Source organism: Mytilus californianus, unplaced genomic scaffold (assembly GCF_021869535.1).
Source record: "Mytilus californianus isolate M0D057914Y unplaced genomic scaffold, xbMytCali1.0.p SCAF_18, whole genome shotgun sequence".
Taxonomy (NCBI): Eukaryota; Metazoa; Mollusca; class Bivalvia; order Mytilida; family Mytilidae; genus Mytilus; species Mytilus californianus.
In genome coordinates this window covers 1,100,076-1,224,437 of record NW_026262666.1, presented here as the reverse complement: position 1 = coordinate 1,224,437, position 124,362 = coordinate 1,100,076, and the positions used below count along the sequence as shown (strand labels likewise).

The 124,362-nt window shown below is 33.0% G+C and overlaps 4 protein-coding genes and 3 long non-coding RNA genes across 11 annotated transcripts; 2 read left to right on the top strand and 5 right to left on the bottom strand.

Annotated features, from left to right (window-relative positions):
- The first annotated feature begins 5,754 nt into the window (after positions 1 to 5,754).
- On the top strand, positions 5,755 to 11,108 carry LOC127726535 (ankyrin repeat and death domain-containing protein 1A-like). Its single transcript, XM_052233922.1, has 2 exons — positions 5,755 to 5,846; positions 9,812 to 11,108. The coding sequence occupies exons 1-2, from the start codon at positions 5,839 to 5,841 to the stop codon at positions 11,010 to 11,012; spliced, it is 1,209 nt and encodes a 402-aa protein (XP_052089882.1). The 5' UTR covers positions 5,755 to 5,838; the 3' UTR covers positions 11,013 to 11,108.
- Positions 11,109 to 32,259: 21,151 nt separating this feature from the next.
- Positions 32,260 to 36,345, bottom strand: LOC127726763 (uncharacterized). The gene is made up of 2 exons (XM_052234218.1): positions 35,408 to 36,345; positions 32,260 to 32,997 (listed from the first exon to the last, which is right to left on the bottom strand). Exons 1-2 carry the CDS (start codon positions 35,780 to 35,782, stop codon positions 32,260 to 32,262), a joined length of 1,113 nt encoding a protein of 370 aa, XP_052090178.1. The 5' UTR covers positions 35,783 to 36,345.
- Positions 36,346 to 55,814: 19,469 nt separating this feature from the next.
- Positions 55,815 to 96,903, bottom strand: LOC127726511 (sentrin-specific protease 6-like). 2 transcript variants are annotated; one of them, XM_052233871.1, is made up of 21 exons: positions 96,796 to 96,903; positions 92,568 to 92,790; positions 90,303 to 92,200; positions 86,894 to 86,984; positions 85,375 to 85,476; positions 84,327 to 84,373; positions 81,939 to 81,982; positions 80,945 to 81,281; positions 80,301 to 80,497; positions 77,949 to 78,201; positions 76,055 to 76,234; positions 72,632 to 72,980; positions 71,742 to 71,858; positions 71,015 to 71,143; positions 68,677 to 68,769; positions 67,713 to 67,974; positions 66,047 to 66,133; positions 65,402 to 65,481; positions 60,214 to 60,282; positions 59,642 to 59,789; positions 55,815 to 58,958 (listed from the first exon to the last, which is right to left on the bottom strand). In XM_052233871.1, exons 1-21 carry the CDS (start codon positions 96,812 to 96,814, stop codon positions 58,815 to 58,817), a joined length of 4,869 nt encoding a protein of 1,622 aa, XP_052089831.1. In that variant the 5' UTR covers positions 96,815 to 96,903; the 3' UTR covers positions 55,815 to 58,814. The 2 variants fall into 2 exon arrangements, with proteins under 2 accessions (XP_052089831.1, XP_052089832.1); XM_052233872.1 differs by having other exon boundaries at positions 90,315 to 92,200.
- On the bottom strand, positions 60,810 to 64,858 carry LOC127726533 (uncharacterized). Of its 4 annotated transcripts, XM_052233921.1 has the most exons (3): positions 64,144 to 64,858; positions 62,464 to 62,762; positions 60,810 to 61,624 (listed from the first exon to the last, which is right to left on the bottom strand). In XM_052233921.1, the coding sequence occupies exons 1-3, from the start codon at positions 64,733 to 64,735 to the stop codon at positions 61,568 to 61,570; spliced, it is 948 nt and encodes a 315-aa protein (XP_052089881.1). In that variant the 5' UTR covers positions 64,736 to 64,858; the 3' UTR covers positions 60,810 to 61,567. The 4 variants fall into 4 exon arrangements, 2 of the variants coding, with proteins under 2 accessions (XP_052089881.1, XP_052089880.1); XM_052233920.1 differs by lacking the exon at positions 62,464 to 62,762 and having other exon boundaries at positions 60,810 to 62,283; XR_007993563.1 differs by lacking the exons at positions 60,810 to 61,624; positions 62,464 to 62,762 and adding an exon at positions 61,878 to 62,283 and having other exon boundaries at positions 63,091 to 64,858.
- LOC127726548 (uncharacterized) lies at positions 87,369 to 88,315 on the top strand. The gene is made up of 2 exons (XR_007993566.1): positions 87,369 to 87,443; positions 88,175 to 88,315. It is a non-coding gene; the product is annotated as an uncharacterized LOC127726548 (long non-coding RNA).
- Positions 96,904 to 117,221: 20,318 nt separating the features above from the next.
- Positions 117,222 to 118,659, bottom strand: LOC127726549 (uncharacterized). Its single transcript, XR_007993567.1, has 3 exons — positions 118,590 to 118,659; positions 117,904 to 117,967; positions 117,222 to 117,242 (listed from the first exon to the last, which is right to left on the bottom strand). It is a non-coding gene; the product is annotated as an uncharacterized LOC127726549 (long non-coding RNA).
- A 1,990-nt stretch (positions 118,660 to 120,649) lies between these two features.
- Positions 120,650 to 122,528, bottom strand: LOC127726547 (uncharacterized). The gene is made up of 3 exons (XR_007993565.1): positions 122,460 to 122,528; positions 121,069 to 121,132; positions 120,650 to 120,809 (listed from the first exon to the last, which is right to left on the bottom strand). It is a non-coding gene; the product is annotated as an uncharacterized LOC127726547 (long non-coding RNA).
- Positions 122,529 to 124,362: the final 1,834 nt, after the last annotated feature.

The following is a 124,362-nucleotide window of genomic DNA, read 5'->3' as shown; positions in this document are numbered from 1 at the left end:
GCTGACAGCATTTTTGAGTTATTGTCCGAAAACTGGAAAATCCCCCCTTTTTTAATGAATAAAACCCCATACCTCAGAAATGATAAATGAAAAATTTATAAAATTCTAAACAGAGCTTACATCAATAGTTATAAACAATTCACATAAGTTTCATAAGAACCGCTGAAAGCATTTTTGATTTTTTGTGCGGAAACTGGAAAATCCACCCTTTTTTTATGAATAAAACCCTGTAACTATGAAATATAAAATCTAAAATATATAAAAATCAAAAGGGAGCTCATGTCAATAGATATAAACAATTCACCACAATTTCTTGCAAGTTGGTGAAAGCATTCTTGAGTTATTGTCCGAAAACTGGAAAATCCCCCTTTTTTTAATGAATAAAACCCCATAACTCGGAAACGTAAAATCTAAAATTTATAAAAAACGAAAGGGAGCTCACATCAATAGATATAAACAATTCACCAAATTTTTATGCAAATTGGTTAAAGCGTTTTTGAGTTAATGTCCGACATGTTGATGACGGAAGGACAGACGGATTGTAATTAAATATTTGACATATTATAGGTTTGTGAATAAATGTAGTCAAAGAACTTGAAATTGGTTATATGAATTGAATTTATATTCAATTAAAGATTTCTTGCTGTTGTGCAATACACTGTGCTGTTGCGCAATACTTTTAAATCTGTTGTCAGAATATCAACAAATAAAGTTCAATTTATTCTCAATGTCATATTAGAAAGGAGTAGGTCCAGTAAGGGCCTATTTTGGCCTCAAATTTCAGGTTCATCTGATGTTGGATTTTGGACACTTTTTAAACACTTACGTGTCTACTTCAGTAGATTCAATTAGTTTATGTGAAAGATTTGAACCGATTTAGTCATTAAAGACGTTCAAATTCAAGCTTAAATATGAAAAATCTATCTAATATGCCATAATATGTCACTTTTCAGATAGTTTTTGTCAAAAATGAAAGTGGCCGCATCTGTGTTCACTCTTGACCTTTATATATGTTATGTATTATCATCAAATACAACTTACATTTAAATATTAAGAATGAACACAAATGCGGCCACTTCCATTTAAGATGGAAACTGTCTAATATTTAACTCAAATGCTAAAATTGTGAAGAATTCAGTAATTTAGCATGACTAAATGATGGTAGTACCCGATATATGTGCAATGTATTGTCAAAAACAGCCCATATTTATGTAGCAGAAGTATTCTACTTTTCAATAAATAACTGAAAGTTTACATTTTAACAATTTTGTAAAACTGCTATATTTTGGGGCCAAAAAGGGGTTTTACTGGACTTACTCCTTTATGAAAATGTTTTATGTAAATTGATTAAAGCGTTTTTGAGTTAATGTCCGACATGTTGACGACGGACGGACAGACGGACAGATGGACAAAGGTATACCATAATACATCCTGTAAACGGGCGTATAAAAACAAATCGGTCAATTCATAAATAACTCTATTTTATTGAACTTTAAATTGGTAAAGATATTCAATTGTAATTTCCATGTAGAAATTCAAATGGCAGATGAAAAATTTAAGCAAAAAAAAATATTATCTTTAAAAATTAAACTTTATAATGTTATTAACTAAAAATCTTAAATTTTTTTTCATATTTCAGATGTTGTTTAAGCTGTTTATTCTTTTTACCAATTAAAAAAAAAAAAAAATTGGAATCGATGTCTTTTATCTTATTTATCACTTATTAAAGCCAGAGCTTGGGAAAGGCTCACTTATTGTACAGTTGGAGCCCAAAAGATTTTCTCTTTTTACGTAAGGTTCAAGAAAGGATCCTCCTTCTATCTCATTACAAATACCAGATCGGCAGGAGTGACTGATATAAGATTACTTACGATTATTTTATATTAAAGGGTCACAAAATAAACAACAAATGACCAACAAAAGTAAACACATCTTTTTACAAAATCTGTGAAATATTATACAAATATGTTGACTTAGACAACACCGTTAGTTTTCTAAATTCTTCGGTAAATCTGTTTACTTAGGGTCCGTGTGAATCATCAACAAGATGTAAGATTAATGACATTGTTTAATGATCAGGTGTTAAAATAACTAAAACGGAAAGTGTAGCTATCGTATAAACTTTTCCCTGCGGATTCCATCATTGTTTTCTACATTTGCTCTCCTGCATGTGAAATCCTGATGAAATCGTAGTGACGATAATCGAATGAAAAAATTTCAGGAAAACTGATTGCACCTGTTGGTGTTTTTATATACTGATTCAATATCAAAAGCAGAGACTGTTTCTGTAGTGAAGATTCACTGTCAAAAGATCAAAGGGCCGTAGAAATTAATAACTATTTTTTTTTTACTCAACAATGACATTTTTGTTTTAAGAGATATTAATTAATATCTTTAGAACTTTATTAAATTTGGAATGTCCTATATATGTCTGACAGATAACATTAAGCCTGGTAAGAACAGTTTGTTTTAAGATTTTGTATGTAATGAACTGTCAAAAACCAAATTATTACTTTTTTTTAAAGTTCTGTCAGGGACTAGATATTTAATTGAATGTTAGATCTTTTAACAGGGCTTTAGCTAAGATTTCAACATTAAAAGTTGAAAATAATTAAATAATTTTTTCTTTGCTTTAAACATTTACATTATAGAATGGAATTTTGGATAATGTTAGACTATGCGGTATGGGCTTTGCTCATTGTTAAAGGCCGTATGGTGACCTATAGCTGTAAATTTCTGTGTTCTCTTGTGGAGAGTTGTCTCATTGGCAATCATACCACATCTTCTTTTATATTAGTAATAAGAAGTCGATTTGATTCAATTATGTCAAAGTCAGCCCAAAAAGTTTGCTGATACATTTTTGACTTGCAAGACAATAATTCGACTTCATTTATATCCATATGCATGCGACCTTTGATTTATCCCAAGTTAAATATGATTGTGCATGTGCTCAACAAGTTAAGTAATTGAATAGAATGTCAGCCTAACAATTGAAAGATGAAGTACAATACATGTATATGTTTTTCTCTCTTATAAGACATGAAACAGATTTACCAATATTCTATTGTATGTGCTATTAATATTCATCTTTTTATATTTTCTATAATTTGTATATTATTTAAACGACAATCTTAAAATGTCATGTGGATTGTTTAACCCGGCCACATTCTTTATGTGCCTGTCCCAAGTCAGGAGCCTGTAGTTCAGTGGTTGTCGTTGGTTAATGTCTGTCATATTTGTTTTGATATGAATTAGGCTGTTAGTTTTCTCAATTGAATTGTTTCATATTTTTCATGTTGGGGCCTTTTATAGCTGACTATACGGTATGGGTTTTTCTCATTGTTGAAGGCCGTACAGTTGCCTATAATTGCTTACATCCTTTTTATTTGAACTTTGGTGTATAGTTGTCTCATTGGCAATCCTACCTCATCTCCCTATTGTTATGTTTATTAGATGTTTTCTGTTTGGTCCCAAAATGTTGATACTCTCAAAGAAACCATATGCCAGTGGCGGATCCAGAACTTTTCATAAGGGGGGGCCCGCTGACTGAGCTAAGGGGGGCCCGCTCCAGTCATGCTTCAGTGATTCCCTATATAATCAACCAAATTTTTCCCACAAAAGGGGGGCCCGGGCTGGATAATGATGAATACAACTAGACAGAGAAAAAGACTTACATTTACCATCAAGGGTCCAATCTAACACCATGCATGCCTTATGAAAGTTTAACATAACAATATGGACCTTTCAAGCCAAAATTTAGTTGCCTAGCCTAAATTTTAGTAGCCTAGACTACTGGGCCATGGTTATTGTTTTTCCCTGCTAAGGACATTTTGGTTACATGGTCTAGTGTTCTAAAATTCCTGTCCCAAGCTTCCAATGAGGAAGCGAAAATGTGTTTAGGGAGTGAAAAAAATAGACCATGTTTAATTAGACAAACTAAATTTAATCCAACAACCAAGGAGGAAAATCAAGTCAAAATGGCCCTTAATCTTTCTGTGTATGACAAAAAAAATCACTTTGCAAAGATATATCTGTCTTTTACCACTAAGTTGTACAAAGGGAGACAACTAACAAATTAATTTAGGGTTTTCACCTACCATATCATTGAAGTAATTAAATAATATATATTTAAACTAAGTTAACTCAACTTTTCTTACTATATATAAAGGAGATTGATATAAGAAGATGATGAGACAACTCTCCATCCAAGTCACAATTTGTGTGAGATAGGTCTAAATGTATATTGTAATTTTTTACCAAATGTAAAAAAAGATATCAGTCAATGCATATCATTTATTTTATTTGACATTTATTATAATAGGTAAAGATATTCAACTGTAATTTACATATAAAAAATTCCCTCAACTTTTGTGTGTTGCCTTGATTTGTCTTTTCCTAAGAAGTAGGGGCATTAAGGCCCGGTTTTGGCCTGAGAAAATAAAATGTTTCATGAAAATAATGAAAAATACAGAATTTATGCAGTTTTCCATCGTTATTTCATTGTGGAAACATGGTGCGCAGCCAAAAAACAACAAAATAATTTAAGAGAAGCTTTATTATAATTACTGACATAATCTCACCAAATATAAAGTTGTTTCTTGGGTGCGCACATACTTTGCAAATCTGAAATATAATAAACATTTGATGAAAAACAAGGAAAATTAAGAAATTTTACAAAATATACAAATTTCGTCTTGGTTTGTTGCCATGGTAACTCGTTAAATGTGAAATTTGTTTTCATTTTCTGAATACCTTGTACCATTGTCTAGATAGGACAAATTTAAGAATATGTATGATAAATTTGCAGTAATATTTGGACCAAATAAGGGCCTTATTACCCCTACTCCTTAACTTCAAGATTTGAACATTGGTAATCTACTGTCTCCTTTATATATCAAAGTCAACATTTTAACCAGGCCCATAGATTTTTTTTTCTTTATGCTTGACGCTCTTTTACCTAGTATATTATATACACATTGTACATGATATAGGGACCAAGGATTCACTACCAAAAGTGTTATTAAAACTTTAGTGTAGGCTTTTGAGGCTTACAAAAAAAGGTGAGCCGGGAAACTCAAAACACATGATTTTTTTCTAATCATACCTAAATTAAATGGAAAAATTATGTCTCGCTCAACGATCAGATTAAAGAATTTTGTTTAGATTCTTCTGACACTGGGATGTTTCAAACATCAAAAAAGTTTATCAAATTTTGGATAATACTAATAAAGATTTATTAATTTAAGCATCTTAGCCAATCTGAGTCCTAAAAAATAGACCTGAGTCATTAAACTTCCAAAAAGGAGCTGTGCTGATCAAGTCAGGGCTAAGTCAGTGTTATTCTCGTTGTTCCAAAAATTTCCTACCTATCAATTAATAAATCCAGAACTAATTTAAAGATTTGACTTACATTGTTACATATGTTCCATCATTTACCCACCTGTCTATCATCAGAAAATAATTTTGTGCAGGCATTACCACATTGCACCATTGTGTTATTCTTGCAGACATAATACTACACCAAACTGAAAACAATAAGCCTACAAAATAAAATCCAACTTTCTTAATATATTTAAAAAAAAAAATAGATCTATATAAGCATTTTTTTACTGCCTTTAAGTATAGAAACAATTTTAATATTCAAACCCTCTATTTATAAATTCTATTCATAACTGCATTATGCATAAAAGTACAAATTCTTGTGAATAGTAATTAGACTAGAGTTATCTCCCTTACCATACTGTATAGCTTGCTAATGATAAATTATTTCAGGAATGTCATGGCAACTGGTTCTGTATCTAATTAACATAATGAGAAAAGTTTCACTGGAATAAAGTCATGGCCAGGTAAGATGATATAAGTGTTGATCAAGTATTGTGTAACCTTCATTTTTTTAAAGTTGTGATGAAAACTCCTCCACAGTCTTAACAAATAATCTTCATCCTAAAGCAAGCTTAGCATACATCTATGTCAAAGATACAGTATTATTAGAAGGGGCAGTTTGGTCAAAGTTAAAAAAAACATTATGTGACACACAGGGCTTATGCTATAATAATGAATATTATCTATAAATGTAAGGTTTATAATGACTTCATAAAAAAGATCATATTAAATACCCATTTTTAACTGTTAATTAATAAAGGCCTCTCTCTCATGGCAGAAACCTGTTTTGTTACAAATGTCATCCTCACTTTGTAACTTTTTAACTTGTCAATATTTTAATTTGTGGGTAACAGACTTTTAATCTGAAAGGTTAAGTAAATTGGGTTTGTGATTTCGATAACACAGAGATCATTACTTCTAGATGGTGCCACTTGTCCAGATTATTTTTAGAACACAAACACAACAGTTGATGTGCAATCTGTTATGTTAACGTATTTACAAATTATCTGAAGGTAAAAAGCCTTGCAGATATTTTTTTTATATTTCAGTGTGATTTGTTCTGTAGGGGCTGCTGGAATAACAATAAAGATCAAACTAATTTTCTATTTTTTTCTGAAATTTGAAAAAATTAGGTCAGCGGATCCATAAACTAACAAACTACATACTTACATACTTAGTACATATGTAGTAAGTTTTTGGTAATTAATAAAAAAACTTGTTTAAAAAAAAATTAAAAAGCTTTGAGCAGCTCAAATAAAATTTATAAACAAATTGTGTACAAAACATAGTTGAAGATTTCAGCAAGGATTTTAATATATACTGTAAATTCAGAAATTATTGCGTGCATTTATTATTGCGATTTTGTCATTTTAGACTAAATTACGATTTTAATTTTTGCGATATTGAGAAAAATCCTGTTTAATTCATATAAAAATTTTCAAAATGCAAGTTTAAATTATTGCGATTATAACCCTGTTGCATTTTTCGCAATAATAAAAACATCGCAATAATTTCTGAATTTACAGTACAGTTTGAAATCTAGTGAACGAAAACAAAAGAAAATTCACTCTTCTTATGATAGAGTCGAGAAAGTCAATAATAAAACAATGCCAGTGACGATACTGATCAAAATGTATTTCTAATTAATAATTGTACATTTGAAAGAAATTATTTGTTAAACTGTGTTATTAGAAATATACATGCAAATACACGATGTTTTATGTTCAGTATTTATCGAGATAATTGCATTAGAAGCTTGTAAAACTAAAATTTAAAAAATGCCAATCTTTCTTGCATATTGGTTAAAAAAAATTGGAAAAAATCTTGTACATACAAAATCTAAAGATCTTTCTGGTCACCAATTTTTGGAGTGTTCCACAAAGTCCTTAGCATGTCTCAATTTCTCAAAGCATACTATTTTTTCAAACCTAAGTTATCGAGCACACCAGTCTGCTCTTGTCACATGTACATTCAATAGAGAAATATTGTCTTTTCCTGAATATAAATTTTTAAAAGTCTGTCTGTGCAGGTTAAGAAATTAAAGATAACTTTTCTAATAAAGTAGGTATCTTTTAACTATTTTTTTTACAATTTTAAGAAAAGGTCATCTCGATTTTTTTACATGTATTTGCGGTCTTCTCATTCTTTTCGCATTCAGTGTTTACATCGAGATAAGGTCTGTTTGAATTTGCTTTGTTACTTAATTTCAAAAGTGCCAATCTGCTGCATATCTATAGATTCCTTTGGTATTTTTACCCAGACTTTCTCTGATCTAGCTGTATATATATATATATATATATAAAAGACCAAAAAAGTGAAAAAGTATATTTTAACAAAACGCATTTGACTAGCAGGTCGAACAACAAATGTTCTTAAACCCCTGCTGACTGCCATTGGCGATTGCCAAATAAACGGATCACCGATGTAATAAATGGATCTTAAATATAAATTTAATACTAAACAGAAAACAATAAACTTGCGGAAAAGATGGTATACCGCAAACAAAAGGTGCAAAGGTTTTTGTACACCATATCCGGATTTCGACAATTCATGTCTCTTCAGTGATGTTAGGAATCGAAACGGTATTAGGAAAGCCATATAATTTACCTCAATTTAGGATAGACTCTTGAATTTTGAGGAGTCAAAATAGGATGAACGGATCATATAAACCCGAAGGCAAATATAATACAAGCCCAAACGAAAAAGTATAAACAAGTCTAAATTGAAAACAACGTTCAAACCTATGATTGCGTTGGATAAAAACCGCAATTTTTATACATGTGCATGCAAAGCAAATTTCTTGTTAGAGGGGTCTAAATACAGCACAAACAACATTTTCCAAAAGACCAAAAAAGTGAAAAAGTATATTTTAACAAAACGCATTTGACTAGCAGGTCGAACAACAAATGTTCTTAAACCCCTGCTGACTGCCATTGGTGATTGCCAAATAAACGGATCACCGATGTAATAAATGGATCTTAAATATAAATTTAATACTAAACAGAAAACAATAAACTTGCAGAAAAGATGGTATACCGCAAACAAAAGGTGCAAAGGTTTTTGTACACCATATCCGGATTCCGCAAGTTTATTGTTTTCTGTTTAGTATTAAATTTATATTTAAGATCCATTTATTACATCGGTGATCCGTTTATTTGGCAATCGCCAATGGCAGTCAGCAGGGGTTTAAGAACATTTGTTTTTTCAACGAAATCTACAGAGTTTAAAAAAATTTTTCATCCTAGCCTTAGTTATCTAAACAGTTTCTAAATTTTTCAATTCAGAATTTTATAAAGGTTTGTGTTAAATGATGTCAGTACCAAAGCACTGACATCTGAGCTGATGATACAATGGGTACCCCATCTTCCATTTTATCAAATGGTCAACTCCTTCACGGGTCCCCTGTACTTATGAAATTTTTGTTTTGTAGGTGATTACTTCCCGACTACTAAGAGATGTGTTGCTCAACAGAACGTGGTTGCGCATTTATCAGTTTATACATCTCGTCTCTCGGCACGCTCCAGCTTAATGCCGTGTAAGAGAAATGGATAATTTACCTGGTTTATAGAGCACGGCAATTCAAAATTGTAAATTTGTCTATTTCTTCATTCAATTGACCTGGTATAAATCATACATCAGATGTTTACATTTTCCATGTGTGAATTGCGTACAGTAAAGGGTTCATTTTATCCTCTGTACGATAATCGAGTATACCGGATGCGAGTTGAAGAACTTATACGAAAACAAAATTACTTTATTCTGCTATACTTATATATTATGTGCATATATTGTTTTTATTCTGCAATTTACACCCGGCACTTTATGGGTTTAGTTGTTTAACTCCAAATAAATGTCTGACTTTTCAACGAAATCTACAGAGTTTAAACGTGGACAGCGAAGAAGACCCCAAAATGAACTGTCACAAAAAAAGAAATGTTCGTAGAATCGTTTGCTCAATATGAAAGCGGAGTAACAGGAGACTTTATAAGTCCTTTCAAAACATGATTTGTATTCCAGTCGGTCACGAACTTGAATAGTAACCCTCAGTACTTATAATTTTCAAACAAACAAAAATGTTCACATCAAAGTAAATTTGAGATTATTATAACTTGTATGATCAGAGGGGGGTTAGTAAATGGATATTTAGAACAATTTTAAATGACAAAAGAAGATGCGGATTATGCGCCAACAATATAACAAAACGATATCAAATTAACCCAAACAAAGGACATCTAAAGGTAAAAACACAGACACGGTCTTCATCAATGTAACATTCTTTCCAGAATTCATATGCTTGGAACGTCATTAAATACATTTTTGATTGTTTATTGTTTTTTTTTTGCGTTTTTCATGATGTTACAAAATTCAATAGTAGGCATATATTCAAGATTATTATCTCTTACTAAATATTTTTGATATTTGTTTTCAGTGTTCTTGACAGTGTTAAAAACAACAACATTCCCATCTTAAAAGTCCTACTAAAGGTTCCACAAAGTATCAAGAAAAGCGACCTTGATCTTGGTTTGTTGCAAGCTGCCAAATTGGGCCATACTGAGTGTGTGAGTTGTATCCTAGCAACAAAGTATGTGTGTCAAGATATTTCAGATTCACATGGCAATACACCACTCTTTCTATCAGTCCAGGCAAACAAGCCTGAAGTTGTGACATTACTTGTGAATAATGGCGATACAATAAACTCAAAAGGAGTGGGGAAATGCTCACCGTTGCACATCGCAGCCAAACTTGGACTTGAAGAATGCCTGGACATATTAATCAACAATGGTGCATACCTAAATTCCCGAGATTCTGCTGGAAATACTCCATTGATTCTTGCTGCCAAACACAGCCATCTTCTAATAATACAGAAACTTTTAAACGTAAAATGTGATATAAATGCAAAGAACAATGATGGTTGGACAGCACTTCACTACTGTAGCCGTAAAGCCATGGGAGTTGACATTTTACTAGAGGCCGGGGCAGATGTAAATGTAGCAGATGAAGACAATATAACGCCATTACTCGTGGCGGCCACGGAGGGTTTTGATCGTGTTGTCAAAACTTTAATAAAAGCTGGTTGCCAGGTCAACATGGCAAACACGCTGTCAAATAAGACGGCGCTTCACGTTTTAACATATAAAGGACATACGGATTGTGTTGGAGATCTGATTGAAGCAGATGCTGACGTGAACATTTATGATTTCGAATATCATACACCTTTATGGTACGCTATTAAAAATAAACAGAATGAAATTGCTAAGTTTTTACTTCGAGCTAACTGCATGGTGGATACATTCCACTGTGCTGGACACATCCCGATAGAAGAATGTCCCATTACGCTAGCGCTATCATTGAATGCAGTAGACATAATTAAATTATTCATTTTAACAGGATACGATAGAGCTCACATGAAAGCAGCCATTCAGAATGACGAAGTGCGAGAAAAACTAAAGCAATTTGACATTGATCATTGGTTCGATCATGCAAATGACATTAGGAGTTTAAAGCAAACGTGTAGGATGTGGATTAGACATCATTTAGGCAACTCATTCTATCACAATGTTATGGAGCTACCCATTCCACAAGTCATGAGAGATTTTATATTCATGAAAGAAATTGATGAATATCACTAATTAGGATTTCTTTCGTAGAAAAATAAATCATTACCAATTCCTTCTATGGCCAACTTCCCGTTTAAAAAATTGACTTGATAGAACAATAAAACAACATTTAAGATAGTTGTTTTCCTTCAATAAACCATTTCGGTATAAGATAAGGGTCTGATACTAATGTTCAGATTTCTGCATCGAACTTTTAATGCTCTTTTACCAACGGTTCTTTCCTGCAAGTGGGAGTACTTTATATATAGGTGTAAAGAGTGATCCGCGCATGTTCGGCAGTTGTAAAAAAGTAAATTAACAAACATACCGAACTCCAAAGAAAGTCCCTTATCAAATGACAAATTTAAAAGCTCAAACACATCAAACGAAATGAAAACAACTGTCATATTCCTGACTTAGTACAGACATTTCCTAATGTAGAAAATGGTGAATTAAATCTGGTTTTATAGCTAGCTAGACCTCCCACTTGTATGACACAGACAGTCGCATAGAATTTCATTATATTGACAACAATGTGTGAGCAATACAAACAGATGTAAGTTACCCTACTTGTTTAAATTCACTATGCTGTATGCAATCCCTAAAATGTGGGTTATTGAGTGATAGGACATCATCAATACATGTGAAAGTGAAATTCAAATACTTCGCAAGATGCTTCTTTTGAGTCTTTGAGATGGTTTTGCAACTGTACAAGAACTTAAAAGCTCACACAGTGCACGAGACGCCCTTAAGAATATGAGCACATACACCCTAAGCACTATAAACTCTCTTCAATCTAGAAATAAAAACTGTACTCTTGTAAAAGAAAATAAGTGGTTTGAAGTACATGTATTTACCTCTATTTTCTATTTGTAGCAAACACGGTCTTGTTTGTTAATGAATGAAATATTTTACAACTAAGTTCCTCGATGAACATTTTGACAAAGATTGATAACATTAGACCCAGCTGTTTCACTGAAGTAGACGTTTACGACGACGGACAAACGGATGAACGACGATGACGGACATCTGTAGGCAAGGTAAGCTAACACCTGCACTGTCCAGCTACCAATAGCATGACCACTAAATTGAACCAAAAAATAAATAAGATACATGATTCGACAAGCAAGGATTTTAAATGTTAATATAAATCTAACTGTATGTGTGTATTTTTCGATCCCAACTCATTAGGATAAAATTAAAAATACGCTGTAGGTAGGGAAACCAAAGCTTCAGAACTTAACTACCAAAAATGTTTTAGTCCATAGATAAAAATGACTTAAAGGAAAGGCTAGAAAAGTCGAAGAACTTTCGGCTGTGTTTAGCTTATTCCCGATTATGACATTTTCCCTGAATGCATGCATAGTAGGAGACCTTTAATTTGTCGACGCACCCGGTTTCTCTCCTTTTTGAGTTGATGCGATTCCCTCAGTTTATGTTTTAGCTTGATTTTGGTTTTTGATGGGGTTCAGTCTTTAGTTTTCTATGTTGTGTTTTGTGTACTGTTGTTTGTCTGTTTGTCTTTTTTATTTTTTTAGCCATGGCGTTGTCAGTTTATTTTCGACTTATGAGTTTGAAAGTCCCTTTGGTATCTTTCGCCTCTCTTTGATTTGTATCTTCTTAATCGATTTATAAGAATTGAACATTGATAAACTACTGTTGCATAAATTTACTCAGATAAAAGTTTCCCAGAATTTTATGTCTAGGTTCTTTAAATTGTATGATAGTAGGACAGGGGTAGTTTTGATCTTTCTACTGTCCATTTCTCTTCTCTTTTATTGTGTCTTTTTTTTCTTTAAATTTCTTATGCACTATTTCTTTTTTCTACGACTCCTATCACCTTTATCCCTACGGTCGTCTTACATTTTTTTCTAAATCCCCATTTTGTTCAGGTCTCCCAACACCTTGTCAACCCTAAATATATTGTATTGAAGTATTGTTTGTCATGCTGCTCTACATGACATGCTTCTGTGTATTAATACATGCTAGAATAAATAATTAAGTTTTTCAATAAGTTTTGGATTTTCAAATATTTTGGTCTGGAGCATCACTCAAGAGACATTAATTGTCGAAATGCACATCCGGTGGAGTAAAATTGGTATCGTTTATGTTAATAAGAACAATCCATGTAGAAGCAATCCTTTGCAAAGTTTTTAAAATATAATCACCGATTGTCTTTTAATCACATGAACCAATCTGCAATCTTCACAACATGAATTTTTCCATTTTGACCATCCAATCCTCTACATCCGATTAATAAAAGTCCCTCATTGTCAATACATAATGCACTAGCTATTACTATATTTAACTTGACAAGATACTGTAAAGCAAGGAGAATTCCCTTTGGATTCAAAACATGTAAAGCATTGTTAAGGTTGTCCAGCAGTACGATGTTATCTATTGGTGTAATAGCAAATGAATACGGACAGAATGCACCTAAACTAGGTGGTCCTCTGTAAGAAAATTTCAAGCGCTCAGTTCTGTTTACTGCTAGTAGCTTTCCCGTAAAGTCTAATATGTACAAATCAGCTACATACAAAACGTTTTCGGAATCAGTAAGAAGGATAAGAAAACAATTTTCTCCCTTTGGTATCCTTTTCCAAATTAATTGGGCGTCGATAGTCACTACCAAATATTGCAATTTGGCGCACGGAAAAATCAAGTACTGGAAATGCTGGTCCTTGTTCTCGTAAACCAAGCACAAATTCGTTATCTTTGTTTACATGCAAAGTAGTTAATAGCATGGGTGTGGGGTCCATGACAGTTCTGATTTCATCCGGAGATGAAATCATACGAACAGGACTTTCCTTTTCAGAAGATATATTAGTAAAAAGAACTTCGTCATTCCTGTTCAAGGTAAAGTTAAACATTGGAAGAGGATAAGTTTTTAGTACCTTAAATGATGCTTTTAGTATCTTCCCTTTAATAAATACGCATTCCGTTAGTTTAACGTTGTAGAGAATGTATACTATATCATCATTTGAACACGATAAGTAAGAAACTGTCGGTACGGAAGTAGTATACGAATTGACAACCGAAGTAATTATCTCAGATGGCACTTCATTCGAATCCGCATGCGTATCCTGAATATCATGAATGGAAGCTACTTTATGGCCTTGAGAACATTTCAATTTTCCGTGAACTTTCTCTTTGCAAGCACTACACATAAACACATCAAATTCCTCACATTTCCACTTAGCCTTTGGTCCGTTACAAACGTAGCAGGAAACGGGTACTTGTGCTTTTCTGATACTGGCTGATTGGATCATTGACAATTAGGTGGTTATCTCAGGTTTGGTAATGTTTCACTTTATGTAACTCTTTTGAATCATCACAAACAACTGACAAAATGTCATGACCAGAGATTAGTATTTAGTTTAGGCAAACACTAAGATTTTTATCATGAATTCGCTGGAAACAGGAACCAGGAAAATTTGTATAGAATGAAAACTATATCATCATTTGAACATGATAAGTAAGAAATTGTCAGCACGGAAGTAGTATACGAATTGACAACCGAAGTAATTACCTTAGATGGCACTTCGTTCGAATCCGCAAGAATATCCTGAATATCATGAATGGTAGCTACTTCATGGCCTTGAGAACATTTCAATTATCCGTGAACTTTCTCTTTGAAGGCAGTACACATAAACACATCGAATTCCTCACATTTCCATTTAGCCCTTGGTCCGTTACAAACGTGGCAGGAAACGGGTACTTGTGCTTTTCTGATACTGGCTGATTTGATTGATTTTTCCCTTGGAAATTAGGTTTATCTCAGGTTTAAAAATGTTTCACTTTATGAAACTCTTTTTGAATCATCACAAGGAAACTAACAAAATTTCTTGACCAGAAAAATTAGTATTCAGTAGACGCAAAAACAGAAACAAGGAAAATGTCTCAAATACAACGGAACTGTACACAACTGTCATCCGTTACAAGTGGGAGGTTAAGCTAGCTATAAAACCAGGTTTCACCCACCATTTTCTTTGGAAAATGCCTGTACCAAGTCCAGAATTTGGCAGTTGTTTTTCACTTGTTCCGTTGATTGATAGCGTTTGATTTTGTCAGTTTCTATGAATTTCACTTTTTTTTAAATTTGCCTTGGAGTTCGGTATTTTTGTTATACTTTTTTTACTTTATCACTCTATTTGAAACATAACAAACATACATGTATGAGGAAACTTACAAAATTTCATCACAAAATTTAATAAGTATTTTTAGTTACAATTAGAGATTTTTATCTTTAAATATCAGAACAAAGGAAACCGGAAAATTTGTCAAATGTGATTCAAATGTAAATGAAGATTTTATGTATAATATTAACCAACATATACACGGACTAAGTTAAAATGTATGAAATTTCTCAAATAAAAGTAATAGTGATAATTTAGTCAAAAGCTTCCTTTTAAAAAGAAATCACCCAAAACTGGACAACCAAATAAAATGTATCTGTTTCAAAAATATAGCAGCAGTTTTCGATATGATTTTATTATTTATAGTATTATAACGACATCAATTTAGGATTAATAGAAATAATTATATATAGCCATAAAAAGATGTTATTAAGGATTAATAATTGAAAATAACTAGTTTGGATGTAACATTTATAATCTAATAATAAGTTAACAGTCTGTGAAACACGAATGATTTAGAACGTTCTTGATATTACCTATATACAAAGACACAAACCGTACATGTAAAAATAATTAGTGAACTGAGATGTACAAAAAGCTAGCATTTAAATTTTGAGTAAGGCCAACAATTTCCGTGTATTTGTTTCACTCACAGTGTAAAAATTAAAAAAGTTGTAAAATCCTACTTGAAATTTATTATAACAGAGTCTATATCATATACTTAAAAATAGTGTTTCACATTTTACATATTTCCATAAAACAAAAAGTTAATCAGTGGTGCATGTTGCTGTTGAAGGCATTTTGATACAAGATTGCAAATTTAACATGTGCATTTTGAATGTGACCTACCGAATTAGACTTATCAACGGGTTTGTACTTACATGAGCAACGCGACAGGATCCACATGTGCCGCATGTGGAACAGAATTTTTTTTTTCAAATTCTATATAATTTTATTTCAAGGGGGATCTACGTCATCACGCAGGGTGTCGACGATTGACATTGGACCACCATCTTGTCGCTTGAAGGTAAGAATTTTACTTATTATGCCAGTTATATGAGGGTTATGGCTATACAAAACAGTCCATCACAGACCTTATAAACTAGGAAAATAAATGAGCCATCACTCATTGTTATTGGTTCTCTCATTTGTGCAAACACATCGATACAAGTTTTAAGAATTAGGTCAAATTTGCAGGATATCGAGTACAATAAATAATTCGGACATGTTCATTTGTTGATAAAGTAGGCTGTTCCTGTTATTCAAGATGTTGTTATGAAAAATTTTGCCGATATCCTGCAAGTTTGACCTAATTCCTAAAACTTGTATCGAAGTGTTTGCAAAAATGAGAGATGGCTCATTTATTTTCCTAGTTTATAAGGTCTTTGATGGACTGTTTTGTATAACCATAACCCTCATATAACTGGCATAATAAGTAAAATTCTTACCTTCAAGCGACAAGATGGTGGTCCAATGTCAATCGCCGACACCCTGCGTGATGACGTAGATCCCCCCCTTGTATTTGAAATGTACATTTGTTAGAGATACTTAAAGTACCGGTACATTATCCCGGCCTCGTTAACGTTAATATATAGCATTTCAGTGATAAGGTTAGTACTTGTTAGTACACAATATACAGTTTTGCTAATAAATAATGTACACCAGAATAAAAAGAAATTATTAATAATATGATATATTATAAATCTTAGTTTAAGAAGATAAATTAATTTTTTCTGCAACCAAATTGTAGAAGTTTTTATATTTGCCTTGTTTATTTGTCAATATTTCGTAATGTTGTAGAAGTTCATTTTTTTAAATTTCAAACACATTAATTTGTTGTTTTCTGCTCGGATATATAATATACTTTATATATAGTAAACGGTATAATTGTTAGAAAATCGTTAATATTGTAATAATTTGTATCGTTTATCTTGTATCCATACAAAAGTTATGCCAGTGATATTATATGATGTCCTATTTTAAGTTTGTCTAGTATCAGTTTTATTTCATCCCAAAATGATTTCAGATATTTGCATGTCATAAAGTAATGTTCATAATCTTCAATGACATAACATATATTACATAAAGGAGTTTTAGTTATTTTTCAAGAGAAAAGTAATTGTTTGGTTGGTAAAATGTAATGTAGAAATTTCCATCTTAACATTCTCAATTTATTATCTTGGATATAGTTAAAGATAAAGTACAACATTTGTTCTCTTTTCTTTGTATTGTTATCTAAATTAAGAATTCTGTCCCATTTTTAGTACAACATTTGTTCTCTTTTCTTTGTATTGTTATCTAAATTAAGAATTCTGTCCCATTTTTGAAATCCTATTGCTTTCTCTTAATATCTTTTTAAAAGGGAGATGTAGATATCTTTGGAGGAAAATGTTTTTATTGGTACCAATTTTCCTTCTCTGTCTTGAAATTTAAATTCGGGGTCGGTAGCGACTTTTGTTTAATTGGTTCTTCTATTATTAGCTCTTGTAACTACTGTTTTTGGTATTGCTTTCATCAATTTAGAATATTCCGAAAACCAATTAACATGGTAAGATAGTTTATCTAAAATCATATTTTGATTAACTTTTCCTTTATCATCAATTATGTCATTTACGAATAAAATTTTACTGTTTATCCAGTTTTTGAAAATAAGACATTTACCATTTAATTTGATATGCTTGTTGCCCCTTATTAGTTGCTGTCTGATATGTTTATATGTTAGTCGATCTGATTCTTTTTTTTTAATTTATCCATGATATGATTATGTTTAATTAAAATTCTGGGACAATTTCTTTTAGTTTATTAATCAAATTAATATTGTTAAAGTCCATTTTAAATATAAGGAATTCTTGTCCAAATTTGTCTAAGTAAAATTTTGGTAAGTCTTTCCAATTTGGTGACGAGTCTTCATTATCAATGAGTCTTTTTACCCAATTAATATTTATGGATTCTATATATTTATCTATGTCTATCATTTTAAGCCCGCCATCATGATAATTTTTACTTATTATAGCTCTTTTAACTTTTTCTGTTTTATTGTTCCATATAAAACTTTTTATTTTTAATTTTGCGAGGTATTCTTTATCAATTTATGTTACTGATGCAATATAGGTGATATTTGGTAGGATTAGTGATTTAACAAGAGTTATTTTACCTAACATATTTAATTTTCTTTTATTCCAATCTTTAATTATTTTTTCCGATTTTTCGTATTGTCTTTGCAAGTTTATTTTTTTACACTCATTTTTATTAAGTCCAAAATATATTCCTAATACTTTTATAGGTTCTTGTGTCCACTTAATGTTTTCAACTTTATCTTAACAGGACTTTAAATTTCCGAGCCATATCCGCTCTGTTTTATTTCGATTAAGCTTTAGGCCTGAAAATGATCCGAAATTTTCAATAATGTTCAAATTTAATGAAACTTCTTGTTTTGGATTTAAAAATAAAGTGGTGTCATCTGCAAGCTGGCTTAACTTTAGAGCATGGGTTTTATTATCTAATTTGATTTGAAAACCTTTAAATGTTTTATCTTGTCTTAATCTACAGGCTAAAATTTCAACAGCAATAACGAAAATTATAGAACTCGCGGGACACCCTTGACGGATTCCGCGCTCAATGCTGAAGGGTCTTGAAACCCACCCATTATTCAATTAGGATCTGCTTACCCTTCTTGAGCACCTGAGATCACCCTCGGTTTTTTTTAAAGGAAAGTGTTGCTCAGTCTTTAGTTTTTTTATTGTGTGTTTTGTGTACTGTTGATTGTCTTTCGGTCCTTTTTTTTTGCCATGGCGTTGTCAGTGTATTTTTTACTTATGAGTTTGAATGTTCCTTTGGTATCATTTGCCTCTTTTGTAATTGTCAGATTTTGTATCGATGGACATCGCTATCCAAAATGAATACATTTGTATCCGAAAGACAATTACTTTTAACGTAATTTGGGTTTGGGTTAACGATGTTCTTTTTTTTTGATAAATACTAAAAATGTGCCAAAATCTCTCAAAATTGCGCTTTGGGCATTCTTTGGGCGTTTACAATTTGATGACCTACTAGTACTTATAAATAAGCCAACATATTGTTAGACTCTGGGCTGTGCTTCTACGAATTTAAGTAAAGATTGAAAGACTTTTGAAAATGACCCTGGTGTAATAAATTCAGGGGAAATTATCTACTCCTTCGTATCAATATGACTGTCTGATTGCTCATCTGGAAGTCCATCAATAACATCGTTAATTCTGTGATATGACAAATGTACATATGTGGTAACGATATCGATCAATACGACACGTGTGTCTATATGTTTATACTGCTATCAGATACTATCGATGGATGGATGGATAGTTGTTTAACGTCCAATCGCAAATGCTAGTTGCATATCAATACTAGAATATGTTAATGTGATCAGTTGATTCGAATTTTTAACGTGCCATTGCACATTGTAAAACTGGTAGGAAGACGTGTCATGACCCTTCACGGCGTTTTTCAGGTCTGTGAGCCGACCAGTCTTTGTTCCTACTCGTGCTTAGTGGTAGAGCAGGGATTATCATTTTTCGACTCCTTTTATTGTCCGGTCAGGGATCGTACCCTCGACCTCCTGTTCACTACCACTAGACACCCGAAGGAGTATTTAAGCGCAAAAACAAAAGTTAAGGAAGCCAAAGTGCTTATAAAAGGTCAACTTTGCCATGGGCATGGGAAGTTTCAACCCAAAGTTAGTTTAAAAACAGTTATAATCGCGGGCGATTAAGAACTTGGCATTGTATGAATACCTGCCTCTATCGTAAAAGTCTGCATGTTGTCTTTCAAATGTCTTGGTTTTTTTTTATCGTTGGTTGATGTCCCGTTGACTCAATCCTACATTTAATTAATACATAATAAAAGAACAGAGTTTCAATGTTCCCCGCGTTGCACATATTTATTCTGTTCAAGGTCTAAGGGCAATAACTTCTCCTCAACTCAATAGGATGTAATTGCAATAAAACAATTATAAAATTATAAATACTCGAGTGTAGGGAGCCCAAAGCTTAAGACATAAACTGCAAAATTAAATTTTAGTCAAAGAAAAAAATATTTAAGGATAAGTAAGAAAAATTGAAGAAGTTTGGGCTGTGTTACTCAGAAAGCAATTTCCCGGACTTTTATGTCTATATGTTCTTTTTATTTGACAAACGATGGACAGGGTAAGTTTTTTTCTTTCGATATTGGTTCATGCTCTTCTGTTTATCTCCCGTCTCCATTTTTTCTTAAATATTCTCATACACAACACTTTCTTTCGTGGACCCCTTCTCATTTATTTTAACTGTGATCCCTTTCCCCTATTTCTTAATCTCAATTTCCCAGTTCATCTACAACCCTGTCAGGCCCTTATGTATTGTACTGAAATACTGTTTGTCATGAGGCTCTGCATGAGATGTATCTGTTAATCAAACTAAGTAGTTGATGTATATTATTTAATAATTGGGTTTTTTTTTAAACATGTTCAGAACAATCCATTAATCAAATTATTGACAAAGTTATAAAATAATCACTGACTTATTGTATAATTATCACATTAAATGTTCTGCCATTTTCACAACATGAATTTTTCCATTTTCATCATCATTTCCTCTACACCCGATAAGCAGAAATCCCTCATTGTCAATACATATTGCATTGGATCTATATATATATTGAAGTCGTTAAGAAACTGTAAAGCAAGGAAAATTCCCTTTTGATTCAAAACATGTAAAGCATTGTTAAGATAATCTCACAGTACGATGTTATCTTTTGGTGTAACAGCCACCGCAGTCGGTCGGATTTCTTCTAAACTAGACGGTCCGCTGTATGAAAATTTCAAATGTCCAGTTCTGTCTACCGCTAGTAGCTTTCCAGTCCACAAAGCATTCTCCGAATTAATTACATATATAACGTTTTTCGAATCCGTACGGATACATAACGGGTAGGAAAACAGCTTTCTCCCCTTAGTATCATGTTAAAGACTAATTTTTCGTCGATAGTCACTACCAAATATCACAATTTGACGCACGGAAAAATCATGTACTGGATAAGGAGGGCCTTGTTCTCATAAACCACATATCAATTCGTTATCTCTGTTTACATGTATGGCCAGTAATCTCATAGGTTTGGGGTCCAAAACGGTTATTATTATACCCGATGACGAAATCAGACGAACAGGACTTTCTTCTTCACATGATAAATTAGTAAATAGTACTTCATCGCGCCTGTTCAATGTAAAGTCGAACATTGGTAGAGCATGAGTTTCTAGTATCCTAATTGATGCCTTCTGTAGTTTTCCTTTGATAAATGTGCATTCCGTTGGTTTGTTGTAAAGAATGTATACTATATCATCATTTGAGCACAACAAAACAGAAATATGTGGCACGGAAGTAGTATACGAATTGAAAATAGAAGTAACTACCTCAGATGTCACTTCGTTCGAAGCAAGCGTATCCTTTGAAGTATCGTAAATCGAAACTATTTCATGGCTTTGAGAAGATTTCAATTTGCCATGAACTTTCTCTTTGCAGGAACTACACATAAAAACGTCGCACTCTTCACATTTCCATTTAGTCCCTAGTCCGTTACAAAAGTGACAAGAAACTGGTACTTGTGCCTTTCCAATACTGACTGATTTAGCCGATTCAGCCATTGGAAATATGGTGGATATGTAGGTTTGTTATCTTTTCACTTCCTTGTACCCATGGTTGATCTGGGTATAGGTCACTGAACTTATATCACTTTACAATGTATGATATCTACCTTATAGCACAATGTGCACAAAGATACAAGTGCGCTCTACATAACTGATAATTTAGATTAACATTCTAAAAGGCTGTTAAAGTTTCGTGAAGTATTTTGAACATTGTTAGTTTATTACTATCATTTGTCAAAGTCAATTTGTTCTAATTTGTGACAGCACTTACTCTAATAAGTAGGTCATTAAATGCTTCCTCGACGTTTTCTCGTATCCCAAGAAAAGTTATAGTTAGTGTTTCTAGTTTGGACAATCCATATAAAAGCAATCCTTTGCAAAGTTATCAGAATTAATCAATTATAGTCCATTTATCACATGAAACGATCTGCGATCTTCACGACATGAATTTCCATTTTGACGATCCTCTCCTCTACACCCGATTAATAAAAGTCCCTCATTGTCAATACACAATGCACTAACTATTACTATATTTAACTTGACAAGAGACTGTAAAGCAAGGAGAATTCCCCTTGGATTCAAAACATGCAAAGCATTGTTAAGGTTGTCCAGCAGTACGATGTTATCTATTGGTGTAATAGCAAATGAATACGGACAGAATACACCTAAACTAGGTGGTCCTTGGTATGAAAATTTCAAGTGCTCAGTTCTGTCTACCGCTAGTAGCCTTCCCGTAAAGTCTAATGTGTCCAAATCAGCTACATACAAAACATTTTCCGAATCAGTTCTGATGAAAGAAGGATAAGAAAACAATTTTCTCCCTTTGGTATCCTTTTCCAAATTAATTTGGCGTCGATAGTCACTACCAAATATTGCAATTTGGCGCACGGAAAAATCAAGTACTGGAAATGCTGGTCCTTGTTCTCGTAAAACAAACACCAAATCGTTATCTTTGTTTACATGCAAAGCAGTTAATAGCATGGGTTTTTGGTCCATGACAGTTTTGATTTCATCCGAAGATGAAATCATACGAACAGGACTTTCCCTTTCAGAGGATATATTAGTAAAAATAACTTCGTCATTCGTGTTCAAGGTTAAGTTAAACATTGGAAGAGGATAAGTTTTTAGTACCTTAAATGATGCTTTCAGTATCTTTCCTTTAATAAATATGCATTCCGTTAGTTTAACGTTGTAGAGAATGTAAACTATATCATCATTTGAACATGATAAGTAAGAAATTGTCGGAACGGAAGTAGTATACGAATTTACAACCGAAGTAATTATCTCAGATAGCACTTCGTTCGAATCCGCAAGCGTATCCTGAATATCACGAATTGAAGCTACTTCATGGCCTTGAGAACATTTCAATTTTCCATTATTTTTTTTCTTTGCAGGCACTACACATAAACACATCGAATTCCTCACATTTCCATTTAGCCCCTGGTCCATTACAAACGTGGCAGGAAACGGGTACTTGTGCTTTTCTGATACTGGATGATTTGATCGATTTTTCCATTGGAAATTGGGTGGTTATCTCAAGTTTAATAATGTTTCACTTTATGTAACACTTTTTTAATCATCGCAAGGAAACTGACAAAATTTCTTGACAAGAAAAAATAGTATTCAGTAGACGCAAACATTTTTATCAAAAATCCCCGAAAACAGGAACAAGGAAAATGTCTCAAATATAACGGAACTGTACACAACTGTCATCCGTTACATGTGGGAGGTTAAGCTAGCTATAAAACCAGGTTTCATTCACCATTTTATTCGGAAAATGCCTGTACCAAGTCCAGAATTTGGCAGTTGTTTTTCACTTGTTCCGTTGATTGATAGCGTTTGATTTTGTCAGTTTCTATGAATTTCACTTTTTTTTAAATTTGCCTTGGAGTTCGGTATTTTTGTTATACTTTTTTTTCTTTATCACTCTATTTTAAACATTACGAACATACTTGTATGAGGAAACTTACAAAATTTCATCACAAAGTTTAATTAGTATTTTTAGTTAAAATTAGAGATTTTTATCTTTAAATGTCAGAACAAAGGAAACCGGAAAATTTGTCAAATGTAATTCGAATGTAAATGAAGATTTTATGTATAATATAACCCTACATATACACTTCTCTCAAATAAAAGTATTTATGATAATTTAATCAAAAGCTTCCTTTAAAAAGAAATCACCACACACTGGAAAACCAAATAAAATGTATATGTTTCAAAAATATTGCAACAGTTCTCAACATGATCTAATTCTTTATAGTATTATAATTTAATTTTGGGATGTAACACGTCTTCTAATTAGCTGAAAGTTTTTTTTTGTCTATCAGCTCATATACATCTTTTCGTCATGTGACCGTGACGTCATTAACGTTTTTTTTCATGATTTACTCCTTAAAAATGGAATTTAAAATTAAATTATAAGGAATGACTTTAACATTTTTTCTGTCTATGAAGAAATAACCTCAAAAATGTGGTGAACACTGATGATAACCCAAACATTCCTTAAATAACGGCATCAGTTCAGGATGAATAGAAAATAATTAAACACAGCCCTAAAAAGATGTTATTAAGAATTAATGATTGAAAATTACTAGTTTGGATGTAACATTTAAAATCTATTATTAAGTTGACAATCTGTGAAACCTGAACACTAATGAACGTTCTTGATATTACCTATACAGATACACAAACCGTACATGTAAATTAATAACTGAACTGAGATGAACAAAACAGCTAGCATTTAAATTCTGAGTAGGGCCAACAATTTCCGTGTATTTGTTTCACAGTGTAAAAATAAAAAAGTTGTCAAATCCCTCTTGAAATTTAATATTACAGAGTCTATATCATATACTTAAAATAGTGTTTCGCATTTTTATATATTTCCATAAAATCAAAAAGTTGTTAACGGGTACATGTAACATTTGGAGGTGTAATACCACCAAATCATAGTACGTCACACCCGGTTGCATATGAAAAAGGGTCGAAAAAAATATTCCCTTGAATTTGACAGTTGTAGGAAATTAATCCTACATTTCATTGCAGTAAAAAATTTCTGAGTCATAAACATATATCTTGGGTGTTTCAAAGCACCATTCTTTTTGTATTTGGTGTTTCTATAGAATATTTTGGAAACTTGAGGTTACATGGTTACTTAAGCTTGTACACAGGAAAAAAAGGGGTGAAAATTTGATTGGTTAACGTCCAGTGATGGTTATTTTCTTATATGCAATGAAATGTTATGTGAAATTTTGTCTGTAGTACTGGACAGGATAAAACTTTACTCATGCCAAGTATTTCTTTATTTGAAACAAAGATAAATTCTGCACAATTTTTTGAAAAGTGCAGATTTAACAAAGACTAATAGGGGAAAAACAATGGTGGTATTACACCTATTATGGGACGCTGCACATGCACCTTTGACCTTGTATGTACTCTTATTTGTTAAATTTCAAGCTATTTAAGTGAAATATTACAAAAATGAAATATTCTGAGTGGATTGATACATTTTAAGAGAAAATAGCCTTGAAATAGGACTCTACCATGAATATTAGTAGACAGAGCAAGCCATGCATACTCAGTGTTTTGGGGAGCTTTTTCTGACTTTTCTACTTATTTCTTATATTTTGTTATAATAGAAAACTTTTTCCTAAGTAATACTTTAATAAATATACAGTTATAAGTAAATGAAATTATTTTTGAAGCAGTAACAACAAATTATTCACTTAAAGGGAAGCTTGTTATGTCCCTCTCTGATTCGCGGCGTAAATTTAAGTTTTACGTAAGGACTTATTGAAACCTCCATGGAGTCAGTAAACTTTTATATGGATAGTTCATTCAGCTTGAATACTTCAATTACTCATTCATTATCACATTTCTTGCATAAATGTGTGAAAGTTACCCCAAAATTTTGATTTATTAGCCTAAAAATTTGAAATTTTGAGGAAATTAGAGGTATAAATGGACAAAATGGGACCTTATAATGAAGACAAAGAGATCCATTAGTGGTATTTATCATCATAGAGTTATCTTTTGTGTCATATTCAACTGTTTGTAGGTAGATGAGATAAATATTTGATCATTTATTGGTACACACTATATTCTATCATGATGCAGCTTGATTTGGATTTTCCGAAGAAGTTTTGCTCGAATCGCTGTAGATGTCGTCTTACATTATACTAGATTTTTCTCAAACTATTGAACTGATTATGGCAAAACTTGACAGTAATGCTTGAAATAACCAGTATTACAAAGGAAAAAATTATATTAAGTTTGTTCAACAAAAAAGTCTTCTTTGGATACAAAATTGCAAATTTAACATGTATATGTCAAATTTTGCATCGATGGACATCGCTAAATAACATGAATACATTTGTATTCTAAGACAATTACTTCAAACATAATTTTGATTCAGGTTAACGATGTCCTTCTCATACCCAACTATATCAGTCCTATTCAGGACCGAAAACTCTGTCGATAAATATTGTCGGGTATACAATGTTGTTGAAATCAGAGCAATTGTATTATATGTCTCTGTTGAAATGTATACAATAACATTTTTTTTTACACAAGTTTAACTTTATATCGATTTATTGAATGCCTGGATTTTGCTTAAAATATTGAATTAAAAAAATAAATAATAAAATCATATTCAATGAAATCTCGTTTAAATTTTTACGAAATAATACAAAATCCATTTAAATTAAAATTTGAATCAAAATATTTCTTTAAAATAATTATAGAAACATAAATATTAGTTTGATTATCTTTTAAAGCAAAAATTATTTTTTTAAAGATTTTTTTTTATAATATTCATATTTTCTTTAAGTTTATTATGATACATACTTCTTCTGCTTTGACACGGGGAAGAGAAGATATTTATTTGTACAGTTATGAAAACTTTTGTATATCACAAAATTTAAACTCTGGTAATACAGGTATACACAGGATGTTTAATGCCACCTGGTTGCTTTTGGTTTGCACGTCTACCTGACAATATATTGTTATGTAACATTACATCCAAAGTCAGAGTTCACCTGTTCGTCAAGTGATGGAATTTTGAAGGAATGGAATATTTATCTATAATAATTGTTGGGATTTTTTTCTCTCTTGGGACGTAAATATTTTTTTGTTCTAAAAGGAATGTATAAATATATTTCTAAAGAAAGATAAATTATACAGAAAACAGGAAAAAAACCTTTTAAAAAAAGAAGAGAAAAAATTTTATTATAAATTTTATTGTTAACTATTTTCTTGTAACAGTATATCCTGGATATCTGTCAAAATAAAATTTTCCCGTGTCACACTTAAAATAATATTTTTTTAATCAATAAATTTTGAAATCAATCATATCGAAATATCACCAAAGAAAATAACAGAAACATCAGAGATTCTACATGAAAATTAAATTAAATCAAGGAAAGTCTTACTATACAAATCCTCGATTTGATGCAACATTTCCATATACATCATCCGCCATTTTGAAAAATCCCGAAATATTCACTTTTTTAAATCGATTTTTGACCGAAATTGCCCAGAAATTAAACTGTTTTAAATAGTATTTTTCGCCAGATATATGTTTGAATATACTTAATCGAGTTGCAAAGTTTTATTTTTATTAACGGAATTTCTTTATTTGTTATACAAGTAGACATGGGTATCGGTAATTTAGCATTGAGTCAACGGAGAAATAACGAGAAAAAGTACATGTTTTTACGATTCTCCAGTGACAGAATTTAATCAAAAATTAAACTGTTAGGACCAACATTGTTTGATAGAAATATGTTTGAATATCAAGGATTGATTTGCAAAAGTTAGAAAACGGGTCAGGTTCATGAGAAAACTCAACTTTATTGAAGCACCTATGCATTTTATATGGGGCAATATAATACAAAATGGCGGTTAGTATACGTCACAAAAGTCACGTGATGTCTGACTTAGTTGGATATGTATACATTTTTTCGATAAATACTCAAAATTGGCCAAAATCTCTAAAAATTCCGGCTTTGGGCATTCTTCATGCGTTTGCAATTTTATAACCTGTCTATCAAAAACCAAAGTATTGTTAGAACCTTAAAGCACACACATTGAGCTGTGCTTCTACTAATTTAAGTAAAGATTGATATACTTCTGAAAATGGCCCTGGTGTGAAATATATTCAGGGAATATTGTATACCCCTTCTTTTATATCAGTATGACTGTCAAATGTCTGATCTGAAGTCCAGTAACATTTTTAATGGTGTTAGGGTTAGGGTTAGGGTCACTGCGAGAGTAGGAATGTACATGGTTGGTAACGGTATCGGTCAATACGATACGTGTTTCTAGATGTATATACTACTACCAAGTTCTCTCGATGGATGGATAGGTATTTAACTTCCAATGGCAAGTGCTACTTGCATATCAGTACTAGAATATGTTAATGGGATATCATAAGCTGAGTCAGATTTTTAAGGTGCTATTTCACATGGTTAAAGTCGAGGGAAGACTGGTCAGGGCCCTACACGGCGTTACTAAAGTACTGTTTGTCAAGAGGCTCTGCAGGATATGTATATATCTGTTCATTAAACAAAGTAATTAATGTATTTTATTTATATAAGTTTTCGTATACAGTACTGGTTTAGAGCAATTCATAAAACGTTCATGTTATCAAATAGTCACTCATTAGTGGTCTTATTATCACTTGAAACGCTCTGCGATCTTCACGACATGAATTTCCCCATTTTTACCATCCTTTCTGTTACTCCCGATTAGCAAAAATCCCTCATTGTCAATACCTATTGCACTGGAATATCCTATATTTAAGTCGTTAAGAAACTGTAACGCAAGTAGAATTCCTTTTGTATTCAAAACATGTAAAGCATTGTTCCGTTGGTCCATCAGGATGATGTTATCTTCTGGTGTAACAGCAACAGACGACGGTCTAATTTTGTTTATATCCGGCGGTCCCCTGTATGAAAATTTCAAATGTCCTGTTCTGTCTACAGCTACTAACTTTCCAATTTGGTCTTTATTTTCCCAATCAGCTACATACATTACGTTTTGTGAATCCGTGCGGATGGTAGCAGGACCCGCAAATAGTTTTCTCCCCTTAGTATCATTTTCTAAGGTAATTTTTCTTTGGTTGTCACTACCAAATATTACAATTTGACGGACGGAAAAATCATGAACTGGAAAAGGTGGACCCTGCTCTCTTAAACCACATATTAATTCGTTATCTCTGTTTATATGTAAGGCAGTTAATCGCATCGGTTTTGGGTCCACTACGGTTCTGATTTCACCCGATGAAATCAAGCGAACAGGACTGTCTGCTTCACACGATAAATTTGTAAAAAGTACTTCGTCGTTCCTATCCAATGTAAAGTCAAACATTGGTAGGGTATGAGTTTCTAGTATTCTAATTGATGCTTTCAGTAGTTTCCCTTTAATAAATATACATTCCGTTGATTTGTGATTGTAGAGAATGTAAATTGTATCATCATTTGAGCATAACAAACACGAAACTGCTGGTACAGAAGTTGTATATGAATTGAAAACCGAAGTAACTACCTCAGATGCAACTTCATTCGATGCAAGTGTTTTCCTTGAAGTATCATAAATCGAAACTACTTCATGGCTATGAGAAGACTTCAATTTTCCATGAACTTTCTCTTTGCAGGAACTACACATAAAAACATCGCACTCTTCACATTTCCATTTGGTCCCTAATCCGTTGCAAAAATGACAAGAAACAGGTACTTGTGCCTTTGCAATACTGACTGAATTAGACGATTTAGCCATCATCGCCAAAATGGTGATTTGACATATATTTTTACTTCCTTGTTGTCATGGCAGAAGTTCAACTTGGTTTTTGGGTCACTGAACTTAGGGGACGACCATTTGATATTCTGGGGGGGGGGGGGGGGGGGGGGGCAGGAGGATTTTGAAAATAAATAACTCAGCCTTGATAATCACAAAAATGAATGGTTTGTTCTGTGGTAGTTTGAAAATAAATAACCTGACTTACAATGTATTGAAAATAAATAACTCAGCAGGTCTTTGAAACCATCTTATAAATGCATGTTTTAAAGTATGAGGTGGTACCAAATTCTACCAAAATTCGTCTTTTTTCAAATTTTTTTCGGGAAAAACTTCCCAAATCTTTTAATAATATATATTCTACACCATATGTAAATATTAATGTTTTTGAAATGTCTGAAAATGTGTTTCATTTCACTTAAGGTATATTGTCTCATGAACATTTACTTCACTTTAATACCTTTTCCAATTTTAACCTATATTGTTTTTGTACGTATGCAATATATGCAGTTTTGAATTCAGAAGATTCACTTCCAGATGATGATGATTAATTTGGTTTAAATGGTACATAATGTATTTCATCTCATCGAATTATATTAAAATCAGTCGGGTCCAGGACCAATCCAGTATATCTTATTATAATCCATTGTAATAAATTCCATTTTTTATGTACATGTATCTAGAGTTATTTATTAATTGTTTTGGCTTTTAACTAGCTGTCAGTAACTGCGAGTACTCTCAAATCGTACTTTCTTGTTTATTTGACCTCTTGATACTAATTGTATTGCTTTTTTGTTATTTTAAGTTATTCAGGGTTATATCTGGTCTATATACCAGCTTTTATAAGTGTTTGGTATTACTATAAATTTTCACTTCGTACTATGAACATCAAAATTATTTATTTTGTAAAAATATTTCCTTTCTCTATTGGAACTGTATACGTATACCTAACAACAAAATTATTTTCATTTACATGTGTTTAAAGTTATTGCAAACGGCTGATATTTTTGTTCTAGCAGATTGTTTTTCCTTAATTGTTTAACATTTCATACCTATATAACATGTTACTTTTATTATTCTTCCCTTAGTTTATTTATTTTGTATTTACATTGTATCATAGGTCAAATTTATTTGTTCAGTGTATGTTCAATGGTGTTAATATGTCCTTTGATTGAGTTAAGCTATTTCAGTTGATATTTTATAGTGTGTCTTTCTATGTTGTGATGTTACACTATTGTTTCAGAAAAAAGGTGAAGGTTTGGTACCATTAAAACGTTTAAACCCGCTGCATTTGTTTGCACCTGTCCTAAGTCAGGAATCTGATGTTCAGTAGTTGTCGTTTGTTGATGTGGTTCATAAGTGTTTCTCGTATCTTGTTTTTTATATAGATTAGACCGTTGGTTTTCCCGTTTGAATGGTTTTACACACGTTATTTTAGGGGCCCTTTATAGCTTACTGTTCTGTATGAGCCAAGGCTCCGTGTTGAAGACCGTATTGTGACCTATAATGGTTTACTTTTATAAATTTTGACTTGGATGGAGAGTTGTCTCATTGGCACTCATACCACATCTTCTTATATCTATTTATATAGAATTGGTTTACTCAATGTATGATGATAATGTTTTGTTATGGAATACTTTTTCCAGCATTTATTTTTGTACTTTTAAAGAAACTCATACATGCTTGTTATTCAAATAGTGTGTGTATTCTTAGAAAAGAATCACAGAGCTGAGTCTGTGTTCCTTATAATATAAAAGGTGTTTCGGTTAAGGTCGTATGGACCATACGACCTTAACCGAAACACCTTTTATTGGACCTAGGCCTATCCTCATCAGGTAACCGTGACCATATGTTTTCCTTTTAGTAATATTAAGAATTGTTTGAATAAATTACTCACATGTATTTATATTCTCCCTCACTACGTTCGTCCGAATATAAAGTAATTATATTCTATGGCCTTAACAAAGAACAAAAGATTAAATGTAGGTGTGCTACTCGCTATAACCTTTAATTCTATATCTTATGTATCAAATATAAACATGATAATTATAGTAATCATAATTACAAATACAAATATACATTAAATCATCCGTGAATACACGTGTCTCTTCTTTAGGCTATAGCGAGAGTCGATGGTCAGAAAGATGACCGCACGGGTTTTAAGTGCAAACGAATGGTCACATGTCATGAATATTCATGAACGGACAACGAACTAAATTTTATTTATATTCTCCCTCACTACGTTCGTCCGAATATAAAGTAATTATATTCTATGGCCTTAACAAAGAACAAAAGATTAAATGTAGGTGTGCTACTCGCTATAACCTCGAGACAAAGGGAAAATAGTCAAGTAATGGTGTACGTGAGCTGAATAATGTGAGTAAATAATAACACCAAAAGAAAAAATGTCTTATAACTCGTTATATACCAAGATTTGACGAAACCGTTAGTTGCTTTTTAACAGAATCTTTGATATAACCGTCTCTAGCAAAATCGGTACGCCACCTTCCATGTTCTTTAATTAAACGATCAGAAACACCATATCTTGCAGCAGCAGTGGCACCACCGCTGCGCAAACTATGTAGACAAAATAGTTTACAATCAAGACCAATCGCAGATAATGTGCCCAAGAATAATTCCCTAGCTCTTGTATAAGTTAAAGGACGATTAACTTCTGCTAACTTATAAGAATTTGTTGACTTCAAAAATCTAACAGAACGGAAAACACATGAACATATTCATCAGAATCTGAAGACAGTTTAGCTAAATTAATGTATGTCAATAACCAGACTACTGGACAGGTAGACAAATTTGTTCTAGAAATTATAACATTATTTTCCCTTCTATATATATCAGTTTTCCCGGATTCAATATTCAAAGAAACATAAGTGTCAAAAATTTTTATGTTAGACATCTTTAAATTTGCAATCTCACTGTAGCGTAAAAATCCTGCATAACCAACTAACATCATTGTACAAATTCTAACATTCGGCAAATGAGAACGATCAATGCCAATTTTGTCTACTATCTTCTGTAAATGATCTGCTGTAATTGATTCTTTTTTCAATATTGGTTTACCAAGGATTTTCTTCGCTCCTTCAATCATCATCTGAATAAGCTTGTCTTCGCACGGATTATACACTAAATTGAAATCATGATACCACTTTATGCTATAAAAATGAGCTAATAAAACTGACTCAGATACGGATTGCTGTACAAGGCCACTAATATAAACTGCAACAGATGATACACTTGCGGGCAACGGAATAACTTTATATGTAACACACCATTCTTTAAATTTTTTGAAATACACATCATACTTTTTATTTGTAGAAATTGCTTTACTGCTTCTCACAATATTGAAAATGCTTTTTTCACATCCAATAAATTGTTGATTTGAATCCGCAAACTGAGAAATTTCCCTCCATGTTACACTGCCCTGTAATAATGAAACATAAATAGAACTAAACACAACAACTTAGCTAAAAAATCAAAATGCATCATAATAACATAACAATCATGCAAAGTGCATCTTTAACAACTGCACGATGTGCATTTTTATCCAATAACCGCACACTATGCATATTTCATTTTTTAACCGCACAAGGTGCATTCTTACTGTTAAACCACTCAAGGTACCGCACAAGATGCATTTTTTGTACTTCAACCGCACAAGGTGCTTCTCAATCATAAACTGCACAAGGTGCTTCTCAAACATAAACTGCACAAGATGCATCTCCATTCTATCAATTTATATAACTAATAATGTATACAGATGTAATCGTATGGTCCATTCCGTAGTAGTTACCTAGACACGTTTATTTTACCTTGTAGTAATAAATTTACAACCGATAGTAAAAAAGTGCACTGAACCGTACAAAAGAATGTGACCTCCTATGATGAACAATCAAGTTTACAAACGAGGACGTTACTGATGAATGGGGATTGAGCGAACACACTGTCTTTGTCTGAACCAGATAAAAAGAAATGTTTTGGACGATCAAATTCAACAAAATCTGTAATAAAATCGTAAAATTTATTTTCCGTGTTGTTCCAAACCATAGGCCAAAACAAAGCAGACGTCCATTTAGGATCTATCAATACACCTTTTGCTCGACAAGTTAACATATGATTTAGTACTCGGCAAACTAACCCAACCGGGGGCACAATCCAATTGTTTTTCCTGACCAGTCGAAAGCGAAAGCGTCGACTCCTAGAGTTCCAGGAACCCAAAACTTTGAATTAAATCGAGCAATCTTATGATTTTTATCGTCTACAAATCTGTCAAAAGTAAATTTTCCCCATCTGTTATTAAACAAACTAAAAACGCTGTCGGACACAGCCCAGTCATCAAAATCAAAAATTCTACTATAGTAATCTGCTTGTACGTTTTCCGATCTTGGGATCCACTCAACTTCAATCGTTATACTATTAACTATGCAAATTGTATAAATATTCATAGCAAGTTCATGTAAATCAGGCTTCATGCTACCCACTTTGCATATATGCACGACATTTTGATTGCCAGTATAAATTTTTACAAGTTTTCCTGTTAACTGTGCAAACATACTTTCTAAAAGAAACTCAAAAGATTTCAACTCTCTCCAAGTGGAGCTCTTAAGTCTTTCTTGTTCACTAAACATATTATGAGCAATTTGTAAAACATTGCCATCGATAAAACCTGCTCCAGCATACATACTGGCATCGGAAAAAATAATTCGTTCTGGAATCTTGTGTATAGGACACACTAATAAATTTGGTATATATTCACAATTACTTTTCCAAAATTCCAGTTCGATTTTGACTTGGGTGGGAATTTCAAAATACGAGTCCCAAGTATTTCTCTGGCAAACAGACATGCATAAATTACGTGTCATCAATTGGCAAATGTTACCAAAAGCTGGAATCAAAGATATAATCTTCCCGAGAACACATGCCAAATTTCTAGCAGTTGAACGATTATCTGAAAGAATTTTTTCGATTTTGAACTGTATTTTTTCAATTTTATTGTAGGGAACTTCAATAACACCAGATATTAGATCCCATGAAAAACCTAACCAGTCTAATTTTTGCACTGGTGAAAAAATAGATTTTTCAAAATTTGGTAAAAACCCAGATTTCAATAAAGTATGTAAAACAGATTTTGACATACGTAAACACCTTTCCTTGTTATCACAAGCCCATCCGTTGTCCAAATACACAATGATCGGGAAACTTTGTTATCTCCAAAAATTAACTAATGTACGAACAACTTTAGTAAAAATATGTCCAGCAGAAGATAGTCCAAAAGGTAAAACTGAGAAAATGAAATATCTTTCTTGTCCATCAATTACCCAGGAAAAACCTAGAAATTTCTGATGTTCTGGATGTATATTAATGTGATGATAACCAGAACGTAAATCGAATTTAAACATGAAAAAACCCTTTTTTGCGTATTGCTTGGCCTCTTTAACGCCTTCAAATTTTATTTTCTGTTTTTGTACATATTTGTTAACGTGTCTCAGATCTAAAACTAATCTCTCTTTCTTCGTATCACTAATAGCTACAGTCAGAGGATTTATTACATAAGGTTTATTTGAAACTTCAGTGATACAGCCATTCATTTTTAAATCTGTAATAGCTTTCAAAACAAATGAAGAATTATTAAATGCTGATCTGTTATTATTCAAATAAACTGATGGAGGTTCTTGAATAAAAGGAATAACGTAACCAAATTTTACAGTGCTTAAAACTAATTCAGAAGGCTTTAAACTATCTTCCCAAAACTGAACATGATCTTTTAATCGATTTTTCACAGTCTTATTTCCATCAGTGTATTCATAACTTTTAAATTCTATATCATACTCAACTTTTTCATTAAGACAGGGGTGGTGCACTTGTAATAGTGGCTGGTGCTGACTTGGTACTGCTGAATGTACGTCGTTTGTAGGGACAGAATCGGGCAGTGTGACCTGGCCTTTTACAGTAAAAGCACAGTCCGTCGTTGTACTGCTGCTGGAAGTTGTTTTGCTGACTGTAGTTGTCATTTCTGGGCCTAGATTCTTTGCTGAAGCCACGAAAAAAGTCTCTAGCATTAAAGCCTCCTCTGCCACCACCTCCGCTGTAAGGCTTGTTAACTGTACGCTTACGGGTAGCTCTGAAAACGGCAGTTCGTAGTTTTGAAGCATCTTCAACACTGTCAGCAAGAGGATCGTCCAGATATTCATGAACGGTATCCCACCCATGGCGATCTGCAATTTTCAAAATCTTATTGCGCTGGCTTAAAGTGTCAAGTTCAGTTTTAACAATAGACTGTAGATCAAGTGTTTGGTTGAGTGACTCGGAATTTAGCAAATGTTCAATTCTTCTCAAAGCTGAAATACGGTCAGTGTTGAAATTGAACTGAATCTTAATCCCTTCTTGTCTAAAATCAAAAACCGGAGGCTGGGAAGCAATAGTAGAGGATTGACCGCTGGTGATAGTGCGTGTATTTGAATTTACAGAGCTTACTTGTGTCTTCTTGAACTCCGACAAAATTTCACTTTTCTGTCTTTGTAGAGCTTTATTCAAAGAACTATTAAATAAAGAAACTGCATCAGCTGTTGAAAGATCACTGTCGTCTTCTTTTAAAAGTTGACTTTCGTCCATTTGTTCAACTACCGAAATTTCTTCTTCAGACATAATACACGTGTCTCTTCTTTAGGCTATAGCGAGAGTCGATGGTCAGAAAGATGACCGCACGGGTTTTAAGTGCAAACGAATGGTCACATGTCATGAATATTCATGAACGGACAACGAACTAAATTTTATTTCTGATATATGAAACCAATTAGTTAACACTTACTACATTTTATCATCGGTACAAGGACATCATTTGTTAATATAAATCAACGTGCAGACATCTTATACGTTCAGGTATTTCACATCCTATCTTTTATGGTAATATTCTACCACAAAAAAAAACATGTACAAGGACAGAGCCTTTTTTGTACTTAATTTTAAATTTTGATTAAGCTTTCAATTTATATTTGTTTTAGAGTTACTTTTCAACAATATTACAATGACTGCAGTTTTAACATCGCAGAAAAGATGGGCTGGCTTCTCCACCTTTTTTTTGTACAGATTTTGTAATTTCTTTACAATTAGTTTTAGCATAATAAACTGTTGACACAAAGATATGTCTTACCTGCATTTAATTTTGATGGCAAAATGCAAATATTGAAATTAAAATAGCAATAATTTATCATGTAAAGTATGCACAATACTCAATACTCAAAAGTCAATGGACCATGACTGAAGGACCAGGGCCAAATAGTATCTGAGATATAAGATATGCCAATGCTGATACATGTACAACTGCATACTAAATATCATTGACTTATCATAAGTGGTTCCCCTTAAACTGACCTAATCACAAACTTCAACATGTAAACTATGCAAAAGTTTTAAGTCAATAGACAATGACCTTTGTCTCGCCTTGATGGAGTCAAAAAGCTAGTTTGTGATTAGGTAAGTATAAAAGGCCTCGCTTTTTGACTCCGTCAAGGCGAGACAAAAATAAGGAGATGTAGCATGATTGCAATTAGAGACAACTTTCCATCAGAATTCAAAAGACGAAGATATAACCAATGGTAGGTCACCATTCAGCCTTCAACGATGAGAAAAACCCATACCGTAAGGTCACCTATAAAAGGCCTTGACTTGAAAAATGTGAAACAATTCAAACGAGAAACTAACAGCCTAATTTATAACAATACAATTAATGAAAATAAAGGAAGAATGTGTCTGAGGAAACGAATGCCCCTGCTCAAGCTTTGCAATTTTCCAAGTTAAAAAGGGGCATAACTCTAAAACGATAAGGGACTCACTGCCCAAATTCAAACTCTGTCTAGCAGTTTAGGTTCTTAGTATTGTATATGAGTTTCATAAAATTTGCATGAGGCAAACTTAAGTAAGAGTGCGGAAACGGAAAAATTTGCGTTTTTTTAATTTATAAAGGGGCAAAACTCTAGAACGAGAAGCGGCTCACTGCCCAAATTCGAATTCTGTCTGGCATTTTTGGTTCTTAGCATTGTGTAAGAGTTTCATGAAATTTGCATGATGCAAACTTAAGTAAGAGTGTGGAAACGAAAAAAATTGTAATTTTCCAAATTATAAAGGGGCATAACCCTAGAACGGTAAGCTACTCACTGCCCAAATGCAAACTCTGTCTGTGTGATATGGTATGTAGCATTGTTTATGAGTTTCATAAAGTTTGCATGAGGCAAACGTAAGTAAGAGTGCGGAAACGAAAATGGGACGGACGGAAGGTCAAGGGTAACACTTAATGCCCCCTTTGCCTACGACAGGGACATAAAAAATTCGACACACACAGAAATAAACAACGACACCACTGAATAGAAGGCTCCTGACTTTGGACAGGCACAAAAAACACCTCAAATAAAAGAACAGAGTTCCAATGTCCCTCGCGTTGCACATATTTTATATTTCCAAGGGGCATAACTCTTTAAAAAAAAGTCGATCGGCCACCATTATAGAACTTGTCCGAGATATTGCTGATATTAACCTATAGTATAAGTTTTATAAAAATCTGGCAAGAATTGTACCCGTGAGAGCGCTAACGAAACCATTTTCCATAAATCTAATATTTCCAATGGGCATAACTCTTTTAAAAAAAGTCGATCGTCCACCATTATAAACCCTGTCCGAGATATTGCTGATATTAACCTATAGTATAAGTTTTATAAAAATCTGGCAAGAATTGTACCCGTAAGAGCGCTAACGAGGCCATTTTCCATAAATTTAATATTTCCCATGGGCATAACTCTTTTAAAAAAAGTCGATCGTCCACCATTATAGAACTTGTCCGAGATATTGCTGATATTAACCTATAGTATAAGTTTTATAAAAATCTGGCAAGAATTGTACCCGTGAGAGCGCTAGCAAGGCCATTTTCCATAAATTTAATATTTCCAAGATGCATAACTCTTTTTAAAAAAGTCGATCGTCCACCATTATAGAACTTGTCCGAGATATTGCTGATATTAACCTATAGTATAAGTTTTATAAAAATCTGGCAAGAACTGTACCCGTGAGAGCGATAACAAGACCGGACGGACGGACAGACGGACGGACGGACGCCCGGTATTTCTATGTCCCCCGCAACGCGTTACGCAGGGGACAATAAAAACGATAGACACAAAGAACTTAGTTTCTATATGATTAGGTTCTCAAGTAAATATTTATGCAGGTACTTGCATGTGCTACCAACTTTTTTTTAACCAAAATCACCTGATTTGGTAATGCTTCATTTTTTAGGCCAAATATGGTGCGGCCCTTATGGAAACCCTCTTTTGTGGTGTTGTATCTTAACTGTGTTCAACAGTAATGTATAGTGATGAATATCATTTGAATTTAATAGATATATGTATATATGAAAATTGTACAGAAGTCTTTATATATATTACCTTGTCTTGTTAACATTCAAATTTGCCTAGAATGAAACAAAAAAATCACTCTTTTACTATTAAAATCATATCTGATCGAAATTGCTGTCAAACAGCACTGTGAGTCTGTGTATCTCTGAATAACATTCAGATTTTTATAAATATGAAAACAACAATTCTTACCTGTCAGAAATGTTTTTTTTTCATTTTTGACAATGCACAGTATTTTTGGTGACAGCAATTTTTCAGACAAGCAAGAACCAAAGCACTTAAAACTATATCAAAACCATTCAATCAAAACAAACAGAAATTACATTTTATAGCTATGGCTTGTGTAAAGATTTCAAAAGACTGATGTTTTGATTCGATTGCAACTCATGAGTCTTATGTAGACTATACAAGGGTCAGCGTACCAAACTATAAGCCTGGTGTCTTTGATGAGTTTTTTTTTAAATTGGTAAGGGGTTCCGCGGAACCCTGTGCCTCGCCTGCGATTGCTGCTGTCAGTGTAAAAGTGTAATGTTGACTTAAAAGTCCATTTATCAGTAAAATACAGAATTTAAAAAAAAAAAATCAAACTTTTCTTTATGTGCTTTTTCTTGGTCTTGAAGATTAGCTTCTGTCCAAGTTTCATAACAATCCATGAAGGTTTACAAATTAAATTTACCATGTGATCCCAGACTGTATGTAAATGTTATCTGTAAAAAAAACTACCGGGTAAGTCCATCTATCAAAAAAACCCACTAAAAATGAAAAAAATATATTTTCAAAGGTTTGCTTGAGACCTCTGCCAAAGTTTCATAAAACTATATGAAGGTTTGACAAAGTAATTGATGTGTAACAAACTTAAACCCCAGACTGTATCTTCTTATTAACTGTAAAGAAAAACTAAGTTCATTTATCAGTAAAATACGGAAAAATGAAAATAAATATTTTCGAAATTTCGCCCTGGATGCTGTCTTTTGTTCATAAACAAGCTTCTTTCCAATCTTCATAAAATTCCATGAAGGTTTGACAAAGTTATTGATGACTGAAAAACTTTAACCTCAGACTGAATCTGAATGTTAACTGTAAAAAAAAACAAAGTCCATTTATCAGTAAAATATGGAAAAATGAAAATAAATATTTTAAAAATTTTGCTCTGGATACTGTCTTTTGGTCATAAATAAGCTTCTGTCCAAATATCATAAAACTCCATGTAGGTTTGACAAAGTTGTTGATGTCTTTAATCTTAGACTGAACCTAAATATTGACGCCGATGACGGAATCTATGATCGCTATGTCTCGATTTCGCGAAATGAATATCACAGGCTCAACAAAAAACATACTTTAACTATCATCATGACCTTATTTGGCGAATAATAGACATTTGGTATCAAGAAAGGACTTGAGCCCCTACTTAAGTGGTAATAGTCTGAATTACTTTATGCGAGTAAATGTTGACCAACTACAGAGAACTCCAAGTTCCGCAACACCTCATATCAATATACCGTGGATCAAAGAAAGAGAACTCCATGTGCCACAATCCCCTCCAATCAATATACTGATAATACATCACAAAGTAAAATAACAAACACAGATCAAACTGACAAAAACATTTGTAATCTATTTTGACAAATGCACAATATTTGTTTGTGACATAATCATATTTTAATAACAAATATATTACATATTAACAACATTTTATACAATCAAACTCCCACAAAAATCCTTGTGTAAGAAATATGAAGTGCTGTCCTGTGGTATAATGAAACATACTCTCAGTAAAACGCTTTTTTTATGTTATTTACAAAATGTGAATGAAATGAAATGAAACACACGTTACTCAATAACCTAGTACAAATAGAAGAGGATGGCATATAGGGGACGATCTAGGATATGAGGTTATGAGGGTGTAACCATAATAATTTTGCTGAGCGGAACGAGGTCGAAATGTTTTTTGATGTTTTTATAAAAGAAAAATTATATTTTTCTCATTTAAGGGAGAAACAACAGCTGTGCTCCAAACTGTACCCGCCACTGGCAATACATTGTCAAGATGATCTTTGAACGTTTTGGGTGGTGTTAGAATTACATTAGAGGGTCCACTGACACTACTAAATATAATTTAAACTGAAATTATCAATTTAATTTTAATTGATATGAAAAGGCTTAGTAAGAAGTTATCCCGGGTTCAGATTATCACTAAACTTTTGAAACTTACAGCAATAATAAATACAATACTGATCAATCTTCTAAGTTCTAATCAGTCTATTTCTACAGTGTTTTGTTGGTACTTCATCGTAATTATCAATAAATACTGAAAAGGCTGAAAGGTCACTCGAAACCCCGTTTTGACTGCAATTAAAGTCTTCAGTATTACTGAAAATACTTAACAGAGTTTTACCATATGTTTTGAATTAAACAATGGCATCAATGGATAACATTTTAAAATTTCTGGATAACAATTAAGACAGTTTAAGTTTTCTTATTAAACCTTAATCATGTAAATAATAGAAGTATCGGGTACTTCCGAGCAAGGCGTTTTTCTGGGTAAATAATCAACTTGTTTGCAAACAAATTTTCTGATTTAATCATTTAAAATTATTATTATATATTAATAACATTTATTATAATACATAGCACTATATTATGTCTATTAATCATATACATAACAAAACATCATAAATTACCTAATGTGGATTAAGTACAAGTCTTATGAAGAATAAGCAATCAAAAGTAGATCACACAACATTGGATTAATGAAAATCTGTAAAACTATGAATGCTTATCTAATTATACAATAATATATAGTAATATTAGTATGAATAAAAAGAGAGGGCCAATATATATCAATCAGGCAGCATAACGATGCAAATAACCAAAAGACATGTAAAGGTGATCACACAATTGTCTTTAATAGAAAAGTGTATATGTAGTACATCAATCCTTGAATAGACCAAGAGTCTAGAAATTTTGTGAATATATATTTAAATCTGCTATCAACACCAAATTTCCCCTCAATAGCAAAACAATTGAGATACTCTACAGATCACGTTAGTTCTATCTTTTCCACTAGTCCACAGTTGGAGTGGGCAAAACCTTCAGGTTATCCCCTGTAGAAACCTCTTTAAGTACACATGCCATTTTACTTCTTTAATCGTTAGAATTGAACTAAGAAAACTGTGGAGACATAAGTTTAAGATTTGTATTCAATATTTTTTACAAATCTTTTACAAGCTGTAAAAATGGTCCTGCATGCTTATGTGCACCAAAAGAAATAACACCTTAGCCTCATCTACAAGTTGTTAATATGTAAAGTTGTGATAATCATGTATAATAACAAAGTGCTCTTTCATTAACTCTTCCCAATTTTGTGTTTCTTTAGTACAAAAATGCCAGGCCAAAGGACAGAAACTAAACTAACTCGATGTAAATGTATGAAATAAAGCAAGTTTATTTAATATTGGAGTAAAAAGTCCAAAACATGTACTGAAATAAAGCTGCTGGGATGCTTTTCTACTCAAATTTATCTTATACGTAAATCAAAATTTAACTGGTAATGATCCAACAATTTAACCAGTTTCACAAGATAAATCATATATAGAATTTCGAATATGTATTTATGGGCTCTTCTGCCATCTGCCAACACTTGAAATTTGTTAGAATAAAGTTGCATTTTATGTATAAAGGCAGCAGTAGTATACCGCTGTTCAATAGTCATAAATCGATTAAGAGAAAACAAATCCGGGTTACAGACTAAAACCGAGGGAAATACATCAACTATAAGGAACAACAGAAACACTGAACTGCAACAAAACAAACGCCAACATACATAGAAACGGACTATTGATAACAACTGCTATATTCCTGACTTGGTACAGGACATTTTAAGAAAAAATGGTGGGTTGAACCTGGTTTTATGGCTAGCCAAACCTCCCGCTTATATGGCAATGAATATTATACCTGCCAATCAGATGTTTGGATTTATTTTGTAATTTAGATATAAGCTTGATTAATCTCCTGTTTACAAAGGTGTCTTATCTGTATTTTCCCAATTTTTCATGCACCAACCTTTCTTTCCCTTTTTCCAATATGATTTCCAACATTGGTTCGCTTTTCTCAAGTTCTCCCACTACCTTCCCCCCCCCCCCCCTCTTTTCCATTTATTTACTAAAAATGGTTGTCATTAAGCTCTTCGTGAGATGTGACTTTTTACAATAAACTCTGTAATTTATTATGAAGTAATTATGCAATTAGTTAATAATTAAAGGTGACGGTAAACCTATTCACAGCAATCCTTAAATAATTCTTGATAAAGTTATCAAATAATCCCACATATATAGTCTAATCATCACACAAAACGGTCTGCAATCTTTACGACATGAATTTTTCCATTTTTACTTTCATTTCGTTTACATCCGATAAGCAGAAATCCCTCATTGTCAACACATATTGTTTGGGATTTTTCTATATTAAACTCGTTTAGAAACTGTAACGCAAGGAGATTTCCCTTTGTATTCAAAGCATGTAAAGCATTGTTAATATAGTCTAGCAGTATGATGATGTCTGTTGGTGTTACAGCCAACGATGTCGGTCTTGTTTCTACTAGACTAGGCGGTCCTCTGTATGAAAATTTTAAACGCCCGGTTCTGTCTACCGCTAGTAGCTTTCCAGTCCAGTCTGTATTCTCCATATCAACCACGTACATAATGTTTTTTTCGAATCCGTGCGGATACGAGTAGAGCACATAAAGAGCTTCCTGCCCTTAGTATCATTTTCCAAAGTAATATTTCGTCGGTAGTCACTTCCAAATATTACAATTTGACGGACGGAAAAATCATGCACTGGAAATACTGGCCCTTGTTCTCTTAAACCGCATATTAATTCGTTATCTCTGTTTATATGTAAAACGTTAATCGCATCGGTTTATGATTCAAAACGGTTCTAATTTCACCCGACAAAATCATGCGAACAGGGCATTCTTCTTCTGTAGATAAATAAGTGGAAAGTAATTCGTCGTTCCGATTTAGAGTAATGTCAAACATTGGATGATCATACGATTCTAGTATCCTAATGGATGCCTTCAGTAGTTTTCCTTTAATAAATTGGCATTTCGTTGGTTTAATGTTGTAGAGAATGTATACTATATCATCATTTGAACATAACAAGCAAGAAACCGCTGGAACAGAAGTAGCATACGAATTGAAAACCGAAGTAACTACATCAGATGCAATTTCCTTCCAAGCAAGCGTATTGTTTGGAGTATCATAAATCGAAACAATTTCATGGCTTTGAGAAGATTATTTCAGTTTTCCGTGAACTTTCTCTTTGCAGGAACTACACATAAAAACATCACATTCCTCACATTTCCATTTAGTCCCTAGTCCTCTACAAAAGTGGTAGGAAACTGGAACTTGTGCATCGTCATTATACTGGCTGATTTAACCGATTTAGCCATTACAAATATGGTGATTGTGTAGGTTTGTTTTATATGCACTTCCTTGTTCCCATGGTAGAACTTGAATTTTGGGTTACTAAACTTATACCACTTTACAATTTATAATGTCTGCCTTATAGCACAATGTGCATATTTCTTTTTTTACCAACTTTACATTATTATTTATTTCATTTTACTGTTTTTAAACAAATAATGAGTCAGCAAATTAGTTGTAAAATTCATATTAATTACTTTGTTATTTGAAGCGTAATTAATTGGCAATAAAATTATTGTATTGTACTGTTAAAAGCATAAAGGTTATGTATAATTGACAGAAAAGTTTAAATGCTGGACCCATACGACTGTTTAGTTGGATTTTAATATAAACATTATGAGGAGGGGGCATAGACTATGTGCTGAGTGGTTGGGATGAGCCGCTATCCATCGGACCTCAGAGAGGAAAACGTAACATTATGTTGCAAATATTTTATTTACAACCTCAAATGATTTGGCATGAATGAATCACAAAAACTTTGTCATTTGCTTCGACACAGGGATGGATTGAAACCATCAGAGATTTAAGTTGAAAGCCATAACATTAATTGCAAAATACATCATAAAGCTCTGATCGTCTATCCAAACTCTATCAATCGATTAGCGATGAGCAGTGGTTTAAAGTTATTCTCTGAAAGTTTGCAAGTCAGGGGATAAGCTCAAAATGACTTTGGTACTAAAGTTGTCCATGTGTCAATTTAGGAAATCATGGGAGCATAAAGGATAAAGCATATACTTTTTTGCCTTGATCTGAGATAATTTCGACTTGGTTTAAGAGAAAAATTGTCAAATCACAAAAGTAATATCAAATTCACATTCTAAAAGACTGTTCAGTTTTGGTGAAGTCTTTTGAACATGGTTTACATGTTGTAACGACTATTATATTATTTACTGATGCGTTTCTCTGTGCTGAGTGTTCTTGCGTTTGTTTGTGCTGTATTTCTGTCACGTAGTGTTGTCATTTTAGCGATATTTTTTAACATTGCCATATAAGCGGGAGGTTTGGCTAGCCATAAAACCAGGTTCAACCCATCATTTTTTCTTAAAATGTCCTGTACCAAGTCACGAATATGGCGGTTGTTATCAAATAGTTCGTTTCTATGTATGTTGGCGATTGTTTTTGTTGCACTTCAGTGTTTCTGTTGTTCCTTTGTTTTCCTCTTATAGTTGATGTGTTTCCTTCGGTTGAAGTTTGTAACCCGGATTTGTGTTCTCTCAATCGATTTATGACTTTTGAACAGCGGTATACTACTGTTGCCTTTATTCAGTCTATTACCATCATTTGTCAAAGTATTTTTTTTCTTTTTTGCGACAGTACTTGTGTTTTAGATTGTAACCCGGATTTGTTTTCGCTTAATCGATTTATGACTATTGAACAGCGGTATACTACTGTTGCCTTTATTTAAAAGGAGGCATTATAATAGAGGGAGTGGGTCTGTGGTCAGATGCTGAGCAGTTTTTCACGTTTTATCTTCTTTTTTGTTTTTTGCCTTTTTCCGAGATATATTGACTTAGTTTTAAGAGAAAAAATTCGTAAGGGTTCCGCGGAACCCAGTGTCTCGCCTACTTTTGCTGTTGTCTATGTTTTCAGTGTGATAGGGGAATGCACATAATAGATTTACAGTTAATGAGATAAAACGTTTGAAATGTATGAAAAAAAGTTATGCTTGTAAAAAATGAATACAGAATGTAATCAAATCTATAGATTTATAAAAGAGTTGAAACATAAATTTATTGAATGAACAAACGATAAAGAAGATAATTTTTACATTGCTTGATGATTTGTCCCTTAATTCAGACGACGACGGAATGTAGGATCGCTATGTCTCGCTTATGCGACAAAAGTCGCAGGTTCAACAAAAATGGGGAAAAGATTATTAAAAATTTTCTTCTAGATACTATCTTTTGATTGTAAGAAGCTTCTGTCCAAGTTTGGTACAAATCCAGGTGGTTTATGAATATAATAAATGTTTTAAAAACTTTAACTGCAGACTGTATGTAATGTTAACTGGAAGAAAAACTAAGTCAATTTATAAGCAATATACGGAAAAAACAGGGAATAAATTTTTACAAAATTTCATTCTAGATACTAGCTTTTGATCATAAACAAGCTTCTGTCCAAGTTTGGTACAAATCCTGGATAGTTTAAAAAAGTTATTAAAATTTTAAAACTTTAACCACAGAGTGAATGTAATGTTAACTGGCAGAAAAACTAAGTCCATTTATAAGTAAAATACGGATAAACAGGATTATTTTTTTTACAAAATTTACTTCTGGATACTATCTTATGATCATAAACAAGCTTCTGTCCAAGTTTGGTAGAAATCCAGGATATTTTAAGAAAGTTATAAAAAATTCTAAAATTTTAACCACAGAGTGAATGTAATGTTACCTGTCAGAAAAACTAAGTCCATTTATAAGTAAAATACGGATAAACAGGATTATTTTTTTTACAAAATTTACTTCTGGATACTATCTTATGATTATAAACAATCTTCTGACCAAGTTTGGTACAAATCTAGGATAGTTTAAGAAAGCTATTAACATTTCTAAAACTTTAACCACAGAGTGAATATTTGTGGACACCGCCGACGACGACGCCGACGACGGAATGTAGGATCGCTATGTCTCGTTTTTGCGACAAAAGTCGCAGGCTCGGCAAAAATGTCAAATCACAAAATTTAGAGTGCACTCTACATAACTGAAAATTTAGATTAATAATATCAAATTCATATTCTAAAAGGCTGTTAAAGTTTGGTGCAGTATTTTAAACATTGTTAGTTTATTAACTGGGTCGATGCCACTGCTGGTGGACGTTTCGTCACCGAGGGTATCACCAGCCCAGTAGTCAGAACTTCGGTGATGACATGAATATCAATTATATGGTCATTTGTTATAAATTTCCTGTTACAAAACTTTGAATTTTTCGAAAAAACTAAGGATTTTCTTATCCCAGGAATAGATTACCTTAGCCGTATTTGGCACAACGTTTTGGAATTTTGGTTCAATGCTCTTCAACTTTGTACTTGTTTGGCTTTATAACTATTTTGATCTGAGCGACACTGATGAGTCTTATGTAGACGAAACGCGCGTCTGTTAAATTATAATCCTGGTACCTTTGATAACTATTATTACCATTTGTCAAAGTCATTTTGTTCTATTTTGCGACAGTACTTGCTCTAATAAGCAGGCCATTAAATGCTTCCTCGTCGTTTTTTTGTATCTCAAGAAAAGATATAGTTAATATTCTTATTTGGACATGCGCTACCACAAGATCACTGTTTTCAGATTAAAGTTCTCGGTTACAACGGCAACCGCTATTATTTCAAAGATAAGGCAAAGTATACGTTTCAGACTTTTATGAAATTTTGAACGCATTTGGAACTCGTTTAAATGCATATGAATATCTAAACTAGATATAGACGATGTCCCCCTTTTAGTTCCACATACTTTAGTTTTGACAAACAGTGATGTTAAAAGTACAACTTGAAATTGTTTCGCTATCTGTAAGACACAAATGATGCCACCGCCTGACCATAAGAAATTATAAATTTAACACTATGTATGATGATATATCTTTTATTTTTATTCTGAATGTCTACACTTGCAGGACTGAATGTCCAGGCAAACGGCTTCAACTTTCCAGTTTTAGTAGTCACCAAGTTCAACTTTCTATATTCAGTGGTCACATAAAATTCCATGAAGGTTTGACAACATTATGAATGTCTAAACAAACTTTAACCACAGACTGAACCTTATGTTGACGACACCGACGATCGACGCCTACCATGGAATGTAGTATCGCTATGTCTTGCTTCCGCGACAAAAATAAAATAAGTACCATTTAAGAGATACAATCAATAGAAATTTTATGAAAATGGTCTATAAATGTATAGAATTAAGGTAAAAAAGCGTCGATAAAATACATTAGATGCACTTTAATTCCAATTCTTAATATTCCATTCATAAAATTCCACGCCTTTTGTGTTTGCATGCGGTTTTTTTAATGCTGCATATGAGGCAGAATAGAAAATGTTCAGTGCTATATCAACATATACTAATTATGTTTTGAGGCATGAGGTACATGACCAATCTGTTGAGCAGTCAAAGTGGTGGCTTTACTTACTTGACGTTAAGCATCTCTACAACTTCTCTGTGCAGCTTGGACTTCAAGAACCAACTATCTACAAATCACCTTTCTCTAATGAAAATCTTTATTAGAATCACAAGCTTTGTAAAATATTTATCAACAGATTTCTGTTAATATACTGAAATAACAATTATATTATACTTGCAAAGAATAAAAATGAAAGCAGTTAATTATGCTTCATACAAATACTATTGACTGAAAGCAGAAATAGATTGATTGATTGGTGTTTAACGCCATTTTTAGCACTATTGTGCTATTTCGTGGCGTTCAGTTTTTATTGGTGGAGGAAGCCGGAGTTCCAAGAGAGAACCACCGACCTTCGGTAGGAAAACTGACAATCCTCATCAATTAAGATTGGAGTCAAGCGCACCTGCCACGTGCGGGATTTGAACTTGCAACCTCAGTGTTGACAGGCTAGTTATACAGTAGTTCGACTACTTAGACCACTTGGCCTCCGAGAGCCCCGAAAGCAGAAATAGGGCCTGCTGTCTTTTCAGAAATCATATCTATGTATTTTCTTATAAATAAATTAATTTTGGTTACAGATTTCCTTTGAAGCCAATGAAGCAGGACAATTTCCATTAAATTTATTTCTCACGAATGCCATTTCGTAAAAGTTCTCAACTCTCCACTAAAATTCACAATATCAAAACTACTAATGAGAACTTTGAGTTGAATAAATGACACACATGAATCTCTGAACATGTAATACATAAATTAATGAATAAATGTATATTTGTTCAAGAATTAGTTTTCAATGATATTACAATAACTGCATAAATTGGCTCCTTTATAAACAGTCATTAGAACTGAGGGTGGGTAGAAGTCTTATAATTTTTTCCCTGTGTTCATTTATTATAGAATTGTTGTTTCTTTGCTATATTATGTTTTGTATTTGTTTTCGTCACAAACTAAGTATATTGATATTACAAAAATGATATTATTATTAACATAAATTCTGTGAATAGTCATGACATTTTAAAGATCTCTCATCCAAAGTCACCTGATTTGGTAATGCATTTTTTAGGCAAAAAAAAGGCTCTTTAAGAGGGCACGACCTCTTTTACCTCTGTTGTATCTAGACTGTCTTCAACAGAAGTGTAGAGAGCTAAATAGCATTTTTATTTTATGAATATATGTATAAATGTAGGAAAAGTTGTCTTGTTAACATTAGAATTAGCCATTAGTGAAACAAAAACATACCTTTTTTCTAAAACATACCCAATCTGTAAATACTCATCAAAATTGTTGTTAAACATCAATGTTAAGCGTCGAATAACATTCCAATTTTTATAAATATTAAAACTACAATACTTACCTGTCAAAAATGCTTTTTAATTTTTGACAATGCACACAGTATTGTTGGTGACAACAACTTTTCAGACAAGCAAGGATCAGAACACTTTAAAACTAAGTCAAAACCATCAAAACAAAATAAACTGAAATTCCATTTAATAGCCAAGGCTTGTATAAAATTTTAAAAGACAGGAGTTTTTATTCAAGTGCCACTGATGAGCCTTATGTAGATGATACACATGTCTAAAATATAAAATTGCAAGCCTGGTATATTGATAAATATTTTTTTAAACCATACTAAAATAAAATGCCTCGCTGAGCGCAGCCTGATACAACTGCAGAGGTCGAACCCTGAACAGTTTGGGCAAATTTGGACACAATATTCAAGCTTGATACTGTCTGAATTCGGATTGTGATCAAATTTTGACATAATATAGGTTTCTGACACAAAATAAATGTGGTCAAAGATCTTACAAATCTATTGCACAATACTGTGCAATTGAAGATTTCTTCTTGAAACTTTTCAAAAATTCGAAATTTGAAAAATTTTGAAAAAAAATCCCCCACCCCCCACCAACTTTTAAAAACCCCCCTTGGAGCAATAACCCCAAAACTCAATCCCAGCCTTTCCTTTGTAGTATGGAACATTGTAGTACAATTTCAGAGAGATCCATACACTTAAACACAAGTTATTGTCTGGAAACTAGAAAATGCTTGTTTTTGGCCCTTTTTGGCCCCTAATTCCTACATGTTTGGGGCAATTAACCCCAAACTCAATCACAGCCTTCCCTTTGTTATATGGAACCTTGTGGTACAATGTCAGAGAGATCCATACACTTACACACAAGTTATTGTCTGGAAACTAGAAAAATGCTTGTTTTTGGCCCCTTTTTGGTCCTTAATTCCTAAACTGTTGGCCCCATAACCCCTAAAATGAATCCCAACCTTTTACTTGTGGTATTAAACATTGTGGTACAATTTCGGAGAAATTGAAATACTTATACACAAGTTATTATCCTGAAACTAGAAAAATGCTTGTTTTGGCCCCTTTTGGACCCCGAATTCCTAAACGGTTGGGACCATAGAGATCCATTCACTTAAACTAAAGTTATTGTCTGGAAACCAATGTGTCTTCGGACGACGACGACATCATACCATTATACGATCCCAAAATTTTTTTTGTGGTCGTATAAAAATGTGGATAGTGTCCACATGTGTCCACAGATGATGCCCCTGCTTGCATATCATATACTTATAAAGGGACATAACTGAAGAACGGTAAAAGTGACGCTACCCAAATTTGAACTTGATCTGAGTTTTGTGGTAATGAATATTGTGTATAGGTTTCATAATGTTTGGTTGGGGCAAACTTAAGTTACAGAATGGAAACTAAAAATTTTGCAATCTTTCGATTTATAAAGGGGCATAACTCAATAATGGTTAAAGTGACACTACCCAAATTCAACTTGATCTGTGTTTTATCAGTGGAAGTCAAAATTAAACATTGCATTGTATAAAGCATTGATTGTAGTTGATTCAACTAAAATCATGGACAAAGGAAGATAACTCCAATTTTAATAAAAATTACTTGATATTTAGAAGAAAATAAAAATTTTGCAATTTTTCCATTTATAAAGGGGCATAACTCTAGAACGGTTAAAGTGACGCCACCAAAATTCAAATTTGATCTATGTTTGTGATAATAAGCATTGTGTATAAGTTTCATAACATTTGGTTGAGGCAAAACTTAAGTTAGAGAACGGAAACTAAAAATTTTGCAATTTTTCCATTTATAAAGGGGCATAACTCTAGAACAGTTAAAGTGACGCCACCAAAATTCAAACTTGATCTGTGTTTTGTGGTAATAAGCATTGTGTATAAGTTTCATAACATTTGGTTGAGGCAAACTCGGAAACCAATTTTGGGACGTACGGACGGACGTATGGACGGACGTACGTACAGACGGACAAGGGTAAAACTTAATGCCCCCTCCGCTACTGCGTGGGCATAACTATCATCTTAACCTTATATGACGAAGAATAGACATTTGGTATTGATGAAGTACTGGAGCCCTTACCTAAGGTAGATCAATGGTATACCGCCATCTTGGATTGTAAAATAGCAGTTCACAATAGGTCTAGTTCTTTTCTTAAATCTGCAAATTTTGAGACAGAGTGGCAAATAATGGGTTAGACTGTTTATTTGAATAAAGATAAATATGTGATTTATTGCATTATTCAGACTGATTTATTAACTACTATCTTTCCTAGGTACAGGGGCAATAACTAAAAAAAAACACTTTTTTTTTTGTTCTTTAAAACAATTTATAAATACAAATGTATCTTAGAGAAATAAAGGATTCAGAGTAAATGCAATGCGATTTCTGTTATAATTTATTTTTCCAAGGGGCATAACTCGTTAAAAATACTTGATCAGCACTTATTTTCGAAAGTGTCAAAGACATTCTGATATAAACCTATGATATAAATTTCATAAAATTCTGGAAAGAATTGTACGCATGAGAGCGCTAACAATGCAATTTTCCATATAATCAATATTTTCTAGGGACATAACTCTTTTAAAAATAATTGATCGTCACTGATTTTCGAACTCGTCCAAGACATTGCTAATATAAACCTATGATATAAGTTTCATAAAAATCTGGATAGAATTGTACACATGAGAGCGCTAACAATGCAATTTTCTATATAATTAATGTTTCTAAGGGGCATAACTCTTTTAAAAACAAGAATGTGTCCATAGTACACAGATGCCCCACTCGCACTATCATTTTCTATGTTCAGTGGACCGGGAAATTGGGGTCAAAACTCTATAATTTGATATTAAAATTAGAAAGATCATATCATAGGGAACATGTGTACTAAGTTTCAAGTTGATTGTAATTCAACTTCATCAAAAACTACCTAGACCAAAAACTTTAACCTGAAGCGGGACAGACGGACGGACGAACGAACGAACGATCGAACAAACGGACGCACACACCGAAAAACATAATGCCCCTCTACTATCGTAGGTGGGGCTTAATAATTGATCAGCACTGATTTTCTAACTTGTCCAAGACATTGCTGATATAAACCTATGATATAAGTTTCAAAAAAATCTGGCAAGAACTGTACATGTGAGAGCGCTAACAAGACCGGACGGACGTATGCCTGGTGTTTCCATGTCCCCCGAAACGCGGGGGACAAAAATAGCACGGTGACCCATACTCTTTATTATATTTTTTAAATAAAATGCTCCGCAGGGCGCAGCTTGATACGACCGCAGAGGTCGAACCCTGAACAGTTGGGGGAAGTATGGACACAACATTCAAGCTTGATACAGCTTTGGATTTGGATTGTGATTAAATATTTGACACAGCATAGGTTTCTAACACAGATTGAATGTGGTCTAAGAACTTAAAAATTTTAAATTGGACATTCACCTATTATGGTCCAATATCCAAAATCTAAATACATGGTTAGATTCAGCATATCAAAGAACCCCAAGAATTCAATTTTTGATGAAATCAAACAAAGTTTAATTTCGGACCCTTTTGACCTCAATGTGGACAAAGTTGATAACGGGGCCCAAAAATCAAAAATCTAAATACATGGTTAGATTCAGCATATCAAAGAACCCCATATATTCAATTTTTGTTGAAATCAAACAAAGTTTAATTTTGGACCCCGATTTGGACCAACTTGAAAACTGGGCCCATAATCAAAAATCTAAATACATGTTTAGATTCAGCATATCAAAGAACCCGAAGAATTCAATTTTTGTTAAAATCAAACTAAGTTTAATTTTGGACCCTTTCGACCTTAATGTAGACCAATTTGAAAACGGAACCAAAATTTAAGAATCTAAATACACAGTTAGATTCAGCATATCAAAGAACCCCAATAATTCAATTTTTGATGAAATCAAACAAAGTTTAATTTTGGACCCTTTTGACCTCAATGTGGACAAAGTTGATAACGGGGCCCAAAAATCAAAAATCTAAATACATGGTTAGATTCAGCATATCAAAGAACCCCATATATTCAATTTTTGTTGAAATCAAACAAAGTTTAATTTTGGACCCCGATTTGGACCAACTTGAAAACTGGGCCCATAATCAAAAATCTAAATACATGTTTAGATTCAGCATATCAAAGAACCCGAAGAATTCAATTTTTGTTAAAATCAAACTAAGTTTAATTTTGGACCCTTTGGACCTTAATGTAGACCAATTTGAAAACGGAACCAAAATTTAAGAATCTAAATACACAGTTAGATTCGGCATATCAAAGAACCCCAATAATTCAATTTTTGATGAAATCAAACAAAGTTTAATTTTGGACCCTTTGGACCTCAATGTGGACCAATTTAAAAACGGGGCCCAAAATCCAAAAACTAAATACACGGTTATATTCAGCATATTAAAGAACCCCATGAAATCAAGAATAAAACCCCATTGAAATTGGTCAAGAAATAAGCAATTTATAGGAAGTATCTTCTTTTGCACAATCCTGTGCTATTAAATATTTCTTGCTATTGCGCAATACTGTACAATTGACAATTTCTTGCTATTGCGCAATATTGTGCTATTGGATATTTCTTGCTATTGCGCAATACTGTGCAATTGAAGATTTCTTGCTATTGCGCAATACTGTGCAATTGAAGATTTCTTGCTATTGTGCAATACTGTGCAATTGAAAATTTCTTGCTATTGCACAATACTTATTATATAATAATTTACACATCCTGTTTGGTGTGTATCTCCTACCATATCATTATTATTTGATTTTAAATATAAATCAGAAATAACCAACTTAAAATGGAAAATTTTAAAAGAAACAAAAAAGGAAAAAAAGAAAAAAAAGGAAAAAAAAATAAATCCCCCCAAAAAATTTTTTGAACCCCCATTATGATTCATCACCCCCAAACTCAATCCCAGCCTTCCCTTTGTGGTATGGTACCTTGCAGTACAATTTCAGAGAGATCCATACACTTGAACACAAGCTATTGTCTGGAAACTAGAAAAAAATGTGTTTTTTGGCCCCAAATTCCTAAACGTTTAGGGCAATTACCCCCAAACTCAAACCCAGCTTTCCCTTTGTGATATGGAACCTTGTAGTACAATTTCAGAAAGATCCATACACTTACACACAAGTTATTGTCATGAAACTAGAAAAATGCTTGTTTTTTGCCCCTTTTTTGGCCCCTAATTCCTAAAATTTGGAGGCAATTACCCCCAAAATCAATCCCAGCATTCCTTTAGTGATATGGAACCTTGTGGTACAATGTCAGAGAGATCCATACACTAACACACAAGTTATGTCTGGAAGTTACAAAAATGCTTATTTTTGGCCCCTTTTTGGCCCCTAATTCCTTAACTGTTATTACCATAACCCCCAAAATTAATCCCAACCTTCCTTTTGTGGTATTGAACCTTGTGGTAAAATTTCATAAAGATCCATTCACTTAAACTAAAGTTAGAGTGCGAAAACCAATGTGTCTTCGGACGACGCTGGACGACGCCGGACGACGACGACGGACGACGACGACGCCAACGTCATACCAATATACGACCACAAAAATTTTTTTGCGGTCGTATAAAAAGCATGAAAAAAACATTCTGGCAAAGTATAAGAAAATTCTATCTGAGGTTATATATATGCCAATGATCCACCTTAAGTGGAAATAGTTTGAATTAATTTATACAAGTAAATGTTGACCAACTACAGAGAACTTCAAATGTGGCAACACCTCAAATCAATATACTGTGGATCAAATACAGAGAACTCCAAGTGTCGCAACACCTCAAATCAATATACCGTTGATCAACCGAAGAGAACTCCAAGTGCCACAATCCTCTCCAATCAATATACTGATAAAACATCACAAAGTAAAACAACAAACACAGATTAAACTGACAAAAACATTTTTAATTTATTTTGACAAATGCACAATATTTGTTTGTGACATTATCATATTTTAATAACAATTATATTACATATTAACAACATATTATACAATCAAACTCCCACAAAATTCCTTGTGTAAGAAATATGAAGTGCCAATGCAATAAATATTCGTGTCCTGTCCTGTGGTATAATGAAACATACTCTCAGTAAAATTTTATTTACAAAATGTGAATGAAATGAAATGAAATACACATTACTCAATGATAGTCTAGTACAAATAAAAGACAGCAGCCTACAGGGGCAGATCCAGGAATTGAATTAAGGTAGTTGTGACCATAATAAGTTTGCAGAGCAGAGCAGAGCAAGGTGAAATTTTTTTTTGAAGTTTTTGATGAAATTTTTTTTTTAACTGATTGGGTGCATGCCAGCAATGCTCCCAAGTCAATCCGCCCCTTCAGAACATTTTGTGTGTGTTATAATCTCATTAAACGATTGATTTTTAAACTTACAACCTTAAAACATACAATACTGTTCAGTCTTCTAAGTTCTGATCAGTCTATTCCTAAAATGATAAAAATGATTCTTAATTGTATTTAATAATAAATGCTGAAATGGCTGAAAGGTGACTCTAAATCTAAATCATGTAACAAATAGAGGTATCTGGGACACCTGAGCAACTTTTTCTGTGTAAATAATTAACCTGTTTGCAAACCAATGTAACAAATTTTTTTACTGACTGAAACACTTAGAACCTATTTTAGTATAAAAATCCCTTGTTGTGGAGGAAAGTTAATAACATTTAATATCATACATAGCACTATACTGTGTCTATAAATCATATAAATAACAAAACATCCTGAATTATATAAAATGGAAATAAAAAAAATCAATTATTTTAAGTACCAGTCTTTAGAAGGGTGTACAAGCAATCAAAAGTAAGTCACAAAAACATGGTCTTAAAAAACTGTAAAACTATAAATGCTTATCTAATTTTAAAATGCCTAGGTCTTCAGTCATGTTAGTATGAATAAAAAGAGAGGGTAAAAAAATGTCAATTTGACAGCAACCCAACAATGCAAATAACTAAGACATTTAGAAGTGACCTTATAACAGAAGAAAGACATATTTCTTTGAATAGACAGTCTTTAAAGGTTGTGAATAAACTCAACAGAAACTATTCAATATAAAAATAAGAAGATGTGGTATGATTGCCAATGAGACAACTCTCAACCAGAGACCAAATGAACTTTACCATTAACATCAAATGTTCCATAAACGACTTAAACATTAAGATACATGTACATTATAACAACCACTTTTAAACAAGGTTTCCGATTAAACACAACATTTACCTTGATGTGATTTTTGCGGTTGCCTGAAGTCAAGACCCTTGTCAGTGTTAGCTGTTAAAACATTTTCTATGCAGCATGCTTATCATGTTTATTTAGAATTCAAATATATATATTCAGCAATGTTGAATTGTACACAAATTGTCTCCACTCTTGGTGATTTAAATTTTAGAAATTATCTATGGTGGGGGAACTTATCTTTTTTTGAAGGCCATATTGTGACCTCTAGATGTCTATCATGATTAACTTGTGTTGTTGTGTTGCTGTCTTGCTGACATTTTCCCTTTTACTTTTTTTATAATTTATATTGATATTGTCTGAGTTATCTCCCTTTATTATTACATGCTTTTCAGTTACCATATCAAGGTAAAAAACTAAAAATTCATTTTCTGAATTATGCAATTTGATGTAAGTTTCTAAATTTGATCACTTCCAAGTATCTTATTTTTGACTGGCAATGAAATGATTTACATTTACACATGTAATAACATGTACACATGGAATAGCAATCACATATGAGATTTACAAATAGAATAGCACTCAACACATGAGATGAACAATAACATTTGTAACTTTTTTGTTCTTGTTCTACCTTATAAGTAAACCTGAATTTCCTTTCCACACTTCTTAAATTTTTCAATATTTTAGAGATTTATAATTCATTCTGATGTCAATCTAAATTTCTGATCATTTTGTTGGAATGGTTAGCATGGTTGGTATATTTATATTTTGTCATATCAAGCATATCAAGGTAAGGAGGTGAAAACTAAAAACTAAAAATACATTTTTTTTAATTATCCAATTTGATGTAAATTAATTTCTTTTTTTTTTTTTTTTATTATTTCCTGGTATGTTTTATGTCAAATTGTAGATATAACTTTTTATCATTGTACCCATCTATCCTACAGTTTGAAATTGACCCTTCTCAGTGTTAGTAAAATAATAGATAACAGGATATTAAAGATAATTACTTAAATTTCCAAAAATTTAACCCATTGAACTATAATTTTCTCCAATAGCTGACCTAATGAAATTTTCTAACATAATCTCTTTTCCTTTGATGCTCATTATTTCCTATTCATAATTGTTAAACCAAAATTTCTTTGTCATGGCATAATATCAGATAGATGGAAAAAGTGATATAAATTTTCTTTCCTGACATGCAGGGGCAAACTTTCTCAATCATGTGTTATCTCCATTTTTTTTTTCCAAAACAGAAGTTTAGTATGCCTCTTGACAATTTCACATTGAATTTGTCCCTCTAAGCAGAATGTGGAAGGCATTCATCGTTTAACAATAACCCCCAATTAATTCTATGATCCATGTCTATCTCTCTCATAATGTATAACATATCTAAACTCATTCATTGCACCTCAAACTTTTTTTCTCAAACTCAAATCTCCTTTTTAAAAAGTAAAATTCAATATACATTGCTTCAAATTCTTTTGACAAGGCAATTTCTAGTTCTCATGATCTGTTGGGCATTTCAATTTTACTGACTTGACATTCTATAGTCTATTTCATTTTACATCCTCTTTCACTGTCTATTCTATATTCCTGATTTCAACAACTTTCGATTTCATGACTCTTACGAATACATAATTCAATGTCTTTGGTGAGTGTCACATAACAATGAGTTATCTGCCCTTTGTCATGATTTTTGTTTTTCATTGTCATATCTTTCTTTCAATGTCATCACCAGTTCCTTGATTTCTTCTCGTTTTCTTGTCACTCGTTCCTCTGTGAACCAGTTTGCTAAGCTTTTCATCGGGAATGAAAAATTAAATATTGGATCCTGAAAAGTAAAATGACGTAGCCTTATTATTTCGGATTCTGTATGACAAATATACAATATTAGGTCAATGTCAGAAAATATCAATTTGTTTATATGAGGCTTAGAAACTGTGGAGGGCAAGGTTTACCAAGCCCTTTCATGCCATATATACAAAAAAATTGATATTTTTCTAACATTGACCTATTGTTTTTATGCTGTTGCTAAAAATTGGCTACATTTATAGTTATGAAAATGTTAACACAAAAATAACATGCATATTCCATCCTTTAACGTACCCCAAATTGTGAAGTTAAGTGACGTAACATGAAATTGACATTGCACAAAATATCACTTTGTTACTATAATTAGAAGATAAAGGCAACAGGAAGTGTTCTACCTGGAGCAGAAATCATGTACTTTGGTCTACTTAATACATTAATACATGGAAATGTGATGGATTATTTAATAACAACAACATGCACATGTCGACATAGAAATATCTTTTAACAAATTTTTCTTTTCTGAATGCTTACTTTATTTTTGCAACAGATTGTATGTCAGAATTTTAAATTCATCTTTAAAGTTTGTACTAAGGGCTCAGCCACAAGCACACCATCCCAGTGAAATCACAAAAAAATACTCCTTTTAATATTTTTTATGTTATACTGTACAGGTAAAGTATATTCTATTACTTATATAATTACCTCAAAGAAGCTATCAACATATTGTAAGACATACACTCCACAATCACTGTAATTTGTTTGCTGAGGCACTTTAGGGGAAGCTCCTTTAAATTTTTCCCTGATACTTCCAGTCTGACTTTTCTTGCAGTTCCATTCTACTTGCAAATAACTGTAATGTTGGAAAGTATAAAATTCATGTGTACATCCTTTGTTCTGTTCACTTTATAAAAGTTTATAAAAATTAAACAGTCAATTCAATATTGAAAATAATGGCAAAGTATTTGAAAAGTGTGGAATCATATCCAACTTGTCTTAAAAATATTGGAAGCAATATTTGTAAGACATGATTTAATGGCAAATTTACATCAATATTGACATGACTTTCTAGTATGTACCTAATTGCAGAAGTAGAAAATATTTTATCACACTTTTCTAGCTCTAAATCTGAACAGAAGACAAACTTAAAATAATTGATTTGCAAATGTCATTTTATCAACCAGTACATAACTATGGACAGTCATTTTATAGGCCCTAAATTTGTAACAAAGGTCAGTTCAGAAGACAAGTAACATATAAATATACAAACAACTTACTCTTTTAAACTATTTATAATTCTCTGTCTTGACTGACCAGCTAATGAATCCATTACCATTATACACGGTCTGAAAATATAGAAATTTTACAAAAATAAATACATCGTTCTATAGTTTCTGCAGTCATAAGTCTAGATGTGAATGAACACAGATATCTTGGCACAAGGCAAATGAAACACATTTTGAATCTACTGGAATGCTTTAACTTGCACTTTCATAATCCTTTTCACAACAAAAGCCAAATATTGTGTAAGCTATCAAAATTAAAAGCTTGTTTCATATATACTGCAGCAATTTTCAAAATGATACCACCAAGTGAAAAAGTTCCTTTGTCTACATGATATTTTTTTTTAGTTTTGATGACAAGTATATTAATACTACTGTAAATTCACAAATAATTGCATGCATTTATTATATTGCATTTTTTGAAGGATGGACAAAAATGTGAGATCAACTGTTGTGAATTCATAAAAATCCCAATACATTGATATGTATCAGGTATCAGAATGTGAGATCTTATTATTGCGATACCCACCTACTCGCAATTTTTCACATTAATAAAAACCTCGCAATAATTTCTGAATTTACAGTATTTTATATAGGTTTATAACAAATATATGATCCCCTGAACATAATACAGCTGTCCAGACTGGATGTGACCCCCTGAACATAATACAGCTGTCCAGACTGGATGTGACCCCCTGAACATAATACAGCTGTCCAGACTGGATGTGACCCCCTGAACATAATACAACTGTCCAGACTGGATGTGACCCCCTGAACATAATACAGCTGTCCAGACTGGACGTGACCCCCTGAACATAATACAGCTGTCCAGACTGGATGTGACCCCCTGAACATAATACAGCTGTCCAGACTGGACGTGACCCCCTGAACATAATACAGCTGTCCAGACTGGACGTGACCCCCTGAACATAATACAGCTGTCCAGACTGGATGTGACCCCCTGTCCAGACTGGATGTGACCCCCTGAACATAATACAGCTGTCCAGACTGGATGTGACCCCCTGAACATAATACAGCTGTCCAGACTGGATGTGACCCCCTGAACATAATACAGCTGTCCAGACTGGATGTGACCCCCTGAACATAATACAGCTGTCCAGACTGGATGTGACCCCCCTGAACATAATACAGCTGTCCAGACTGGATGTGACCCCCCTGAACATAATACAGCTGTCCAGACTGGATGTGACCCCCCTAAACATAATACAGCTGTCCAGACTGGATGTGACCCCCTGAACATAATACAGCTTTCCAGACTGGATGTGACCCCCTGAACATAATACAGCTGTCCAGACTGGATGTGACCCCCTGAACATAATACAGCTGTCTAGACTGGACGTGACTCCCTAAACATAATACAGCTGTCCAGACTGGACGTGACCCCCTGAACATAATACAGCTGTCCAGACTGGATGTGACCCCCTAAACATAATACAGCTGTCCAGACTGGATGTGACCCCCCTGAACATAATACAACTGTCCAGACTGGATGTGACCCCCTGAACATAATACAGCTGTCCAGACTGGACGTGACCCCCTGAACATAATACAGCTGTCCAGACTGGATGTGACCCCCTGAACATAATACAGCTGTCCAGACTGGATGTGACCCCCTGTCCAGACTGGATGTGACCCCCTGAACATAATACAACTGTCCAGACTGGATGTGACCCCCTGAACATAATACAGCTGTCCAGACTGGATGTGACCCCCTGTCCAGACTGGATGTGACCCCCTGAACATAATACAGCTGTCCAGACTGGATGTGACCCCCTGTCCAGACTGGACGTGACCCCCTGAACATAATACAGCTGTCCAGACTGGATGTGACCCCCTGAACATAATACAGCTGTCCAGACTGGATGTGACCCCCTGTCCAGACTGGATGTGACCCCCTGAACATAATACAGCTGTCCAGACTGGATGTGACCCCCTGAACATAATACAGCTGTCCAGACTGGATGTGACCCCCTGAACATAATACATCTGTCCAGACTGGACGTGACCCACTGAACATAATACAGCTGTCCAGACTGGACGTGACTCCCTAAACATAATACAGCTGTCCAGACTGGATGTGACCCCCTGAACATAATACAGCTGTCCAGACTGGATGTGACCCCCTGTCCAGACTGGATGTGACCCCCTGAACATAATACAGCTGTCCAGACTGGATGTGACCCCCTGAACATAATACATCTGTCCAGACTGGACGTGACCCACTGAACATAATACAGCTGTCCAGACTGGACGTGACCCCCTGAACATAATACAGCTGTCCAGACTGGATGTGACCCCCTGAACATAATACAACTGTCCAGACTGGACGTGACCCCCTGAACATAATACAACTGTCCAGACTGGATGTGACCCCCTGAACATAATACAGCTGTCCAGACTGGATGTGACCCCCTGAACATAATACAGCTGTCCAGACTGGATGTGACCCCCTGAACATAATACATCTGTCCAGACTGGACGTGACCCACTGAACATAATACAGCTGTCCAGACTGGACGTGACTCCCTAAACATAATACAGCTGTCCAGACTGGATGTGACCCCCTGAACATAATACAGCTGTCCAGACTGGATGTGACCCCCTGTCCAGACTGGATGTGACCCCCTGAACATAATACAGCTGTCCAGACTGGATGTGACCCCCTGAACATAATACAGCTGTCTAGACTGGACGTGACTCCCTAAACATAATACAGCTGTCCAGACTGGACGTGACCCCCTGAACATAATACAGCTGTCCAGACTGGATGTGACCCCCTGAACATAATACAGCTGTCCAGACTGGATGTGACCCCCTGAACATAATACAGCTGTCCAGACTGGATGTGACCCCCCTAAACATAATACAGCTGTCCTGACTGGATGTGACCCCCTGAACATAATACAGCTTTCCAGACTGGATGTGACCCCCTGAACATAATACAGCTGTCCAGACTGGATGTGACCCCCTGAACATAATACAGCTGTCTAGACTGGACGTGACTCCCTAAACATAATACAGCTGTCCAGACTGGACGTGACCCCCTGAACATAATACAGCTGTCCAGACTGGATGTGACCCCCTGTCCAGACTGGATGTGACCCCCTGAACATAATACAGCTGTCCAGACTGGACGTGACCCCCTGAACATAATACAGCTGTCCAGACTGGATGTGACCCCCTGAACATAATACAGCTGTCCAGACTGGATGTGACCCCCTGAACATAATACAGCTGTCCAGACTGGATGTGACCCCCTGAACATAATACAGCTGTCCAGACTGGATGTGACCCCCCTGAACATAATACAGCTGTCAAGACTGGACGTGACCCCCCTGAACATAATACAGCTGTCCAGACTGGACGTGACCCCCTGAACATAATACAGCTGTCCAGACTGGATGTGACCCCCTGAACATAATACAGCTGTCCAGACTGGATGTGACCCCCCTGAACATAATACAGCTGTCCAGACTGGATGTGACCCCCTGAACATAATACAGCTGTCCAGACTGGATGTGACCCCCTGAACATAATACAGCTGTCCAGACTGGACGTGACCCCCTGAACATAATACAGCTTTCCAGACTGGATGTGACCCCCTGAACATAATACAGCTGTCCAGACTGGATGTGACCCCCTGAACATAATACAGCTGTCCAGACTGGATGTGACCCCCTGAACATAATACAGCTGTCCAGACTGGATGTGACCCCCTGAACATAATACAGCTGTCTAGACTGGACGTGACTCCCTAAACATAATACAGCTGTCCAGACTGGACGTGACCCCCTGAACATAATACAGCTGTCCAGACTGGATGTGACCCCCTAAACATAATACAGCTGTCCAGACTGGACGTGACCCCCTGAACATAATACAGCTGTCCAGACTGGATGTGACCCCCCTGAACATAATACAGCTGTCCAGACTGGACGTGACCCCCTGAACATAATACAGCTGTCCAGACTGGATGTGACCCCCCTGAACATAATACAGCTGTCCAGACTGGACGTGACCCCCCTGAACATAATACAGCTGTCCAGACTGGATGTGACCCCCTGAACATAATACAGCTGTCCAGACTGGATGTGACCCCCTGTCCAGACTGGATGTGACCCCCTGAACATAATACAGCTGTCCAGACTGGATGTGACCCCCTGAACATAATACAGCTGTCCAGACTGGATGTGACCCCCTGAACATAATACAGCTGTCCAGACTGGATGTGACCCCCTGTCCAGACTGGATGTGACCCCCTGAACATAATACAGCTGTCCAGACTGGATGTGACCCCCTGAACATAATACAGCTTTCCAGACTGGATGTGACCCCCTGAACATAATACAGCTGTCCAGACTGGATGTGACCCCCTGAACATAATACAGCTGTCCAGACTGGATGTGACCCCCTGAACATAATACAACTGTCCAGACTGGATGTGACCCCCTGAACATAATACAGCTGTCCAGACTGGATGTGACCCCCTGAACATAATACAGCTGTCCAGACTGGATGTGACCCCCTGTCCAGACTGGATGTGACCCCCTGAACATAATACAGCTGTCCAGACTGGATGTGACCCCCTGTCCAGACTGGATGTGACCCCCTGAACATAATACAGCTTTCCAGACTGGATGTGACCCCCTGAACATAATACAGCTTTCCAGACTGGATGTGACCCCCTGAACATAATACAGCTGTCCAGACTGGATGTGACCCCCTGAACATAATACAGCTGTCCAGACTGGATGTGACCCCCTGAACATAATACAACTGTCCAGACTGGATGTGACCCCCTGAACATAATACAGCTGTCCAGACTGGATGTGACCCCCTGAACATAATACAGCTGTCCAGACTGGATGTGACCCCCTGAACACCCTGAACATAATACAGCTGTCCAGACTGGATGTGACCCCCTGAACATAATACAGCTGTCCAGACTGGATGTGACCCCCTGAACATAATACAGCTGTCCAGACTGGATGTGACCCCCTGTCCAGACTGGATGTGACCCCCTGAACATAATACAGCTGTCCAGACTGGATGTGACCCCCTGAACATAATACAGCTGTCCAGACTGGATGTGACCCCCTGAACATAATACAGCTGTCCAGACTGGATGTGACCCCCTGAACTGCCTTTAATGAAATCTTACTGTTGTATCCCCTCTTTAGAATTCTTTATCATTTCTGGATCTTTTAATTCCTCTTCAGTCAATAATCTGCCCCTAGGTTCCTGTAAAAACAAAAATATTGTTAACTAATTTAAATCTATATGTATTATATATATTTTATCAGTGCCATATTTATACTTGAAATGCATTTCTCATCAAGCTGTCTGGAAAATTATGTTAAGTGAATTATGCAGGTCTTTGATTGTCTCTGTTAAACTCATTAAAAAAATTTGTAACTTTGGAGCAACTCAGAACTTGACATATTGTGTATGTTGACCTCTAGATCATAGATGTAAATGTGTTTTTTTTGTTTTCATTATTGACATTTACTCTTCATCTCCTTTTATTTATTATTAGACATTTGTTTGGCACTAGATGAATTGCAATGAACTTGTGGATGCCAAGCATAAACATTTTCGCTGAAAAGATAAGTTACTCAAAATTTTAAAAATAGAATGCCTGCCTTCTAATTTTTGAAGGGTGTATATTATTATCACAAAACCTAAGGATCCTGAAAGGTCATCCAAACAGAAAGAAAAACTGAGCGTTTTCAGATCCTTGTTAGGGAAGAGTAGATCCAGAATCTGTATTTTAATCAGATTCAGTACATAATAACAATGTGCAAACCTGTGAATCAACACCACTATTGGAACCAGTCTCAGCTGTATCCATGTTTGTTTCAGTTTCATTTGTGTCCATTGGCTCTTCATTATCCTGTAAGATAAAAATATTCTCTTGTAAATTTATGTTCTCCATTTAAGGTTATTCCAAGAGAAGCTAAGGGTAGGCTTGGATTAAAACACCCTGTTTCTTATCAAAATTGTATATGTAAAGGTAAAGAAAAAGAGTGCTGCCTGTCACAACTCTTTTGATATTCTTTAAAATGCTTCACACTCACTTAATTCTTATTGGAGGGTGGTAAAGGGTTATTTTCGTGCAACGTATTTTGTCATTTTTATTTCACGTGCAGCCGTGAAAAAGGTTCGTTATTCAACGTGTTTCGTGTTCGGTAAAAAGATCAACGTGCAAGAAATTTTGAATTGTTCGTTCATCGTGAAATGGCAATTTTATTTCGCGTTCTTCCGTGCAGATACTCCCCCTTTACGCCCCTCTTATTGGTATCAATTTCTATAGAAGTAAAAACATTTGCTATTTTATGACAATCTAATTTCATGGTTTGATAATTTGCTTCTATGAAAATAACTAATAAAATGCTTTTCTGGGCACAGCTTGATACAACCGCAGAGGTCGAACCCTGAACAGTTAGGGCAAGTATGGACACAACATTCAAGTTTGATACACACTGAATTTGGATTGTGATTAAATATTTGACACAGCATAGGTTTCTGACACAGAATGAATGTGGTCTAAGAACTTATAAATTTTTAATTTATCTATTCAAACCAAATCATTTTTATTTGTTTTTATTTATAAATCAGAAATAACCAATTTAAAATGGAAAATCTAAAAGAAAAAAAAAAAGGAAAAAAAAATCCCCCCGTCCAATTTTTTGAACCCCCTTATAATTCATCACCCCCCAAACTCAATCCCAGCCTTCCCTTTGTGGTATGGTACCTTGCAGTACAATTTCAGAGAGATCCATACACTTGAACACAAGTTATTGTCTGGAAACTAGAAAAATGCTTATTTTTGGCCCCTTTTTGGCCCCAAATTCCTAAACGTTTTGGGCAATCACCCCCAAACTCAATTCCAGCTTTCCCTTTGTGATATTGAACCTTGTAGTACAATTTCAGAAAGATCCATACACTTACACACAAGTTATTGTCATGAACTAGAAAAATGCTTGTTTTTTGCCCCTTTTTTGGCCCCCAATTCCTAAAATTTTGAGGCAATTAGCCCCAAAATCAATCCCAGCATTCCCTTTGTGATATGGAACCTTGTGTACAATGTCAGAGAGATCCATACACTAACACACAAGTTATGTCTGGAAGTTACAAAAATGCTTATTTTTGGCCCCTCATTCCCTAACTGTTGGTACCATAACCCCCAAAATCAATCCCAACCTTTCTTTTGTGGTATTGAACCTTATGGTAAAATTTCATACAGATCCATTCACTTAAACTAAAGTTAGAGTGCGAAAACCAATGTGTCTTCGGACGACGACGCCGACAACGCCAACGCCAACGTCATACCAATATCAATATACGACCACAAAATTTTTTTGCGGTCATATAAAAATGTGTTTCTTGGTATCACTATCTTTTATTCTTCCTTCTTTTTAAGAGAGGGGATTGGGTGGGGGGGGGGGGGGGGGGGGTCAAATAATGCTTACCTGTTCTTCATCTTCTTCCATAGGAGATTCTTGTTTACATTTCACATCATTTGATTTTTCACTGCTCTCCTCCTCAGTATTTTGATTTTCCTTGTTGTTATTTTCACCTACAGATGGCTGTTGAGATTCATCAGTGTCTGTCTGAGAATTATCTCCCTTTGATTCAGGGGTTTCCTCCGCCGTAGTTTCTCGACAAAAATATCGAACAGTTTTTACCTCTGTATATCCAGGAAAACAAATTATTGCTAAAAACCAATGTGACCTGAAACAGAATAATTTATTTGGGTTAATAGTATTGCTTAAAGCTGAAACCATCCTCTTAAAAAATATTGGCCATTCTAAACTTTTGATTTGAATTTTCAAGTATTTGTCGAAATTTTCCTTTGTGCCAAGTTTGCCAATGTAACACTATAATTCTTAACATAAGTATTTAAGTACATATTGCATAATATCTAGCCTAGTATCTTTAAAATTCAAACCTCTCTTTTCAGTGTTGCGCAATTTCATGTGTAACATATTGAGGATGTTTTTCTTTATTTTATTTTTTTTTTGGGGGGGGGGGGGGGGGGGGAGGTGGGGGGTGATGTCTTTTTACTCTATGACAATGATCTTGTCTTGTCTTTGCTTTTTCTTTTTCAGTGCTAGACCTGAGGTTGTTACTCCACCAGGCAGAGCTGACCTTAGTTTAGACATACAAGGTTTTTTTTTTATGTTTTTGTGCTACTCAATCTCTGGAATATAACTGACAGAGGATATAAAATGTGGTTTGTGATCAAAATCATATAATTTTTTAGAGGTGATTACCCTCTTGGTATTTTGAAGCTTATTGTTTGGATTGTATCTCTTTGTTATGTATTGCCTTCTTGGTATAAGATTTTTCAATATAAATGTCACAGACAAAACAAAACATACCTTTTATCACTTTCAACATATGACACTTACCACTAAACAAGCCTCAACATACCTTTCATTTATTGGAACTATTATAAAGTCTTTTTCAAACAAATCTACATGCTTTGTCCATTTCTTCACTCGAGCGTGTCTTCTTTCTGATAAACTGCAATACAGACATTAGTCACAATAGTTCTTTGTTTAATATTGAAAACTCAATGTAGGTCATATAAAAAGCTGGTTCAATTATTTACATCCCTGAACAAATTCAGAAAGTTATGGTAAAGAGCGCTATTCCAAAATTTAAATGTATGGGGAATTGAAGTGAATATTTTCCTCTAAGACCCCCAACCCAGGCCATAATCTTGCCGGCGAAATGACGATTTAAGTCGCCAAAGAATTTTGAAAATCGCTAAATATTGCCAGCCGACTGACTTCATGGCGAAGTCAAATCGCTATGAAAATCGGTAAAAGGGAGACAACTTGTGAATTACAAGTCTCCCAGGTTAAAAAAAAATGGCGACTGCCAAGGAAAATCGAGATTTTCGAAACGACCCAGGACTAATACTGTCGACGATCAAATTAAATAAATAAAACGGCGACTTTGAACATCCTTGGATAAAACATTCAAAACTATTCAATCGGAAAACTGACCGTCTGTTAAAGTTATCATTTTACGATGATTTTTATCTGAGGATGTTGCGTAATCACTCAGCTGATTTGTTTTATTTTTATTTATTACGAGTCGATCAAATTGTACTATTCGGTGGGTTAAGGGTGGGAATTAACGGTAGATTTATTATATTCATTGAATAAAAACTGAAATATAAAAGGTAGAAAGACAGCTGACGGATAATGTGATTGCAAACGTACGACACTCGACTAGCTGTGATCAGCAGTGAATTTTTTTTTTCACCACAATTTCGTTGATAGGGAATTTATCTTTAAAAAATGATAGAAATTAGCTCTGTATCGGTTAATTAATATGTGATTGACAGATATTTTCATTTATAGGCTTACAATCTTTAACGAGAATCTCAATTTACAACTACATGTAACATGATGTCCTGGACATTCAATAATGTTTTACAAAATAATGACAAGTGGTGATATAAATTAAATTCCCAGTCATGTGAAATTCATCAGGTAAACTGGGAGTCATATTTTTCTGGACATTTAATAATAAATTGAGGCAGATGCACATGAATTTAATGCATCATAATATTACTAGGCTACTCCCTCATGTCCCAAGCAACAAATTTTATTTAAACTTAAATTCAAGTTGACAGTACAAATGGTATCAATGAATAAATAACAAATATATTGTCAAAACCTTTTTATTAACAACTTTCTATATATACATTTTGTACAATAACATGATAAAACTGCATGTATATTTTTTATTGCATATAAAACAATTTCCTTAGTGATAAGCACGAGAACACTATGCAACCGAGACGGTAATGGAATCTCACTTCTCCCTTCTCTCTCATGGAAGGAGAAGTCACTTCTCCCTCTCCAAAATCCTATATTAGGCCCTGCCCCAACCATAAAATTCTAATTAGAAATCTGATGCATTACTGTGAAAAAAGTTGTATAGAAACCTCCTACCCTTGTATTATCAATAATAGGTGCCTTCAAAATTCCCATATCATTCCATAATTCTATAATTCTAAAACACCAATGTCCATATCAGCAGGGATATCATCCCTTAAGTTACAATTATAACCAAAACATTTTCATTCTTTTCTTCTTCTTCTTTTCAGATATATCATTTAGTTACGCCCCTGACTAACAATGTTTGTAATCTTTCTAAACAAGACACCAATATCTTACATGATGTATATGTATTAAGCTATAATAATCAATTCTAGGTACTAAAGAGGCATATATTAAATTATAGATTATCGTTGGTTATCTCAACGAGATTAATTTTCTCGCTTGAGCTGGTACGGCGAAAGTGAGAAAAGCAATCGAGTAGAAATGACCAATGATAATCTGTTTATCGCTACTTTACCTATGAAGACGTTGTAAATTTCCTTGACAACGGCACGTGTTCCCTTAGTTTCTAGCGATAATTTTCATAATCACTCGACTCCACTGAGACGGGAAATTATCAGTCAGCAAGATCAAAGGAAAAATTCGAAAAATAGCGAGAATTGGTTTTATTTGTCCCTTGTTCTTTAAGTTTTTTTTCCAAATATTCTTTATTAACTTGACATCCTATTAAACAGCTGTTATTTGTTTTCTTCTGATTAACAGAATTGATTAAGTTGTTGAAGGTACCTGTTTATATAAATTCATCTCACACTAGCAGCCAGTAAGCTATCATGAAATCATATGTTCTACAGTTTAAGTCAAATAAAAAATTGACATGCCCCTTGTGAAAGAATTTTTTCTCTGATACAAACCTCATTTCTACATCTCCATGTGGATCTATACTTCTATTAATTCGCTGTGTCAATCGTTTGAAGAAGAAGGAACTGAAGACATGGGTCCTCTTACGATCTGATTCACTCAGTTTTTCATGGACAAGATATCTGAAATATAATTAAGAAGAATAAAGACCTAGTTATTTTCAGCTTCTTCTAGGAATACTGCTCCCATGTAAAATTAATTATAGATTCACAATGGTTCTTCAAACAAGACAGAGTTTGTTGGCAACAATCTCATCGAAGGGTGATAATTTTGAAAGATCATTGAAAATCTGTTTGTCATTATTTTCCTAAGTAAATTCAATGATCATGGCTTAAGATGGATGACAAGCATTCCTTTTTTTCTTCAGAAAAATTGGTATCACTCGATTGAAACAATATATAAATGTTGATTATAGATCTCTTAATCCTATTAAGCTCCTCCCATATTTTAGTTGTTATATATACATGGCTTTCGAATTGTTTGGTTAGTGTATTCCAAATGAAGATATATCCAGAAAATGTTCCAGATGCATAAAGTTTGTAGAATGTTTCTTCATTCTAAAGTAAAATCTCCAGATTTCGAGGTGTGGACGGTTGACACATACAGGTATTATTTTGTTATTAAGTTGATGATGATCCTATCCATCTATCTTCATGTCTACAATCATATTTAGCAAACATACACAACATTATATTTAAAAGTTGTGAATGAAATACTTACTTGAGGTAGAAATCAATGATAACATCATTTAGGAACTCTCCATCAGTGAGACAGAAAAGGTCTTCATTTGTCACAGTTATTCCCCCTGTTGCAGGAGGAGGTGGATATGTAATTAACCTGAAACAGTCAATTAGAATAAGCATTTTCAGATACTCAACCTTTTTCTTTTTTTCAATAAATATTTTTACACTTTAAGTGTGCCATGAGCATGTTTGTTTAATAACAGTATTACTGATGTATTAACAAAAAAAATCTTAGAGAGCTTGCTTGGTAAAGGAAGGCTCTATAAATCTTAGCAAGGTTGGGTTTTTTCTGAACATTTTTTAAGACTTTCACGAGGGATGATATTTCAAATTCAAAAGTGATACTTGAAAATAGAACTACATAACATTTTGAAAATATACTGAATAAAATAAACTGCAAGTGTTCAGGTCCAGTTATTTCTTTAAAAAATGCAACTATATGATATTGAAATAAAAAGTGAGTATAATAATTTGATTACTGAATAGCAATAAACCTATCAAAATACATAATGTGAGTTCAAAATCAGCAATACAATTTTTTTTTAAATGTTGATGTTTTTTTTTGTGGGTTGTTTTTTTCAAATTTTAATGTGTAAACTTTTCACACTAGTTTGATGTGTGCATTGAACAATAAATGAGCCCTTCACCTTAATATTGTTGATTATGACATACTGTTTGCAGTCAAAATATTTTCAAGCAATTTTTATATATGAGAAGTATGCAAAAATAACACCCAATAAAATATCAATGTTTACAGAATGTAGTTGTGACATGCAATTGATTTAGATTGATTTCAATGTTCTTAAAAGTCATATTTTAAAAATTTAAATTTTTTTTTTTAAATTTAAAAAAAAAAAGACATCTTACTTTTCTACTGTGCCACTAAACAGTATTCTCGGCGGTGACGGTGATCGTTCTTCACCATCTTCTGCTGGAGTCACTGCCCTTGAATTTGACGGAGTTACTGCCCTTGAGTCTGTACTGTCCTCAGTAGAATTCGATTCTTCTAATGTCTTTTGTTTGGCTATTTCCATAGTTTTTGAACTAATGTTAGGTGCAGTTTTAAGTAACAGTTTATGCTGGTCATCTTCATCAAGTTGCATGAGGAACTCACGTTTTTTAGAATTCTTGTAGGACTTGAGAACACTTCGCAACTGTTTAAATTCTAGCTTGCATTGATCGTTCATAAAAAATGTTATATACGTATCTTTATTCACTGAAACGGAAGAAAATAGAAATATATGTAACAAAAGATATTGCTCCCATTGATAAAACTTGTTTACAACACTTGTTCATATTGCCAGCATTCTGTATAAGGCCCCTTTTGTAGCATGTTCTTCTGATAAGGTCAGATGACCATTTTAAAATCCTGTTAATTTCATACTTCAAGTCCCCATTTCAGAATCTAATGCATTTTGAGTTATAATTTCATAAGTGTACACCAAAAAGTTGTGATTAGCTAAAAATATACTGTCAATGGAAATTCAACTGCTAATATAACGTTCTTACTTTTTGCTGCACTACTTTGCACTTGCTACATGTATATTGTGTAGGCAACTGATCATTGGTCAAGATTTTACCATGCACTATAGATGTTTCATTCAATTACTGTATAACTGCCTCATTCATTTTTAACCTTAATTTTTCTTTTTGTTAACTCAAAACTCATCAATCTTTTTTCAATCATAGTTTTCAATGTAAAGTTTTGTTATAACTTGCCTTTTGTCCTTTTTCTTTTCACCTGTTTTAACGGTTTTTGATTGCACCCTTTGATGGATGCCTGATTACGAGAAATAGCATACAGAAATTTGTGGGTTTAACCAGTACCTGTCCATTAAAATATATAGATGATTGATGATTGATTGGTGGTTGCTTAATGTCCAGTGGCAAATATTTCATGCATATTCAGGACAAGAACAAATTAGAAATAAATACAATAGGTAGGTCCTGTAAGAGAGGCCGTCCGGGATGAAGGTCGGGCAAATTTCGACTACCACTGGAAAATGAGGGTGTATTGGAAAGGGACAGAAATTTGGCCTTGCAACAGGCCACCTACAGACCCCTCAAAGAGTTGTTGCAAGGGTTCTTAACGTGCAAAGAGTGTGGCACTCTCTCTACACAAGGCATCGGATTTAACATCTCCATTCTGAACATGAAATAAAATATCACTACAAAAGTCAAAAAGTCTGAAAAGACCAGTTTTTGTCTGAATTTGCATGAATTTTTACTCGACATTCTTAATTTGTCTGAATAATTTTTAAAAATTCTTGACATAGTATGAATTTGTCTAATAAGGTTCTTGATTTTTCTTGACAAGTGTCTTGACAGTATGAACATTGTTTTAAAATTTCTCGACACTTCCTGTATCATCTGATAAGAGTCTGGATTAGTCTCGACCAATTCTTGACTGTCTTAAATTTGTCTCGATCTGTCTTGACATATTCTTGACATTCTTAATAATGTCTGAATATGTCTCGACATATTCTTGACATTCTTAATAATGTATGAATATGTCTCGACACATTCTTGACAGTCTTAAATATGTCTTGACACTATCTCAACAGTATAAATTTCGCCTGAAATGTGAACAGACTTATGCTGCACTGTTTTTGACATTCTATTGCTGTTGTATACTCCTTTTTATTATGGCTAAACTAAACTTTGAAGAATCAAGGATTAATTTGGTATAGTAAGATACCCTTTTGGTGCAACTAAGTTGGAATACCCTGAATAATCCCCCATGTAGTTTAATTTTGATTTATTTTTATTAAACATTTAAGTAATTGTTTTCATTTGGAATATAAGTCGAAGGTATTGACAAACAGCATTTAGATTTTTGCCGTTCGCAAAACTGCCAGTCAAATTTGCTTTACTAAAATAGGTGTCTTGTATCTCATTTGGACCCCACAATTCATCTTTTGGGTTTGTGTGGCTAAAAAAAGAGGGGGGGCTTTCGTTTAGGTCAAAGAATTTGTTCCCATCTTGATTCAAAAACCTTATTCATTTTTTAGAACAACCCAAAAACATTTTTTATTCAAATTTGAGTGTTGAATTTTACTTTTATCAAAAATAAATATTTGTGATAACTCCTTCCTGAAAAGAAAAAAATGTTTAGATCTATATTATGCATGTCTGTTTGAGAACCATTTCACAAGACCGATGATTTCTATAGAAATCATTGATGGGACCCATTATAAATACATTTTTTTTATTTTTCCTGGAGTAGATAATAATTTTCTTTTAATCTTTGGGAATTATTCAATTTGTTTTTATGTTAAAATAATTAACTTCATAATTTTGATGAAGAAAATCCATTTCAATTCAATTTTTTTTCATCAAAATGATGATTTTTATTTTCATCTATCAACAAACTTTTTAAATTGTAGTGGCATGGTCGGTCAACTGATAAGTTGTATGGCTGATTACAGGTAAAGCAATAACTTCTATTTGACAGTTGCGTGTACTCTGGGGTGTGGAATACCTTAATTTTATTGGGAACATCCTGTCCATGTTAATACTTAATATATTCCAACAGATGACATTACACAAATTTTTCTTCTGTTAAATGAATGATTTGTATATCATCATAATTTGCTATTTATATAAACCACATTTTGGTATAATAATTATTTACCATATCAACATTGAATATTATGAATGTAGAATGAAATATGTCTACAGTATGATTGGTTTGAATCATTTAATTTATAAGATTTAGGAATCAAAATTTGTAATTATTTAAAAACCCACATTTGAATTATTTTATACATTAGATTTCATAGCCATATTTGCATTTGTAAAAATATTTATATACCCAAATTTTCAATTATTTTACATGCCCAACTTTTATTTTTGTTGTAAAGAAGTGTAACTTGACAGTATATCATATAAAGAGAAATAAAGATTAAAGTTATATCATGAATATTGGTCATGATTTGTAAAACTCAGAACTGTCTAGTAAATTTAAGACACGATTCAAAATGTTCAGAATATGTCAAGCCATACTGAGAAAAAATAAGAATGTCGAGAAATTTCAAGACAGTATTCAAATGTCAAGAATTTGTCAAGAAATTTTAAGACCATATTCAGAATGTCGAGAATATGTCGAGTAAATTTCATACAAATTTAATATAAATGAGAATTTGTCAAGAAAAATTAAGACACAAGTCATACTTTTGGAGAATGTCGAGTAAAAGTTCATGCAAATTAAGACAAAAACTGGTCTTTTCAGACTTTTAGACTTTTGTAGTGTATATAGATGACCCAATGATTATTTTCTTACAGTCTTACCTGAACCACCAGGATCAAAATATGCCTTGCCATCCACTTTTTCCTTCATACTTAAACATTCCCGGACTTTTTTACCAGCTTCAATGTTTGTTAATAAAAATATCACATTACATTTCTTTCCATAAAGGCACTGTACAACATCGTCTGAATTTATTTTTAGATTGTGGAAATCATCTTCTCCTGGAATAAAAAATATCACTATTTATAACTGAGAGCTTTTCCAGAAGGGGGTTTGGAATTTACCTTACCAGAATTTAGCTGTAAAATGAACTAGTCTGATATGGCATGGATATATTAAAAAAAAACAATTAATGGAATCTGTATGATCAAGCAATTTTTTTGGCCATTGAATTAAGAAGTGAAAAAGGATTAATATAAATTTATCAAGTAACATCATTCAGAAGTTAATAAGACATTAGTCAGTGAGATATTTATATCTACATTTTAATAAAATTTTGTTTTACACATATTTGCATTATGGCTCTAAACTTCTTGCATTTAATGCATAACTGCAAAAACAGCCAAAAAACCGACTTACATTGAGATTTTGTCTTTAATATTTAGATATAAGATAAGCTTGACTGAAAGAGATATTTTGCCCAAAATATCTTTTTCAAAAATAGTATTGTCTGTAAAATTTCATTTTTTTTTCGGTAAGCCTATATCTAATTTGTATATATTTAAAAAAAAAAATACATGTGTAAAATGGCCATTTTAAGTCAGATATGTCCATTAAGAAATATTTGTGACATCTAAGTGACATCACAAATGACATTTCTGCACTTAATTGTCAAGATTACATTTATTCATTTCATTATTAATATAATAAAGAACATGTTTGTAAGACAACAAGAATCTTTCTAACTTTAAAATTGAAGGTACCAATAAATGGCCCTTGACCATACCTCCTCCTTTGTCTAAAAACAGTGAATTTAACTTAAAACACATTACTGTAAATTCAGAAATTATTGCGATGTTTTTATTATTGCGAAAAATGCGACAGGGTTATAATCGCAATAATTTAAACTCACATTTTGAAATTTTTTATATGAATTAAACAGGATTTTTCTCAATATCGCAAAAATTAAAATCGCATTTTAGTCTAAAATGACAAAATCGCAATAATAAATGCACGCAATAATTTCTGAATTTACAGTAGAATAAGACAAATACCTAGTCATAAATTTTTTTTAATTTTGCTTTTATCTTTCTGTGTGATAAATTCAATCTCAAGAAACTCGACCAATAATGACTTTACTCAATCGGGTCGAGTGAGAACATAATGACATCATAAGCCTACGTTATTGACACTGCCTAGGAAAATAGTGATTAACAGATTATCTATGGTCAGTCAACTCAAGGAAGTTTCTACAATGAGATTGAAGCTGTGAAACTTCCTCTTAGTTTTTAAAACCAACAATCTATAAATATGCATCTATAGGACACCATGTTTAGCTCACATGGTCACATTTCCTTGTCTACTGAACCATGACATCTAGGTCAAAATCCTTAATCGACACATTTTTTTTAAGGTGCATAGTTTATTGAGTATGTGTACAAAGTTTCGATTTGATATGACCACAACTTCAGAATAATCTACCTTAAACCAAAACTTAAACCTGATACAGGACAGCATGCAAGGTGAACAGACAGATGATGCACAAGTTTTAAAACACAAAATCCTCTTATATCCTATGTTGAGCAAAAAAAATGTAATAAGTACCAGAGTTCTCGATAAGTGGTGGTCCTAGGGATTTGACCACCACATTTTTGGTAATTTGCAATAGAAATTATAGTGAGGACCTGCATATTTTCTTCAAGGACCACCAGGCAAAAAAAGATTTCGAGAACTCTGAAGTACTCAAATTATTCAATTTTATATTTGGTTGCATACCTTCCATGTTAAATGAAATATTAGTAGTAGTAATAAAGACAGGTTCCACGGCAGTCCCCTTCAAACTACCAACACGAATGCTTCGACAATCAAGTGCAAGAGGGTCAAGTGTTCCAGTCACTTCGTCATCCTCTGTCATCTCTGTCGTACCAGACTTCGTATCAATCACAGCAGTCTTAGTAGATACTGTCCGAATTGGTGTCATCCCATCACCTGAGTTTTGTCTCTTCACTTTCCGTACTGGCTGACCATCCTTTGATTAAAAATAAAATGAATACCAATTAATTATCCTCGTAAGGAACGTATGACTGTGAAATGTAAGTAGTTCAAATGAGAGGCTTTATTTTTTCTAAATCTAAAGATTGATTTTTAACATTGTTTTGATTATAGTTATATGCATTGTTGGGTCACTGTCTTGTTAACTTACACCACACTCTTCTTTTTATTCATAAAATATAACAATAAGCAATGAAAACTGTAAACCTTATTTTCGTGGATACATCAATTTCAGGAAGCTCGAATTTGTCATTCCCGAGAAATTTGAGACACATATTTTCTTGGATCAGACGAACAAAGGTAAACCATCATATCCTCTTCTTTGGCACAGTGGTCAGTCAAGGGTATGACTTAAACAACTTATTAGAGAAAATAATAGGCATACTGTTATTGTGGGAATTCTGACAAAGTTATCTCCTCCTGTCATGAATCGTGCTCAAATAACACGTCCATTATTGTACAAAAAAACATTGTCTGTTATAACTTTGATTTATCACAAATATTTTTGTCAGGTCAAATGCAAATTAGATCTGCTACTTTCAAATTTAGCACTGTTTGTTTTGTTGTTTAGATCTTTTGTGATTTCAACATGTTTACATTATTATTCGTGACTTCCAGTGAATCAATGTGGGCACAGTGATTACCAGTATGTTGTATTTTATGGTAGCATTGTCTTGAAATAATTTTTCTTTTAGCAGAATTGATTAAATATTACATATTTTTGGGATTATTCTAGCAATTCGTCAATGATACCTCATGATTCAATGGTAACTTATCCTTCAATTTCAGTTATATAATCTACTAATTTTCTCTAATAACTTGTTGAAGATATACCCTTGACTGGTGACAAAATTTGTAAAATTTAATGTGAAAATGTGCTGAGATATTTTAACTTCAGAAGTGCTGCATCCTAAAGTAGTTAAAAAATTCGTAAGGGTTCCGTGGAACCCAGTGTCTTGCCTACTTTTTCTGTTAATCGCAGGCTCAACAAAAATGAGGAGGTAAATCAATAAAAATATTCCACTTGATACTATCTTTTGATTGTTAGAAGCTTCTGTCCAAGTTTGGTAAAAATCCAGGATAGTTTATGAATCTAACAAAAGTTTAAAAACTTTAACTGCAGACTGAATGTAATGTTAACTGGAAGAAAACAAAATTTCCTTCTAGATACTAGCATTTGATCATAAACAAGCCTCTGTCCAAGTTTGGTACAAATCCAAAATAGTATAAGAAAGTTATTAAAATTTTAAAAACTTTAATCGTTGTTTCCTGGCAGAAAATCCAAGTCCATTTAAAAGAAAAAATTCAGAAAAAATGGATTTATTTTTTTATAAAATTTCCTTCTAGATACTAGCTTTTGATCATAAACAAGCTTCTGTCCAAGTTTGGTACAAATCCAAAATAGTATAAGAAAGTTATTAAAATTTTAAAAACTTTAACCACAGAGTGAATGTGTTGTTTCCTGGCAGAAAATCTAAGTCCATTTAAAAATAAAATAAGGAAAAAATGGATTTATTTTTTTACAAAATTTACTTCTGGATACTATCTTATGATCATAAACAAACTTCTGTCCAAGATTGGTAGAAATCCAGGATAGTTTAAGAAAGTTATTAAAATTTCAAAAACTTTAACCACAGAGTGAATATTTGTGGACGCCGCCGACGGAATGTAAGATCGCTATGTCTCGCTTTTTCGACTAAAGTCGAAGGCTCGACAACAAATAATAATCAATGTGCTACTGAGCATTGAAGGGACAAGATTGCGTTCATTTTGAAATGTAAAATTAAATATTCAGATTTGATCATAAATCAGGCTGTTGGTTTTCTTGTTTGAATTGTTTACATTTTGTCATTTAGAGCCTTTTACTGCTTACTTTAGATACAGTATGGGTTTTGTTCATTGTTGAAGGCCAGAAGGTGACCTATTGTTTCTAGCATCCACATTTTTTGGTCTCTGGTGGGTAGTTGTTTCATGGGCAATCATTTCACATCTCCTTATTTTTACTTAAAATTAAATGAATGCATTTATTTTCTTTCTTTGGGTCATCTTCATTTCTCCATAATATATAATTATTACCTGATTTTCCATCCTAGCAATTCTATTTCCTTTCCCAAATGTCGGAGATGCTGGTCGTTTTAATGGAATAACATTTACTAAATCACTTAGTTCATCAGGCTCATTGTTTTTAACTTCCTGTTTGGAATTCTGGGTAATTTGTTCTGATTTCGTATTGGTTTCTGGTTCATCTTCATCAGAAGATATAGTAACAGTAACTGTAAAGAAAATTTTTTTAAATTTTTTTATAGATAAAATTTATCGAACTATATAAACAACTTACTAACTGTCATTTAAAAGTTAACCGCAATGGCTAAATGAAAAAAAATTCAAACATTTTTTTACATATAACTCCTCCCCTGTATGCACAAAGGAGAGGAAACCTCCCCTCTTCTATTTTCCAAAGCACTTCTTGAAACTATCTAAATTTGAAAATATCCAATGAAATATTTATCAAAATTTTCACTCATTTCATTCGTAGTAAAAGTAAAAGATGCAAGTATTTTCAGAAGTTAATTCCTAGACAAAATGATAGGTTAAATTAATTTCAGAGAACAATGAAATCACTATTCAGTCGTCTGCTGAAGAAATCATGATTTAAATCAAAAGCAACAAGCATGAAATATTTGACAATTGAAATCCTTGTTTGCCGTGTCTGCTTTTACCTGGTTCTGGAATTGTATTAATCCTCCTTGTATGAACCAGTTTATACTGTTTCCCAGAATTCCTCACTGTACGTCCAGATTTGATTGGGTCCTGTGTAAGTTTTACTGTATGACCTGCATGCTTTATGGTATATCCACCATAAACAGAAGCTTGTTCACTAATTTTGTTGGAATAAAACTTTTGTTTATCTACTAACGGTTTACAGGAGTCTGTCACTGGTCGCAATTTTATATCATCAGGAAACGTCCGAGAACATCGTTCACATCTAGTTAAATTACTACTTAAATGACCACAGTATTTACAGATAGCCACATATTCCTTGCTAAAATTGTCATCCTGTAAAATAAAGAAAAAGATATACATTATTCAATAAACCTTGTTCATCCTGTTAATGCTAAAATAAACATTGAACTTCCATGAATTTATAAAAGTCACAGTCTACTCATGGCCTTAATATTAACTATCTATTGGTGTTTTAACAATAACATCCAGTGGCAAACATTACATGCATATCAGGATGAGAATAAGTTTATATGTTTATATGTTATGAATATGAACCCTGCTTTGTACTAGATAGACACACCAAATTAAATTTTTAATGTGCTAGTTTACAAGGTAACGGTCTGTGGAAGATTTTGTACTAGAAAGACATGTTAAGGTCAATTTTTAACATGCAAGTCATAACAGTCTGTGCAAGACATTTCACACTACTTGGACCCATTATTATGACTGGGACCCTACCACTCTTTGCTCTTGCTCCCAAATTCTGTGTGCTTAGGGGCGAAGCAACAAATACCAACTGTCTTCGGTTTGACCTAGCCAGAGATCAAACCCACAACCCTCAGCATTAGAGGCGAGCAAGCTACCACAAGACCCCCGCTGCAGTTAATTTACTTAATTAGGTGATGATTGAGAACCAACAGGTGAATGGTTAAATTCAAGATGTAACCTTTAAATTAAGTCTTATGAAAGGTATGCACAATATTGACTTACTTCTTTTTTTACATCACTAGAATCTTTTGACTGACTAGAATTATCTGAAATATAACAGACAAAATATTTAACAGGATTTCATAAATGTATGATTTTGAGGTCAAAGACCTTTCCATACTGTTTAAGGATATTTTATATTTCTATATCGATGTCCTGCAGACCTATAAAGTGTATAGTTTGTGTGATTAATAATCAAGAAAGGTATCTTTTACTAGTTATAGAGGTCAATTGTCTTTTCCAAAATCGTTTCGACAAAGAATGAATAAAATATCGGTAGTATATTCTATCTTCATATTGCATTTAAACTTGTCTACTGACAGGGCTAAAATTTAAAACCTTACTATTTACTATAGAATTCAGCTAAATTGTTTGATTATTGTTGTCCTAAACACCACTCTCAGCACTCTTGGGTATATCATGGCAGCCAATTGTTATTGGTGGAGCTGATTGCCTAGAGAGAACAATGACCTTCAACAGTAAAAACTGACAATCCTGGCAAATTATAATAGGAGTCAAATGTACCTTGCCACAAACTTGCAAATTATGATAGGAGTCAAATGTACCTTGCCACAAACTGGCAAATTAAGATAGGAGTCAAATGTACCTTGCCACAAACTGGCAAATTATAATAGGAGTCAAATGTACCTTGCCACAAACTGGCAAATTATAATAGGAGTCAAATGTACCTTGCCACAAACTGGCAAATTATAATAAGAGTCAAATGCACCTTGCCACAAACTGGCAAATTATAATAGGAGTCAAATGTACCTTGCCACAAACTTGCAAATTATGATAGGAGTCAAATGTACCTTGCCACAGCCACAAACTGGCGAATTATAATAGGAGTCAAATGCACCTTGCCACAAACTGGCAAATTATGATGAGTCAAATGCACCTTGCCACAAACTGGCAAATTATAATAAGAGTCAAATGCACCTTGCCACAAACTGGCAAATTATAATAGGAGTCAAATGTACCTTGCCACAGCCACAAACTGGCAAATTATAATAGGAGTCAAATGTACCTTGCCACAAACTGGCAAATTATGATAGGAGTCAAATGTACCTTGCCACAAACTGGCAAATTATGATGAGTCAAATGCACCTTGCCACAAACTGGCAAATTATAATAGGAGTCAAATGTACCTTGCCACAAACTTGCAAATTATGATAGGAATCAAATGTACCTTGCCTCAGTCACAAACTGGCAAATTATAATAGGAGTCAAATGTACCTTGCCACAAACTTGCAAATTATGATAGGAGTCAAATGTACCTTGCCACAGCCACAAACTGGCGAATTATAATAGGAGTCAAATGCACCTTGCCACAAACTGGCAAATTATGATGAGTCAAATGCACCTTGCCACAAACTGGCAAATTATAATAAGAGTCAAATGCACCTTGCCACAAACTGGCAAATTATAATAGGAGTTAAATGTACCTTGCCACAAACTTGCAAATTATGATAGGAATCAAATGTACCTTGCCACAAACTGGCAAATTATGATAGGAGTCAAATGTACCTTGCCACAGTCACCAACTGGCAAATTATAATAGGAGTCAAATGTACCTTGCCACAAACTGGCAAATTATGATAGGAGTCAAATGTACCTTGCCACAGCCACAAACTGGCGAATTATAATAGGAGTCAAATGCACCTTGCCACAAACTGGCAAATTATTATAAGAGTCAAATGCACCTTGCCACAAATTGGCAAATTAAGATAGGAGTCAAATGTACCTTGCCACAAACTAAGTTGACAATCTAGTGATCATGGTAGAAGAACAACATAGAACACTTGGCCATCAAGGACCCATGATAAATAGAAAGTCTGGTAACCATAAATTTAAATGCACCAAGAAAGACGACGTTACTTTAATAGAAGCAAAATAGCTAAATTCTATTCAACCACAAGAATTGACACCAAAGAAGACAAATGAATCAAGAGTGATTGTTTTCATAAGTTTACATATTTCATATGTAATTACCTGACCTGACTCTGTAAAGGAAGACTATCTTTCTCTTTTAACTGTTAACAGAAATTTCAGATATTTTGGTATACTAAGGATTTTCTACCCCTAGGAATAGCTGTATTCGGCAAAACCTTCCAGATGTTTGAGTCCTCAATGCTCTTCAACTTCATACTTTATTTGGCCTTTTTAACTATTTTGATTTGAATGTCACTGACAAGTCTTTTGTAGACAAAACACGCGTCTGGCATGCAAAACTTTAATCCTGGTATCTATGAGGATTTTTATATTTAATGCATTCTTATTAAAGGACAATCATTTTATTTTTTTATATGTTATGTACTACAAAGCCCTTTTAAACTATTTAACAGACAACAATGTAATTTCTTACAAAAACATGGAGCTGGTAAATCTTACCTTGACAGGACTCAGAATCTGTTCCTTTGTTTGGATGTAGAGGTGGTCTGAAAGTAACAATGAAATTAATAATAGCTACCATAAAATGTGTATTCAGGAAATGATGCATACAATTAATATTGTCATAATTCAAAAATACAAGTGTATTTTTTAGCAAGACCTATCCAGTAGCTATTTTCGCCAAAAAATTAATTAAAAACAAAACTGTCTGAATTTTAACACATTCATTCCTCACGAATTATTGAAATATGTTTAATACTGACTAACATTCATCCCAATCGTCCATTTTGTACAGTAATTGCTTGGTATTTTCAGAGACTTAATCAATGATTTCTGTGTTGTGAAAATGCACTTTTTTCCAATAATGATCCCTGAGGGTGAAGGACAATGACAAGGACACCTACAGAATCTGGATTGATCACATGTCTCTGTTGGTGTTACCAAGCAACTATGTGTTTTATGTTATCTAAATCTAGCAAAGACTTCAGCTCAAGCAAGTGCTAGGGGATGTCTGGAAGTATGTCTCACTCTGCCTTCGAGATGAAGAACAACAATTAAATGCTATCCCACTGCTTTCCCAAATGACCTAGATGTTAGCAACTATATATCGCTGTAAAACCTTCAACAAAGAGCAAAGCCCATACCACATAGCAAGCTATAAAAGGACCCAAATATAACAAAATGTAAAACAATTCAAATGATTCATCAACAAACAACAACCACTGAATTACAGGCTCCTGACTGGAGCCCATATAGGACAACCTTTAATGTTGAAAAGTTTGGAGATGGTTAAACATATTTCATTTGACATTTAATACACAGTACTATGCTCAATTGCCTAAGTTTTAATGACATCAAATTAGGAAACCAACAGCCTGATTTATGTATTCATGCACAAAGCAACAAACTAAAAACAAACATGATATACAGCAACAAAAATAACCAATAAATTACAGGCTCCTGACTGAAGCCCATATAGGACAATGTTTAATGTGGAAAAGTCTGGATATGGTTAAACATATTTCATTTGATATTCAATACACAGTACCTTGCTAAATTTGTTGCCGATGGAGGATCAGTATATTTCCACTGTCTACCTATACCATTTGGTAATGTTTGTGAATTGGAATCTGAATCTGTATAATTTTCTCTAAAATGCAAAATAAAAACTGTGCAATCACAAATTATATGAATCTTATTAGTGGTTAGTAACATGTTATGTTCTTCCTAAAATTATTTACAAATTCAGTCATAAATTACCAAAACTTAATCAACATGTGCTCACAATGCCCTCAGCTAATAATTGACAATTAAATACAGTGATTCAGTAAAAATTCGTAAGGGTTCCGTGGAACCCAGTGCCTCGCCTACTTTTGCTGTTAGTCGCAGGCTCAACAAAAATGGGGAAATAATTATTAAAAATTTTCCTCTAGATACTATCTTTTGAATGTAAGAAGCTTCTGTTCAAGTTTGGTAAAAATTCAGGATGGTTTATGAATCTAATAAATGTTTTAAAAACTTTAACTGCAGACTGTATGTAATGTTAACTGGAAGAAAAACTAAGTCTATTTATAAGTAATATATGCCGGAAAAACAGGAATTTTTTTTTTACAAAATTTCCTTCTAGATACTAGCTTTTGACGGATAAACAGGATTTTTTTTTTAACAAAATTTACTTTTGAATATTATCTTATGATCATAAACAAGCTTCTGTCCAAGTATGGTACAAATCCAAGATAGTTTAAGAAAGTGATTAAAATTTGAAAAACTTTAACCACAGAGTGAATGTAATGTTAACTGCCAGAAAAACTAAGTCCATTTATGGGTAAAATACAGATAAACAGGATTTTTTTTTTACAAAATTTACTTCTGGATACTATCTTATGATCATAAACAAGTTTCTGTCCAAGTTTGGTAGAAATCCAGGATAGTTTAAAAAAGTTATTCAAATTTGAAAAACTTTAACCACAGAGTGAATATTTGTGGACGCCGACAACGGAATGTAGGATCGCTATGTCTCGCTTTTGCGACAAAAGTCGCAGGCTCGACAAAATCATTCATAAATACAAGAGTGTTCTTATTTGTAGTGTATTCATAAGATTCCTTTCAGGAAAACATTAAAATATGGTTAATTTTTTTACAATGAGTAATTTTATTACAATGAGTCATTTTTTTACACTGAGATTGTCATACAAATCCTGTGAGAGGATCTGTCAACACTACTTTATGTTTCAATAATTTATATAACAACCAATAAATTTCAGCCTTTAAAGAAGAAAGTTAGCTTTTATGATTATTTTTCCTTTAAGTAAATTCACTGAAAATAAAAAAAAATTGTATGATTCCAATACTTTTCATGTCTCTTTTGAACTTGAGTTTAGTTTTGCCTGTCAACACTGAGCTTGTAAGTTTAAACCCGGGTTGTGGCAAGATGTGTTCGACTCTGATCTTTATTGCCTAGGATTGCCAGTTTTCTTGTCAAGGTTGCTGCCTATCAACAGTTTATGCTTATCCTTACCTAACCATGTTCAATCATGTGTCATTACCTATAAACAGTTTGTCCTTACCTAACCATATTTAATCCAGTGGCATTGCCTTTCAATAGTTTGTCCTTACGACCCCCACCTATCATGGATCCATCTGGTGCCTGTTCTGGTGCTGTAAGACAAAATAAATGTAAGGACAAGAAAAAATTAATTTGTTTTCAGCCTCCTGACAAACAAAAAAAATAGATAGGTAAAATAATTTAATTTTTGAAAAATGATCATAAAATGTGTTTGGGTAGACATGAAAATATGTTAATGTACATTTGTAGGTACATGTAGGTAGACAGGAAACAGAACTATATTTGTTTTGCCTTATGGTTTTATATAAATAATTCTTTACATCTTTTTTTGTAGTCTAGTTTAGTTGATCTTTAAACCTGAGACTACTATAACACAGAGATTGGTCACTTCCCGTACTGACCAGTCAAATAGTAGTTAATTGTAAGTCTTCGATCACGTGACTCGGCACGTGACTCGCAATGATTGACAAGAAGGATTGGACCGCCATTTTGACAGCGAAAGAGAAAATAATAATTAACAAATGTGGATTTATGAAGAGTGTTATGTTCCGGTAAGTGTGAATATAAGATTTGACATGTTAATAAATGTTGGCTTATAAGCACTTTAAATAAAATAAGTGCAGTTATAGACTTGAATTTACCGACCAAACCGGAAAGTAACCTCGAGTTATTACCAGTCCGTGGGACAGGGTCAATGAGCAACTCACCCATAACTTACATTCAGATGAACAATCTGTTTTCCGGATAATGTATGTGCAAGCCTTAGTAATTAACCGATGTAATGATGTAAAATTTGTAATTATATGAAATTCCAATTTTTCTGTATCAGTAAGTTCCCGCTGCAGAAGTTGCCAGAACTGAGAAACACACGAGACAAGTTGCACACACACAACATGAGGTCTGATAGGTGAATTTGTATTGTTAGTGAAAGAAATTTAGATTTATATTTGGTTCCCCTGATAATATATATGCAGTCTATACATGCTAGTATAATAATATTATGCAATGAAAATGTGTCACCATGTGAAATACCAGTACATCATGAGTTCCTAAATAGACGTATTTTTTTTCAAATAATTGACTCTAACATGATGTAAAAAGTACATGCACCTTTGGTCTGCATCCTTTATCAGTTTAACTATTTTGATCCATATTGACATGATTGGTCAATTACTGCTGAGTCTCAAGTCTCAGATTACTGTCTCAAAAATTAATGAATTGCCTATGCTATAAACTTGACAAAGATTATTTCTTTTTATTTATAATATATTCTTTATTGTAGGAATACCCCCAGAAAGAAATCACGCATTAGAAGAAGGGAGAAGTACTACAGGAGAAAATGACTTTTTTTAGTATTTTTTTTAATTTCATTGAATTTGTCATGCTTGTCTTACATGGAGAAATAAATATTTAAGTCTTTGAATATACATTTTTATTATTATATACATTAAAACTAAGACAGGAATGCAGAAATTCACTAACACGCTCAGTTTGGATAACAGTTCAATGAAAGAAAAAAAAACAAGTAACCACACATCTTTATATATTAAAGGAATAGCCACTTGAAGCAAACTTTAAGGAGATTTTTATATATTTTTGCTAATGATCATCAGACAACTCCTTTAGTCCAAATGAAGTTCAATGAAGTGGATGTAAGTTATTGGAATGCACCGTAATTACCGTCAACAATGAGAAAACCTATACCGTGCAGTCAGCTTCAAAAGTCCCCGACATGGAAAATATATAACAATTCACTAGAGAAAACGAAGTGTCTACAATAACAAAGCAATTTACGAAAATTCAAATATGACGGACATGAACCAACAGCAACCACTGAATTACAGGCTCCTGACTTGAGACGGGCACATAAAGAATGTGACAATGTTAAATATTTTTAGGCGCTCATCACCACCACTAGCATGGGACATTGGTGTAACGACATAACATAAAAACAAACTTTAAACATAATTTGAAAATAGTTCATTTCGGTTTAATCAGGCTGACTGTACATGAAATATTTGCCATTGACAAGCAGTTGTGAATCGAAGTTGAATTTACAGAAAGGTGACATCAATATATGCTATCATATTTAACATTCTTGCTACGTATTTATACATTCTGCATTATTTTTGGCTTCTCAGAATTTTCACATGGTAAACTGTCAGCAGTTACCCAACAAAAAAATGTTATAGGGAAAAAAAAATTTACGTTGGATAATCTGAATGAGGGTCTGGATGGGGGTTCTTTATTTCCTATAATTTCTATGCCATTTTTCTCTATTCTTTAAATCTTAATAACTTATTATTTTCTCTTCTCTATTCTTTTTTGTCGGTCCATTTTTCTCCATTCTATACTTTTTTGCCCCTATTTCTCCATTCTATAAAACCCCATCCACACCCTCCTGAATCCTACCACAAGTGCACCGACGATATTTGACAAGGTTTACTACAATAAACATGTATATTGGGCACTCAGCAGTGAAATACCTTACAAGTATAGAATAAAAGTTTACTGCAATTAACGGAGCCTCGTGTACCTTGGGCACCCAGCTGTGAAACAAAATTCATCTCCCATGCTTTAAGACTACCTGTCTTTACAGGTAAAATATTTATATATTAGATACAATTAACGGACGTGTAGCAAAACAATGTAACTGTAAGATTGATAAGATTAATCACATTCACATTTTCAAGAGTGACCGCATAATAACAAACTATTAACAAATTATTAATGATTAAAAACAAAAAATTAAATATGAATAGAGATAACTGCATTTGAAAGATAAAAACTATATTCTTTTTTTTTTTTATTAATTCAATTTTGTTTTTAAATTATTTTTAAAAGAAAAATAATAATATCCGATACTGTTATAGTATTCTCAGTGATAGGTGATATATGTCGTCTGCTACGGTCGAATATGAAACTACATTAAAATAACGTAGCTAACTACCGGAGACTCAGATAATCCGATAAATCTATAGTGACCAATCTCTGTGTTATAGTAGTCTCAGTTTAAACAGACAATAAATATTCACTGTCACATGACTATAAATGTTCAATGTCATATGACAAAAATTGTCAATGTCACATAAAAATAAATGTTCAATGTCACATGACAAAAATTTTCTAAGTAACATGACATAAATGTTCAATGTAGGTAAAATGCTTTTATTTTTTTTCAATATTAACATAGACCATGACATAAACTAGTATATCATGTTTACATACAGGGAAATGTTCTGGACTTTTAAAAAATCAAAACTGTCTGGATTTCAACTGTGCTTAACCAAAAATGTCCATAAAATGTGTTAAGGTAGACATGAAAATTTAGGATATTTAGGGAAAAAGGAAACAGAACCATATCTATTTTTGGTCTTGTATGTTGACATTAAAATGTCATTAGTACTTACATGACAGCTCACCTGACGGTTCCACAAAATTTTCTCCATTAAACACCATTCTCTTCTGCAGTCCATTTGGCCCAGACACCATGTATGTTGTCCCTGCAATTAAATCTCCCCCGTCCTTACAGCGAACAAACTTCTTATTAATAACTGGGGTAACATTTGGTGAACTTCCATTCACTTGTCCCTCGGATAAAGTTGAATCACTTTCCGTTGTATTGACTAACTTTGTCGGAGATGTAATTAAGTCTATAATATCTGATGACTGGTTTTGTGCATTCATTCGCACTTTTTGCGTTGATGTCTCACAACTATTTGGAACAACATAGGATACATTCTTACCTTGACTGTCTTTTTGAACAATAATATATTGCTGTCCAAGATTTCTACTACTAGCTGCTTTTGTTTGACCCCTCCCTCGCCCTCTACTATTAATACTACCACGCCCCCTCTTGTTCGTCATAGTCCCTTGATTATTCTTCGTAGAAGGGGAGGTAATTATTGTATATGTAACGTTTTGCGGACTAGACGATACAGTTGTCTGAGTTAATTTCCCTTGTGCTGAGCTAATAGCTGATAGAATGTCTTGGGCAGATGATGCAGATAATACCTTAGAATTGCCACCAATATTCATCATATTTTGTGTAATTATCTCCCCATTGTTTGCAGATAATGTTGTCACATACTGATTCTGAGCGGTCTTAGATTGTACAGTGTTTGTAACGTTTCCTACACTATTACTAGGGGCAATGAAAACCTTGTTGCCTATAATATGTTGCGAAGGTTGAATAACTCTTACAGCTTGACTACTGGTGGTACTATTACACACAGTTGCCTGCCCTGTACGAGACGGTACAATATATGGTATCACCACAGGCGACTTCTGTTGGTTAGGTACTACCATTGCTGTTTGGGGGGTCTGTATCCTAGGAACCATAGTAACACTTCCAGGAGTTTGGCCCCTTGAGACCAGCACTGTTTTTTGGGGTGCTACTACTTTTATCCCTGAACCAGCTGCTGTCTTCATCGGTATATTTGTCAGTATCTGGGGTGACTGAACTGTAGCACTTCCTGTCAATAAAGAAGTCAATCTGGGAGCACCTGAGTGCTGAACATTATTAATTTGATTTTTTGCACTGTTGAGTGGAGTGGACTGATTGCATGATGAAATATGCTGAATCTGGTGTACAGCTTGGGCACTATTTCCTTGTGAAGTAGTAACATATTTGAATCTCTGAGCGCCAGAAAAAAGTGGAGTCTTTTGTTGAAGTATTGCTTGTATAGTTTCAGTGGTAAGCGTAGCAACACTTGTTGTTCCTCCCTGCATTTTAGGTATCAAGATAACATCAGATGTTTTGATTGGACTTTGTGTCATTGCATTCTGTGTAATAACAGATCCCCCAGTCACATGATTTGTTGTCAAGGCAGTGGTAGTATTAGGTGCAAGTATTGTTGTGGCATTACTTCCTGCAACTGTTGTCAAGGTAACAGCACTAGAAACAGAATCAACAGTCTGTTCATTATTTGCATTGAGATAAACATATTCATCTGAAGCTGGAACATTGTTGTCATCTGTTGGTAGATGCACCAAAGTACCGTCAGCAGACACAGTCACATTGAAAGTTTTAACTGGACCCTCAGAGGTCAATTCAGACGTCAAATTAGTGCCTGGATTTACAACCATTCCATCACTTGTTAAAAAAGAAACAGTGCCCATGATGTTTTGAATGTTATTGCTTTCTGCACAGGGGATGTTTTGGATATTATTGCTGTTTACATTTGCAATATTCTGAACATTACCACTATCTAGAAGATTGTAATCAACAACTGAAACTTGACTAGCATCACTTGCATCTGTATATGACTGAATGAGTTCTTGTGAATTACATCCATCTATATATTCACTGAAAATATTAAAAAAAGAACTGATTAAAAAGTTTAATTTTTTCATATTCAATTCCCTAGTACATGTAGTATTAGAACATCTTGTTTAATAAGTGGTCCTCAGATTTGCTTGAGATGAGCGTCTTTAGTTTGACCCCCTTGAGATGAGGATCTTTAGTTTGACCCCCTTGAGATGAGCAACTTTGGTTTGGCCCCCTTGAGATGAGCAACTTTGGTTTATTCCCCTTGAGATGAGTGTCTTTAGGTTGACCCCCTTGAGATAATGCTGGAAGATATAAAGTTTAATTGGTCCTGCAACATTATTTTTATATTTCAACCCTTGATTATGTTGATGACAGAAATATCAAGTCTTAAAAAATATGTTACCCCGTTGAATATTGACCAGGAACAAACTGGTCCTGGGCTACTTCCTCAACTACAACACTATTATCTGACCAGCCATCCAGACTTGCGATTGGCTGAGAATCTGGTGTATTACTGGTGAACATCTGGTTCCCTGTTCCACTAGTTGCCGTGTTCGGAGATTCTTGAGAAAAAAAATTGGCCTGGGACCAGCCATGATCTACTTTATTCTCTTGGTCCTGCAGAGCTGCAAAAGTAAACAAAGTTTATAAATGAAATATTAACTGATGTTTCATGTTTACTGTAGGGCAATGGATGACAGCATTTGTAGAATTATGATACTAATTGTTATTAAAATTACTTTTACTTATACATTCATAAATTTAATCCACAATTGTAACCTACAAAGTGCATTCACATGTATTATGTGTATATCATAATATCAAGTAATGCTGTTCCTATTATCATTATTATGCAAAGAGTTTGATTGATTATTTAGGGGTTAAGCCATTTTCAGCACTATTGGTTATTTCGTGGCAGTCAGTTTTTATTGAAGGAGTATAGAAGTGCCCGGAGAGAACAATGACCTTCAGTAAGAAACAAACAAACCTAGTCAATTAAGATTGGAGTCGAGCACACCTGCCATGTGCGGGATTAGGTTTGTCAGTTTTCCTACTGAAGGTCGTGGTTAGGCTCAGTGTTGACAGGCTAGTGATGCAGTAGTTGGACTACTTAGACCACTTGCCCACCGAAGCCCCTTATGGATGTTTCATTGGTGATAAAAATACGATCAATTGGCTGGTCTGTAAATTGTTTTTTTATCCTGCAATCGACCTTTCTACTACACAAATACAGGTGTACAGATAACACAAAGCAAAACCGTAAAGTATATGTATATAGTCTCCTGTAAGGCCAAAAGTAAAATTAAGTTTGTTTCCTGAATATCGTATTACAACAAATGACCTGTTTGACACATATATATATAATTCATTTACTATGGCTCTGATGTTGGCAGGAAAGATATTTGTGCACATTGTGCATCAGTTGACCGTCCAAAGAATCCTGCATTGATGACCAAATTTAAAATTGTTCTGCCAGTGTGTCAACTGTGCATTGCTGCTAAAGGGGGATTTTCCCAAACGAAATCCAAAAAAATAAAACAGTTTTACAGTATTCTGATTATGATGTCATATTTGTTTGATTCTGTTTGATTCTAGTCACTTGTTTAATAAATATTTTGTTTCATATATCAATTCTTTTTAATACAATGACCTGGCATATTGTATATCTGACACTGAGGTGAAGAGCAATCATTGATCTTAGAAATTCAGTGTTCTATGACCATTCAGGCAATACATGCTTCTAAAAAGATACCAATATTAAACATTAGGAAAAGCCATTAATAACACACCAAAAACATGTGGACACAGATGATGCCCCCGCTTGCATATCATATAGTTATAAAGGGACATAACTGAAGAACGGTAAAAGTGATGCTACCCAAATTTGAACTTGATCTGAGTTTTGTGGTAATAAGCATTGTGTGTAAGTCTCATAACATTTGGTTGAGGCTAACTTAAGTAGAGAACAGAAACTAAAAATTCAGCAATTTTTCTTTTTGTAAACACGCATTACTCTAGAACGGTTGTGTATAAGTTGTATAACATTTGGTTGAGACAAACTAAAGTTAGAGAACGGAAACGAAAAATTCAGCAATTTTTATGTTTATAAGGGGACATAACTCAAGAATGGTAAACGTGTCGCCACCAAATTTCGTACTTAATCTGTATTATGTAGTAATAAGCATTGTGTATAAGTTTCATAACATTTGGTTGAGGCAAACTCAAGTTAGAGAACGGAAACCAATTTTGGGCCGTACATATTACCAAACAGGAGAAAAACTCAGTGAGATCTTTTAAATACTGAGGTTGTGAGTTCGAATCCCACACGTGCCAGGTGCTCGACTCCAATCTCAATTGACTAGGATTGTCAGTTTTCCTACCGAAGGTCGGTGGTTTTCTCTGGCTTCCTCACTGCCACGTATTAGCACAATAGTGTTGACAGTGGCCTTAAACATCAATCAATCAATCAATTTTATCACTGTCTCTAAAGCTTGTCAAATAAATAAATTTTATATTTTTCTACACTATAAGAATATTGTATATTATTACTTCATGTCATACGTGTGTCATATTGCAGTTTTTTGTAGTTTTCTTAGCTAGTCAACTGTCAACCTGGGGCATAATTCCAGATACACTAACACACCATGGTGTGCATATACAAACGGAGGAGGAGAAAGACATGGAACATGTGGAATATGAAAAAACAATATGAAAAAAAACCAGAAGTGAAAATTCCAGAAGTCATACCTAACAGATTTCCCCTGGCTCTCCAGTGAAAAAACTTCTAAAAATAAATTAAATTTTTGCATAATTTGTATGAAACACCCATATCGATCTTGCTGTTCAAAAGTCTAACTTATTTGTTGGCAAATTATTAGCTAGACAGGACACTTAACATGCTTAATGATCTATTATTTAGTCTTCATTTCTTCACTGGTTTCAAAACTTAGTACAGGAAATCTACTGGCTAGCATTTTAAAAACATTGCACATGTTGCAAAACTGCCCTCTAGATGTTTTTCAGGTTTTGTTTTTTTTGCTGTTGGATTTCTGTCTCCTACATTGATGTTAACCCCATTATCCTTTTATTCATACACATAAACACATATCATTTATATTGCAATACAAAACAGTTTAGTTTAAAGAGTCATTCAAGCTTACGGTAAAATATTTCAATATTTATTGGGAAATTCAGGGCAAGTAACTTTTTTTCTGGACAAGTAAAATTTACAGTTTAACTAGCTCACAGACAAGTGCTCAGTCACAACAAATATTTCCACACCCCTGTACATGTCATGCACAATTCTTTTATCATAAAGGAGCATACAATTTCCTGAAAATTTTAATGTCTGATTTCCAAAAAGTATCAATTCATGGTATTGATAATTAAGGGCTTAATCCTCTTTCACATTTAACAATCCTTACATTAAGAGGACCTTCAGCGTGCTTAAGATGATCAAAACTGACAGCAGGAAAAACCTTAACTTAAAGACAATGTACAGCCTCCTCTGACAGTGTTAAGATTAACATCTACACGAATTGTTACCAGTACAGAGGCAATTGTAGTAAAGGCTGCCAAGTCACTTTGTACTACTTACATATACATGACCCAGTGGTCCAAGATAAGTGCTTTAGTTATTAAATAACAATGTCAATGTAATATAGACAGTGTTTTAGCTAATATACTAATATATAATATGTATTTTGACAGTGTTTGAAACAATGGCAATGTTAAGTTTTCAAAATGACTTTATTAATGCTTAAAAACCATGCATAATTATTTTTATTGTTGGTTAATTTTTTCATCAATTTATTATGCAATACACATGATAAATGTATAGCATTTTTCTTTCTTAAATATCTAGGCCAATGACATTGAATACAAATAAAAAAGATTGAGGCATGAATTAAACACTACATGTATGCTTCAATTTTCTCTTTATATTCCGTAATTCTCATATGGCTTTTAGACATGAGCAGACATTATCAGCAATGTCTCAATGAGCATGATGTGCGAAGAGACATCATCAAGCATACTTTCGACAGTTTCGTCAAGCGTAAAACTTTCTACGGGAGGGTGAGAGACCAGTAATCAAAATGGAACGATAAACAGATTTTCAGAATTTTCTACATATACATATCGTAGAATAACAGCTGCTTAAAACAATGTAAGCTTTTTTGCTCACTCTCAAAACAGATGCACATGCTGAATGGTAACATCAGTGCCTGGCGTGTTGATGGAGTGCTGAATTACAAAGAAGAGAGCAGAGGTCCAGAGCTTATAAGTTCTTTGTGCCAACAGATAATAGGCCTATCTGATTGGGGCATACTAAGAGACAGTTTTAATTCCTACTCAATTATCATGATACATGTATGTCCATGATTTAACTGTTGTATTTTACTGAAGTAAACCACCTTTACCATATATCAAGAATCATTAAAGTGTATCTTCATTTAATTTGATTGTTTGGTTACGTATCATTAGAAAAACGCTGAATTGAATGTTCGTTCAAATGTTCAATCCCAAACATCACGATATAAAGCAAGGCCTAAAACAACAAAGCCCAAAAATCGGCCAAATATTTATGTGGAAATAAAGATCAATGTTGCTTCTTGTTGGTATGAACTTACCAGTGAGAAAGAACGACATGATTTTACATTTTATGCGCTGTAATTGTGAAATTATTTCAAAATCTAACGCAAGAGATTTTACAAGTCTCACACAACATTCAACACCATTTTTCGTGACGTCATTTCCGTGAGCTGCTCGATATTGAAATATAAAATGTCATTTATCTGCGAACTAAAAATCTTAGTTTTGTCAACACCGGAATATCTTATATGGGTATCGTAGAGTTGCAATATTTTATTGTGTATAAACACACATATGATTGTGTAAAGAGGGCTCAGAAGTGTTTCTGTTGTCAAGGGAGATAACACAAATAGTTTTCTTGTATTTTACTGGCGGGAATTAAAAAAATTGTCTCCCTTATCGATATATTGCTTTCGTAATATAAACGTAATATTAGGGTAATATGAGGGTGGTAAAGGGTTATTTTCTTGCAACGTGTTTTGTCATTTTTATTTCACGTGCAGCCGTGAAAAAGGTTCGTTATTCGCCGTGTTTCGTGAAATCGGTCAAAAAGATGATCAAAGATCAACGTGCAAGAAATTTTTAATTGTTCGTTCATCGTGAAATGGCAATTTTATTTCGAGTTCTTCCGTGCAGATACTCCCCCCTTTTTACGCCCCTATTATATCTGGATATTGAATTATTTTTTCAATTAAAAAATTGTAATCTTCAACCCAAATGGAAAAACCACACCATCGAAATACCAAATCAAATCAAATCATTTTATTCCTAATTAAAGGGCCCTTAACTTAAGGGCATATCAATTACAAACAAGAAAATAACAAAAAGATAAACGTGTATACATTCATTTAAGACATAAACATTCATTAAAAATTATTTTATGATTTATATAACATCAGATACATATAATACAATTATTATATGTCTCTGATAACATGTACTTAAAAAAACAATTTTTGAGAGAGCCAGCTGGGTAAAAGAAAGATAACTCCAATCTACATAATGTCACTAAAAACCTGCTGTTAGGTGTGTCAATTTGGTAAATTTGTTTTCCAATTTTTAGTTTTCTAGTTTTAAAACTTATGTTCAGGTATTTGCATAAAGATGTTATACAGCTTTTGTCGTCATTTGACATAATCCAAACGAATAAATTCTCTAAGTTTATTATTCTCAAATTTGGATATATTTGATAAATAGACTATCTAGGAAAACTTTTCTTGATGCTGCATATAAAGGACACTCCAATACAAAATGGAGCTCATCCTCAATCACATTCAAATTGCAATAATTACAAATTCGTTCACATCTTGGAATATATTCCAATTTACCTGAAGAGTTGAACATCCCCATAAATATAACAAAGCTAAATATTATCTGAGATTACTATACAAAAAAAAAAGTAAAATAACAAAATTCCGATCTCCAAGGAAAATTCAAAACAGAAAGTCCTTCATCAAATTGCAAAATCAAATGCTCAAACACACCAAACGAATGGAAAACAGCTGTCATATTCCTGACTTGTGTTACAGTAGTCTCAGTATACATGCAGATTTTATTAACGACATATATTAAATATTGTAATTGTATATATATGACTCTGATATTATTGTGTTCCAGAGACCCGAGATTACTACAATCAGAAACAAATATTTAATACAATGTCTCAGCTATAGTTAACACAGTGTATTATAGCTGAGACTTCTATAACATATGTGTTATATTGGTCTCAGGTTATATCAGACATATATATGTCACTGGTTAGCGTTATAGCAGAGACATATAATTGTATTATATGTCTCTGGTTATAGCTAGTGATTCTCATTCAGAGACTTACCATGATATAAGATTGCAATATATGTCTGGTATGATGTTATTATATTATATCTCTATAGTTTGCTTAACCAGAGACATATAAAATATATTTGTTTATATGTATCATCTCTTGCTTAACCTGGGACTATGTTAGTCAAAGGCTTAACGTAAATTCACTCTGTGATTAGTTCCAGATAAACTAATATATCCTAAAGTTTTAACGGAATTCCTAACTTGAATTTAAAAAAAGAGACAATAACTTAAAAAAAACCATCCAGCTTGCATAACGTGTACGGTACCCAAGTTGCACCGAGTACCTTATTTGCACCTATTTAGCAAAAAAAAAGCATCGGAAATCTTATAGGGTTTCTAAGAGACTAAACAATTCATATTTTGATCATTTGACTTTATATCACATACGTACTAGATCCGTCAATTTTAAGCGGTAGAGGTGTTCCTGATGTCCAGCTAAAAGTTAAAAGTGGTTTTATTAATATTCTAACCTACGACAGTGGTGTAAGAGCACAACATACGAACAAACTACAAAAAAGTCAGTTGAAAAAGGCATGACACATCAGATCGATACAAAGCACACACAAAAAAACTAACAAAGACTTAAGACACAAAGTACCAATCTGAGAGTACTCTCAGTTACTGGCTGAGAAAGTGACCAGCCAATAACAAGTAACAAAAAAAATTCTGTATTCAATGCTAAAATATCAATAAGAAAACATCCAATGGATTTAGTATAAAGACGTCTTTAACAGTCAGAGAAATATGATCTTGTGCAATGCAAAAATTAAAAAGCACTGTAAATGTTTATAGCTGAGGGTCTTACGGGGTTTCCCGAATACAGAATAATGGACTAAAAACCCAGAATAAAGGGCCAAAAATAAAGATAAGAGAAAAAAAAAGACCTAAAAGAGCATAATATGGTGCTAAAATTTAAACAGTCGAGAATAATGGTAAAAAAACAACATAAAGAATAAAAAAATATGGTATAAACTATTTAAAAATATAGAGTTGAAGGACCCCATCCAAACCCTCATATCTGTATTAAGGACAAGTGGACTGACTCTTCTTCCCATTTAAATATGCTTATGAGTAGTATTGTGATCAATTAATTCCAATCCGAGTGATCGTTGAATGAAAAGATGAATGAAAGTAGTTGGCGCCTATTAAAACGTTTAAACCCGCTGCATTTGTCTGCACCTGTCCTAAGTCAGGAATCTGATGTTCAGTGGTTGTCGTTTGTTGATGTGGTTCATAAGTGTTTCTCGTTTCTCGTTTTTTATATAGATTAGACTGTTGGTTTTCCTGTTTGAATGGTTTTACACTAGTCATTTTTGGGGCCCTTTATATCTTGCTGTTCGGTGTGAGCCAAGGCTCCGTGTTGAAGGCCGTACTTTGACCTATAATGGTTTACTTTTACAAATTGTGACTTGGATGGAGAGTTGTCTCATTGGCACTCATACCACATCTTCTTATATCTATATATTGTATATCTGTATTTGTTATGATTTATATGCCTGTCTTTGGGCCCTCACGGTGATTAGATTAATATTTGAATTTGCATTTGAATTTGACTTTGACTTTGACTTTGAATTTGAATTTGAATTTGAATTTGAATTTGAGTTTGAATTTGAATTTGAATTTGTATATCAATAATATTTCAGTTCTGTTTTAATGAATTGATATTAACAGCAATGTTTAACAATATTTAAAGATCTAGCTTATTACAGTGTTAAATTTATATCCCTTTAGAATAAGTTTACACGGATCGTATCTAAGTTTACGGGCACTACAAACAACATCACCGTAAAAATTAGGATGTAGTAATTTAAGTTATCTAGCCAAACCTCCAAACAAAATCTTTGTATCTATGAAAGAATTTAGTAAAGGTTTTAAGTAATTTTTGGTAACGGAATCCTTGAAAATTCATCAAGATAACGGTAAATAATGTTGAATTTTGCTATCAATCATGTATGCGTAGGCATAAATAAGAGTAGTTCAAATATTGATGTAAATTGTAATCAAAAGCTATAATTTGCTTTTCGTTTTTTAAGAAGAAGAAGAAGAAGAAGAAGAAGATGTTTTATTTCCATTAAATGGGCTCACAAGGAGCATAGTACAATATAAGACATTAATAAGACAATAACAAAAAGAAACAACAATAGTCTAGTATACATATACAAAGAAAAGAAAAGGCAGTTTAAACATCATGAACTACACACATATATAAATATATATACATATAACGTTCAACAGTGTTTCCCTCCTTCTCAGGTACACCCCAACATGAAAAAGTTCCTAAAATAAATTGCCAATGTATTGGATATTTAATTTATCTGCAAAAGCCACCAAAGGACGGTGCTGCAAGGCAAGGTGGGAGATAGACTCACATGGTATACATGAATGTAAAATAGATAATTTCTGGTTATGATATTATGAGCAGATGCACAAACCTGGCATGTCATCCTCGTGCCTGATGCAGAAGGGGTTGATACATAATGTAAGATGACCCGACTGCAAGAGGCACCAAGGGACGATGCTAAATGACATGCTCAAGTTTACATAGCACGAAATAGAAAAATACTTAAATATAATGTATATGGTAATAATTCTGATTGTCAATGATAAAATAAATACAAGAAGGTACATTATTATTATTATAGGTGAGTCTAGGTAACCACCATGCCATCCTCGTGCCTGATGTAGATAAGCTAGATCTATATTTTGCCTTCATCAATCAGATCACAAACAGATATTAATATATCAACATTCTCTACATTAAGTAGCCAGGTTAGTTTTTGGCTAGGAATCAAGTGCGTAAAGTTAGGACACAGTGAGTTGATCATGGAGTACATGCAGTTTCTTCTAGTTAAAGATGATGTACATGAAAATAAAAAATGTTTTTCATCATCAATTTCATTTGAGGTGCACCTGAGACATATTGTGTTTTGTCGAGAAACACCATGATATCTACCTTGTTCAATTCTAAGTCTATGTGAGGAAATACGCAATCGAGTAAAATTTCTTCCACTCAGGGGATCGCAATAGAATAAAATATCTTTCAAGACCAAAAATTGGTCTTGAAAGTGCTATAGTTACAGAGCTTTCCATCAGAACAGTTGTGCATTTGGAGTCTCCACTGATCCTCATAGTACTGGTACAGAATTTTTTGTATAAAAATTTAAAGCTGTAATTACTTGTAGAAGCTAAATTGCCAACCCCTTTAATATTCTTTAGAAAGAAGTTTAAGGATCCATACCATGAAGGAATTTTTGACTCATGTAGTAATTTTGACTCTAAATATGCCTCCTTTAGTAGTGGAAAAGATGATCCCAAATTTTCGAGCCTGTGCCAGTATCTGATCATAGACTTTGTAATGTCAAAATGCAGAAGGAATCTACCTAGTTCAGAAAGTGTGGTAAAATTTGTTGCCCTTTTGGTAACGCCAAGCAAATGTTTACAAAATTTAATGTGTAGTCTTTCTGAAAGAAGCTTAAGATAAGCCTGGTCTACATTTGTAGTCATAGATTTTAGTTTTTTTTTTGAAAGGGTTAAAATATCCCCAAATTTCTTAACTATATATATATAAAGAGAATAGGTTTAATTATATGATCAAATACATGGAGGCTGTTTTTTAAACTTGGATTCAGTGACCGAAAGTCCTTGAGTAGCTTATGGTAGGCTTTTAACGCCTTATTATACAATTCTCTCTGAGCGAAGGAAAAAGATCCAGATGCACTAAAAGTTATTCCTAAATAATTACAATGTTGAGCACAATCAATAAGTATGTTATTAAAATAAAATCTATGTTTGATATGTCTACCTGCCTTGTTAAATACAAGCACCTTAATTTTATTGGGATTAATTTTCAAACACCAATCTTTACAATAAGTACTTAATCGTTTATTGATATTTTTACCCAAAAATAAGTCCGTAAGTATTCTCGTTTGTTAGTCCTGAATATGTATGAAATATTTGCCACTGGATGTTAATCAAACATTAATCAATCAGTGGCGGATTCAGAACTTTTTATAAGGGGACCCACTGACTGACCTAAAGGGGGCCCCGCCCTAGTCTTGCTTCAGTGATTCCTTATATAATCAACAAAATTTTTCCCACAAAAGGGGGGGGCGGGCCCCCAGGCCCCCCTGGATTCGCCTATGTCAATCAATCGTTTGAATTGTTTAACATGATATAATTTGAATTAAATTGTTAACAGTTCAGAATTTCGACATTAATATTCGCCTACTATTAGTTGTTTGGTGCTATATATAAAAATGGTGTTGACGTCAGGCCTTTGCCTATATGATTCTCTGAATTCATGCACACAAAAAATTTCCATACCTGGGACAATTATATTCTGAATTTGAGGGAATTTAGGATCGCTTGTTAAAGTTAAGATGAACTTATTTGTTTATTTTGCATCGACCTTTATTGATACTCAAGTAAAGAAGTTATTAATCTAATTAAAATTCAGATCTTTCGTAACTTGCGTCCTCATATGATGATAACGAAATCAGAGATATATATATATATTTTAAATAGATTGAGATATATGTAATAAAATATAGGATTGATTGATTGGTGTTTAACGCCATTCAGCACTATTGGCTATTTCGTGGCGTTCAGTTTTTATTGGTAAAGGGAGTCAATCAGCCCGGAGAGAACCACTAACTTTCAGCAGGAAAATTAATAATAGCATATATAAGGCAAACATCGTCATATCAATGAGACACTTATTAAAGACAACACAAGTTTACTAAAAATACCGTGATATTTGATCGCTTAACGGAACATATTCTATGCATATTCGGGTCGATAATCAACATCTGGTAAGCTTATCATATAACCTTCAATTGTGTGTGTATGTGTGTGTGTGTTTACCTTCATCTGTCAGGCTTGGTTTTATTTTTGAATGTGAATAAAAGGATGTGTGAGGTATACTTAAATGAGACAGCATCAACCCAACACAAAAACATTGACATCTAGAGGTTTAATTAATTGCTGTCTCGGAGATATATACTGTACATCTTTTATTTTCTGTATTTGTTATAGTCAAAATGTGCATCATCAGGGGGTTGAAACCTCATACAGAAAGAAACAAGAAGCTCATTTATATGTTTTGGAGTTTAGTGTGACGTCCATTTTATGATGAACTAGTACACATATTTGCTTAGGGGCCAGCTGAAGCCCGCCTCCGGGTGCGTGATTTTCTCGCCTTGTTGAAGACCCAAGTTGACGATCTTCCACGAAACAAAACGTCACAATGTCGAAAGAATATCATTATATATGCCATTAGAAATTAATAAATAAACGAAGGAAAATTTTTTATCCAGGAAACTTATTCCGTTTTAGTTTTATGATACTCGACGTGATATTTGTTCAATTATCAAGCAAAAGCACTTGTTCGAACCTGTTCAAAATTGGATGGAAAAACGTATCGTGTAAACAGGACGCTGTACGATTTACCTAAGCGTTGGTATAAAATCGGATTGAAAATCGGATGGAAAATCGTACCGTGTAAACGCACCTTAAGCCTAATAAGGGGAGATAAGTCAATTAAACTTACTTACCACTTTTGTTAAATATACATCATGTGTAGAAAGTAATCAAATCCCATGACTTTGATTTTCTCACATTTTAAGCAAATTTTTAGAATTATCTTCTCATATTTCGTTTTAAAATTATACATTTTATTGTTCTTTCTATCACACAAAGTTTGTTTTTTCCATTTATCAACTATACAAATTCTGACAATTTTTACACAACTTGTAGATTATAAAAAAAAAGAATAAAGCAAGATATTAACTTTATTTTTGCAAATTATCAAAAAATTCTATTGATTTTAATTTAGACCCTTTACAATTTGAGAACTTTGACAAAGTAATTTAAGAAATAATTTCTTCATGTCATGCTCTAGCTCATTTTAACATGGGTAGGCATTATATTTGTCGATATTTTACACGGAGCGTTGACGTTAACTGTTGACGAAGCTACAGCTTCAATGACAAAATGTTGCAGACTTGAAAAAAATATCTAAGGAATAATATCATATGCATTGCAAGGGAGACAAACCAATACTTTTTTAGTAGTTTAATCATATTCCACATGTCATTTGCCGAAATATTTATCAATTATGGACTTTTGACGAGGTCAATACGTTATATATGGACCTGTTCAGATTATTTTGACCGAGGACGAAGTCCGAGTGTCAATATAATCTAACAGGTCCATATATATAACGTATTGACTGAGTGAAAGTCCTTAATTTCTATATTACATATGTAAATAATGTATTAGGAAAATGACGTTCAGTGTTCTTTCTGTTGTATTTTGCAAGAATTTTAACATGTTACTGAAAACAAGAATTTGTATAGTACTATACAATTCCTTGCTGAAAATATCATTTTTTTTATTTTTAAACTTCATAGCTTGTTGCATTAGCATTGATTCTTGTATTCTTATCGTCTGCATTTAACATAAAATTTTTGAAATCTCCTGATAAACTTGCAACTCTTCTTTTCTGATGTGGGGCTTCCTCCGTGGTTGTTATGTGTGACGTCATGAAGTCATAAATCTAAATTTAGTAACATTTTCATATTGACCACCAATATACGTATAAGGCAGCAACCATTTGATTTTCTAGGGGGGGGGGGGGGGGGGGGGGGGGGGGGGGGGAGGCTATGGATTTTTTTTTCCGGACAAACTATGGCGAAAATCAATCTATTTTTTTGGCGACAAGTCGAAAACAATTTTTTTCTTTCAATTTTAGCATTGCAGTTGAGGGTGAAACAAAAAAAAATTTTTCTCAGGGTCATAAACGAATTATTTTTTTCTCCAAAAACTGGAAACAAACCTTTTTTTTGCAAAAAAAATCAATAGCCAAGAAGAACAATGTTATCAAAAATTTGTCCCGAATGGCTTTATGACTTGGTCAGGAATGATCAGGAATGCTCACAGGGAAATGTCTTGCCCGTGTAACTGATGATGGATGGGCAATGGCTGCTTAAGTTCAACTGCAAATTAATATGCATATTAAGAATGAGAACATGTGAATCTTATATAAATATTAACCCTGCTTTGTACTAAACAGACAGGCTGAAAACTGAAAATTGAATTCTATGTTGAAAGACCAAAAATGCAGGTTTTAATCTAGGTATAACAGAACATTTACATTATCATTGACCCATGAATATAAGGTCAATTTCAGATAAACCCTGTCAGAGGCAAATATAAACCATACTACACCTTACAATTATTTTATACACTCACTATAGTTCCGACCTACTCATAATAAAATGCACTGCAGGGCACAGTTTGTTACAACCACAGAGGTTGAACCATGAACAATTGGGGCAAGTATGAACACAATATTCAAGCTTGATTCAGCTCTTAATTTGGATTGTGATAAAATATTTGACACAGCATTCCAAATGAATGTGGTCTAAGAATTCAAAAATACATTTACTATACCCTAATATCCAAAATCTAAAATAAATTAGAATCAGCATTTCAAAGAACTCAAAAAATTCAATTTTTAATTTTTTGATTTTGGACCCTTTGGACCTCAATTTGAACTAGTTTGTTAACAGGGCTAAAAATCCAAAATCTAAATACAGATAACAGTTACCAGTAGATTCAGCATATCAAAGAACCACAAGAATTAAAATTTTGGTTTAAATCAAACAAAGTTTAATTTTGGACCATTTGGACCTCAATGTGACCCAATTTGATAATGGGCCCAATATCTAAATACACAATTTGATTATATAAAAAAAATCCAAAGAATTCAATTTTGGGTTTAAATCAAACTTAGATTAATTTTGGACCCTTTGGACCTGAATGTGAACCAATTCGAAAACAGAAATACACAAACATGGTAACAGATTCAGCATATTAAAGAACCCAAAGAATACATGATTCTCATCGAAATTGAAATTGGTCAAGAAACAAATAATGTATACAAAGTATTGGTGTTTGTTTGGTTCCTAATTCATAAACAGTTTGGGCCATAATCACCAAAATCAATTCCAACTTTCCCTTTTTGGTTTGAAATCTTGTATAATAATTTCATAGAAATCCATGGATTTATTCTCAAGTTATGGTCTGGAAACCCCGGAAAATATTTTTTTTAACCTTTATTCCTAAAATGTTAGGGCAATAACCCCAAATTCAATTCATACCTTCCTTTTGTGGTATGGGACCTTGTGGTTTTATTTCTTTGAGATCTATACACATATACTCAAGTTTTTGTCTGGAAAACATATGTCTACAGACCACAATGACGACATATCCACACCATTATAAAATGGCAAAAGTTTTGCTGTCTATAAAAACTTAATGTTGACCACACTTCAAAAAAGGCCAAGGTCAGATGTATCTCATCAGACAATCATATTCACATTACAATCATTCTGTACACCATACATTGTTGACCTAGAGAATCTGACCGAGAACAGACCAAATCATGGAACCTAAATGATGACCAAATGGTGCAGGATAAGCCACTCAAATTAAATTTTTCGTAAACCTTTTTCTTATCCCAATCCATGCAATGTGATACAAAATACATCTCTTCATGTGAGATATAGATCAAAGGCAATAACCATAAGAGAATTAATTGTCCTTATTACACATAAAAACTGTCAAATTAATTTGAAAACAAATAATGTACACATACCCTTAAAAATGGAATCAAGATAATGTTCATATGCCAGATTAAACCAGACCATAAGGCAACTGCATACAAGATTTGGATTAACTCATTCTTCTTCAGTCTGAATTATGAAGTTTTATATCAGGAGCATCCACTGCTAGGTCTGTATCCCTGTGTTTTGTATCTGATGAGCCTTCATATAAACTAGATCATTTTAGAATTCTAGATCTATTTAAAGACTTGGCAGCCAATCAGGTAATCAGCAAGTCCAATAACATTTCTGTCATGTAATTCCTAAGTATCATTTGTGTCAAGTCTTGTTTAAACTAGCAAAGAAGTTTCTGTGACATTTAAAACTCAAAACATGTTGTTGAAAGATACCAAGAGATGGAAATATAAACTGTTGACACAGAGATATGTCTTGTGTTTTTTGGTGGTATAATGCAAATGTTGAAATTAAATTGCAATATTTAAACTTATTATCTATGCAATGAACCATGACTGACGGTTCAGGGCAAAATAAAAACACCACGGAAATGCTAATGCTTATAAAACTGCATACCCAACACCATTGACTTATCAATTGGTTCCTTGTTAAACTGTGAAAGTTTCAAAGTCCATGAACCATGATAAGGAAGTGGGACCAAATAATCTCTATGAAAATGAGACTTGATAATGCCAATACAACTGCATACCAAATATCAGATATTAGTCACTAATCTTAAACTGATCTAATCACAAATCACATGTAAATAATGCAAAACATTCAGTCAATAAACCATGACTGAGGCTGGAGCTGAAAATTCTCTATAGATCTGAGATTTGTCAATGCTTATACATCTGTATACCAAATATCATTAACATACCTCTTATAGTTCCCTTTCAAATGACCTAATCACAAACTTATACATGTAAACTAAAAGTTTTAAGTCGACTATGACTAAGGGAGAGAAGCAAAATAATCTCCTTAGAAATAAGATGTTTCAATGCTTATATAACTGCATACCAAATATCATTGACCTACCACTAGTTGTTTTCTTTAATTTGAACTTCAATCAAATACATTGTTGAAGCTGCTGCTTATTGAAAAAGCATGCCCAAGTCTCACTTTTTCAACTTCGTCCATACCATACAATAAATCAGCTGTGTGTTACCCTTGACCACAGAAACCTCTTCCCCCTTTATTTGTCATTCAGACTCAAATAAAATATAAGATAGGTTTTCTCAATTAAATTTTTATTTACCTATTTATTTATATCATTATCATGCATCATAATATAAAATACCCAAATGAAACAAGACCCATTCTGCTCCATCAAGTGTGTAAAAATACCAAAGAAATTGTAATACATGTAATAATAAGTATTTAGTCCCTTTATAAGTAAAAGGAAGAAAAGGATCTGCATCATGGGTAAGGTATCATTGGTTAAATATTACAATTATACAAAATAACTGACAGTGCTGAGGATTCTTTTTAGTTTCTTGATACCAGTTCCCAGACTAGCTGTTGAAATAGAATTTAGAAAATCAATTCTGTTCTGAGATACATGTCTTAAATTTTAATATCCTTAGATCTTAAAGGAATATTTTTTTTTGCTCAATATTAAACTTGGTGCTTTCCAATACTTTTAAATACCAAACTTAAAAATGAATTTATATAATTCCATAAAATATATGAATCCTCAGTTTGTCACATACGAAGAGGCATTTACAAATATAACAAGGAATACAATGGTAAATACTAAGATAAAAAATGCATAAAAATACATGAACCAAATTCATTTATGAGGTGTACTCAATTTATTTACTGGGTTATTTAAATAAACTAATATCGTGATCTGTGCAAAAATTATTAGATCACCAAGGAAATAGTTAACTGCATTTCATTAAACATTTATAACCCCAAGCTCTTATATTGTATATAAAGTTTCTTTATAATTCCTCCCAGTTTCTAACCAAAGTCAATTCTTTATATCAAAGTAGGATAGTTATTTAACAATACATGTATGATATAAATATTTTTTTTTATTATTTTCTTGGAACCAGAACTTTTTGCCCAGGAAGTAATAAGTAATTATTTCATATAAAATAAAAAGAGGAGATATGATTGCCAACGAGACAACTCTCCACCAGAGACCAAATGACATAGAATTTAACAACTATCAGTCACCTACAGCCTTCAACCATGAGCAAAACCCATACCATTAGTCCATATCCTTTAGGAAATGTGCCATAGTAAGCAAGTATATCATCTGTTTGCTCATCCGTCTACAACTTCCAATCACAATTAAAGGATTGAATTGTTTTTGCCTAAACTTTCAAATAATCTTCAGTATCTGTTGGCATTGTGTATATTTTTTTCACATCCAAAGGTTCCCCAATCGAAGAATGGACTTTTCCATTTATAAAATTTTATTACTCATATTGAAGGATAGGTTGGTTCAGCTGATAAGAACATAGATTTAGTTAGAGCAAGATTCTGCATTTATAAATCTTGTAATTTGGTCAATCTTCAACGACCACTTCAATATTTATGATCATTCATTTTTCTATTTTATCCACTAAGAAGAGTTAAAAGCATAATAAATGTCTGATCTCATTATGTAAATATATATTTTGAATTGCATGTATAATCACATTATATAAACTCAATCATACTAAGGCTTGGTATAACAAGATTTGACAGTAAAAACAAATAAAATCACATAAAAACCACTAAAATCAGATAAAACCAGATAAAACACAAATCTTGTTATAGCAAAGCCTTATAAAATTTACATTAAAGCTACAGTGGTAATATATATCAGTGTGAACCCCAAATTTATTTTGAATTTAAGTCATTAAAATGTTGTCATAATGAGATCCAACTACTAAAAACATGATTAAAAACAAATATATTTGAACCAACCTATCCTTCATATGAAAAAATGGTGGTATGAGAAGCTTCCTTTCCTTTTTTTTCAAATACTTAGGAGGTCCATACATTACAATTGAGAACCCCAAAATTTCATAATAAAAAAAATACACACAGCCATTAGATACAGAAGATAATCTGAAAGTTTAAATGAAAACCTTCCAATAGTTTATAAGCTGTGGATGAGAGATGATGATGGACAAACACAGACAAATCTTCTTTAATAAACTTTTTATGCTCAACATGAGTGCAGATGGGCATGGGATTTGGTCCTGCCCTGGGTCATATCAAAGAATTGAAAATTGGTATTTGATGCTCCCCTGCTAAGCATTCAGCAATTAGGAGTAGGAGCAAAGACTGGTCAGCTGGAAGTCAGAATAATGTGTTCAGGTAGGGTTAGATGTCTTGTGCAGACTTTTACATTATGAACTAGCACATTAAAAAATTCTTGCATTTTTAATTATCCGTCCATCCTTCAAAATCAAAACTTCTTTTACAGGAATCCTAGTTATACATGTGGCGGGGGGGAGGTAATTGTTTAGAAGCTGAGTACAAGCCTCAAAAATCAAACATTAAAATATAAATAATCATAAATGAGAAAATATGACAAACTGCAAAAACTATGTAATTATTTTCACTTGAGTGGTCTCAGATGCTGAATAATGCATTTAGAACATATAAACAAAACCAATAATTAAAACTGACAGCCATTGATTTGTATGAATGTAAAGAATGCAGAGTCAAAACAAACCATCTAACTAAACATTTTTATTTCTAGTTCATATTGCACCAAAAACTCAGTACTTAAATTGTTTAACAGGGGATTTGTTTTATTCCCTTTTAGTGTTTGGCCATCAAAGTCCTACTTAACTGGTTTCTAACCAGAAAAAATCATTTCACAAGGACTTATAATTCTTAACCAGTGTACATAACTTAAAAAATATATGTGAACTGAAGCAAGTCTTATGGGTATCTTGTGAAACCATACGTCATACCTTTGGGACCTCTCAAATAACAATAATTTCAGTTTTTTTTTATATTTCTTCAATCACAAAACAATAATTGAATGCAAGAAAAAATAATGAAATAAATATTTATAATTTGAATAACAAAGCATTAAAAATTAATTGCATTTATAATTCATTCTGCTTATAAGACAAATATCCGATTTTTTTTACAAAAGATAGCAACAGTTCATCCAATGGTTTGCAGGATTGTAGTCTGAGGATTTTACCATACAAGGAAGGCAGCAACAGCAACTCTTTCGACTGAAAAAGAAACAAAGTTAAATTTCAATTGTTGATTCTTAATTTTTAAAATAATCTAACGGGAATAAAGAAACAGACATCAGTGTATGTTAAACAATTTGTTTATTACTTATATAATGATTACTCAAAAATATATAGTATCAAAAATATCCGATTTTATAGTTATCTCCCCTTCATATATCTTCTTCAGATCTAGTATCTGCTTTAAAGGGTACATTATTTTAAAATGAAAAGATTGAATACTGATTTTTTTTAATTGTAAATTAAAAAAATATATATATTGAAACCTATTTAGTGACATTCATCACACTATAACATAAACAGTCATTAAAGTTGTATGTTGATGAATAAGTTCTCACCTTATTACAGCTTTATCCCAGCAAGTAACCCAATGGAAACCTGATGCTAACCTGGAATATAAAGGTAGTCAGTTATACTAAACTTTCCTAAAAAAAATTAATACACATGTACTAAATCTAAAATTGCACTAGGATAACAAAAAATTCGTAAGGGTTCCGCGGAACCCAGTGTCTCCCCTACTTTTGCTGTTAATCGCAGGCTCAACAAAAATGAGGAAAATATTCCTCACTATACTATCTTTTGATTGTAAGTAGCTTCTGTCCAAGTTTGGTAAAAATCCAGGATAATTTATGAATCTAATAAATGTTTTAAAAACTTAAACTGCAGACTGTATGTTATGTTGACTGGAAGAAAAACTAAGTCCATTTATAAGTAAAATACGGAAAAAATGGAACAAAATTTTATCAAAATTTCCTTCTAGATACTAGCTTTTGATCATAAACAAACTTCTGTCCAAGTGTGGTACAAATCCAGGATAGTTTAAGAAAGTTGTTAAAATTTTAAAAACTTTAACCACAGAGTGAATGTTATATTTCCTGGCAGAAAAACTAAGTCCATTTATAAGTAAAATACGGAAAAAATATTTTTACAAAATTTACTTCTGGATACTATCTTATGATCATAAACAAGCTTCTTTCCAAGTTTGGTAGAAATCCAGGATAGTTTAAGAAAGTGATTAAAATTTCAAAAACTTTAACCACAGAGTGAATATTTGTGGCCGCCGCCGACGGAATGTAGGATCGCTATGTCTAGCTTTTTCGACAAAAGTCGAAGGCTCGACAAAAATCATGGAAAAAATATTTGGTATTCTGAATTATAAACTGTTTTATATTTACCAAAAAAAATTCAACTGGTATCTCATCAGTGTAAAATTATTTTTTTGGTACTAAAGAACCTTATGAAATTGATTTCAAATATTATATTACTAAAAAGATGCTTGATTACCTACCAACATGTGAACAATATCAGACATCCAAGTCTTACTCCCAACACCATGAAAACATCATCATTATAACAACCTAAAAATAAAAAAAATAAAAAAAATAATTACTTGTTTTAATTACAGATCAATCTGTCTCTAAGAAGACTAACAAAATAATGCTATGTTTCATTTATTTAAACCTGTTATACATTACTGTATCATCTTCACTATATAAACTTAAAACTGCTAGAGATAGAAATTGACCTTGTACAAGTGCACGTATATGTATATGACAATGATTTTGGAATATTCAATTACAAAATCAGATGGTTTTGTTCTCTTTTGATGGTTCTTAAAATCATCAATAACAGTGATTTTACGCTCACTCAGTCTGTCAGAGGCCTTCCAATAGGAATTTAAATAGAATAAAAGAGCAAAGTACATGTAGGCACAAGAGAAGAAAAAAAGAAAATAATTATTCAACATTTAAATCAACACATAAGGTTTAGTGCTCTGCTTGTAATTCGTACTATTTGATATAGGCATTTAGAACCTTTGGCGACCCCAGTTTAAATGTCTATAACACATTCAATGTGACAAGTGGGCGTTACAGACCAACTTTCACCTTATCTGACCCAGTCAATAGATAACATAAGAGCTCCAAGAAATCGTCTTGCCCACGCTTGTATGAAAATGATTCTATATCAATTCAAAATTCAAACAGTTACAGACTTTGCATAAAAATTTGTTCGACCCAAATAAGTTTTAAAATTCATTGATAATAACTTGCATACAGTTGGTTTCTATCCAACACAGCTCACTCGATACCAGACAGAAAACAAATGTAAGACTAGATACTCTAAAAATCAAACACTGATAGAAAAGAACCCTTAAAAAATAATGTTAAATGCCTATATATATATTATTACCAAGGGTCTGGAAACAGTCATATATGCCAGTCATGTCCTAAGATGAAACTATTTGTCCTAAACGAGTAATTGGGATTTAGGACAAATTTTATTTTTTTAAAGAAGAAATTTCGGTCATTTCATTGACTCAATGATTGAAATCGGATTTCTTAATCGCCATTTTGCACTGTCTTGTGTAAGTTGTGATCACTTGTTTTTGTTTATAATCCCTTTCCTGTAATAAAACTGCCACTCTATTAAATTGATAATCCTGAGGGCCCTCCTAATATCTATATCAATGCCTCCGGGAAACATTGGCTAATGATCGCTAATCACTTTTTACCTGTGGTTTTAATTCACACCTGACAGTGATAACAAGCTCAGTCTCAGAATAATATCTTAACAAAAATTGAAATTCCCTGACAAGTGTATTCATTATTTAATTACTTTTCAGCAAGGACAATCATCAGATCTGATTTAAAAATTAAACCTAAATTTACGGAGAAAAAAGTATTTTTTCATGTGCTTTATTTACTATATAATATGCATGCGTGAAATTGTCTTCAGCAAATTTAATGTTTAATCGTAAAATGCAAATTGATTTCATGCTAAATTAAACGAGTGCAACTATTGTCTGTTACATTCAAACACTTTTAAAGGTAATAAAATAAAAAAGCCATAAAATGCTGGTGATTTCCTGTCAATTTGATAAACAAAACAAATCCCGGAAATGAATCCGGAATTATTTGTACTTTAACTTTATCGCAAACTTCCGGTTTTACTTTTGTCAAATCGAAAGAAACGTAAGCAATGTCTGAGAGATTTACCATTTTGAGTCATTAAAATCATTTCAATTTTAAACTATTGTCTTCCCTAAACTGTTCTTCATGGTAATGGCAAGACATTTACTTACCGGTAGTAAATGCGATGAAACAGCAATACAAGTTCGTTAATGCTATGAATCTAGTCAACTTGACCGACAATTTGGAAAGGGGCACCAACTTTTCAAAATGACCGAAATTGTGTGGAAAAATTTCCGGATCCTTGATTATTACCATAAAATTTGTGGAATATATAAACTTACCACATATTTTTCATGGTAAAGCCTCAGACTTGGTGAAGATTAAATTGACCATCTCCCTTAGAGCTGCTTTCCCGGCTGACAAGGTGGCTCTCCTCATCATCTTTACATCTTTTTTTTTTAAATATAGTTTAAATTTATACATTAAATATATCCGATGCATTTCCAATAAATCCCCTTTCTTGAAAATTTCAGCAAATCAATTGTTAATGACCCAAGATTTCTCCCACCCTGCATACTTATTATCTAGAGCTCTGCTTACATTTATTTTTTTTTATTACAGAGCTCTAAATAATAGTCAATATTAGCTAGTATACATCTGATATTAAAAAAAAATGTACAAATATGAATATCCAAGTAGATGAAAATCCTAACATTGAGGGAATTTCAGGTATGTGGAGTTAAACAGGGGTATAATAAATTGCCTCCCTTTGACCCAAATTTCACCCTGTTCGGACTCCACATCCTTGTTATATTAAACAAAATAAATAAAATAGTACAATTGAAATTAAAGAATAGATTGATAACAAAAATCTAACACATTTCAATAAAATATTTCGTACTGATCGACTTATGGCGGCAGAGTGGTCCTATAAGCAGTTCAACTACTGTATCACTAGCTTGTCAACACTGAGAACCCTCACATGAAATGTGTAACTTCATTCTTAATTTGACTAGGGTTTGCCTGTTTTCCTGATGGTGATGTTTTCACCAGGCACTCTGGCTGTCTCCACAAATAAAAATTTACAGCCAAAATTATAGTAAATCATGCTAAAGTGGTGTTTAACACCAAAAATTCGTAAGGGTTCCACGGAACCCAGTGTCTCGCCTACTTTTTCTGTTAATCGCAGGCTCAACAAAAATGAGGAAGTAAATCAATAAAAATATTCCTCTTGATACTATCTTTTGATTGAAAGAAGCTTCTGTCCAAGTTTGGTAAAAATCCAGGATAGTTTATGAATCTAATAAATGTTTAAAAACTTTAACTGCAGACTGAATGTAATGTTAACTGGAAGAAAACAAAATTTCCTTCTAGATACATTGTACTAGCATTTGATCATAAACAAGCTTCTGTCCAAGTTTGGTACAAATCCAAAATAGAATAAGAAAGTTATTAAAATTTTAAAAACTTTAACCACAGAGTGAATATGTTGTTTCCTGGCAGAAAATCTAAGTCCATTTAAAAGTAAAATACGAAAAAAATGGATTTATTTTTTTACAAAATTTCCTTCTAGATACTAGCTTTTGATCATAAACAAGCTTTTGTCCAAGTTTGGTACAAATCCAAAATAGTATAAGAAAGTTATTAAAATTTTAAAAACTTTAACCACAGAGTGAATGTGTTGTTTCCTGGCAGAACATCTAAGTCCATTTAAAAGTACAATAAGGAAAAAATGGATTTATTTTTTTACAAACTTTACTTCTAGATACTATCTTATGATCATAAACAAGCTTCTGTCCAAGTTTGGTACAAACCCAGGATAGTTTAAGAAAGTTATTAAAATTTAAAAAACTTTAACCACAGAGTGAATGTGTTGTTTCCTGGCAGAAAAACTAAGTCCATTTATAAGTAAAATACGGAAAAAATGGAATTTTATTTTTACAAAATTTACTTCTGGATACTATCTTATGATCATAAACAAGCTTCTGTCTAAGTTTGGTAGAAATCCAGGATAGTTAAGAAAGTTATTAAAATTTCAAAAACTTTAACCACAGAGTGAATATTTGTGGACGCCGCCGACGGAATGTAGGATCGCTATGTCTCGCTTTTTCGACTAAAGTCGAAGGCTCGACAAAAAATCAACCAATCCAATTTCAACAAGATGTTCTTCAACTATGCCTTTTGTAAAATTATTCTTTAAAAAATATCACCTTGGTTACAAACCAAAATCAGCTAAAAATGACAAAAAAAGTGCAAAAAATATATTTCTAACTTCTTAACTTCGTAAATTCCTCTGCATTAGAGCACCCTTGTCACATATCTTAAAGATATTAAAATTAACATGAAAGAAAAGGTTGTAAGGGGATATATTTACTGCAGACCATTATTCATCACTTTAGTTTACACTAGAGAGGCATTTGCTATGGTAAGGTAAAAAAAACAAAAATAATCAAAATTTTTGCTAAGAAATTTAGTGGGAATATTCACATCTGCAGATTTAATTGCATCAACTACATGTATAAAAAAAACTTGTAAAATTTGAAAGTATCTCAAATCCTAAAATAACAAAAAGATGGCAAAAATATATACATTACAATTTGCAAAAAAAAAATACATTTCAATAATTGAACATTTTTTTTTCTTTTTTCTTTCTTTTTCTTTTAGATTATCCATTCTTAAACTGCTGGAAGTGTTTTGACTAGACATGAGTATAAACAGAAAATAGAAAGAATTTTTGTAATGTCAAATACAAGTAAACCTACAACTTCCAATCTTGTTGAAAATGGAGAATCTTTACATTTTTTTTTTGTAAAAAACACAAAAATAGTCTGAATTACATTCTTTACTGTTGCAGTTATATCACACAACCATTCTATGCAGCCACAGTTATCTGAAAAAGAAATATACATTACTCATGAACATTGAAATAATATTTAATGCAAAACAATTATAATTAACTGAGCATTACAATTATAATATATAGAACATTTCTTTTTCTTTGTTATAAAGTGATTTGTTGACATAAATTTTAAAGTACCAGTATTTCTTAGCAATAAAACGATGAAAAACATGTCATTGGCTGATGTCTTGACAAATATCTTTTTAACATTGTTTTATAGCTATATATAGTATATCAGGCTATAACATACTTGATTGAATTTTTTAACATTTAGTCATGTTGAACCTTTATAGCTAGCTATACAATATAGGTTTTGCTCATGGTTGAAGGCATAGGGTGACATTTAGTTGCATCCACATCATTTGGTCTCTGGTTGATAGCTGTCTGAGCATTGGCATACATACCACACTTACATATTTTCATGTATGGGGACAACTACAGATAACAAAAAAACTGAAATCCCAAGATTTCGCATTGTACATTATACTTTTTGACTTCCCTTATATATCTTTATATCTCCTTCTAAATTGTTTATTCAACTATAAGTAAAGAAGACATTAATATGTAAGATTTACATCTGTGCCTAACAAAAATCTTGGGCTTTAAAATGCTCTTGGATGAAAAGTTCATAAATCTATGTATTGATTCTTACCATAAAAGTCAGCTCCAATGCCCACTCCCAGCTTCAATCCTTACAGACAAGCTGTGATGCTAACCTGAAATATAAAATGATAATTCATTAATAAAACCCTGTAACTCGGAAACGTACAATCTAAAATTTATAAAAAACAAAAGGGAGCTCATGTCAATAGATATAAACAATTCACCACAATTTCTCGCAAGTTGGTGAAAGCATTCTTGAGTTATTGTCCGAAAACTGGAAAACCCCCCCTTTTTAAATGAATAAAACCCCATAACTCGGAAACATAAAATCTAAAATTTATAAAAAACGAAAGGGAGCTCACGTCAATAGATATAAACAATTCACAAAAGCTTTATGCAAATTGGTTAAAGCGTTTTTGAGTTAATGTCCAACATGTTGATGACGGACGGACGGACAACGGTATACCATAATACGTCCCGTAAATGGGCGTATAAAAACTGTTTAAAAGATTCTTTGTTGGTATTATGTATGTATATTGAATAGATTGAATGATTGGTTGTTGGTTGCTTAAGGTCCAGTGGCAAATCATTAAATAGAAATAGTCTTAAAATGTGTTATATATGTCAAGAACATATGGATGAAAAAATCTTTTAAGCGTTCAAATCTTGTTTTTCCATAAAATATTTATAATACATTTGAGTTTTCCAAAACAGGACTAACATACTGGTACATACCTTTGTATTAGCTGTATAAGACCACCAAGTCTTATTCCCACACCATGAAAACATGTCTCAGAAAGAACCTGAAATGAAATAATCAAAATCAACACATTATACATTTTGTAAATCAATTTGTGTGTTACCGATAACCTAAAATTACTAAATATTGTTCTGATTTCTTATTGCAGGTAGACAATTGTATAAAATCTTTTTTTTTTAAATCAATATAAAAGATAGAAAAGTAAAAAAATGTCAAGATTTAAATTTAACTGCACAAAAAATATATCTGAATATTTTACAAAGTTATCTCCCATTGAATGCAAAATTGTGTTTTAAATTGTACTGGTCTTTTCTTGAAGTTTAATGACCATTTTTAGGATTTACTATTGATACTTTAATAGAAAATCTTGTTCATGTATCTTGTATCTTTAAATACTAAACTGGTAAATTAATTCATCAATGGTGTTTCAAATGCAATATTTCAGAAGGGTCTGTTATCTTAAAAGATCTGACTAAATTAAACTTGCCTTTTCTATTTTCATGGTAAAGAGTCAGACTTGGTTGAAGATTTAATTGACCATCTTCCTAAGAGCTGCTATCTTGGCTGACAAGGTGGTTCTTCTCAATATCTTATTATCAATCTATGTTGTGTCCATTTGTATGTAGAAAATAAAGTAACATACATAAAAAATATTAGATGCACTTTCAATTAATAAACTTTTTGAAAAATTTCACGTAATTATTTTAAGTGACACATAATTTTTCCCACCCTAAATTTCTATTATCTAGAAAACATCTGATATGTAAAAGTGCATAAATGTGAGTATCCAAGTAAATAAATTTTATAACCGTATAAACTCGCCTAATAGTCGATCCTACTATAAGTCGGGGTCCCTTTTCAGCTCCAAATTCTAAGGATTTAGTCTTGACCCTCGTATAAGTCGGACAAAATTTGGGCATTTTTTTTTTCAGCTGACAGTAACTGAACGCCGGTAAAACCAATGCAAATCCAGGAATAATATTCATTTCTGCATTAATGTTTGTTTGGTTTGAATTTAGTTGATGCTCATCATGATAATTTATATTGCTGTTAATAATAAAGATGTATTCATTTCTCTTGTTTTGTTCACTGTTCAAATGTCAGATAAGCCATGTGTTGTTTACGTAATGCATCAATGATTTTGTAGGGTATGACTAACAACCTATTGTTTGAGAAAAGCGAATGTAAACCAATATGAACCTGAAAAATTTAAAGTCAATCAACACTTGATGAAAATATTTTTCACAGCATACATAACTCGGTGTTAAATGAGCATGAACACTTCATAATTCTTATTATATTGTGATGATTAAAGGATTAAAAAAATTAAGTGAAGCTAATCAATATATTAAAATAACTAACTCCAACTCATTAGTGTCATCTGTTTACCTATCACTGATAGTTTTCACACCTTTAGTGAATACAACTCTTTGTCTCTTAATTGGGGTTATCAATGGATTATATTGGCTTGTCAATCAATTTTGTAATTTTTGTTTACCTGAGACACTATAATGAATAATATTTTGATTTTGGGAATGAATCTTAAAATTATTTTTTGATTATTATATGATTTATAAGCATTGAATTGATATCATGATATCACAATAATGACACAATAACTCTGCTGAAAACATCCTTTCACATATTTGGTACATTGTTATCTCCTTTTCATTTTTGGTTCTTGGCTCTTCTTTTGGGTTTATAGGAAAACCATGTGACCATGAAAATCAATACACAAACCGGAAACAGTAGAATTTCAACACGAATTTGCAGAAAATGTTTACCAAAGAACAAATAAAACACAAAGACAGTATTGAAGTCATTTATTTTCAACAAAAACTTTTTATTTATTGATTTATGTAGGTTTGGCAATCAAAAACGTAGTTTTGACCAGGAAATTCACTCCTGACCACTTTTCTCAAGCTTGGATTTTTCCTCTGGTCGCTAGATCTCGTCTATTAGTCGGCCCCCCTCTCTGGATTATGAATTTTACTCCCAATTTTCCGACTAATAAGCGAGTAGGAACGGGTAACCTACAACTTCCAATCTTGTTGAAAATGGAGAACCTGTACATAATTTTTTTTTCTTTTTGTAAAAATTATAAACATTTTCTCAAACATACACAAAAATAGTCTGAATTACATTCTTTACTGTTACAGTAAAATCACATAGCCCTTTTATGCAGCCACAGTTACCTGAAAAAGAAATATACAGAATTAAACGTAATTGTCAAAATCTGAAATTTGAAACAATATCAAATGCAAAATAATAAATAACTGGTCATTATAATCATGATTCATAAAACCTTTCTCTTACTTTGTTTAAAAGTGATTTGCTGATATATTTTTTGAACTACCAGTCTGTATTAACAGAAACGGATGAAAAACAAGTCAATGGTAGATGTCTAACATATTTCTTTCTTTACATATTGTTTTTTTTTGTATTGGTTCTTACCATAAAAGTCAGCTCCAATGCCCACTCCCAGCTTCAATCTTTACAGACAAGCTGTGATGCTAACCTGAAAAATAAAATTAGTCATTCAAGATTGCTTAAAAGGATCATTTTTGATATACTGTATGTATATTCCATATTTTGAATGATTGATTCATTTGATTGTTGGTTGCTAAATGTCCAATGGCAAATTAAATTAAAGAACCTAAGTGAACACGCTCACATACCCCACGTCCCCACATTGTCTTTGTAGAAATAAAATAAGTGTAAGAAAAAAAAAATTGTATCAGAAAAAAAAATTGAATCATAATTTCCTGTCAATATGCACATCTACATAGTATGTCCTTATTATCTACACAGTTTCATGAAATTCTGTTGTGTGGTTTGAGAGGAGTTGCGATGACAAAAGGTTGCAGTAGTATATTGGGCAAATAAGTTCAAAGGGGTGTAACTCCTGGGAAAAAAATTAATTCGTAATTTCCTGTCGATATGCACATCTACGTAGTATGTCCTTATTATCTGAAAAGGTTTCATGAAATTCTGTTGTGTGGTTTGAGAGGAGTTGCGATGACAAAAGGTTGCAGTAGTATATTGGGCAAACAAGTTCAAAGGGGCGTAACTGCTGGAAAAAAAATTGAATCGTAATTTCCTGTCGATATGCACATCTACGTAGTATGTCCTTATTATCTGAAAAGGTTTCATGAAATTCTGTTGTGTGGTTTGAGAGGAGCTGCGATGACAAAAAGTTGCAGTAGTATATTTGGCAAATAAGTTCAAAGGGGCGTAACTCCTGGGAAAAAAATTGAATCGTAATTTCCTGTCGATATGCACATCTACTTTGTATGTCCTTATTATCTGAAAAGGTTTCATGAAATTCTGTTGTGTGGTTTGAGAGGAGTTGCGATGACAAAAAGTTGCAGTAGTACATTAAAGTAAATAAGTTCAAAGGGGCGTAACTCCTAGAAAAAAAAATTAAATCGTAATTTCCTGTCGATATGCACAACTACATAGTATGTCCTTATTATCTAAAAAGGTTTCGTGAAATTCTGTTGTGTGGTTTGAGAGGAGTTGCGATGACAAGAAATAGGACTGACGGACTGACGGACAGACGGACAGGTCAAAAACATTATACCCTCCGCAACTCGTTGCGTGGGGTATAATTAAAGTCTATTAATATGTAATAGAAGTTGAGAACAGCAAACCAGCATCCCAACAAACTTTTACATAATCAAATCAGATAATTAAATTTACTCCTTTATTAAAGGCAATTAAAGAAAGCAAAGACTTCTTACCAAACTCATACAAACCTTCATGCTTAGAGCACATGCTATTTCCAAATACATTTTATAATACTTTTTCTTTTTTCAAAACAGGACTAACATACTGGTACATACCTTTGTATTAGCTGTATTAGACCACCAAGTCTTATTCCCACACCATGAAAACATATCACAGAAGAACCTAAAAAGAATTAAAAAAGACACATTATATATTTTACAAATCCATTTCTCTATAAATATAAAGTCACTATATAATGTTCTGATTTCTTAAAAAAAGTATACACTAGTACCAACACAAGTTTGTAAGATAAACTGTTGACAGAGATGTCTCACCTATCAGCGGAAAATGAAAAACATCTGATGATTAGCAACATTGCTAATTTATTCGATAATTTGTTCGTAATGCAAATAAATACAAAATGTCATTGATCTATAGCAAGGAGTAACTATTAACCTGACTAAACAGAAAACTTGACATAATAAAAATAAAACAAGTCAAAGGTTTTTGTTTGGAATTGAACTGCACAAAAGTGATGTGCAAATTTAACAGTTATATCCCATTGAATGAACAAATCTTGCTGTTAATTGTACTTGTCTCCCCTTGAAGTTTTAAATATTTTGATCTAAAATCTTGTTCAAGAAAATGGTAACTTAAATTATAAAACTTATTAAAATTAATACATCAATGGTGTTTTGCATGCAGAAGATCAGAAGGGTGCTGGCGTGTTGTCTTAATATGCACTTCTTGTCTAATATTTCTAGAAAATGTATACAAATATTTGGCTTAAATAAACTTGCCTTCTTAATTTCTTGGTAAAGCCTCAGACTTGGTTGAAGAGTTATTTGACCATCTTCCTTGGAGCTGCTATCCTGGCTGCTTTCAAAGGTTTTCCATCATAGTTTTTTATGCTAATCAGTCCACTGAATCCATTTTATCTAAGTAATGAAATGTCCTTTCCATTGTACATTATAAAATGTACAATAGTCACCAGAATGTTCAAAGGCATCTCACATTATTTTTCCAATCATGGAAACTGAAGAAATTCTCAATTTAAAATACAAATAATTTATTAAATTCATTTAAAAAGTACTGTAAAAATACCAGACATGCTTTTAAACAGGTAACTTGTATTTTGATAATTTACGAAATGTATTCTGTACCCCACAATTTCTTCCAAAAAAAGTACAGTGTAGTAATAGTATAATAAACACATATAAATCAACATTTTTTAAATATTTTGAAGCATAGTTTAATCAAAAATATCTCATTTTCAAGGTTTACTACTCATGTACATAGTAGTCATGTATAGTCCCAAAATTTGTAAAAGCCTCTATAGATTTGCAAACTCTCTGTGAATTCCAAAAGATATGGGTTAAAAACTATTTATTTTACCTTTGATGAAAAATTACTTAGTTCCCAAGTCAGGAAAAAAATTATCAAACAATTCCATAGTACCAAGTGGACAACTTAAATATTTGTACAATCATTGTGTGAAGCTAAAAAGATTGAGATTGAAAACTGCAGGAGTTGATTACACAAAATCAGTACCATCTTTGAAAATTTTGGAAAACAATCATCAAGATCAGAATTAAGGGAAAAATGGGGGGAAATTCCTCAAACAATTTCATATAAGCAGGTACACAACTTCAAAATGTACGCAATTATTCTGTGAAGTTTCAGTGGTACAAGAAAGAGAAGCTGAAATGAAAAAATACAAATATGATGCAAAATGATATTACATGTATCAAGTATGAAATCTTTAGATTGAATTAAAAAATTTAGAAAGAAAAAATTAAGAACTCAAAGAAATGATATAAATACTGATTCTTTATAATAAAAATTAATTTCAATACTTTATAATTCAAATTAATTTCAAAACTCAAATGGCACGTAATACTTCAATAAAATAGATTTTTACTTTTTACTTTAGTTTTATACTTGAAACAAGAGTGCACACGCTGAAATGTCTCACCTTCTTTACTAATCATTGATATTATGTTGATAGTCCTAAATATA

Coding starts and splice junctions, on each gene's coding strand:
- LOC127726763 (XM_052234218.1), bottom strand. CDS start 35,782: ATGGGTGGGATACCGTTCATGAATATCTGGACGATCCTCTTGCTGACA. Junction 32,998..35,407: donor ACCCCTGTCTTAATGAAAAA/GTTGAGTATGAT, acceptor TCATTATTACAG/GGCAGTGTAACATGGAGGGA.
- LOC127726533 (XM_052233920.1), bottom strand. CDS start 64,735: ATGTTCAGGGGGTCACATCCAGTCTGGACAGCTGTATTATGTTCAGGG. Junction 62,284..64,143: donor GCTGTATTATGTTCAGGGGG/GTCACATCCAGT, acceptor ATGTTTAGGGAG/TCACGTCCAGTCTGGACAGC.
- LOC127726511 (XM_052233871.1), bottom strand. Junction 85,477..86,893: donor ACTGGATTAAATATGGTTAG/GTAAGGACAAAC, acceptor TTTGCATTTTAG/AGAAAATTATACAGATTCAG. Junction 65,482..66,046: donor ATAGTGGTGTTGATTCACAG/GTTTGCACATTG, acceptor TTGTTTTTACAG/GAACCTAGGGGCAGATTATT.